The sequence below is a fragment of the Rhipicephalus microplus genome, chromosome 2 (genome assembly GCF_043290135.1).
Source record: "Rhipicephalus microplus isolate Deutch F79 chromosome 2, USDA_Rmic, whole genome shotgun sequence".
NCBI classification, from domain to species: Eukaryota; Metazoa; Arthropoda; class Arachnida; order Ixodida; family Ixodidae; genus Rhipicephalus; species Rhipicephalus microplus.
In genome coordinates, this window is record NC_134701.1 from 83926904 (window position 1) to 84071082 (window position 144179).

The 144179-nt window shown below is 45.0% G+C and overlaps 3 protein-coding genes and 2 non-coding genes across 5 annotated transcripts in view; 3 read left to right on the forward strand and 2 right to left on the reverse strand.

Moving 5' to 3' along the window:
* Positions 1-1769: 1769 nt before the first annotated feature.
* LOC142785101 (tissue factor pathway inhibitor 2-like) lies at positions 1770-41449 on the reverse strand. Its single transcript, XM_075883522.1, has 8 exons — positions 41388-41449; positions 41296-41311; positions 35510-35574; positions 34392-34502; positions 32748-32774; positions 19264-19464; positions 17968-18153; positions 1770-1972 (listed from the first exon to the last, which is right to left on the reverse strand). Exons 1-8 carry the CDS (start codon positions 41398-41400, stop codon positions 1770-1772), a joined length of 822 nt encoding a protein of 273 aa, XP_075739637.1. The 5' UTR covers positions 41401-41449.
* Positions 41450-58068: 16619 nt separating this feature from the next.
* LOC119170826 (dehydrodolichyl diphosphate synthase complex subunit DHDDS) lies at positions 58069-118738 on the forward strand. The gene is made up of 7 exons (XM_075886598.1): positions 58069-58123; positions 72574-72773; positions 77730-77872; positions 86447-86563; positions 105611-105712; positions 114715-114937; positions 118083-118738. The coding sequence occupies exons 2-7, from the start codon at positions 72576-72578 to the stop codon at positions 118206-118208; spliced, it is 909 nt and encodes a 302-aa protein (XP_075742713.1). The 5' UTR covers positions 58069-58123; positions 72574-72575; the 3' UTR covers positions 118209-118738.
* TRNAT-CGU (transfer RNA threonine (anticodon CGU)) lies at positions 90811-90883 on the reverse strand. The gene has a single exon. It is a non-coding gene; the product is annotated as a tRNA-Thr (tRNA).
* TRNAT-CGU (transfer RNA threonine (anticodon CGU)) lies at positions 91773-91845 on the forward strand. The gene has a single exon. It is a non-coding gene; the product is annotated as a tRNA-Thr (tRNA).
* A 17119-nt stretch (positions 118739-135857) lies between the features above and the next one.
* LOC119169452 (uncharacterized) overlaps positions 135858-144179 on the forward strand; it is a 54200-nt gene continuing 45878 nt past the window's right edge. Inside the window, exon 1 of the mRNA XM_037420516.2 lies at positions 135858-136172. Coding sequence (XP_037276413.1) covers positions 135981-136172 — 192 coding nt within the window. The 5' untranslated portion in view covers positions 135858-135980. The remainder of the gene's footprint in view (positions 136173-144179) is intronic.

A 144179-nucleotide genomic window follows, 5' to 3' on the forward strand; every position in this document is an offset into this window, starting at 1 on the left:
CAAGTGGTCCTCCATAACAAGCAGCACCCATCATCTGCTTAGTGCTTCCCAGCATTATCGCAATGGTGGGAAGAGTTTCTAAGCTTGGTACACCATGTGGCTCACCATAATAAGCCCCACCCACCATATGCTTAGGGAGCTTCCCAGCATTATCGCAATGGTGGACAGAGTGTCCCATTTTTGCCCACTATCTAGCCTCTGCTTTCCACCATCATTTCCACTTTAACGATCATGTGTACACCATACCACCCAGTATGTCCCGGCATATCCACCATATTTTCCACTACGTCCCACCATCATAATTTCCACCATGCCCACTATTATTTCCACTACGCCCACCATGTTTTCCAGTATCCACCATGGCAATTTTTCCGATAGGGACCGCTCACAACTTCTCTTCGTTCTGTGAGTTTATGCGCTCTTACCACCCGTAATGGACAGAAGGGTTTGCGAACATCTAACAGAGGAGCTGTGCTAAGGTGGCCCTTTCAGCGAAATCCAGTTTACGGTACCGAAACCAAGTCTTGGCAAGCCAAACTTGATAAAACGGGACGCCGGACAAATTAGCAGGATCGGCCCAGGGGTTCAGCAAACTCACGTGGTCGTACAGCTGTAACCATTCCGGAGCATATTGACCATGCAGGCCAGCGAACACGCAGCGATCTTATTCATGGGTGCTGATCGTCCAAGAAGACCCCGCCCCCCTCCACGGGTGCAGCTGGAGCGAATGGTGCCGAGGTGCTATGCTCACCGCAGGACATAGCCGAGTGCTGGTTGTAAAGACAGCGACAAAAACTCCAGATGTGTCATAGCAGCAATGGGTGAGAAATCAAAGCACGGAGAGGACTACGGGACCGTAAAGTACTCTCCACCCCTCGTAAAGCAACGTTGAGGAGCCAATTAAGACTCTTCTTTTAGACTGGGCCCCACAAGCCAGCAAGCAGTCCAGCGTGGTTTTGATTGATGAGTATGAACGATGGAGCGCATGACTAGTGCTCTCAGTATATATATATATATATATATATATATATATATATATATATATATATATATATATATATATATATTTATATATATATATATATATATATATATATATATATATATATTTATATATATATATATATATATATATATATATATAAATGAAAAAAGAAAGAAGTGTATAGTTAAGGCTCTTCAACATAAAGAGCACGAAAAACGAAAACAGAGCAGTAGTAAGACACAGGAAGAGCACTCGTCCTGTGTCTTACTACTTCTCCGTCTTTTTCGTTTATTGCACTGTTTACTTCGAAAAATTAATCTTTACCAACTTGCCGAATTTTCAATACTACTTAAGGGCTCTTTCTTCCGTAGTTTGACACAATATTATTGAGATCTAACAGTCAAATGTGCCAAGGAAAGTATAGGGGAAGTTATTGGGCCGAATTGTAGTGTAAAATGTGAAGAAATAAAAGTTGATGAAAAGATAAGCTGCTGTGGGCAGGAACTAAACCCGCGACCTATAAAGCTGCATCCATATTCCAAACGAAAATCGCCCTTATTCAGTCATCGCTCTGCGAGCCTGTACATTTAGATTCTCACACCGCTATCTCAAGCTTCACACTCGCTGGAAGCAGATAGTTGTCATTCATCTTCATTCTTCACCCTATTGATCGTAATAAAAAAAAAAGACATTACTCGTGTGCTGCATTGAATCTTGAATGTAATATTTTATTTCGCTTGCGCACGAAAAAGATGTTCCCCAAACGATGAAACGACACCTGCCCTTATTGTAGAAGCATGTTCTCGAGGAAGCTTCGGACGCAGGTTTTCACGCAGGCAGAGCTCGACTCGTGGCGGTTGGGTCCACCGAGGCAAGCAGTGCGCCAAGAGATGCAAGCTGACAGCGAGCGGTCGTAGTAGTGCGTGAAGCGCTTGTCGATCAGCCGGCAAGACCCTTGGAACCTTGGCACGCGACACGCTGGCTCCTCTGCAAATGAATAACTCGGGCAGCATTCACGCTTTCCTTTTGGGCAGCACAAAACAGATCATGAATAGCGTCAGGTGACAAGATCACTAACGAAAGTGCTCTTCACTGCCATCTAATATGGTTTCTTTCATTAACGCTAATAATCGTCCTTCCAGAAGCTTGGAGGATACAAAGTTTTTTGCCTACTAATAAATAGGAATATAACAAAACATTGAGAGCAGTACTGGTATGTAATCTTCAGTGCAACGACCAACATCTTTCTACGGTCAGCTGAATGAAGCGACTATGTTATTCGGAACAGCGAATTGGGGCATACAATACCATCGAAAATTGTATGACAATGCTGTGTTTATCAGCGTGTGCGAAAGGGCCGAACCATCGCACGTCCACAGCACGCTTCTGTAGTATTTGCTACAAAAACCAAACAACAGTTTAACAATGCTGGAGCTGTGCGCTACAAAAATATCCGTGTTACTGCTTTCTTCGTCAACCTCTTGTTTTTCTATTTTAATTGCAGGATATAGGCCTGACCCAATGAGTTCCAGTTCGCCCTGCTATTCGCCGCAGGAGACCACCTGAGCCAAATCCAGGCGTGTAACTTACCCTCTCTGCATATTTACTCGCAAATCCACGCTGACCTCACTGGTCCTTAATGCTCAATATAATGGGAAATGACCATTTGTTTATTTTTAAGACCCTCAGGCAAGACACACCTCCAACTAATCCCCTGAAAACGCCCTCGCTTGTGGCGGGGGAAAAATACTGTCGTCCAGCAACACCGGTGTCAAGCTTCCGCACGTAAGTCGAGGCACAGAGGTGGCTGACAGGTTTTGTCTGGCAGGCTACCTCCCTTATAGAAAACTATCGGCTCAAAAGCATTCTTCAAGCTTCTTCTTTCAAGTTAATCGTAGCTCGTTCATGAAAACTTGTTCCTTTTATCTCTTCACCAATTCTCTGCTGTTCTAAGCTGCATTTACAATCCTTCATCGTGCCTTCTGTTCTTCTCATTGACCGTCAGATTTCCACCCTATGCGTTACGTGAAAGCCCACGTCCTTCTTTCACGCGCAAGCATGCACGTTCCTTTTGCGAAAGTTAGGTACTGTAGAGCCTACCCGCGCAAAGCGTGCCATCATACAAACGACTTAATCAAGTTGCCCGACCTGGTTTCCTTGTGTGCCAGGGAAACCAGCTCGGGCACGGTTTCCGTGTCTACCAGACACGGTTCCGTGTCTGACACGGTTTCCGTGTCTACCAGCAAACAAACCATGGTAAATGAATGGTATAGTGATGTGAATAGGGTCCGACAATGTCATCGCATTACGGTGAAGCTTCAAGTAAGTGAACGCTACCTCGGAATACAAAGTCGGACTTTCGAGCAAAAGGAGGCAAACTTGCTGATCACTACGCTACAAACAAGCGCACAATATTGTAACGGGGTAGGCGACTTCTGTCCAAAGTGCATTTACGGAGGAAAAACCACAGCCAAGAGTCACAATGGCTGAGTGGCTCACTCGCACGCTTGTCAGCTGATTCGGTCCTTTCTCTTCCTTTACTTCATCTCCGTAACTGGACATCCTGTCGTTGGAGCACCGTCTCGGCGCGAGTCCGGAGAAGTGCGACAGAAGTAGGGCTTCATGCGCGACACATGAACAATGTCAACAAGTGACGAACTTGGTGACGTATTAGAGTGCCATGGCGCTATCTTGTAGTTGACGTCGCTAACTTGACGTAAGACTAGGAAGGGTCCTGCGTATTGGAACAAAAGTTTTTCGGAGAGACCTACAAGGTGACACATTGACAACAGGAGCACGCGGTCACCTTGGGGAAACGTTATATTACGGTGCCGGTAGTTGTAGTGGGCTTTTTGCATATCCTGTGACCTGGTGAGACGAGACTGGGCAACTTGACGAGCCATGCGAGCGCCATCAATAGCTTTGCGAGCATACTCGGAAGCAGATGGCTCGAGAGGTAAGGTGTTTTCACATTGCAACATGTGATCACGACCATACAAAAGATAAAAAGGTGAAAATCTCATGGTGTCATGTCGAGATGAATTATATGCAAAAGTCACATAAGCCCACGTGGTGTCCCAGTCACGATTATCTTCGAAGACGTACACCAAAAGCATCTCTGTGAGTGTGTGGTTGATACGTTTAGTTAGGCCACTAATTTGTGGGTGGTAGGCGGTAGATAGCTTATGCGCTGTAGCACATGATCGAAGAAGGTAGTTGACAACTTTGGACAAGAAAGAGCAGCCGCGGTCCGTAAGCAGCTGTCGTGGTGCACCGTGGTGTAAGATGACGTCATTAAGAAGAAAATCCGCGACGTCAGTGGCGCAACTGGTTGGCATGGCCTTCGTTAGCGCATAACTGGTCGCATAATCTGTGGCGACGGCGATCCATTTATTTCCCAGTGTCGTCGTCGGAAAAAGGCCGACAAGGTCGAGTCCTACGTGATGAAATAGTCCAGAGGGGGCTTCGATTGGACAAAGATATCCAGCTGGCAAAAAAGAAGGTCTTTTCCGGCGCTGTAAGAGGTCGCAAGTGGCGAGATATTGACGCACGCTGCGGTTCAGTCCTAACCAGAAGAACCGACGTCGCACTTGGTCGTATGTGCGGGAAACACCGAGGTGTCCCACTGTTGTTGCGTCGTGAAGTTGTTCAAGTACTGCAGACCGTAGATGACGAGGAAGTACAAGCAGAAGCTCAGGGTCTTCAGTGCTGACGTTGCGGAAGTAGAGCATGCCGTCATGCAGCACGAACATACGGGATTCAACGTCATGGCTGTCTGACTGGATGGCTTCGATTATAGTGCGCACTGACTCATTCCGTCGTTGTTGAATGCACATATCGCCAATGTCAGTAAAAGCCATTACACTGCTCTCCAGGTCCGTCGCAACGGGACCAAGAGGGTCCACCGGATGACGAGAAAGGCAGTCTGCGTCCTTGTGCAAACGGCCAGACTTGTAGCTGACGCTAAACGAAAATTCCTAGAGCCTCAGAGCCCAACCACTCAGACGTCCAGTCGGGTCTTTCAGAGAAGTCGGCCAGCAGAGGGCGTGGTGGCCCGTAACGACGGAGAACAAGTGACCATATAAATATGGCCGCAACTTGGTGACGGCCCAAACTAAACCTTAACACTATCTCGGTGATGTAATAATTCCGCTCAGGGGGAGAAAGTATGCGACTGGCGTAAGCTATGACACATTGTCTCCCGTAGTGCCACTGAGCGAGAACTGCACCAATATCGGGGCCACTAGCGCCAGAGCGAACTTCTATGGCAGCAGAAGGAGTAAAGTGGGCAAGTATGGGTGGCGTAGTTAAGTAGCCTATGAGAGCGGTGAAGGCTTGAGCCTGTTCAGGGCCCCATGAGTATGTGGTATTGTTTTTCAGCAAATCTGTGAGTGGCCTGGCAACGTCGGTGAAGTTTTCACTAAACGACGAAAGTACGAACATAAGCCGATGAACCTCCGGACGTTGGATGTAGAACGGGGCACCGGAAAGCTACGGATGGCGCAGATTTTTTCGGGACCTGGTTGGACGCCATCGGCGTTTACAAGATGGCCCAAAACTGTAACCTTTCGGCAGCCGAATTCACATTTTTTACAGTTGAGATGCAGCTCAACTGTTCTGAAGACTGCGAGAATGGCAGCGAGAAGGGTAAGGTGGCTATCGAAAGTAGAGCAAAAGAGTATCATATCGTCTAGGTTTTGATTAATATGTGGGGTTTAACGTCCCAAAGCCACCATATGGTTATGCGAGACGCCATAGAAGAGGGCTCCGGAAATTTCGACCACCTGAGGTTCTTTAACGTGCACCCAAATCTGAGCCCATGTCGCTACAACATTTCTGCCTCCATCGGAAATGCAGCAGCCGCAGCCGAGATTCGATCCCATGACCTGCGGATCAGCTGCCGAGTGCCTTAGCCACTAGACCACCGCAGCGGGGCCACATCTTCTAGGTAACAGAGACAAGTACACCACTTATAACCACGCCGGACAGAGCTTGTCATTCGTTCAAATGTGGTAGGGGCGTTACGTAGTCCAAAAGGCATGACCTTACACCGACAAATGGCATTAACATTACACCGGATAGTATGAACCATCCGGCGTAATGAAGGCCGTCTTCTCGCGGTCTATCTCATTGGCATAAATCTGCCAGTAGCCGGAACGAAGTTCAATAAACGAGAAGTATGTAGCGCCATGCAGGCAGCCCAACGCGCCATCGATGCGTGCTAGTGGGAGTTCGTCTTTTCGCGTGATCTTGTTGAGGTGGCGATAGTTAACGCAGAAGCGTCAGGTATCATTCTTTTAGGGGCAAAGCTTCTTATAGCGGCACCCGTTAGTCCCCCGTAGTATGTAACAAGTATAAAATTTTGACCTCCAAGGTGGTGCCGGTGAGAAACTTTTTCTGTGCATTGTTGAACAATAAAAAATAGTGCTCAATGTACATGTCAAGGGCTGCTAATGGGGAATGAGAGACAGGAGCATTCAGCTTTTAGTTAACGCGCAGGCTGCGATCACCATTAGCAGCCATTGGCATGTACATTGAGCACTATCTGACAAGAAAGGGTTGCTACGTTATACTCGCTGGGTGTAACCTCCTTAGCTTTAGAAAGGTTTAGCGAGCGTTGAGCCGCAGTGCCATGGATACAATGAACTTGTATATACCATGAATGAACTCGAGGTGGTTAAAAATGGCAAGTAGATACGAAGCGCAAGCCGTAAGAAAGTAAAAGCCAATTTCTCCGCCTCTCATTTCCCATTAGCAGCCATTGGCATGTACATTGAGCACTATCTGACTGAAAAAGTTTGCTACGTCATACTCGCTGGGCGTAACCTCCTTGGTTTTCGAAAAGTTTAGCGAGCGTTCGGTCGCAGCGCCATGAATACAGTGAACTAGTATATACCATGAACTCGAGGTGGTTAAAGGTGGGAAGTGGACCCGAAGCGCAAGCCGTAAGAAAGTGTGCGTGTGCCACCTCTCGTTTAGTCCTTGGAATGTCCGCTGGATGGCGGTGCTTCTATATGGGGTATAGTTCAGTTCGGGCTGTCAAGGTGGATGGACGTGTTTTTTGAGCGCTCCGGATCGACTGCGCGGATAAGTGTTTTTGCATGTTTTGAGCTTGTCTTTATAATTATAAGGCAGCGGTTGAAATCTTCGTAGCACTTATTTTATGGTACGGCTTTTTCGGGGGCCAGTCACCAGGTATTTATTAGTTAGTGCGGGTGTGTGTGTTTGAATTTTTGTTGTTGTTGTTGTTGTTGTTTTTTGCCACACCGTGGGGGAGGTGCGCGTACATTGAACACGCAAATTTTTGTAGTAGAGCTTAGACTTTCTTTTTTTTCGTAGTGCAGGGCTCAAGTTTAGTAATTATCGAGTATAGGGACAATTGATGTCAAAAAGGCATGGTTAAAAAGACTGTAAAGTGTTCAGGATGTGGAGTGGGTTTGAAAGAGGACCCAAGCGTAGAAGCGGATGGTGAAGAGGCTGACGCGAAGTGTAGGCAATGTGAGGTCGAGGAAAAAATGGAGAAAATGATGGTTGCCCAGAGTGAACTGCTGATGAGAATCGCCGAGCTCGAGACTGCGTTAGCGACAGAGCAAGAGAAAACGAGGGCAATGGGAGAAAGACTGAAGTCAGCCGAGGAAGCGCTAGCGAAGCTTAACAAAGAAGCGACCTACCGAGAGAACAGTAGGCAACCGGCAACCAGAACGGTGGAGAAGGAAAAGCAAGCAAGTTTGGAAAAAACAGGTTTAGCCGGTTCAACTGTCGCAAGGCCCAACTTCAGCGAGGTAGTGGTGGGGCAGGGAGGGAACAAAGCAGCCGGCGTCACAGGTGCAAGTAGCCCGCAGGTGCAGAACGCTCCAGCTGAAAAGTCACAGCATGTGATAATCGCCGGGGACTCGAATTTAAATCGATACACAGAAGCCATCAAAGAGAGGGTAAGAAGTCACAAGAGGGTTGCAGTAGGGGCGTTCTCAGGACGCAAGCTGGAAGCAGTCATGAGGCAAGCGAGCGCAAAGCTCAAAACGACAGCTGATAGACGAAACCTCGTGATAATTTCAGGCGGTTTAAACGATGTCCTAAATGAAGATGCAGCAGGACTAGCAGCCACACTGGCGAAAGGTGTCGATGACATGCGCGCCACTTCTCCTAAGGTACAGGTAGTGATATGCACGATACCGGAGGTGATGGTGCGTGATAGCAACCTGCAAAGAGCGGTGGTCAACGCAAACCAAGAGATATGGCGGATGAGTCGAGAGAAAGGCTTTGAGGTGGTGGAAATAAACAGAGAGGTGCATAGGTGGGGGGGTTTTCAACGAGACAGAATTCACTTCGATGGGCGGCTAGGTCATGAGGTGGGTTGGCGACTTGCAGGACGCGCAGTAGCTTTTTGGGGGGGCCAGCGAGCCCTTTGGTGTGCAGGATAGCTAGTAACGAGGAAAACAACCAGGGAGACTCTTCGACAGGTGGTATGGACAGATACGATTCCAAAGTGGCACCAATATCTAAGATAGGTAGAGTCCGGGGCATAAATAGACGTAGCCACGAGCGCCGAGCCAATTCAGACAAAGGGTATATTAACATGCAGGTGGTAGGAACAGGCTGAAGTGGGAAGAGATAGAAGAACAGCTAAGGGGAGAGAGGCCGATGGTATACGGTTTTGTAGAAACACATCTCAGGGACATGGAACAATCTCCGAACAATCCGGACTACGCGTGGGAATATTGTAATAGAACAGAAGGCAGCAGAAAGAGGGGTGGTATTGGGGCATTCATTCATAAAAGTACAGACTGGCAAAGGGTCAAGCAGGAGTGCAAGGAACATTTATGGCTAAAAGGGAAAGTGGCAGGTTAGATGACACTCCTTGGTTTCGTGAACTTGTGGACGGGAGCAAAGGCCAGAGAGGAAAACCAGGCAATGGTAGAGTGTATATCAAAGGACATTCAGGAGTTAGCAAGAGAGTGCGAGATAATTATACTAGGAGACATGAATGCGCACATAGAAGATATAGATGGGTATACCGACCCGACAGGCAAATTGATCATGGATATTTGTGAAACGCTTGATTTGATCATTTGCAACAGTACCGAGAAGTGTGAAGGGCAAATAACATGGGTGGTAGGAAGGCTTCAGTCGACGATAGATTATGCACTGATGTCACATAGGATGTATGATAAGCTCAGAGGAATGCACATAGATGAAGGTGGCTTCGGAAGTCTGGGTAGCGATCACAAACGTATCAAGCTAAGTTTTGGAAGAGCAGTGAAAGTGGGAAGGAGACAAGATGAGCAACTACAGGAAAATTTTTATCCAGAAAGGCAAATTGAAATAGCCACTAAACAAATTGAGAAAGTAATCACGGAGGATAATAAGACAGTGTGGACATACACGAATCTAATTAGACTCTTTGAGCTAGAGCTTGCTAAGACGCGTGACAAGTCACCCCGGAAAAAAAGACAAAAACCCAAAAGTTGGTGGGATGAGGAAGTTAAGGGAGCCATAGCAAAACGTCAGGAAGCCTCTAGGGAACACAGACATGCTAAGCAGCGGGGTGAACCGACAGATGATGTTGAAAGAAAAAGGGGCAACCTTTCTAAGCTGTAGAAGGGATGCATCCCTTCTGATCAATGAAAAGATTAGAAGGAAGGGAGCTCAGTGGCTGGCAGAAGTACATAAAAAAGATAGAAAGGCAGCTGCGAAATTGTGGAACCATCTAAACTCCCTAAGAAATGAGACGAGCCTAGAGCACAGTTTTATAGCTACAGCCCAAGGTGCTAGGCTAGAAGGGGACGAAGCTATTGAATATATAAGAACAAGGGTGACAGAAAAATTTCAACAAAGAAGTACTTTATGCACCACAATAGACAAGGACGAATCAAGTGGTGAAATAGCTCCATCTTCACAACAAGAGTGGGAAAGGGCTGAGAAAAGGGTTCCCAGTAGTACATCAACAGGCCCAGATGGCATTCCAATTAGGCTGACAAAGACATTAGGTCCGAAGTCTAAGCAGGCTTTGAGAGAGGCAGTGAGCACAATAATAGTCGATGGTGAAGTTCCCGATGGATGGAAACTTAGCAGGATGAGCATGATCTATAAAGGAAAGGGGGACAAAGCTGACATAAACAACTACCGTCCTATAACAGTGACATCAGTGGTCTACAGGCTGGCGATGCAGATTATAAAGGAAAGATTGCAGGCGTGGATAGAGGATGAGGGGGTGCTGGGGGAACTGCAGAATGCCTTTCGGAAACACAGGAGGTTGGAAGACAATCTGTTCTCACTGACGCAGTGCATCGAAATAGCAGAAAAGGAACACAGGCCCCTGTGGCTAGCATTTTTGGATATCAAGGGAGCGTACGATAGCGTGGTTCAAGAGGAATTGTGGGGAATACTGGACACACTAGGCGTGAAACATGTAGTCACTAATCTTTTAAAGGGTATCTATAAAGGTAACAAGGTAGTTATAAAGTGGGAAAAACAGGTATACAAGCCTGCAGAGGTAAAACGGGGGCTTAGGCAGGGGTGCCCCCTGTCACCCTTATTATTAAAGATGTACCTACAAGGATTAGAGGCAAAACTAGAGGGAAATGGACTGGGCTTCAACCTCTCTTTAGTCAAACAAGGAAAACTTATTGATCAGGCACTACCAGCATTAATGTACGCAGATGATATAGTGCTGATCGCCAACAACAAGGAAGATTTGCAGAGATTGATGGACATCTGCGGTAATGAGGGAGATAGGTAAGATTTCAGATTCAGTAGGAAAAAATCAGCAGTCATGATTTTCAATGACAACGAAGGTAGTGAGCTTAGAATACAGGAGGTCACGCTAGAGATAACAGATAAATACAAATATCTGGGCGTATGGATAAGCAAAGGGACAGAGTATCTGAAGGAACACGAAATATACGTGACGACGAAAGGTAACAGGAATGCAGTAGTCATGAAAAATAGGGCACTGTGGAATTACAATAGGTATGATGTTGTGAGAGGAATATGGAAAGGGGTCATGGTTCCTGGGCTGACGTTCGGCAATGCGGTCTTGTGCATGAGATCAGAAGTTCAAGCAAGATTAGAAATTAGGCAACGTGAAATGGGTAGGCTTGCTTTAGGAGCTCACGGGAATACACCAAATCAGGGAGTACAAGGTGATATGGGATGGACATCATTTGAGGGCAGGGAAGCTAGCAGCAAGATAAAATTTGAGAAGCGATTGAGAGAAATGGGGGAAGAGCGTTGGGCTAGGAAGGTTTTCAGCTACTTGTACATGAAGAATGTCGATACAAAATGGAGGAAGCGAACCAGGAAGTTGACTGGTAAATACTTAGAAAACAGCAGGTGGCCAAACCAAAAAGAACTATCGGTTAAGAAGAAAGTGAAGGAAACGGAGACTGACATGTGGAGAATGGGCATGATTAAGAAGTCCGCACTAGAGATCTATCGAACTTTTAAGCAGAAAATTGCCAAGGAAAGGATCTATGATGATACTCGGGGTAGTTCTCTACTGTTTGAGGCCAGCACGGGAGTACTGCGAACCAAGACATATCGGGCCAAATACGAAGAGGTAGACACAGTATGCAGTGCGTGTGGAGAGGAAGAAGAAACTCCCGAACACTTGATAATGTTCTGTAAAGGGCTTCACCTTATAGTTCAGGATGATGGCGCAGAGTTTTTCAAAGCACTGGGGTTTAGGGACCGGGAGGGCAAAATAAACTTTAAGCGGGTAGACTTAACTAGAAGGAGGTTATCTGATTGGGGGCTAAAGTCAAGGCACGAGTGAAAATAAACTCTTCACTGCAAAGTACGAATCCTCAAACTCACTTTTTAAGGAAAAAAAATAAATACAGTTTTTGGTTCATTAGGTATTACGGCTTGGTGGCGCTAGCCACCGCCCGATCTAAAGGGTACAGCCTTATCCATCCATCCATCCATCCATCCATCCATCCATCCATCCATATGATGAAAAGATGCGAGATGGTGGTGCTTGGAGTGTTGAATAGATGGACGAACGGACACATAGACAGATGCATGGATGGACGCATGAACGGACGCAGGGGCGGCTGCATGGACGAACGCAGGGACGGACGCACGAACAGACGCACGCACGGACGGGCTGATGGACGCATGGACGGTCACACTGACGGACGCATCGACGGACGGAAGCAAGAACGAATGGACGGACGAATTCTTCGCCCCACTCTCCATCATTCACTCCGTGGATATGCTGCCATTTTTTTTTCTTCACAAGGACGACAGGAGAGGCCCAAGGACTACTTGATCATTCTATGACACCTTGGTTGAGCATTTTGTCAACTTCCGCTTGGATAACTTTGTGCTCAGTGTGGGAGACACGATAGAGGTTTCGGCGAATACGACTGGCGTCACCAGTGTTTATACGGTGCTTAACGGTGGATGTTTGCCCTAGAGGCCTGTCGTCAAAATAAAAAATGTTGGTATATGACGCGAGAAGGCGATGGATGTGGTTGACTTGCACAGGATTGAGGTCCGGTGCAATCATTTTCGAGAAACAGTTCGGCAGAGAACAGGTGATGTTAGCTATAGGAGAATGAAGTAAATCAATATCGGTGGTGAGAGAAACTATTTCGAATTCGTCAGCATTAGATACGCTGGCCAAGAACATGCTACGAGGAAGCACTTGAGACAAAAAGCTAAAATTGAGAAGTGGAAGCGAGGTACAGTTGTTAGTGACAGTCGCAAGCATATGGGACATGGCGATGTTGCGGCTCAAAAGGACGTCGGCGAGAGGAAAGAGGACATATTGACCACCGAGAACTTGTGGCTGTGCGGTCAAAATGACGTAGGTGGCTACCTGAGGTGGCAGTTGTACATCCTGAAGAGAGCACAGACGTGGCGGGGCAGTGTGGGGTTCAGCGACTATCTGAGGCAGCTCTAGCTGAAGGACGCCGGCAGCACAATCGATAAAAGCATAATGATTCGACAAGAAGTTCAGGCCTAGGCTAACGTCATAAGAGCAGTGGTCAATCACGGCTAAAATGACAGAAGTAGTGTGGTCGTTTATACTTAGGTGGGCAGCGCACAGACCGAGAACCATCGGCCTGCCGCCATTGGCCAGACGGAGCACTTGTGCAGCCACTGGTGTCAGAACTTTCTTTAAACGTGTGCGTAGGCTTGAACTCATTACCAAAATGCTTGCGCGAGTATTGACATGTGCTTGTGCAGGTACTCCATCTACATCAACGTCTATTACGCTTCGTCTAGTGGGAACAGAGAGAGGATTTGCTGCGAAAGTCATCAATGCAGAACTACCTCCGGCGGCTGCATTTCTCAGTTTTACGGGACGGTGTGGCTGGAAGCTACGGGGAATGAGAAGTGCCGTGACTGTGGCGAACGGGACAATGAGCGACGTCTTTCCGGTGAACGAGACTGGTGCCCACGGGGTGAAGGCGGGTGGCTGTACCAAGTGTTTCGAGAATGGTCAACGGCATTGGAGGCTTCGACAGGTGAAAAGGTACGGGCGGTACCGTCAAAACGGGTCATATTGGTCGTTGCACGAGGTGCTGACGACCATGTGTTGTGGCAGTAATGAGCAATATGTCCAACGCGGTGGCAGTTAAAACATATAGGGCGGTCATCTGCAGTTCGCGACTCAGCCAAATTTCGAGTACGTGGAGAAAACCGTCGGTCGGAGGAGCGCATCGCGAAAGGGCATTCGCTAACTCTGGGCACAGTGACATGACACACAGATTGCACTCCGATGTTTCAAAGCTCCTGGCGCACGATGGCTTGAACAAGAGTAACAGTAACAGGAATGGTATCGGTACTGCACGAATAGAACGCTGACGGTGCCATTGCTTCCAGTTCGCGACGAACAACGCGTGTCAAGTCTTCCGACGGCGACTGACGTTGTGGTGCGGACTGGTCCTCGCAAGTCGATATTGCAGCGGTGTTTGGAAGTCGGGCGAATGTTTCCAGAATGAGGCGACTTTTCACATGCTCAAACTGACGGCACTCTTTGATGATCGCGTCCACAGTGGAACAGCCCTTGCACATCAGGAGATTGAACGCGTCGTCGGCAATCTCTTTCAGGACATGCCCGACCTTGTCAATTTCTGACATGTCGCTCTGTGCCTTTCGGCAGAGGTCCAGCACGTCTTGAATGTATGTGAGGTATGATTCTGTGGGGAATTGGGCATGGCAGGCCAATTTCTTGTTGGCAGCAATTTTACGACTGGTGGTTTTGCCAAACACCTCTCGCATCTTTCTTTGCATTGGTCCCAGCTTGTGAGTTCTTTGTTGTTTTCATATCACACCTTCTCCGTGCCTCTCAATTAAAACAGCACATTAGCCAACTGAAGTGTGTGATCCGATCTGTTCGGCACACTCACTCGTTCGAACATGGCCAACCAATCGTCAACGTTGACGCCATCGGTCTCGCAGAATGTACCAGGATCCTTAAATGGTGTGAAAACGTATGGTTGTGACGCCGTGTTCGTTGGAGACGCTGATGTGGACGCGGAGGCCTCAGCACTGACCATGGCTGGAAAACCAATGCGACGTCTGCTGCGGAGCTCTGTTGCCTGATGGTTACCCTGCACCTTTCACCGATATTTTACGGGGTAAGTGAGTTCTGTACAAAATGCATTTACAGAGAAAAAACCTCCGGCAAGAGTCACAATGGCTGATTGGCGCACTCGCGTGCTCGTCAGCTGATTCTGTCCTTTCTCTTCCTTTACTTCATCTCCGTAACAATATTTAGCATGAACGCGTCATATATGCTTCTCAGATTGATAGTGAGGTGCCGCCGGTCATAAAATGAGTGAAGTGAGTCAGCGCGCTGATATAGTGCGACGGCGCACTCGGACTTCAAAAGCGAAAGTGAGCAAAAAACCATGTCCGCGTGCCAATCACATCTGCACTACCCCTGCTGCGTGCTGTTGTCGCTACGTATGCTTTATTGTTTATTTACTTGCAGCATCTTGCGTTTGAGAAGATAAAGCAGGAGTACATAATAAAAAGTAATTCACAATGTAGCTTCAATACAAAAAATCAGTCAATGAAACATAACAAGCCAGTAAAACACAGCATGAAAATTAATCGAAACTAGAGAACGCTATAGAAATGCAATGTGAGACAGTCTGAAGAGCTTGTGGTGCATGGTTATAAATAATTAGAGACACAGGTATTGAAGTCACGAATATCATTATTACAGAACGCTTCGAAAGGTGACACGTTCCACTCATTCATGGTCCAGGAAAATAAAATTTATGAAAAGAATAATACGCGTGAAATAAGGTTCAACAGTGTTAGCATGTGTATGTTTAGATTGTTTTGAAGTTCAATTTGTTACGTAAGTTTCTAAACTAATGTTAAATTTACGAAATTGAAGCTAGTGTAGAATTCTTAGGCGGGAAACTACTCTTTGGTATTGTACAGTAGGAATGTTATTGACGCCCATGATTGTTCTAGGCGAGTCATATCTGTGATAGGCATTAAAGATAAAGCCAACTGCCTTCCGCTGTACCATCTCTAGTTTTTCAATACATTTCTTTAAGTGTCACTACCAAACAACGCTAGCATAATCTAACTTTGTTCGTATAAAAGCACTGCAGACCAACAGTCACATTTCAGAGGGCGCTGCTTTCATTTATACCTTAAAAATCAAGCTTTCTAGAAGCAGATTAGCATGTTCTATTAATCCTTTCAGCCCTGATACTTTCATTTTTATCAGACTTATTTTAGTACGTATTTTACTAATAAGAAGGGCCTCAAAACACAACAAAAAATTAGTCAGTGGTGTAAGTATTCGTCGATTTGTAGATGCTACAACGAATTAGTCATGACATGATAAAATAAGCGGGTTTACTCTTGCTATGCCCTAGAGTACACAAAATCTGAACGAACGTGCTATTTGACAGGATGGAAGCTTTTAAAACAACTTCAGGGCTTTTAAAGCGACTTCAGGGCTAACCCACGACTTCGGTTAAGCTTTTTCGTCTTTACGGCTCCAAGCTCTGCGAAAATGAAACAACGGTGGTGTCTATCGCAGTTGGAATAGTTGAAGAAATACTTCTCCAAGGACGAGCATGCAGGTTTCGTTTTCTTTTCGTGGTTCTAGGAGAATATTTGTGTCGTGTGGTCAATGAATGACACCCGCGCTGAAAGGGTAATGTGACTTGGCCATGTTATACGGTTTGTAATTGTGACTAATTATTAAAATTAGCCAACTGCAGTCAAAGGGATGTTGTTAGCAGATAACTAAAGCGGTGTTTTTATTGTAAATTTATAGCAACGAATTCTCATTACTTAGTTTCATTGACTAACTTCACCTTGTTAGAAATAGCACACACGCTCGATCGTTTAGCAGTAATTCTTTTAAAAGTATGCAGGCAGCTGCAGAACCTTCATGTGTACTTGTGATGCATCTATTAAATTCGCAATGTCATTTAAATGTACAAAAAAGAGAACAGGTCTCAAAACACTGTAATTGGTGACTCCAGATGATACTGGCAGAATACTAGACATGCAGTCATTTAATTTCAGATGCTGCTTGTGACTGTGAAGCTAAGAACGTATCTAGTCAAAGACGTTAATAGGCAGACCTAACTTATGCAATTTAGGAATTAGTTCGACGTGCATAACAAAAGCGAAGGTTTCACGGAAGTCAATGTTAGCATAACCTTGATTTCCATATCAAGCGATGACGTGAACTCGTGAGTTGTTGTGTCAAGTTGCGTTGTGGTTAATAGTATTTGTTAAATCCATATTGTAATAGCGACCATAAGCTGTTTTTTTTTCAATACTTATGACGTCATATACTGTGTGACTACGTGTACTAATAACTTACATGTACAATTTAAAAAAAAAGGTGCGTAATTTCCTATGCTTAGACGATCCCATTCTAAGATACCGAAACCACACATGCTATGCGCCATTGATCAGAAACGAAGGGATTCTCTAAGAAGAAACAAAAAACGATTGCCTACAAAGACAACACGACGACTTCATGAGCGTGTTATTTCGTACCGAACTTATATTGTGCATGTGAAACACAGAGGAGAAATATTTTTACCTTTTCAAATAAGACATCAGCACAAGCTATATGAACGAATGTGACGACCACGGCAGCAGCAGATTCACGCGGCTGCGCAAAAGCTGAATATATTGGGGCACACCAAATCACTGTTGCTGTATCATCTGCTCATTACAGTCCAACATCATATTCTTGAGAAACGCGTCTTTTTAGAAGTTGTGAGTCTGGTCATTCAACGCGAGTATTTTGCAATTTCTTCAAATAGATTCACCTGTGACTCCTTGATTACACTTTTTTTCGTGAACAGATGATTAAGAGTCGTGGTTTGTATGCAACTGCAGCCAAAGTACGGCTTCTAGTGAAGCAGAAAGGCCTTCCACGGTTCCGAGGTGGAAAAACTAGTCTCAGACTGATTTTTTGCTTCGTGCTCACCACGTGGTGTTTCGGTCACTGAGGCCACAGAAAAAGTGAATTCATGGTTGTATGTGCCACTTTCGCCTTTTTGAAGGCGAAATGCGTACGCAACATAGAGCTTGCCGACGCAGCACGATGGTCAGAGGGTCAAGCGCCAACGTGCAGAACTCTCTCACGTAATCTTTCAAGTTCACGATTCTGGGGCAATGTAACCAAATTATTGCCAAATACATTGTTTGATCAATATGCTTGGATGAGATATATATCATACTTCATGCACTACCTCAAAACAGGTGGGGAGAGGCGCCAAAGAGATTTATTTTAAACCATCATATTCATCGGCTAATTCACACTAAAATATTACCCATCTGCCTGGATTTCGCCCACATTCGTGGAGCGCAACATACCTGCTGTTTTAGTTTAACGTCACCAGAGATATCAGCTACTCATCTTTCTTTCGTGATCTACTTCGATATGGTTGTGCTCTGCCCAGCTGCTGTATATATTTGAACACTGCTTACTGAAGAGTTCCTTGAATTAACGGGCACGTCCCTCGTTTTACCTACGTCAAGGCACGTCTCCCGACATTCATCGGCGGAGCGGAAGCGGTTGGGTCCATACAGGCACTTGGCCCCCGTCTGTAGAGTGCAGTTACCGCTGTCGAAGAAGTAAGGGTGTTCCCGCTGCCGAATCTCCCCATCTGTACACGGGGCAGCTTTGACGGGCTCTGCACACTCTGCCGGCAGACCTGTGTGCGAGCGCCACACAAAGCACATGGCTGTAAAATTATGAGAATATCCCATCATTTAAATATTACCAATTTCTTCTATAATATTATTGATTTCCTTTTCATAAAAATAAATGTTATTTATCCTTCTCCAAAATAAAATCAGCGCGAAAAAAAAGTACAATGACGTTTCCTTGTTTCTAAAATTTTGCTCTACTTACGCAAATCTCTCGTGTTAAAAAAGGACTGTTCTTGGGTGGGGTGGTTTCCGAAGTGCCGTGTATAGATTTTCTTGTATTAGATTTTCAAGCTGTGCGCCAAGCGAAGGAACAACTTTACTAGTGGCTATGCAAATATATGCCGAGATTGCCCCCCCCCCCCCCTGAGGACGATAAAGCAGGCTTCGTAATTGAAGCTTAATTCACTATGCAACGCGTCTCATAATACGAAAATTGCCATACACTTGTTTTCTATTCACACCTGCTGAAGAAAATCCTTACGCAGTCTTATCGCTCATTCAGTAAAAAGAATAGCGGTGAAATTTTGCCGTAATAGAATGTGGCAGAAAGCGCTCAATCGAGAGGAGTGCTCAAAGTTAGAACGCTTCGTGATACAGCTCTCTTGCAATATTATTCGAAGCTCGTTTTCCTGTGATTAAATATAATGCGTGTGTGATGCAGAGGCAACGTTTTCAGACTGTTAACTGTACATTTTGCAAAAAATAAAAATAAAACGTATTCATCAAGCAAGAACAAGAAAGCCTCATGCGGTCTTATTGGGTATGTTTGTTATAGTGTCCTTAGACAATGCAACTTTAAATTTCTTCAATTTGGTGTCATTGACGAGTTCCAAGGCTAAAACAGTGGCCACAGGAGATCAATGTAAGGCAACGGCTAAATGCTCTGGTAACTATCACATGATGCCCTATGTGAACTACAGCCACAGCCCGTCGTCCATTTTTGTTCTTTCAATATGCGATTTTTTTAAAAAAAAAGGACCTACGCGGGTTCATTCCGACGCGACGTTTTGGATTAGCACTAATCACTTGCTATCACCTTATTTATTCTACACTCTCGCGCCTGTCCTCTTTAAACACGCCAACTGCTATGAAGATCTACAGAACGCGCTCACCATATTTTCCGGATGAGCCCGTGATGCACTTTTTACGACACTCGGCGGCGCTAGTGAAGCGGTTCTTTCCGTCGAGGCAACCGGGATCCAGCTGGTAGCGCGCCAAGCAGAGCAGTTTGTCCGGGTCGTAATGGAAGTAGTACCGCTCTGTCTCGTTGTCGCAGGCCGTCAGCACGAGTGGCGCATTGCATATGGGCGAGTCTGCGACAAGAATGGGACTATCACGATGGATCTCTGCAGCCTTTGCAGGCAGGTTGAAGGCAGGCAGAAAATTTAATTAAGACAGACCAGCTATTCATTCGGATTACTATTAACGGAAAATTTGCCATCATAGCATTATTCTTCGAAAAAGAAAGAACTGCCAGTGAAGCATCCATTTTTTTCCCACTGCATCTACATCACCGCACCAGCTGAACATTTCTATGTGGCCGTGAATTAACACGCATCAACTTTGCTACACAAACCAGTAAAATGAACAGATAACTAAGCCCGTGAAATCACTAGATGGTGAAAGTGTTGTTTTACGTTCAATGTAAGCTTTTCTACCTTAACTAGGAAGGCCGGATTTTCCAACCTGGCACCTGTGCGGCCACAGAGGTATCATCCCCAGAGCCCCAAACACCATTGCGGCCATAGTTTCATAGAATAAAAAACCTCTTACTTAGAGTGACCCTGATCTGTGCTGCATACTCAAGACACTGTTACAGAAATAAGCATTTACTCGATTCGTTCTTTCATGGAAGGACGGTAGTTCTGAACTAGAGTGACGTTGAGGAGGAGGGAAAAAGTACAACTAACTTCCAAGACGAACTCGTCTGCCATTCTTGTTTAGCTGCCTAGTAGCATCGAAGCGCCTCTTTGGGTATTTTCAAAACAAAAAGAAACAGAGAAAATTAAGATATGGGACAAAAACTGGAGGCGGAGAGATGGTCGTTTACCTGTTTCTCCCTGGCTCATTACAGTGGCACAGCTAGAAAGTCTGCCTCGTGTATTGTGAAGGTTGTGGGCTCATTTTTCTAATATCTTTCACAAATAAATCATCTCGACATTTAAAAAGCGAAGTGTTTCATACGATGTTATCATTTGTTAGCTATATATACTGATGCGTGGTGCCGAGTGTATATATATATATATATATATATATATATATATATATATATATATATATATATATATATATATATATATATATAGATATATATATATTGTTTCAGAAGGACCAGAGAGACCACAGAACCGATACGTCTTCGGTTTATTGTTGACAGAACAGGAATAAAAAATATGCAGAGCGTGCCCCTGGCTACTTCTTCCTCGCCTCCGAGCTCCATCTTCAATCTGTTTTCTACGTCTTCCCGCCGGCCAGATTCAATCGAAGCAACCTTCGAGCGAATACAACAGTTGAATCGGCCTCTCGACTAATTTTCCTTCAGGTGTACGAAGCAAGCATGTTCTCACTAGTCCATTCTTGCCTAGGAAAATCTTTTCGACCTTGCAGAGCTTCCACTGAGTTCTTTTTCGCGCTTCTCCAAGCAGAAGTACATCTCCTTCTTGTACATTTGTGTGACGCTCTGTTTTTCTGCTGGCACACTTAAGCTCCCTCAGGTACTCCTTTTTCCATCTGGTCCACCATGTTATCATTGCCCGTTTTCTTGCCAGTAAACTGTATTCTCCGAGTCTGTTTTCTTCCTGCTTGTTCATTGCTTGCCTACCTCCTATAACGTCCGCTGGTGGGATGGGTTGTGGCTCGTTAGGATCGTCATACACATAAGTAAGAGGCCGGTTGTTAAGTACTCCTTCTGCTCCAACAACAACAGTCCATAGTTCTTCTTCATCCAAAAGTCGAGCACCTATAGTTTTTGCCATGGATGTCCTAAAGCTTGTGATCAGTTTTTCATAATATCCTCCTCGCGATGGAGCTAACTCTACAATAAACTTCCATTGTATCCGCACTTGGTATATTCCTGCTTTCAATTTCATTGTTTGTCGGACGTACTCTAGCACATGTTCATCGCTGATCTTTGTTGCTGGTTTCTCCTTGATGCCCATGTTTTCCAAGTCACGGAATCACTGCAGTTCGTCCACAGTCGTGTCCGACTTGGCACTGACCTTGAGTACCATAAACGTCGATGATTTCATTGGCACACAATTAAGTCCTACAGGACCTTGGACCGTTCATCCCAATATTGTTTCTATTGCCATAACTTTTGGATGAATCTCGCAAGTGCGACCAGTGACTACAGTCCAGTAAATATCTGCTCCAATGTATATCGATGTTTCCATATTTTCTCTTTCTTTGTCCGTCTTTTTGTTGTCATCAGCCAAACACATTCCCATCGATCTTGCTCTTTCGTGTATTGTCAACGGTGGCGATGGTAGCACGTCACAGGATATAACTTCTATCTCCAGTGCCTCAATCATACTGGCTCCGAGATTGGATCCTTCCTCATGCTGACCTCGACGACTTTCATTTCTAGTTCCTTCTCTCCTCCTCCAAATGATCCTACAGTAATCCTTTCGAATCTTTTTACCTTGCACGCTAGTTTTCTTGACAATCTTTTGTGGATGAATGTTCTCTGGCTCCCGTTGTCCAGCAGAATCCATGCGTAGCAGCCGCTGTCTTCTCCCTCCGTCCACGAAAAGGCTGTCTGCAGTAGTATGCACTTGTGTTCATCAGACTGTTGTGCGTGCATGTTGCAGGACTTGCTGGTGTCTAACTGGTCAGGTTGCGCGCTTTTACGCTCTTGCTCAACATCACCGCTTTGCTGCTGTGCTGACTCTCTTGCAGGCGTGCGTGATCGACACATGGATGTCGCGTGCCTTCCCTTGCATGCTTTGCAGCGTACGTTAGCGCGGCATATCTTCGCCGTGTGGTGAGGTCTGGTGCATCTGAAGCACCTTCGTTACCGTTGCAAGGCTTCTTTCTTCTGCTGCATGCTCATGCTTCTTCTGCAATTTTCAGTGTAGTGTCCAGTCATCTCACAGAAGATGCATTTCTTAATCGATATGGTTTGAAGCGTAGATGTTCTAGTCCGCTTCATACTGTGCGGTGACTGGGTCACGTCGTATTTTTCCTCTCGACTTTCTTCTCTGCTGCGTATATATGTGTTTAAAAACTCCATAATTTCTTTCAAACTGCTCGTGCTGTCTCTTGACGCTGAGTCCGATTCCGTAGTTGCTGGTGTGTTGTCACCTTTCTCTATCTCCTTCATCTTCCTTTCAATCCTCATATCCACCGGTAGCGCAGATTTTACAACAGGAGCTATCACTGTGGCGTAACTACCCATTTCCACTCCTAACGACTGCGGTGCTCGTGTGTTCGCTTGCAACTTTTGGAAGAGTTGCTTCAATCCATCTACATCTTTAGGACTCTACACTGCTTCCAAGTTTGCAAGCTCTTTTATGTAGGTCTCTTTTAAATTATCTTCTCGTCCCAAGGTTTTTTTCAAAAGAGCGACTGCATGCTTGTAATTCTGATCAGAAAACTGCAAACCTTCTATGAGAGACGCAGCCTCCCCGCTCAGAGACGCCAGAAGGTAATTAAATTTTCGATTCTTCGGCATGTTTGCTCTGTTATGCACCGATGTCTCGAACTGATGCCAAAACCTTGGCCATGACGTTTTTTTCCCATAAAACTTGATCATTTCAAGGCGTGTTACTTAACAAGCTCTTGCGTCTCCGAGATTTGGTTAGTACCTTGCACTGAGCTCGCCTGTTCTGTGACTATTCTCGTAGTCAGTTGCGTCGCTTGTTCTAACTCGCGTAATTGCTCTTCTATTTTTGTCGTTGCAGCGGCGATCTTCATCTCATAATGCAAAACGCTTTCAAATTACGCCTCCGCGTCGTCTTCTTCAATGAACGGTTCAATCTGTTCGTTAACTTGTCTTAACGTCTGTGACACGTTCTTCATCTGGTTCAGAAGCGTCATAAGTTGCGATCGATCGGCGTCTTCTTCTATCTTCTTATCGATTTCGCTCGTAAGCGTCGTCACATTTGCTCGAAGCGTCTTCCGCTTCTTCGATAGGACCTCTTTATTCATGCCTAAAACGTGTTGAAAGAGCTCTTGCCTGTTTATGTGCGTCGCCAACAGTCGTCGGTCGTGGTCCTTCTCTCGACGGTTCGTCCCTGAGCCAGACGCCGCTGCTTCGTTCTTCAACCCGTTGTTGCGAATGGGGTTGATGTCTGTGCGTCTGTCTTCAGATCCAATCCTGGTCACGGCACCATGTTCCAGAAGAACCAGAGAGACCACAGAACCGATACGTCTTCAGTTTATCAGAACAGGAAAAAAAATATGCAGAGCGTGCCCCTGGCTATTTCTTCTTCCTCGCCTCCGAGCTCTATCTTCAATCTGTTATATATATATATATATATATATATATATATATATATATATATATATATATATATATATATATATATATATATATATATATATATATATATATATTATTTTGCATGCGACTGCATTGTAGTGCGTATTGTTGTCTGTGTCCGTTGTTTCGAGTGTGGCTGTTTGTATTGTGTAGTACCTTGTTTGATTGGCGACATATTGTATTCAACTATTGTGGAGTGTGCATACTTGTGTATTGTTTTTATCTGCCATTATTGAGAATATAATTTTGTTTTGTTTATCAACTCTCGGCTCTGACTTGTTCTTTGGGCCACAGCCGGCGTCCGCTGGCGCGCCAAAAAGGACCACTTCTAAATTGTCCACGCTTTCGTGGTTCAGTTCGGGGGGCCGATACGTCGGCCCTTGGAAATAGCCCGGCGATCGCCTCCCTAATTAACGGCACCTGTGACAATTAATCTGGCCAGATTAATTGTCACGGGTCTCGTGACAATTAATCCCGTTAATTCGGGAGGTGATCGCCGGGCCAATTCCAAGGGCCGAAGTATCGGCCCCCCGAACCGCACCACGAAAGCGTGGACAATTTAGAAGTGGTCCTTTTTGGCGCGCCAGCGGACGCCGGCTGTGGCCCAAAGAACAATTATATATATATATATATATATATATATATATATATATATATATATATATATATATATATATCACCAGATGAAGCTGAAGCGAACGAGCACACGAAAAACAATGCTTTATCGCCAACGTTACGGCCGGGAACCAGCCTTCGTTAGGGCATACGTGCATCCCCGCCATGACGAAGGCCGGTATCCGGCCGTAACGTTGGCAATAAAGCATCGTTTTTCGTTTGCTCGTTCACTTCATCTGGTGACTTATAACTCGACCGAATCAAGGAAGACTTTCAACAAATGCACACACACACACACACACACACACACACACACACACATATATATATATATATATATATATATATATATATATATATATATATATATATATATATATATATATATGTATAAGGGAGAGAAGTGTATACCTAAGGGCTCGTATTTCCGTGTTTTAACACAATATTAATGAGATATAACAGACAGTAATGCCAAGGAATGTACAGGGGAAGTTATTAGAACCAATGGAATGTAAATAAGAAGAAAGAAGAAAGAAAAGTGGATGAAAAAATTACCAGCTGTGAGCAGGAATCGAACCTACGACCTTCGAATAACGCGTTAGATGCTCTAACCACCAAGCTATCACAGTGGCCGTCCCTCCATCCACTTTTTGGGGTTTATATGTGAATTTAGAAGTAGGAGTGACAGTCAGCGCCATCTATAAGCCAAACAACGAGTGTGAAAACACTCTTATTCGCATGTTTCGCGTCACGTAGCACGTGAACTTATTATGAGCGGGCAGCTGATTAATTGTCCCTCTTATACAACCTAAACACACCAAGTCTGCCAGTACGAGACCCTCGTTCCATGAAATAAGGGAGAGAAGTGTATACCTAAGGGCTCGTATTTCCGTGTTTTAACACAATATTACTGAGATATAACAGACAGTAATGCCAAGGAATGTACAGGGGAAGTTATCAGAACCAATGGATTGTAAATAAGAAGAAAGAAGAAAGAAAAGTGGATGAAAAAATTACCAGCTGTGAGCAGGAATCGAACCTACGACCTTCGAATAACGCGTTCGATGCTCTAACCACTGAGCTATCACAGCGGCCGTCCCTCCATCCACTTTTTGGGGTTTATATGTGAATTTAGCAGTAGGAGTGACAGTCAGCGCCATCTATAAGCCAAACAACGAGTGTGAAAACACTCTTATTCGCATGTTTGGCGTCACGTAGCACGTGAACTTATTATGAGCGGGCAGCTGATTAATTGTCCCTTTTATACAACCTAAACACACCAAGTCTGCCAGTACGAGACCCTCGTTCAATGAAATAAGGGAGAGAAGTGTATACCTAAGGGCTCGTATTTCCGTGTTTTAACACAATATTACTGAGATATAACAGACAGTAATGCCAAGGAATGTACAGGGGAAGTTATTAGAACCAATGGAATGTAAATAAGAAGAAAGAAGAAAGAAAAGTGGATGAAAAAATTACCAGCTGTGAGCAGGAATCGAACCTACGACCTTCGAATAACGCGTTCGATGCTCTAACCACTGAGCTATCACAGCTTTTTTTTTCTTTATTGCCTTCTTGACTACAGGTCAAGCTAATATGACAATCACTATTACACGTGTTTCATGCGTGACAACGCGTCAAACAAAGATATTACATCTTCATTACAGTCGGTAGTCTTATACACATCTCGCACTTTTATAACAGCTTCCACGAAACACTCATTAACGGATAGAACTCTCACATCACAGTGTCTGTACGATAGCATACTACGCCAAACCGAATGAAGACCAAGTACAAATATAACATCCAAATTTTGCACAGAACTATCACAAGGCAAAAAACGAATTCCATATGAAGTAAGAGGTAAATCTTTTTTTAAAGTTCTCTGTAAAATGTCCCAAAAGAAAATAGCGTTCTTACAATCAATAAACACATGTTCAATGGTGTCAGGTTTGTTACACAGGAGACAGCTGCTTCCCCATGGTACATACATCCCTCTCTCTTCAAGCCACGTTTTTACTGGCAAGGTTCCCGTATGAAGTGTAAAAAAGAAGGTTTTCACATTGGGTGGTATACACATGTTTTTCACTCGCTTTAGTACGTCATGACCATATGATTTTTCATACCTTGAACGGTACAGGGGCACAGGAAAAACATTCTGTATTAGGTCTTTCATAAGGCGCTTTCTTTTCACATTAGTTAGGTAATCTATCGAAAACCTCGCCCTTAAGAAACGATATGAGAACACAACTTCGCGCAAGAACGGTGACAAGGTGTGTCGTTCTCGCCTGTCTGAAGATACAAAGAAGTCAGGCATGTGGTGTAACAGCGTTGTTTGAAATAAAGAACGTAAAAAAGAGTCTCTCTGGTCTCTAATGAGCAGGAAACGTGATATTACTTGGTTAAGAAACAGATGGCAAAGAGACAGCCCTCCTTGCTTAACTCGCCGAAACAAGTTCGTTCTAGATGTTCTCTCCCACGTAGAGATCCAGATGAACGTGGCGAATATCCTGTGAACTTTGTGAATGGTTTTACGCTTACAACTAAGTACTTGCAAAAGGTACATAATTTTAGCAGCCAGAAAAACGTTGCATACAGCTGACCGAGAGAAAATTGATAAGCCACGACCACCCCATCCTTCGGCGGTCGCGCGCAGTTCTTCAGCCTTTTCAAGCCAAAATGCTTCACTGTCTTGATAACTGTCCAATGGTACCCCAAGGTAACGACTAGGCGTCGTGAGCCACTGAATATTTCCAAAAGAACTGGGCGTAAGGTCCCAATTACCATGCCATAAACCAATGCTTTTTTCTTTGTTCATTAAACTTCCACTCGTGTCACAAAACCTTTGAGTGATTTTTAATAACGAAGTGACACTCTCTCTATCAACTGCAAAAAAGGCAATATCGTCGGCGTATGCCAAAACACGCACTTCACATGACTGCAACCTGAAACAATTAATCCCTGCATGGTGAATCACTTTCTGACACAATGGTTCCAAAAATAGAGCGAAGAGCAAAGGACTTAAAGGACACCCCTGGCGCACGGAGGAAAGTACATGTATGCGCTGTGAGAGTTCTCTATTTACAATTAAATTTGTGGTTGAATTTTTATATGCCAATTTAATACCTTTACTTATGATCGCACCAAGATCAACGTACTCAGCTAGCATGAAGAGTATATTGTGTGGAACCATGTCGAAAGCCTTGGCTAGATCAATTTGCAACATAGCTACTTTTAGTAGCGCAGCGTCACAATACTCCAAAATGCTCCTGGCAACATGAATATTCGTGAATATGCTCCTACGCTTGATGCCGCCAGTCTGATGTGACCCGACCAACTTGTATATAACTCCTTGCAACCTCCTAGCCAGAACTTTCATAAACACCTTATAATCTACGTTTGTTAGCGTGATTGGCCTGTATCCTGTCACTTTGCGTAAAACATGTTGCTCTTTCCCTTTAGGAATCAGCACGGTGTGCGCTCGATTAAACGATGGAGGCAAAGCTCCGCGATCTAAAGACTCTGAAAAAACCTCATGCAATGCGGCGGCCATATCCTCCTTGAACGCCTTGTAAAAGGCGGCATTAATGCCATCTGGACCAGGTGATTTGCCCATGCCGAGATCATCGATAGCCTTCTCAATTTCCCCTATACTAATAGACATTTCCAATAAATTTGTGTCCTCAGCTTTAAGTGTCGGCATTTCTATCAAGAACTCATCTACAAAACCCGGCTCCTTTGGTTCGCGATAAGCAAACAAGTCCTGATAATAGTTTTCAAAAGCTTTCATAATATCTTTATGTTCTTTCAATATTTTACCATTCCATTCTATCTCTAGTATGTCGTGAGCTCGAGCATATGCCTTTTCATCTGACAAGGCTCGCTTTGTCGGGGCTTCACCTACGAGGTATCTCTCAGCTCTTGCTCGTATAATTGCGCCTTTATATTTATCTTCTTCAAGACATTCAATTTTGTTTTTGACAACCTGCAGTTGATGTGTGAATAAGCCCGGGTTTTCTGCTTCAATATTCACCAAATCATTTAGCTCTGCCCGTAGCTCACGTTCCTGTTTTCGAGCTTGGTGCTGCATGTAGCAACCACACTCTATTGCATTCATTTTTATCTTTTGCTTAAATAATTCCCATCTTTCCGTGGCACTCCTTTCTGCGTTTTTGAAAAAATTCTCGATTTCCTTCTTTGTCTTATCTACAAACCCTTCGTACGTAATTATCTTAGTATTCAGTTTCCATGTTTCCCATACAACCTTCTTTTTGCACTTTCTACCTATCTCAAACAAAACTAAGCAATGATCACCGAAGGAAACAGCATAAACGTCATAGTTCTGACATAAAGGTACTATCTCAGAACAAACATATGCTCGATCTAGTCGTGCGTGACTCGAACCTTGAAAATGTGTGAAGTGCTGGCGACTGCCACCCATCGCAAACAGAGCTACGACATGTAAAAAGTACTTATTAAGGCTGTCTCTAAGCAACCCAACGCTTTCATCACCTAATTTAGCAGTATACGTGCAATCTTCTTGGGTCAAAACACAATTGAAGTCACCCAACAGAACCACACATTTCTGACATTCAAAGTACGCTTGCATTTCCCGAAAAAACAAACATCTGTCTCTCGAATTTGTAGGTGCGTATACACAGATAACTCTAAATTTAGTGATCCCGTAACAAAAGTCACACAAAACAAAACGCCCATGTAGGCAACTTTTGACCTCTTCCACTACAATACCAAGAGAGTTCTTGACAAAAATAATACATCCGGCTGATGCTCCCACTGCATAGCTCACACACGCATTGTACCGCAATGAAAATTCTGCTACCAAGCTATCAGTCGCGTCCTCAGTACTAACTTTAGTCTCCTGGACCGCGAGCAAGTCAAGGTCTTTTTCTTGCATCAAGCGTTTCAACTGGTACTGTTTGCGACGCGTTCCTAGACCACGTACATTCAGCGTACCAATGCGTAAAGGCGCAGTCATGCTAGCCATGTTGATGACAAAGATGAAAACTACAATGCTGCGCTTACCGTGTCTCGTATACCGTGCAGTGGGAAAAGCAGGGTCTTACGCGTCTAGATCGTGTCCCCGAACCGGCGACGATGACGCCGACCGGGTTTCGAGGGCATATTTTTTACTCTTAGCGCCCGTGACGCGATGCCACAGACGCTCCGGGCGTTTCAGGTTGCGTTCCGTGCTCTCCACTCGGTAACGCTTGCCGCGTCCCGTGGTCGCTTCCGGAGACTTTGTGCCGGCTTCTGGCGTAGCGATCTCGCCACTGGTACCCATATCTTCCTCCATCGATTCTTTAATGTCCTGCTGGCCGCCTGTTGCGGCCAACTCCTCGGATTCTTTCGTTGAGTCTTTGCCATCTTGCGTTGTCACGTCGGCTGTCTCTTCTCCAGTTGCCTGAACCGCGGCGTCGGGTCCCACGGCGTTGCTGCCAGGGGCCACCTTCTCAGCCTCTTCGGCGTCCATTAGATTATCTTGGGCGTCGTCTGTTGGCAGCACGGTCTTCGTAACTCTGGCATAACTCCTGACGCAATCTTGACTTTCATGACCAAACGCTCGGCATACACCACAGCGGGGCGTCTGGCAGTCTCGTCGTATATGTCCTTGCATGTGACACCTTAGGCAAAGCGGTGCCCGACCCGGGGCCACAAGAAGGACGGTGCCCCCTCCAATCTTAAAAAGGTGCGGCAAGTCTTCTAGCACCAGGCCTTCCTTCAGTTTCAGTCGCACCACCCTCGTCGTTGATATCGCGTGTTCAAAGCCAGCGACGGTCCAGTTGTCGTTGGAAACCTACAGAACTTCACCAAACTCACCCAACGCTTGTCGAACGCTCTCATTCGAGACCGCAAAGTCAACCCAGTGGAGTTTCACGGTTACATCATGTTGGATAGGGTCGATGATAGCACAGAAGCCACCCTTGACTCGGAGTCCACCTGTTTTGAGTAATGCTTCTTTGTCATCCTTGCTTCGCATCTTCGCCAGCCAGATGTGATTTATCTGGAAGGCTCCAATGCCAATGATCGCCTTGATGAGTCCCACTTCTTCCAACGGGGCCCGAAAGTCTTCCAACCGGTATGGTCTTTTTTCCAAATCCCCGTGCGGAAACACACACTCTTCCATACTGTCACCCGACGGCAATGTAGGCAACAAAATACCGGTAATCCGATGGTGCAGAAGGGAACCTAACACCGCGGCCAGCAGCGGCCGCCGAAGCACCTCGCACGGAGCGAGCCATCACACGTCCGTCTCCCACCGAAGCCGAACGCAGAGTGACTGAGCTATCACAGCGGCCGTCCCTCCAACCACTTTTTGGGGTTTATATGTGAATTTAGAAGTAGGAGTGACAGTCAGCGCCATCTATAAGCCAAACAACGAGTGTGAAAACACTCTTATTCGCATGTTTGGCGTCATGTAGCACGTGAACTTATTATGAGCGGGCAGCTGATTAATTGTCCCTCTTATACAACCTAAACACACCAAGTCTGCCAGTACGAGACCCTCGTTCAATGAAATAAGGGAGAGAAGTGTATACCTAAGGGCTCGTATTTCCGTGTTTTAACACAATATTAATGAGATATAACAGACAGTAATGCCAAGGAATGTACAGGGGAAGTTATTAGAACCAATGGAATGTAAATAAGAAGAAAGAAGAAAGAAAAGTGGATGAAAAAATTACCAGCTGTGAGCAGGAATCGAACCTACGACCTTCGAATAACGCGTTCGATGCTCTAACCACTGAGCTATCACAGCGGCCGTCCCTCCATCCACTTTTTGGGGTTTATATGTGAATTTAGAAGTAGGAGTGACAGTCAGCGCCATCTTTAAGCCAAACAACGAGTGTGAAAACACTCTTATTCGCATGTTTGGCGTCACGTAGCACGTGAACTTATTATGAGCGGGCAGCTGATTAATTGTCCCTCTTATACAACCTAAACACGCCAAGTCTGCCAGTACGAGATCCTCGTTCAATGAAATAAGGGAGAGAAGTGTATACCTAAGGGCTCGTATTTCCGTGTTTTAACACAATATTAATGATATATAACAGACAGTAATGCCAAGGAATGTACAGGGGAAGTTATTAGAACCAATGGAATGTATATATATATATATATATATATATATATATATATATATATATATATATATATATATATATATATATATATATATATATATATATATATATATAAGCGTACACACGTACGGAAGATCAGTTGCTCTTTGTTCACCGAATGTCTCAGTTATAATTGTTTGATTTTATGACAACTTCAAGTACGAGTCAGACCTCTACTGTAAAATCCATTGGGTTCTCAATGATTACATCAACTTCGAAACATGAATATCAAGCATCATATGCCCAGAGTTGTAGAGATAGATAAATAGATAGATAGTCGAACGTCCGCGATACAACAAAAGTCCGTGTTTGCGCTTGCTTGGGAATGCTCATAGTGTCTATTATGAACGAAGCTGATGAAATCTAACATTGTAATACGCATAATAATGAAATTACATAACTATTGGATCAGCTACCTGTTGTGGACACCAGGCCATACTGGCACGGATGGCGGAAACGAAGCCGATCATGTGGTCGCCGTGCAAGCGGGTGGGCTTGGATTCATTACCCCACACCGTGCAAGCGGGTGGGCTTGGATTCATTACCCCACACCCTGGTTCGTCACCAAACCAGGCGGACCTCCTGAATCTCTATCTAAAGTGTTCAGTGAAGGCTTTTCTAGCAGAGCATTTGTGAATTATATTCGCGTAAAATTGAAAACTGGCAGTAAACGAACTCTTTTACAAGCTACGCCAGCAGCTCTGTTGAGTGACAAGTGCGCACTTAGTTGCCAGCAAGGGATATTTCTGAACTAGGCCAATGCAGCATACACATCTCATATACCTGAGATATGGTTTGGAGCTAGACAAGCCATTGTAAACACTTCTTGAAGCCCACATTGTCAAGAGTTACGCCGATCTGATTTACACCACCTAATTTGGGGTTGACTCTGCTTTCTCGCGAGGACGAACACACACACTACATTTGCCGCGCGACAGCATAAGAAGCTTACGCGCTGTACTGCAGTGTACAGATGAAGCTCGAAAAGCACTAGCGATCTATGCTAGTATGAGTGGCCGGTTACTTGTGATCTAGAAGAGGTCAATCAACTCGGGCCATAGCGACTCTTGGAACTTCTTCTGTAACAAATGAACACGAACCGGTGTTATCTGAATAATCTCATGCTGTGCACCTAATATACCCTTCCACCTATATTCCCAAACCGCACCTAAGGGGCGTTCTTTCCTTTGAAATAAGGAGTTTTCATTCCACTCAAGATATGTACACTATTGTAACTGGTTCAGTAATTCTAACGTATTGTAAGAGCATTTGTTTATCTATGCCACAACTATGACCATCCGCCTTATGCCAAAGTATACCTTACTTTAAAACAGGCGTACTTTTACAATGTTGTCCTTACCTTTTTCCTTACCACTGAGTGCCACCTCTGAAAGAAGGCCGAGAAAAAATTAAAACAGCTTGGGATTGTTTACGTGAGTAGCACTCTAGGCACTTCTTTACATTTATTTCATGCAAATGATAGCAGTTTTATACCTCCTCATTTAGTTATTACATGGTTGAGATGAGTCAGTGATTTCACTTATTTCAATCATTCGGCTGTTTTGTAATCGACACATTGGCGCAGCGTACAATAAATATGCACGTACAAAAGGACGCAACACAGCGCCTTTCGTATGTCCTCAATTATTTTTCGCTGTGCAAGTGTGTCGATTCCAACTCACATTGTGGCACAAACTACCGGCCTATCAAGTTCTCTTTTATTGTGCTGAACTTAAGTCTGGCCGATCCTTATGATAACCCAACATATATTCGTAACACTTTCACAGCGCAATAAACCAGTTATTGAAACGAAATCACTGAATCATTGTAGCGGAAACGCCAGAGCCCTATAATCATGCCAATACGCATGAAGCTCTCCACACGATTTTTAAGCCTTGTCTCTTCATACAAATATAGCTGAGAATGCAGGAAGCTTTGAAATGCTTTTTGTTTGAAAGTTTTCACTTGGAAATAAAGAAGAATGCTGTCCAAGTTCCGTGTAGGTTTTTATTGCTGCAGAAAATGTGACAAGGATCGAAAAATTGCCATATTCATCCAGCCATCAAGCTCGAGTGGTCGGACGCGCACGAGGCCTAATACAGCAACGTAGTCGAGTGTACAGCTGGCATCTTAGTGTCAATGTATAGTTTTTCCACCCGTCCTTCTAGTATATGGCACGTTGTCTTGCGCCGCTGCACTGTGAATATGCTAAATGAGGTTGAACGTGAATGGCTTAGGAAAATTGTACATATGTCATCCGCCCACGGTGAAACAGAGGCTAAGGTGCTGGGCTACTGACCACAAGGTCGCGGGTGCCATCCCGGTCGTGGCCGTGGCATTTTAATGAAGGTGAATCGGTAGAGGCCCCTCTACTGCGCGATGTCAGGCGCGTTAAAGAAGAGCAAATATTCAACATTTTTGGAGCCCTCCACTGGCGCGTCTCTCAGAATCATATTGTAGTTTTGGGACGTGAAGCCCTAGGTATCATTATTATTAATAAAATTGTACATATGTAGAAACATTTTTCGAAATGCACCAAGCAGACCCTCCTAGAAGCCCCATTTGTTATATCTGAAATCCCCCAAAATCACTACGATTGATTCATTAACGAACAATTCATACAGCGACAGCTATTAGTGGTTAGTGTGCTGTTTGGCCTTGTTTTAGGACATTCCTGTTGCCAGCAGCGCCTTTTTGGCATTCACCTCCTGGGTGTACAATTTTGTATCTGTTGTACCTATTCATCGAAATATTTTTCCACTAGTTTCGTTTTTTTTAACATTGAAAATTTTTTCAATAAAGTCTTGAGGTATGCATTGCTAGAAAAGGCATGTTTGCCGGAATAATAATAAGTATGTGGTTTTAACTGCCAGTGGAACGAAATCGTATGATAAAAAACATGCTTTTTGTCGGTATGTACACGCTTTTGACTGATAGAAAAGACACCGATGAATCCGATTCTTGTTATGACGATGTATAGACGCGCCGCAACGTGCGCACTTACGTGGTCTGATGAAGTGCACGACGGCAGCGGCGAGCACGACCAGGAGGACCGTCAGCAGGAAGCAGGTGCCCATGCACAAGAAGCACGGGTTGCGGTCACCTTCCTTTTCAGCTGTTCCGTGAAAAAGAGCAAGGACATCAGTAACTTACTCTAGCTATTTGCCTATTCAAAGAGTACAGCGAAAGTTAGTCCTGCCGGGATATTAGGGTTATGTTAAGGGTATGTCTTTGAGAGCAAATACACTCAAACTGAAACTTTCTGTAATTTCGATCGCCTCTCATATAATTTTGTGTAAGGAATCTGAAATGTATGGTCACATAAAGTGAAAGCTAAGAGTCTGCGGGGTGGCCCACGGAAGGTTCTGCATTTTGGAGACCAAATCCATGCGAGCCCAAAAAACTTCTTAGTCGCACTGGCACTCATATACATATGCCGTCTGGAGGTTTGGCCGATGTCTCCACGGCAAATGACGACACTTGGATTTCAAAATAACGCATTAGTTTTGTTTATCAATTCAGCTACAATTATAGACATTTCAATCCAGACCGTCGCGTTGAATGTTTATTGGTAGAAATTCACTTTATTGTGAAACAACATGAATGCTAAATCGTTAATGTAATGAAATAAGCACAGAAAAAAACCTGTGTTGCATGTCTATGAGGTGCGACTGATTTAGAGATGTATTGTCTGGCGAATTTCGATGCATGTTCATTTTTTTGAGAATCCCCTCACCTCCACTCTTCAGTAGGTGTGCGCGTCATTATTTTATGCCTTCTTACCCTCTAAAAAGAGAGAAGAATTATTTCGCTGCCTACCAGCATCATTCTCGTGGAGCAATGAAAGTTTTATTTTCTTTAAATATGTTCATTACAAAACAATTATCACCCATATATTTTGGATTGAAATGCAAGGTTTGTCAGCTATATTAGTGCAGTCGTTGCATTACCCGATTCATAAAACGCCATCTTTTTACAGTGTTCGCATACGTATGCGTTTGTTATCTTAACGTTCATTTAGATGTTCCTGATACTAAAGGTCAGTCGCAATGCCCCAACATTCCAGTACATGAACGGACCCTTAAAGTTGTCTACACAAACTGTTGACGATGTCATGCGAACCTTGTATCTTGTCTTTGCTTACGCGGTGCCCTCTTGGTGATCCGCTGTTGCGTCCAGGTGACTTTCTGAAAAGTTCATCACGTGACGTGGGTAATTGGTTTTTAATAAAACTCTGAAGTAACATTCCTAAATCACATGTAACGTACAGTGAAGTGGCTTCAATAGTTAATTTTACCTGCCACAGGCCTTATAAATGACTTCGTAATTGTGGGAATCGTGCGTTCGAATCACTACGACGGCGTTCGCATTTTGCTGCGGGATAAATACAAAACACTGTCGCGAATTTGTCAAAGCAACGCATATTGGTTTATCTTATTGTTGCACCTGCCACTGAGCTATGCCTGCCAGCACACAATGCGTGTTGATAAAACTCAACAAGTTTTTTTGAACATGGGTGCTTGGTCTTCATCTTCCACGAGGAAAGGCTACAGGGATCGCGTTGATGTTTCCTTATATTCGATTCCGTTGATTTCACTGCTTTAATCAAGCCGCTGAGTACTGTAATAGGAGTACATTTCGAAATTTCATTATAGGAAGATCCCGTTTCAAAATTTCATTACAATAGGATTTTATATCGAAGTGAGAAGCCTCGTTATTCCGCTGCTGAAGCACGAGTACAAATTAGATTACAAAAAAAAAACATTTCAAAAGCGCATCTGTATTCGGCATTCGCGACACCTTCCTCGCCCGTACAACGCCCAATTTGAAGCCGCGTACTACACACTTTAGAATGTTTTTTTTTTTTTTTCACGTTGACATCCACCTATTCCGGGCTAGTTGGCTGGGGTTCATCTTTTATAAGGGTATAGCGCACCATTACAAAGACACAAAAAGAGAGACGCACACACTTTATCGGTCCACTGTTACTGTATAAGTAGCATGTATGATCGCAAATAAAACAATACTTGCAAGTTAGCGTTGTGTGCGTGTGCGTCTCTCTTTTTGTGTCCTTGTCGTGGTGCGCTATACCCTTATAAATGATGAATCCACCTATGGCACACAATCGCAGGAACATAGACAAGGTTTCTAAGGCAAGATAACGGAGATATATATTTATGTGGAGACATGCATAATAGCTATCAAATATCAAAAGCAAAAGTAGCCTAGAACGTATTTAAAGTATATTTGAGAGTACACGGCGCGCAACTGGTGAAATTCGAATCCACCTCACTAAGCTGAAATTAACGCGGCAGGAGGGCAATCAAGCTACGTCACGAGTTGGTTTTGGCTGTTCGCTTGCCATGCACCTTCCGTTTGCACTACCTCCGTTTCCTTTCTCCGTCCCGGCGCTTTCCGTGTGCAGGCTGTCATTGCGGCGCAGACTCGCACACGCTCTAGCACGTGGCGTTCACGTCACGGTTTCGTGTGGTATTGTAAGCAGCTGTTATTGATATTGATATGTGGGGTTTAATGTTTTACAACTATCAAATGATTATGAGAGACGCCGCAGTAAGTGACGCTGAAAAATGCGGCCACATGAGACGATTAAACGTGCCCCCAAATCTGAGCACGTGGGCCTTTCTCGCCTACATCGAAGATGCAGATGCCACAGCTGGTATTCGATCCCGTGACCTGCGGGTCAGAAGCCAAAGACCACCGCGACGGGGCCGTAAGCAGCTGTGTTTCTTCGAAACTGAAATAGCGAATGGTTGGTCTAAAACATCTTTAAATGAATAAGTGTCACGCACATGAACAAAGGAGGCTTCCAGCTGTGATAAGTGGGCCATAAGCTACTTATCACCAAAAAAATGTGAAGGTGCGAAGTATTGTCTTCTATTTGTATCAAACTTGTATCACTTTTGTGATGGTATACCCACATACACACAAAATACGTGCCTAAGTCTTCGTCAAGCCACCAAACTTTATGAGTGTTATTTTAGTGACCCACGCCAGTTTAGCCTACACCTAGTTTCCCAACAGGAGCAGTTTCTAAATATATTCCGCAATAATTTCGACGCAATCTACAGAACGTCTTGTGCGAATGAAACTGACGAAAAGTACAGCGTTCTTTTAAAGTAATCTACACAAAATACCGGCTTAATAGAAAATAAAAACAAACATTTCAATGTGACCAATCGTTCGACACAAAAAGAAATTGAAACAATACTGATATTCTTCAATGCGCAGAATACCCTTTAAAGTTGCATGGGTTGGTGGCATTTGTGCACTGTATCGAGCTACGCCTTGTGGGGTGTTGTCCCATCCTCGGCATTTGTGACTACGATTGAATAAAACCACAGCAGCACTTTACTTCAGCGCATGCAGTGAAAAGCAACGCTTTTTTCGTTCAAAGTGAGGTTAAAACATGTTTGTACACTATTGAAAACCTCATAGTTAGAGAGCATATAACATCCCTCCTGATTAGACGCTGTTTTCCTAAGTGACGCAGTAATATATTTGTGGTGATAAAAACATATTGTATATGCACAAAATATATGAGGACATTCGACGCATTCAATCTATAAAGACAAGTTGTATTAGAAGAACTTCAATACAAGGCACCAACTCGTGAGGTCTGTTGCCAGTACTGGTAATTTTAACAAACGATAGGAGCAGAAGCTAACCTTTGAAACTAATCCTAAGCCTCGTCAAATTTTGGGATTCGTTACAGCGAAGTTTCTGTTATATCGAAGTTTGAGATCCGTTATACATCACGCTTGATTATAGTAAATTAGCGCGTATAATTAAAATGCATGAAGAGATAAAGTCATTTTCTGTTCAGACATACAGAGGCGGTTTTTTTTTCTTCAGAATACTTGCCACTATACCATACTCAAAACAATGTTTTTTTATGTGTAGTCAAGAAATTGTTTGCACGCAAGGTAATCAGTATTCCCTTTTCACGAAGAATACATCAAGGAACACGACAAAATTTAAATACACTCCACTATGCATCAGTTTGAGCGTCAGCTGTATTTATTAGACAGGTTTCTGTCGTTGGTTCTTTTTTCCTTTGTTGTAATATTTATTTAGTCGTTTACTTATTTGCTTATTTCTGTGTATGAACAGAAAATGAAGCAATCGCAAAAGGCTTAAAATCTGACAAAAGCACTTTTCTCCAAATGCACTGAGGTACGCAGGTGATCATAAGCCCCTTGCAGGATACAGGTAATTGGAATGCGAAAGAAAATAAAAAAGGTACTTGTGCAAAATGATGTAACGCATACAGTATTAATGAAACATTAGCAGTGGTATGAATACATAGGCACAATTTTGAAGTTCAGTATGTAAGAATAAATGATTTTGCGAGTATTCATCATGCTTATCCCCCTTATGCTTTTGGGAAAAACAGAGATATATATTAGGACTAGCAACGTGCACATGGTGTAGAATTTGCACTAGTAGCAAAACGTGATACAACATAGGCAAAACAGCTAATATAAAAAAGTTCTCAAGAAAATTCAATATTGTTTTCAATCAGTACGATTTTGGTAATTTGCTTAGATGCTGTGCCGTTTCTATTTAAACGGTTTTTGATTTCGTTTCGGAATGTGGGAACCTGAAGAAATGTGCGTTGCCATCCGCAAATCGTTCATATTTTTGGAGTTTTTCTGGCATGAGCACGGAAAGCTTCAAAAGCTTAATCCCTCTTTTGTAAAAACTACCTACACACTCGTATTTTTAACATACGTGTTAACACAACGCCGAAAAGGAAAAGTTACTGCTTTAACTAGAAGCCACTTCGAAGTATAGAAACTTACACACCATACTAAATAATAAAATAACGAAGCGTGGATAATTCGCGAAATACTAAACTGCCATGAAAAAAAAAAAGTTGCCAGCATCTTCACCAATCCTCTTAGATTGAACTGCGAGAACTGATTGAGCAGCAGGCCAGCGCACAATATTCACACTGGCAACAATTATCGCAGCAAATCACTGCCTTAGCCCCCCGATAATTGTCGACGTCTTCTTATCATGTGATCGTCAAGAAATTGACAAGAAAGAGGCGTGTACTCGCAGCTAACTCGCGCCTTTTTTCTTTCAACTTTTTTTGAATTTTCGTACGTGGCGCTACACCTACAAATCCTGTAATGAAAACCAACTAGCCCGCATAGGTACCGTTGTTAAGTTAATATTCCTTCTGAAATGGAATGTCAGATTCACGCAATATGTTTGACTAAACTTCCTGGTGACTCAAGTTAGCGACATACGCCTCAAGACATTACAGGAAAGCCTCTAACTTATTCAAAACCAGATCACGACATTGCGTTAAATTCAGTTTGCAATGATAACGAAACCTAGAGGGTAACTTATGCATTCACCTAAAATGATTCGGAAGAGTAAATTTTTCTCATTTTTTTGTTTCTTCCTACTGAACGCCATTGATCCTACACCCTCAGAAGCTCTCTTCACATGCATGGTGTGGCTTTGCAAGGCCTGCCGGTACAGCGGCCTTGCAAGCATTCGACAACTCGCATACCTCCAGGATCACCCACGTATGTTTGCCTAAAGGCTCTGCCGGTAAAAGGAAAACCTATGAATTGCCCCGCCGCGGTGGTCTAGTGGCTAAGGTACTCGGCTGCTGACCCGCAGGTCGCGGGTTTGATTCCCGGCTGCGGCGGCTGCATTTCCGATGGAGGCGGAAATGTTGTAGGCCCGTGTACTCAGATTAGGGTGCACGTTAAAGAACCCCAGGTGGTCAAAATTTCCGGAGCCCTCCACTACGGCGTCTCTCATAATCAAATGGTGGTTTTTGGACGTTAAACCCCACAAATCAATCAAAACCTATGAATTGGCCGTTAGAGCAGCTCTTCCCAAGAAACACCGTGTGCCCCAGTCCCGTTTTAAAAGAACATCTGTATATGCATCCCCTTTTATATAACATATTGATTGATTTGTATGAAGGGTTTAACGTCCCAAAATCACCATATAATCATGAGAGACGCCGTAGTGGAGGGCTCCGAAATTTAGATCACCTGGAGTTCTTTAATGTGCACCCAAATTTCATTTACCATAAGGGCGCGACTAGTACATTACGTAAATAATATGCACTGTCTGCAGCGACCACAAGGTGATGTCCTGTAACGACGTTACAGAAAGTGACTTGAGGCTGGCGTCACTTTACGTTTATAATGAAGTGGATTCTCATTTTATTGCTGTAACGTTACGAATGTCCAGTCTCCGATTTTTTGTTGTTTTATTTGGTTTTCTTGTTTATTTACTTTTATTTTTCACTCCTCTTTGGGCCTGTTATGACCTGCAGTATGGGCAAATAAAATAAGTAGATGACGTAACAACATACGATAAACTGGGAGGTAATAACGGCGTGAAAGGGTGACGTCACCATATGTTTATGATTTTTCGCATATCTCCCGCTGACTTTCAGAGTCGCTTTTAGTGTTTTATGCCGTGTGCAAGGCTTTTGTCTCGATAATAACGGTTTTATTTCCAGTGACACAAATTTCATAGCTGGCATGAGAATACATGTGGGCACGAGGGCGCGTACCCTCACGCCAGCATGAGAAGCCTGCATGAATTTCATAGCTGACATGAGGGCACGTATCTGTTTAACTTCGTCTTCACTTACCCTATATACATCAGACAGGGGTGGCGGTCGCATACTGAGAAAATATTTAAACTGAAAAATAAACTAAAGTACCATGTATAGTCATTAAAAAGTAGCTAATAATTACAAGAAGCATTATGTATTATGTGTGGAACGCAACTCACTTCTGGAATCTCGCCTTGCCTTGTTTAACGGCCCCAAAGACCTATCCCTCTAGCTCAACTGATGTAGGGTTGCTGGTCGGTACCATTACTGCAATATAAGCACAAATACTTACTCCCGCTCGCTGCTGTCTGCAACAATACAACAAATCGGGAAAGATACGTTAGCCCGTGCCAGTAAATAAATGGCGAATGGCGTCAAACTCACCTTGGCCAGACATTGCTCGTTGTACTTCACAATACCACTCGAACAGACAATGCTTTACAGCTTCTTTCTCTTCGTCTGCATACCTTCTTTAGAACGTTGCTTATTTCATCAACACCTTGGCGCAACCCACTATTGGCCACTATTGGACAGTGCGTTACTAATGAAACTGATTTATTTCTTCAGGGGAAGGCAGGGTTGCAAAAAGTGGTGGGTTCTACTAAAAAGAAGCATTTCGTTTCTCTTTGTCAACGTAAGAAAATGAGCGAATGAATTGAAAATAGGATAATAAAGAAGTTGGTAACGCACTTGGAAAGCATTGGCAGCGCTAACATACGGGGGTAGACTTAAGGGCTTTCACACCTACACCATTTGTTTTCACTTTTGCGTTAACTACTGGTTACTTTTTGTTGTCTATCTTATCTACCTGCATTCAATTTTCCCCATAAAAACATATATTGAGAACGAGGCTATTGTTATTTTTTTTTTTGCCTCGGTGCAGAAAAAGGTTACCACTGCATCATCCACTTCTACTTTACTTTTGTGATAGTTTCTTATATCCACTCATTATTTCCTGTAAAAACATATAAAACCTATAGGATATTTCGCCGTCATTACCCTCGAAATGGTCATCGATTCGACATTTTCTGTTATTTATTTTGCCCAGTAATAATTCCCGCACCTACCTAGCACACAATTTGCAATATGCTACTTGATGTTGTAGCGTCCAACCGTATGACATGTAAAGTATCGAGCCATCAAGCCACAGTTCTATAGCGTTCAGTGTAACACGCCTTTATTAGTCTGAACAGTGTACATTGTGTCCTTGAGCGTGCCCTTTCATGTTGATATTTTGAACTGATGATGTATTTTAGAATATTTTCTTGGTTCACTGTTTTGGGTCCGTACAATGAAGAACCCTAAAATAGTTCATTGAGGGTTCTTTGTCGTATGCTTCGAAAGCACAAATCTAATCACGCCACCTGATTTACGACTAGCGGGAGGGACCACTATCACTGAAATCCATGCCTATTCACCAACAAGTCAAATGTTGCATCCCACTATTAACATATGGTGCCGGCAGAAAACATTTGCGTAACTTGCACTGCAGGCACAATTATAAATAGACGGGGAGCTAAGGGCCACCTATTTAGTCCTAGCATTCACCGTTTTACGAAGTTTCGTAAGTTTCCTTTTTATTTCATTTTCTGTTTCTTAACACGAAAGGGTTTATAAGCCACGTCCACGAAGGTTTTATTTATGTATTTTTGTAACGAATATGAGAACGTTAAAATATAAAAGAGCATCATGCAAAGAACTGAAACAGAAAAAAAAACCTGAGCAATTTTGGAGACCCCGAAATCAAACCCACGACTTTTCGACGAGTGATCGCCAAGAAGGGCGAGCTTAAACGACTGAACTGAGTTATCGGGTGCACTCGCCCGATACTGTTTGAACGCGCCTTATATTTGTCACACTCCTTCGCTGTGTTAGCTGCGTGCCTGCGCTCTTCCTTTGATGGGGTGGTTCCGCCATCTAAGCGCGACTATAATATGACACTGGTAGAAACCACTGCGGTAATCTCATCTGTTTCACGCCTCGATGCCAACATTGGAACAAATGGCACAGTCGAATTGCGTGGGTTGCGAGACTTGGAACGAGAAATGTCGGCAACCCATTGTCACAGGCATCAACACCCGCCGACGATTGGAGCGCGACTAGGTTAAATGGGGACAAACAACCAAACTAAAAACTCAATATATTTTTCTCCAAATAGTTGTAGTTTTATATATGTCAATGTTACTTATTAACCCATTTTATGGTGTATCTCACACCTGGCTAAGTGGTTGATAGCCTCCATTTTCCATTGAGTGCCTTAAATGGGTAGGGGGTGGAGCGTATCTGTAGTTTGCTATCTGAGCGAAAGCGGCGGTAGACGAACCAGCTATCAATATTACCCCTACAACAGCCTTTGCTCTCAGAGCAAAAGCGGCGTTAGACGGACCAGCTATCAATATTACCCCTACAACAGCCTTTGTTATCAAAGCGAAACCAGCATTATACAGACCAGCTATCAATATTGTCCCTACAACAGCCTTTGCTATCAGAGCGAAAGCGTCATTAGACGGACGAGCTATCAGTATTACCACTACAACAGCCTTTATAGTAGCGTCTAGATTTCTGAGGCAAATAATGATGCGAGAATGCGCTACAGCATCTTTCTTCAAAAAGTTCTCCGGACTTCAACCATCTAATGGCACCCTGGAAAACTTTCTCATGTCATAACCGACACCAGAATGTCTTGGTCACTCGACGCTGCTGTCGTATTCCTCCAATAAATCTTTATTTGTTGAGAGCAGGCTTGACTCCCTCCCCGCTCTGTTCTTTTTGTGGAGAAGAAGAAACTGTGGAACACTTTTTGATCTCTCGTAGAAAGTTTTCAACATTAATCAAGTTATCACTAAAAATTCCGTTACGAATTCTACGATTAGCTTTGACAACGTCCAATTTACTATCCTATGTGCACATACCTAAGGGCACAGCAACGGGAAAGTGTGCGAGGCAGTGCAAGATTTCATTGTATACAGTGTCAGAGAAGAAACTTAATCTCAAAGGGTTATCAGTTAACCATTGTAGACTACAGAAAGTTTTATTTGAAATCAATCATTTATTTCTCTTTCAGTAGAAACTAATTCATACAATTTCTTGTCAGGAATAATTCACAAAAAATCATTGTTTATAATATTATTCTCTTGGCTAATATTTAAATATGTATATTCCTTTTTGTTAATCTACCCGATTCTTGGTCAATCTTCCATGGTGGGTGTGAGCCACAAGTTTAGGATCTACATCTACGTCTACATCTAGAGCTTGCGTTTACTTCGGCGTGTTCTTTGGTTCGGCGCATTGCCAGGTCATCGAGACATCGCTCATTTTTCCGTACTGGTTTCTCACATACCTTAAGCAGTTTACTTATTTTTTTAAGTGCATTTCACTGGTGTGACATCTGTGAACTGAAATATCTCAAAGAATGTGTATATAGCCATTCAAGTTACCACCGACTTCTTTCTCTGGTGCACGGCTGGCGTATGGCGGTGAACGCGCCGCGCTAAGCAACGAGACAAGGTATTTTACGGCTGCCATAGCTATAAGCAACGAGACCCGGTACTCCACGGCTGCCATAGCTATAAATTTGAAGCTGCTGCCTCACTGCAGTGGTTTTCGACGTTTGCGCAACGTGAGTTTTCGAACTACTATGCTATTGTGCTTGTGAACAGTTGTCTCACAATTGCCTCGGCCATGTTTTTTGTGCATATTGTAAGTACGTCATTTGGCTAATAAAACAACTTTGCTCCCTCAATCATTGTTTTTTTTTTCTTTCTTTCCTCACCTGAATACAATTGGCGATCCAGAAGACGTAATAAGGTTGCCTTAAGAGCGGCACCTCAAAGGTCAGCAATTAGGAAAACTTTCAATTTCGTGCCCTGTAGGACCAGTGTGCGACATCACTGCCGCTTCCGGTTTTGACGTCATATTTTAATTTTTTATTTTTCTTTAGCTATTGGTTGTCCCCTCCTCATGTAGATGGTGACGGAGGAGACACGTCTGCCTCGATAGTTATAGCGCGAGAACAAAACGACGACACAGAGACAAGAAGGACACGAAAGACACTTCTTGTTTCTGTGTCGTCGTTTTGTTCTCGCGCTATAACTATCGTCATGCCATACCAACTAGCCCAAGCTGCCACACTTCTACGTCTGCCTCGTTCGAGTGCTCGTCTCCAACTTTCCTTTATTTACACGTATATATCTCTTGCCCCTTATTGACCCTATCGGTGCCTTTGGATATCGCTGCCCCGCTGAAAGGTACACGGTGACTTGAAACGAAGCTGAAAGAGAACACCACAGAAATGTTTTCTGTTGCAGTGGTCTTACCAGTGTACCGATGCTCATGAGCCTCGCATAATAAAAGAGTCCCGTGTAAGTAGGTCAGCAGAGATTAAAACATGGCCCTTAATTTATAGGGTTGAGGCTGACGCTCCCAGCCCGCATCAATGCATTCACCGCTGGCGATATGGTCAAACCGTTAAGGGGTGCTGATCGTCTCCTGGATGCCGCATATGTGGAGAAGTGCATGACTTGAAAACACGTTTCTCCTAAAATGAAAGTTGCTGCCTTTGCCGAGACACCTCCCCTGCTCGTCATTCAAACTACCTGGTGAGAGCTCCTCCAAGTTTTAGAGAACATAGAAAGGAAGCGAATCTCCGGCCGTGAAGCTCGAGCCCCAGTATTAGACAGATCGTCCGGGTGCGCTGTAGGTGCTGCTCGGCATTTTAAATCTTTGGAAACATCTATAGTTGAGGTTATGGCAGATACTGTCGTAAAGACTATGTCAGAAGTATTGAACGCCCTTTTTACAACACTGTTGTAGACAATCGGACAAGTCTTCACGACTCAGAAGACCCATATCTTACATAGTGCAGGCAAACCAACTCATGATATAGGTACCGCACCTACGCACGAAGGCAAAGATTTCTGCACCACGCGACGTACCGCGTCTGGTGCAGAAACTGCGTTTGACTACACCGGTCCTCTTACATGTACTTGAGAACAAAACTGTGGCAATGTTTCCGAGACCACTTCAGAAATCTTTGAAAATGTTGATTTGGACACTAGAGCCACTGAATCCCAAACGCACTTTTCTGCATAGATTGAAGACAAAGAGTTGCCAGGAAATCAGTTCGCTGAGGAAGGATGATTTCTCAAAAGACCCTTCAACATAGGGTCGTTGAAACGGCTTCTTTGGAATTGTCGCTCAATTTTTGCCGCAGCTACAAATCTTTCACATGGTCGTACAGAATTTTCTCTCGACCTAATTATATAACAAAAACGTGGTTCTCTATAAAATAAGTTTTAATCTTAGACACTATCTTTGCTTTCGCTTAGATCGCGGTTCATGTAGAGGAGGTTTAGCGCTTTTCATCCCTACAAATTTGCGTAGGGATGGCGTATAGAGTGATGACAACATACTAGTCAACATCGACAGAGTGAAAATTTAGGATTAGTTATATCTATTCCTCGTTGTACACCATTTTCCGTAGTCAATGTTTATTTCTTAGAGAAGTTGTGAATACAAGTTTAGTTAATTCTGCAGTAGCAGCGTGTAAAATATATAATCATCGCAGGAGATTTCCATTCACACCACATATCATGGAATTCGATGGCTGTGGCAAACGGGGATTATAATGGGCGCATGAATGGCATTCTGTGTGCGAATTTTCCATCGCCAACTGATGTATTTGGTATATCGCATTTTGTGATAGACTTGACCTCTTCTAACTCGGCTTGTAATATCTCGTGCTGGTCCACCATCACTTCGGCCGCCAACAGTGCTCACCTTCCAGTATTTTAACTGCAATATAGTATTTCTTCAGATATTCAAAACAAAAATTGTTGTCTGTCTTCGTGTCTTCCTGTTTGTCTGTCAAGCGAAACGGCTCAAGTATGACCCCATCCGCAGCGCCCACCAATATTGGTCTGGGTTCTGCGTTCGTACTTTTGCGATTGTCGGTTTGAAAGCAATTATTGCCCATATCTGCAGCACAAAGTCAACACACCGATATCCTGTGGTGTGTTTATTTACCCAAAAAAAAGCATACATCAGTAATTCTAAAAACTGTAGCTTTAATTACGCTGCACTGACAATGAGATGCTATGCACAAAAAGTCGTTTCGTAGGCTTTGCTAAAACTAGAGTAACTGTATATGGTCCCTACTGGACCAGAGTACCGCAACTGTTTTCTAACTCCACCGGTGCTGCCAGCAACCATGCAATGCGGAGAAGCTGACGCTCAGGCCAATTTTGTGTCCTCCGACGCCGCCGCTGCTTTGGCGCGAATAATTGCCAGTCAATTTAAAGTGAATCCCGCTGGTCTTCGTGCCTTTTGTGAATGCGGTTCAAGGATGCGTGCGGGTGACTGTGTATCAGTTTTATGTGCGCACCAGGTCTGCATTTCTACCATCACAGCCATCAGAATGTTACAATGACTTGGTAAACTGGTAAAAGATGCTTTACTAGCTACTGAGTGCTCCTTCGTTTGTGGTGTACATGCTAAAAGAGAACTGCACTGTTCTTTGTTGCGCATTCATATCTGTTTAAAGAGAGCCGGATTATCTATCTTCATGCAAAGGAATAATAATTATTCGCCACTGACGCAGCTAAAAAGCGCGGTTGTTGAAGTCGCTGAATTTTACAGCGGAAGCTCTTATGAGATCCCAAGGACCGACTCCGGCGCCGCATAATTTTGCCACCACTGGTGCCCGTGATCACTATTGCATAAAATTTCAAAAAATATAGAAAAAGACTATACGAAAAAAGAAACATATATACTTCACTAAGGATCCAACCCGAGTTTTTCGCGTGTCAGCAGAGTACTGCCCCGCAAAGTTAAGCCAAAAGTACGAGCCTTACTGACTTTATGTAGGCAAAATATCGGGTAAAAGTTTGCAATTATGAGTGGAATAAATTGTTTTAGAACAGTGAAGCAACAAGTGTGCATCGCACAATGATAATTGTGCAAAAAGTGCACCATTATGCTCTTACGCTCTTCAAATGCCTAAGGCCTAACTCCTCATTGGGTTATATTCACCGAGACTAATCGGGCGATTTCATGTACCATCAAGGTTAATGAATGTCGCATATCTCACAAGCGTAATGTGAATACTGAATGTTTCCGCTCGTTATCCGGTCAAAAATTTCGTAAGTGTGCGAAATGTGAATGTCGCAAGACCAAATGTGTTGATAATGTTCGGTCTGAACTTTTCGCCACACGCTGAGCAAGAACGTTGCTTTTCTTTTTTACCACGCTATTTATTGAGCTTTTACATTGCACTTTGTTGGTGATTGGGCAGATATGGGGCCTTGAAGCACTGCATGCAGTGTGTGCAGGACTCAAGCCAAGCTTGTATGTCAATATGCAACACGGCAAAGAAGAAACAAAAACAAACACGGCAAGGGAGTCATTTTCAAAACAGAGGGCGACTTCGCCGCATAGCAGGTTGCTAGCCAGGCAAGAAGGCAAACCTATGCTCTACTCTGGTTCCGTAGGAACCATATGCAATCACTATAGCTGAAATGATAAGGTGCTGTCACCTACCTTGCAATCTACAAAATATGGCCTCCGAGATTGAGCGCGCAGGCTGCGCGCTCGCTATAACAGAGGCATCCTTTCGTTTTTACAGATTACCGCCAGATGGGCACATGTCTCATGCAGCACCTCCAGAATCTCATTGAGTGATTTTCTCACGCAAAACATCCCACAAATCTTTTATTCACTCTCTCCAAAAGGAAGACTATCGTCTTCCAACGACATTTGCTCTCTAACAGGCAGATACGGGGCCAATTTTTTAAACATTATATGCCCGCTTGCTGCGACAAGCAAATATGTCCTGAATTATGTTAATTATAACAAACTAAAATATACATTACGATCAGGCTTCAATACACAGGCAGGACGAAGTAATTGATTGATATGTGAGGTTTAACGTCCCAAAACCACCATATGATTATGAGAGACGCCGTAGTGAAAGACTCCAGAAATTTCGACCACCTGGGGTTCTTTAAAGTGCACTCGAATCTGGACACACGGGCCTACAACATTTCCGTCTCCATCGGAAATGCAGCTGCAACAGCCGGGATTTGAACCCGCGACCTGCGGGTCAGCAGCCGACTACCTTAGCCACTGTGGCAGGGCCAGGACAAAGTGAGCAGGTAAGGGCACATAATTTATGTCAGCTATAGTGTGACACTATCAATAAAGCCAAATTCAGTAGGCAGTTAACTAGAAATAGTAATCAGTTACCATGGTGGAACACTGACTGTGATCGCGACTACATGGGACGAAAGGCAGCTTGGTTGAAATCACTCTAAAACAAGGATCCACGAGAGCCTGTGCCGCTTTTGGCAGCTTTGCTGTACGGTCCTTTTTTGTTGAGACCCCGTTGCGACTTCGCTAGTTCAATAAACCTCATCACGCTTGATGGAGTTTGCTGAGATCCCCAAACAGACCTGGAGCTCCACGCTCTCAAGTTGGCCGAGAGACCACCGCACAACATGACTTACGCTGTCACCTGTGGCCAGCGTATATGCCGGAAACAAAAAATAATAAGAAACCCAATTTAGGTTCCCAGATTGTTGCATCACCAATGAATACTGATTCGGTTTTTTATCCCTCGCAGAACCATTGCGATCATTCGAAGCAATTGAAAAAAGTTTGGAAGATCGCTTTACGTCAATGCGATCCCACCCTTTGCCGGTTATAGAAAAAGCTGATGAATATAAGCCAACAGCACTATAAAAGAAATCCGAAGTAGTACACTCACTACCAGCTTCACCTGCAGGTACTGATACTATAACTACAGCGATGTTAAAGAGTAGGTTTGATTTGACCCCTAGCAATCTGGTAAACGATAAATCACTGTTCAATAGAAATTGGCTGGGTACATCCTGAGTGTAAAGTTGCTAATGCAACCCCCTATTGAAAACAGGGAGCTGCATGGCCATGCAATAGACAACGTTAGACCTATTTCGTCACCTCGAATCAAGATAATAAAGGGGGTTCTATATCGACATCCTTAAGAATTCGTAGAGTGAAGTCCTATATTGGATTATTGTCATATCGGATGTACACGTGGGTGCTCTATGTAGTGTGCGCATGTTGAACTGGAAGCTAGAAATAAACTTGCTCGGCACAGAAAGCAGTACGGCACTCTCGTGACCTTATTGCTAAGGCGTATATATGACAGTGTGGAGCACGCCACCTTGATTAGTGAACATTGAAGCGAGAACGTTCCCGAATATATAAATGCATAGACTCAAAATATTTTAGGTCGGCGCACATTTTATTGTTCGCAGAATGGGCTATCTTCAACACAATACAAACAAACAAGGGGGGGGGCTCCTCTGGGGTTCGTTCTTTCACCCATTTTATTCAAATATTATTAAGCTCTATCTCTACTCATGATAATGCACAAGTGTATGTGCACACAGAGACAATCCAGCATTTTTTGCAGCTTCCAATGGCATACCCTCATTTTAAAATAATTTACAGTCATATTTGGCGGCAATTTAGGTATGGCTTAGTGACCTGCACATGTCTCGTAATGTTAACAAACTGGCTCTTGCAATTCTGCTGAGATCTCCTGTGGACATTACTCCACAGGTAGACTCATTAAAGTAATTGAGCCGAGTATACACTGCAAATCTTAATTAGAGTGCACACATTGAGTATATTGCGTCTAAGTGATTATGTGCGATTGAATGGTTAAAGCGCTACAACAATGGTTGATTCGGAATGCGTAGAAGAACTTTGTTGATGCTATGTTTGATGTATGTCTACCGAATATTGGAGCTTGGTGGTGTGTTGTTCTGTGGGCGACCCATTTATAAATACGCCCCCTTCTTTCTGTAGAGAGTGAGCCATTGCGCCTAGACTCTAAGGCAAAATTACCCGAAAAAGGAGTAACAGAGACCAATGGGCGCGCGCGATGAACGCATAGACAGCTGAGGAGCAACCACAGGGGGAAGCGTACAGCGCGAAACCACTTAGTCTCCAAAGGGATGAACCGCCCGGGGATCGCAGGCAGCGCGAAAAGCGTTGCCAAGGTGACAGCCCTCCTCCACAGAACACATGTCCTTCTCTTCCTCTATTGGCTCAGTCTTTCCCCTTATTTAGCCGGCAATGGTCCGCGGTGCGTTGTGCTCGGAGTGCTCGCCCACGGCCGCCTGGATTCGACGACCTAAGAATTAGGACGTGGTGCTTGTGTGTACGCTTGGGTGAGCGTGGGCTGCTGCTTGTGCGTTTCGGTGCACCCATGAAGTCAGGAGCAAGCCTCGACACGTCACCACGCCATGCTGTATATCTCTGGCTTCAAGATAGTCACGAGAAACAAACGACAGCAACAGTTGGGGAGGCCAATATGGCGGCCGAGAAGTCAACAAGCATATCAGATATAGACTTTAGTCCAACTTAGGGCAGAAAACAGCGCTTGATTCTAAGACTTGTAAATTATCATTCTTTATTCTACTCTACTTGTCGTGTGTGCGATACGGATCGCGCTTGCCGGAAACGGGCTCGGTCGTGTTGTGTATCGCACACACGAAATGCATCGCAAAATCAGCTTCGGAATCTGCAGTTCGCCTGTGCTTTGCGACCGCCTTGAAATTGGCCGCAATTGCCGTCGGCCTCCCGTACGCTCGCTCGAGTGCTCGCCTGTCTTCGCCGCCGCGATGAGCTCCGGGATGACGATATTGGACTGAGACCTCGTCGCTGTGTTGGCAGTCATCGAAAACACGTTGCGGGTTCTCGTAAAGAGCTTGGTTGTAGTATGTCACACGCTGTAAGTGCACCAGCACGGGCTGGCGGGGCTTTCGCTAGCGTCGGAACTCACTGAAAATCAGTCGCCATTAGAGTCGGTCGCTAGCAGCTCGGCGCCGTCCGCTGGCCGCGGCGGCGGACTCCCGTTTGCGCACTGCACTCGCTCGAGTTTGTGGAAAATGGCCGCATTACCGTCGATTTCTTCGGCGCTAGCTCCAAACCAGCTCGGTGCTGTTCGTGGCGGCGGCAAAGAGTGCGCTCGCTTTCCTGCTCGAAGTTCGCTGGCGGCAGACACTCCGCGTGCAACGCCGTGTTTGGTCTCGCGTTCGCTTGCTCGAGCTGAACGACGTCGCTCGCGTAGAGCTCGCTGACTTGTTAGCGGCATGGAGGTTCGTGGAGTTGTGGCTGCAGCCGCCGCTCCTAAGCTGTTGCGCTACGGAGTTCGAAATGAGTCTTTGACGATGTGTGACATCACGGTGAAATTATTAGCATGTCATATCTCACGTATGCTTTCAATTCCACTTGAAGGTATTTCTCATACGCATTTGTATTCATCCTCTGTCACGTGTGACTCACTATTTTACATACTTATTGTGCAGCCGTGGGCACACAGCGTGCTGAAGACTGTGTGCGCTGGCGTCTGCGATGCCTGTCATCTATCTCTTTCGTCAGAGCAGCTTCAGAAGGACTGTGCGGGATGTGAAGGTAAAGTTATTTGTGTGTCATGTTTTAACGCTTGTTTTTATATTAACGTGCACGTACTTGCCATATGCGTGCATCTTCGTCTTCTTTGACACGTGCCTAACTATTTTTCTTATATTATTGTACGTGCAGCCGTGGGAACACAACAGGCAGGAGGAGGCTGCGTGCGCTGGCGTCTGCAATGCCTGTATTCTATCGCTTCCGTCGGAGGAGCTCCCCAAGGAGTGAACAAGATTTGTCAACGAGACTGGACTTGTACACTTCAACGTGAATTCACTTAAAAGAATGGAGAAACTTCATGTGTATGTAGAAAAATAAAAGATTTCGATGTCTCACTTTTGTCCTTCGTTGTTGCCGTGACTGCGAAAGCAGTTACACATAGGTGGCTAACTACTTTTTCGCGTGTTCTTTTCTGCGCAATTCGTTGCTCACTGCGCAGAAAAACAGGCGAAAAAAGTATTAGGCCTGTTGGAAAATAAACAAAAAACAATGCTTGAACTGGGGACAAAAAGTTTGTCCGATAGGAGTAATTGAGTAGATCAACCGTTCGTCCGGCAAGGTGCAACTGTGAGGACTAACGGTTGCCCGGTAAGGTGTAAATGGGGAGGTTAACAATTGCTCTATATGGTGCAAATGTGAGGACCAAATATTAGTCTATTGAGGTGAATTGTAAGACTAACGGTTACTCACTAAGGTGTAAGTGTGAGGACTAAATGTTAGTTCCTTGAGCTCATCTGTGGGGACTAACTGTTAGACCCATTGCTGTTTGTTCTCAAATGAAATAATGGTTGTGGCAGCCCCATTAGTTCCTAAAAAGACGAACCACACACCATTTTAGCACTCTTTTGCCTTTGAGTGTATGTTTGGGCCTCCCCCAGTTTGTCGCTAATGATGTTCTTTATCGTTAAGAATATATGCCCTCTCTGAAACACCTTTTCGTAACTTACCTGCTCGAAAATTTCTTAACATCTATGCATTCACACAGAGACGCTCCCAATATGTATTTATGAGCGAGAGAGAAGAAAAAGTTTATTTTCGAAACAGTGCCCCGAGCATTGCCCGGTGTCACCCTGAGATGGTAGGGCTCCTTATTCCAGGAACCCTCTGGCTTTATTTATTTATTTATTCATTTTACCTGCAGCGCCAACAAAACAATACAGCAGGGGGGTATATGCAAATACATGAATACGATTCATCATATGGGAAAAAAAAGAAAAGGAAAAAGAAAACTGACATGAGAATAAGTGGTACAAATCTGCACAATAGCGCGTCAAATGTACAAGCAGTGCCACAATGAAAAATTTACATGTGCGACAAAAACGTGTGAAACAGAGCATCAGATGTACAATTAACAATATTACCTGGTAGTTTATTCCAGGCCTCAATGGAACTGGGAAAGAAAGAACCCTTGTACACATCAGTACGGCAATCAATTTCACGAATTTTCCATTCATGGTCGCGTCGCTTAGATACAAAGTGCGGGGTTAGTAAGAAAATTTCAGGATTAAGACCATTCTTATTGAAATAAATACAATATAGTAGTTCAAGTTTGTGATGCAACCGACGTTTACTTAGTGTTTCCCAGCCCAACTCTGATTTAAGTAATGTAATGCTAGTGCGAAAGCTATAATTTTTAGTTACAAATCGGGCGGCGCGGTTCTGGACGCGTTCTAGCAGTGTACATAAATTTTCAAATTGTGGGTCCTACACGGCGCAGGCGTACTCCGTAATGGATCTTACGTTGGTGAAATATAAAAGTTCTTTAACTTTTGGAGGAGCATCACTGAAGTTGCGTTTTAGAAAGTTGAGCATGCGGGAAGCAGAAAAGGACACGTGTTCAATCTGACGTTTCCAGATTAGGTTAGATGAGAAATAGACGCCGAGGTATTTATAATCTGGCACTGTATCAAGATGCGTACTTTCCAAAATGTATTTTGATAAAACAGGGCTGCGCCTGCGCGTGAAGGAGACGTGCTTACATTTCGCAATATTCAAAGTCATTTTCCATTTTGCACACCACGTTTGGATATGGTCGAGATCGCTTTGAAGATAGTCCATGTCAAGTGGGCTTTTGATACTGCGATAAACAACGCAGTCGTCTGCGTAAAGGCGTACTTTGCAGGACAAATTACTTACAATATCATTAATATATACAAGAAAAAGCAGGGGCCCTAAAACAGACCACTGCGGAACACCAGAAATAACATTCACATCACCTGATTTACAGCCGTTTATCAGGACACATTGGGTAGATTATGCAAATAACCTGTTATCCACTGGACAACATCATGATGTAGGCCAAGAAAAGACAACTTATGGAGCAGCAACGAGTGCGGGACAGAATCAAATGCTTTTTTAAAATCCAAAAATACACAGTCAGTCTGTTCTTTTACGTCAAATGATGAGAAAAGATCATGGCTAAATTCTATTAATTGCGTTGTACAGGAAAAGCCTGCCCGAAAGCCGTGTTGGCAGTTAGTAAAATATCTATTAGATTCCAGGTGTTTTATTATGGCGCTATATATTATATGCTCCAGGATTTTACTACAGACACTTGTGAGGGGTATGGGCCTATAGTTTTCAGGATTGCTTTTCGGGCCACTTTTGTGAATGGGCGCAACGTTAGCGATTTTCCAATCCTCAGGCAGGTCACCAGAAGCCATCGATTTGGAGAACAGAGTAACGAGAAAGTGGGCAATAGTCTCACGGCAGGCATGAAGGACGTAATTGGGTATGCCGTCAGGTCCGCCTGAAGAATTAACTTTAACATTCTGGAGTAGTTTGAGTACACCATTATAGGTCACAGTGACGGGATCCAATTGTTCATTTATTTGTTCTGGGACACTCGGAGCATTTTCACAATACGTTGGAGAGAAAACAGACTGCTTTACTGCCCTCTTGGCCCTGGCGACGAGTTGTTGTTGGTCTTTTAGGTCCTCGAGGGTGAGCTTCACCTCCCACGTTTCGGTTAGGCCTTCGTTGGTCCGTCCCTCTTCCTTATCAGTCGTGTGTTGTTGCAGATTACGTCTGGAAATACACTGGCATGCAAGAAGCAAGTGTGCCAGGGTGTCCAGTACATTGCAGAGCGGGCACATAGAGCTATATCTCGTTGGGTAGAGACGGTGCATTAGGGCCCCATGTGTGTATGTGCTGCTTTGCAGGCGTCTCACTATCACGCTTTCCTCTTTTGCCAGTTTTGGGTGTGGTGGAGGGTATACTCGTTGCTCCGGCCTTTAATGCCGGAGTAACAACAAGTAGCTGTTTTGAACAACTTCCGTCTTTTCGACGATGGGTCGGATATCTTGTGAGCAGCCGGCAGCCCAGCTGACGTGCTCGCGGGCCGCAGCGTGCGCTGCTTCATTTCCCTGCAGACACTCGCGCCCCGGCACCCATAATATACAAGTGTATGGGAGTGGATTGTTTCGCCATTTCAAAATATTGGTGGCATCAGCTGAGATACGGCCCTTAGCGAAAATCCTGCAGGCGGCTTGCGAGTCGGTGAAAATCACTGCGGCATCTGTACATGTGTTTGTTGCTAGGGCGATAGCCGAATCTTCTGCTGCGTCTGAATTGAGCGCGTTGACCGTGGCCAACGCTAATTCTCGGCCTTGAGAATCTTAGACGCCGACAGCGTACGCGTTTCTATGCGGATACTTGGCCGCGTCAGTGTAGTGGGAGTCCGGGTCTTGCTTCAACTTTCGTTGAATAGCATCAGCTATAGCCTTGCGTCTACTTTTGTGGAAAGTAGGATGCATGTTGCGTGGAATAGGTGCGATGGACAGTGACTCTCTAACGTACAACGGGATGCGCTTTTTCCAGTCTGCATCAAGTCATGCATGTTTTTATTGTGGGTGGTCTCGGCTGCATCGACCTCCAATAGCTTGTGCAAAGCCATTGGAAGTTAAAATCCGGGATGTAAGTTTCTCACAGGTAATAAATGCTAAGATAAGAATAGAATTTCATTATATAGATTAAAAATGCTTAACATTTGTTGATCAGATAATTAGGGGGGTTACTGGAAAACCACCTATAAGCCTACAGATCCAGATATAGCCACAGATGCTTCCGTTACTGCTAAGTAAGCTGGTGTGGGCATCTATTCAACAGAGATAAACTGGTCTTCTTCACTCCAACTGCCCAGTTTTACGCCAATATTTCCGGCAGAATTACTGGCAGTTATTCTGGCCATACGCGAGCTCCCAATCTCTACGTTTTCTGTGGCTATAATGACTAAATCTTTGTACGTTTTCATTGCTCTGACAATACAAAAGATATTGCCTTGTTCATCAGAGTTCTGTATATATATGGCTAATTATGTTTCAGTTGTCTATTTCGTTTGGGTGCTAGGTCTGACTGAATGAGCAATAAATGAAGCGACGGACGTACTGGCAGCAGTATAGATTCAGGGCTCCGTCCTGAATATTTTAAGACCCTAATGCCTCCACACAATCACGCAATTTCTAAATTCCACTATACAGCAGGAACAGACCAACTCTGCATGTCTGAGTGAAAGATTTTTTATCAACTTTAGTTTCATTTATATAGTTCATGGTGTGCAAGAAAACAATGTCAAGTGACATTTACTGAGTTGCCATGTAGAATTCTAACTTTAAGTTGTTATCTGTACAGCCCTGTCTTTGTTCCTTCTCCTCAATTTTACTACTCTAAACAAGCAGACACCATAGAGTACGTTATTACAGAATGCTGCACATATCAAAATTCAAGGCAAATATTTGTGACAGCACCTTTCCAGAAACATAAGGGCTCAAGCTGTGTGAAACGGTATTACTCTCCCTAGGGTCGTCGGCACTGTGTCTTGGCAGGGGGGGGGCATGAATGGAGCGGTATATAATCATGTAAAAGAATCAAAATGGCTACCTTGGTAATATCACAAATAAATACTCATGACCTAATTTTATCATTATTTATTTTGTGTATTTTCACTGCAACTCTTTTTTCTCTATACTTATCATTTTTTATTTTTCTTTATAACAATCCATAATATACTGTTAGCACAAATAATTTTTTACCAAAAAAGTCTTCAGGCATCCCCCCCCCTTATTTTTCGAAATCCCACTCCCGCGCCACTCATAACCGATCCCCCATGGTGGGTTAGGCCACTCCTCTTGGGCCTAACCAACCAACCGACCGACCGACCGACCGATCAAGCAACCGACCAACCAATCATCATGTATATGATCACTTATTATTCCAGCTGACCAATTACGGCGAGGTACATCTTTGCCGTTAAAAGTAACAGTTGATCTTGCATTCGCACGCAGTTGTTCATACCCTTCAACATTTAGGCATAATCAAAACCCTACTTATTGAATATGGCTCGCATGTAATACCGATATAGCAACTGACACACCAATTACACCAAACGTCTAGATGAAACGTGGAAACTGGCACCATAAACGGGATTCCAGCTTTGAAAATATGTGCTTTGCACGTTAAGGAAAGTCATGGAAGGAATCGCTGGGATGTTTGCCAGGTCAAAGTAAGCACGCCACCGAAGAGTAAATGTTTGCCACTCGAGCAAGCAGTTAAACGGGTATAAAGGCCATTCCGCCCTTTCAGAACTCCAAGGTAGTATTCGCGAGCGGCAAGATCGCTTTCAGGGAGACGAAAAAGAGCACGAATTTCCAGCAGGACACGCATAGGTAAGTGCGGCGAACCTTACAAGTGAACCTTGTAAAATAATCTGACGGGTTAAAACTTATCAAAATTGAAATATTGGGATGATTAATTACATGCTGAGAGTATTGAAATGGGTTTGATGCGTGTAAACAATGCGCAGTGCCCCAAGAACGCAAATTTATGTGATGTGAAATTGTAAACATGATGATCTGCTCAGTAACTGATCTAGGAATCAGTGTGCTTTAGTGGCTCTGTTCGTTTTTGTATGCTATTGATTGGTGATTGAGGCAGCATCTACATGGAACGAGCTAGGCTATATGTTGATCATTATCATTATCAGCCTGACTACGCCCACTGCAGGGCAAAGGCCTCTCCCATGATCCGCCAATCATCCCGGTCTTGTGCTTTCCGTTGTCACGTTATACCTGCAAACTTTTTTATCTCCCCGGCCTACCTAACTCTCTCTCTCTCCCCCTTCTTGCGTTTGCCTTCTCTGGGAATCCAGTCAGTTACCCTTAACAACCACCGGTTATCCTGCCTACGTGCTTTGTGTATGGCCCATGTCCATTGCTTTTGCTTTATTTCAACTATGATGTCCTTAACCCCGGTTTGTTCCCTGGCCCACTCTGCCATCTTCTTGTCTCTTGAGGTTACACGTATAATTTACCTTTTCATCGCTCGCTAAGTCGCTCTCTATTTATTCTGAACCCTCTTTCTAAGCCTCCAGGTTCCCGCTGTATAACTATGTACTGGCAAGATGCAGCTGTTAGGTACCTTTTTTTTTTCCAGGGTTAGAAGCAGATTACCATTCATAATTTGAGAATTCTTGCCAAATGTGTTTCACCCCATTCTTATTCTAGTTATTTCGCTCTCATGGTTCGGCTCCGCGGTTGCTACCTGTTTTAAGTAGTCATATTTCTTTAAAACTTCCAATGACTTTTCACTTCAGACAAAGCGCTGTTTTCCTACGAGACTGTTGCACATTACTTTTCTTTTACGCATATTATTTTCAGGCCCACTTTTCTGCTTTGCTTGTGTAGCTCTGTAATTATGAGCTGTAATTCGTCCCCTGAGTTACACATCAAAGCTGTGTCACCCGCGAATCGCAGGTTACTAAGATCGTCTCCATTAACTATTATCCCTAACTCTTCCCAACCTAAGGCCCTGAAGACCTTCTGTAAACACGCGGTGAATAGCACTGGTGACATTGTGTCACCCTGCTTTACACCATTCTTTATTGGGATATTGTCGCTTTCTTTATGGAGAATTGTGGAGGCTGCGGATCCACCGTATGTTTCTTCCAGTATGTTTATGTACGATTCTTCAATGCCCTGATTCGTTGTGTCTACATTATTGCTGATGTCTCGACTGAGTCAAACGTCTTTTCGTAATCTATGAAAGTTATATATAGGGGTCGGTTGTATTCCGCGAATTTCTCTATTACCTCAATGATAGAATGAATATGGTCTAATTTGGAGTAACCTGTACGAAAACGTGCTTGAATTTTTGGTTGGGCCAAGCAGAATCATACTGAATAGCTAAACATTTGAACTGTGTGGTTCAGTGCAGGTTGTGATTGATTGAGTAATCTTGACTGGAAACGTCGAATCAGTGCTACTTCGTGGGCATGATATCAATGACAACGACAATATTGTAACACTGCTTGAACGATATGTAGCATTCTAAACTTACACAGAAAACAGACAATCTAAAACCATCAAAGCGATAGATATATATGCCTAGAAAATTTTTTGCCCTATTCCGTCACGCTACGGGATTCAGAATTGGCAGTGTAGGTCAGAAATGCATATTTAGCTTGAAGAAGGCTTATTAGAGTTTACAGTTCACGGTATGGTATAGAATAATCGAAAAAGAAGCCTCCACCTAGGAACACACCTTGTAGAAGTGCGCCTTGTAGTAGACGCAGTGTGATGCAATGAGAATACCGAGGTCATTGGTGTGACAAATATTGCATAATGACGTAAAAATCGCAATAACAAAATAGTACGCCTGGCGTTTCGCGAGTGAATTTCGTGACTTTAGTCATCAAAATAATATGCGAGAGGTTGTTTCTCTTTTATCTTTCCGAAAAAGAAAACATCCATAAATGCCAGAAGGATAAGTCGTTAACACAATGTATTTATTTGACGACCTTCATACCATCGGCATATCTAAGAGTATAAAAGATCCGTGTGGCCAAACAAACGTCACAACAAAGTATTTTAAAATACAGTAGGCCTAATGCCGATGCGATGGTTAAGGACGTTCGTCACTATGTTTGTTTATAGCGGATGAGAAAGGATTAACATGAGCAATTTAAGCGAACAAAAGAAGCTTTATATTGTACACTAGAGAAGGAAGTGGCAGGAGAAAATAAAACTATATATATCTAACCCCATACGCCAAGCATCACGCAACATGCGCGAGAGTCAGACCGCCATTAATCTGCGCAGAGTTCGCGGCTACGCTAACTCAGTGTCCAGCGCGTATAGTTCACGGTTCGTAAGAAGAAACCGCTGTCTCACAGTTTGGGTCCCCATCGTCCCGACATGATGCGGTCGTCGACGTGCGCGAGGGCAAAGGTGGCACAGCTGGAACGGCTGACGGCACACGGATGCGCTACCGTGTGCAGCGCCGTTGAGTCGGATGTCGCGGCTAACCCAGCAGTCAGGGTCGCAACTCCTGAGGTCCAGGATCAGGCCATGGCTCACGAGGACCACACCCGGTAGGCCTCGCCCACGAACCTGCTCCCGTCCACTGCACCCAGGCAGGAGCCGTTCAGCAGGCCCCGTCCTTGGACTTTGTACAGGCCGACGGACTCGACCTCGAACAGACACACCGGAGCTCGACCTGGCCGACACGTACGGGTCTCACGTCCGGCTCAGGAACGCTGCCAGGAACTCGTCCTCTCGAGCGGCGCACCGCTTCCTCTGCCTTCGTGGCCTGAACCCTCGAGCTCTCTTTTCCGCACGTTCCTTCTTCTTCTCTTCTTTTTCATTCCTTTTTGTCGCCTTCGTGCCACCTGCCCTCCGCTCGTCTTCTTCAGTTTTGGTTTGACGTTCCTCGGCGTCTTTAAGTCCTTTTTTTCCACAAATCGTACCTAACACACATTGCTTTTGTGTCCTTTCCTTACAATATCCCCCTGCTCAAGAAAGTTGTTTAGGGGGAAAACAACTTTTTACAAGCGCACGGGGTGGAGTAAACAAAAGCAAAAGAAATAGCGAAAACAATAACATTATTTACAGAAGTCCATTGCATTAGAGAAAGGGTGACGACATGGAAAAAAAATTTTGCCATCACTAAACGCTAACCAGTGGAGAAGTCAAATGCGGCTGAGGTAGTTGGCACCTATGTTGTCAGAGCCCTTAATGTACTCAACCACGAAGTCATACTCAGTAAGCAATAGGCTCCCTTTCGTGGTATTTCTTGAGAAGGTTAATGTGAAAAAGACTTCTCCGAGTTCCGAGATCTATCTCGTAGTCATAGTCACTGCGTTTTTCAAGCACTGTGAAGGGTCCCTTCCTTGTCAAGATCAATTTGTTCTTATCTGATGGTAGCAACAGCAATACTTTGTCTCCTGGTGATAGGTGTCGAACTCTTGCTTTCCTATCGTAATATTTCTTGTGTGTCATTTTCGCCTTCAGGAGTTCTTCGTGCGCTACCTTGCTGGTGTCTTGCAGTCGCTCCTGGAGATCTATAACATACTCGTATGTTGTTTTCGTTTCAGGATCGATGTTGGCCCCTGTCCACAGCTCCTTAAGGATTGACATTGGCCCGCGTACAAATCTGCCGTAGAGGAGATCGAACGGTGCGAATCCAAGGCTCGTTTGGGAACTTCATGGTATGCAAAGAGCCGGGGAGCCAAGTATCTGTCCAAATGTTGCGGCCGTTCTTGACACATGCGGCGAAATATTTGTTTGAGAGTGCCATTAAATCTCTCCACAAGTCCGTTGGCCATGGGGTGATAGGCCGTTATGGGTAGCTGACAAAATGAAAGTAGCCGACCGAGTTTCTGCATGAGACTCGAGGTGAACGACTTTCCACGGTCGCTCACTATCTCACGGGGCACTCCAACGCGGGAGAACATCTCTACTAGTGCTTCCGCTATGCGCTCTGTCTCGATGCTTGGTAGTGCCACCGCATCCGGGTAACGCGTAGCGAAGTCTACCATCGTTAAGACATACTTGTTGCCCTTGGATGACGTTGGTGACAGAGGGCCAATAATATCGATGGCGACCCGCTGAAAAGGTGTGTCTATGATAGGCATATTTCCCAATGGAACTCGTTCGACGAGGTGTTTAGGCACGGTCCTCTGACATATGTCGCACGACTTCACGAACCGTATCAAATCAGCCTGTACACCCGGCCAATTAAACTCTGTAAGGACACGGACTGTTGTCCTTCTTTGCCCTTGGTGACCAGACAGAAGGCCTTCATGAGCCATCTTCATTACGGTGTTCCGAAGATCCTGGGGTACTACAAGTTGCTCCAAGTCTCGCCTTCCTGCCGTGCGGTGGCGCCGGAAAAGAATGTCGCGTACCTGCACAGACTCAGTGACTGTTGGCTTCTTAGATATGATCTTCTCCAATGCGGCGAAGCAGGTTTCCAGCGTGGGATCTGCGTGCTGTAAATTCTTTAGCGCTTCCCGGCTGATATCCAGGGGTTGGATCCGAGGCCATTCATTGTAATGAAAATATCTTTCTTTATCGGGGCCAAGGTTCGTCAACGCGTATGTTCCGTGCCGTGTTAAGAGAAATCGACTTTGAGACGACGCGGTAACAACACACACAACGTTTATGACAGAGCACGAAAGATAAAACATTGCCCGCAGCTTCCCTCGGGGGAACACTGAGGAGGATGCGGAGCATATAATTGGTTAAAGGGGTGTTAAAGTGTGACTTACTTGGGTCGATGGCTAAATTGGTTAACGTGGTTGTGAAATGGGGTGTTAAATTGCGACTTACTTGGGTCGCTGGCTAAATTGGTTAACGTGGTTGTAGGAGGGGTGTTAAATGAGTAAACACGTACGACACGTATGCGAAAGGGCGGTGTTTATTTATTGCGACGAACTTTGAGCGGTTCCGCCAACACTTTGGCCGGCGCTGGTCGAAGGGACGTCGATCATTGCGACCTCGGACGTCGACGCGCCGTACAAACCAACCGACGAGCGGCAACTGAGCGAGCGAGCACCGACCTTGAGTATATATACAGCGCGACGGCGCATGCACTGTCAGCTGTCGAATGTTCGAGAAGGGGGAGAAGCGCCACGGTGCATGCGCGCGCGTCAGCTGCCGATGTTCTCGAAGCGCGACGGCGCATGCGCGCGCGTCAGCTGCCGATGTTCTCGAAGCGTGACGGCGCATGCGCGCTACATTACACAGCTAGCGAATGTTCGTGAAGAGGAGAAGCGCACGCGGTGTGTAGAGGAGGAAGGGATGCACAGATGGTGGAAGGAGGAGGAGGAAGCTTGCGGACGGCGCCGCACTACAAGCCTTGAGTATTAGATGCTCCGCATCTAAAAACAGAACACAGAACCAGAAAAACCGTGAAGCCGAATAAGTAACAAAACTGTCTGGTCGAATAAGAAAACTACAGAACGCGAGTTCTAGGCGGAAAGTTCCAAAACCTCCCAATGAGATGCGGACCCCGACGACCGCCGAGGTGCAGGGCAGGAGGCGGTGACAGTTGATCGGAAGCGGGTTGCGTCTCGATGTGCGACGCTATGGTGACGGTGACGGAGTGGGGGCATGGGTACGACTACGGAGCAGTCAACCCGCATCGGAGACGCGATGCTCCATGCGTGTAATTGGCCAGCCCGTCCAGCGAACAGCTTGCGTCGAGACGCGATGCTCGGTGCAACCGTGACCATTAACCAGGCCACGTTCGTCGCTGTGCCGAACGGCTGACCACGAAGACGCCTCGCCGAGATCCGCAATGCCCTCGGCAAGGAAGAGAACAGCAGGCCAGGCCGCGCCCCGAGATGCAGTACTCGTGCCGGCAACGTCACTCCAGCTGGTGGTTAGACGGCAGTAGCGTGGACAGCCGCGTTCCCTGGCCGGAACCTGGATCGCCTGCGTCCGACGCTTCGGCCCGCTGTCTCCCGTCTGCCGCTGCTTCGGCTCGTCCCCGGCCACAAAGCTTACCACCACGTAATGGTCACACATGGCCCAATCGTGGCACGCCACCTCTATGAGCCACCACAGGTCATCAGCTGATTGGCTGACCTCACGCGCACATTACACGCGCCTTGCCCCGCACCTCCGTCGTTGTCGTCGTTTTCTTCACTCATCACAATAACCCCCCACACAAGAAAGTTGTTTTCACAAAACAACTTTTCTCACACAACAAAGTGATGAGGGACAGAAAAACATGCAACTTCCAACAATATCCGGAGATGACACTAATGGAAACGCCGATCTGTCTTTACAATGATCCAGTCCAGAAGAATGATAACTTTTTAAATTAAACATGCATACGGGCAACAAAAACCAATGACTGCACAAGATTTAATTTTCTTATGTACTAAACATTCTAGAACTTCCTGTTATGCACTCATGAGTTCTTAAACAACACCAACTCAGTCTTCACGTATAGGCTGCCTTCACTCAATCTTCACAGAGGCTGAGTTTATCAAGTCCAGCTTACTTGATATTCTTCTGGAAGCGTCGCAAGAAGCTGAAACCTAGCTCTCATGTCTCACGTCCTCCAAACTTCAACACGCTTACACTAACCGCGAACAGAAATTTCCAAGCCCTGCTTGACTTACAATGTTCTTGCGACTGCTGTAGCCGACACCCGTCAAGCCCCTTTCGCTCCCAAGCTTAACGTTATCGTTCGCATGACCAACGGCTCCTGTAACATCAGCTGTGGTGAAGCCAGGGCGCATGGTTGTTTCGAGTTAGTCCAAAATAGCCTCTACTATCGTGCCAATTCCGCTATTACATCAATGCGTCAAGCCCTCCCGCACAACAACCTCGCTACCCTCACGATCACATAACAGCCTCAATGCTCCTGGCCCTTGCGTTAGCTTGCACCTAACTGCTTCTACAATCAATTATTTCTTCCTCGGCCTAAATCCTACAATGTTATACACAGAATCGTGCTTATTTTTCCGGGTCCATTCCTCAAACACGGCACACAAACAAGGTGAGGCTCCTTAAGATATTTAAAACAAGAGCTTAATCCTGGCAGGCTCACCATTTATTGTAATGAAAATATCTTTCTTTATTGGGGCCAAGGTTCGTCAACGCTTATGTTCCGTGCCATGTTAGGAGAAATGGACTTTGAGACGACGCGGTAACAACACACACGACGTTTATGACACAGCACGAAAAATAAAAACAGAACACAGAACCAGAAAAACCGTGAAGCCGAATAAGTAACAAAACTGTCTGATCGAATAAGAAAACTACAGAACGCGAGTTCAAGGCGGAAAGTTCCAAAACCTCACAATGAGATGCGGACCCCGACGAACGCCGAGGTGCAGGGCAGGAGGCGGTGACAGTTGATCGGAAGTGGGTTGCGTCTCGATGTGCGACGCTATGGTGACGGTGACGCTTGGCGGAGTGGGGGCGTGGGTACGACTACGGAGCAGTCAACCCGCATCGGAGACGCGATGCTCCATGCGTGTAAATGGCCAGCCCGTCCAGCGAACAGCTTGCGTCGAGACGCGATGCTCGGCGCAACCGTGACCATTAGCCAGGCCACCTACGTCGCTGTGCCGAACGGCTGACCACGGAGACGCCTCGCCGAGATCCGCGATGCCCTCGGCAAGGAAGAGAACAGCAGGCCAGGCCGCGCCCCGAGATGCAGTACTCGTGCCGGCAACATCACTCCAGCGTGTAGTTGAACGGCAGTGGCGTGGACAGCCGCGTTCCCTGGCCGGAACCTGGATCGCCTGCGTCCAGCGCTTCGGCCCGCTGTCTCCCGTCTGCCGCTGTTTCGGCTCGTCCCCAGCCACAAAGCTTACCGCCACGTAATGGTCACACGTGGCCCAATCGTGGCACGCCACCTCTATAGGCCACCACAGGTCATCAGCTGATTGGCTGACCTCACGCGCACATTACACGCGCCTTGCCCCGCCCCTCCGTCGTTGTCGTCGTTTTCTTCACTCATCACAGCCGACACCTACGGGACATCAGTCGGCTTATAGAAAATATGCGTCTGGCCATTGACGGTAACATTAACAGTATCTATCAAGAACAGCCTTATGTCTGATATTTGGAGCTCAGGAGTCAGGATTGCAGTGTACACGTTCAGCGATTAGCAGTGAGCCGCAGACTAAGCCAATAGCCGGAGTAAAAGACTAGTGCAAATAGTGCGAACGTGTTGCATACTAGTTTTAGGATTGCAGGTGTGCGTCCTGAAAGAAGCGAAAATTGTGGTAGTTTGGTGACAGGTAAAAAGAATATAATAAATGCGAAGCATTTTTGGCATACTGCAAGCACCTTTGGCGTCTATATGCGTATCTATCTTTCAAGCCACTTACGAATGGGTGCTCCAGTGATCACCCCCTTTCTCTTGATGGATTGATATGTGGGGTCCAACGTCCCAAAACCACCTTATAATTATGAGAGACGCCATAGTAGAAGGCTCCGGAACTTTCGACCACCTGGGTTTCCTTCAGTTGCACCCAAATCTGAACACACGGGCCTACAACGTTTTCGCCTCGATTAAAAATGCCGCCGCTGAAGCCGGGATTCAATCTCGCGAGCTGCATGCGGGTCAGCCGCTGAGTACCTTAGCTACCAGATTTCCGCAGTGGGGCTTCACCTTCTACTCTTGGCGGCAACTGAAATTAGTATGGGGGAGGGGGTAAGAAGGTTTGACGAATATGACGCGGTATGTAGGTGTTAAATATTGTCACATACTTGTCGCATACGTCGCCATAAAAACTTCCTCTTGAGCAGTGACAAGTAACCACGGGCGGGTATGTGCCGCTGGTATGCGGGGGATGTGGGACAGGTGACGGATATATCTGCCCAGGAATAGTGAGAACACACATGGGTAACTTTTACGTGTTAGCGTTAAAAAGCTGAGATCAGTAGCATTGAGCCAGCGAACGCACACAATAAATATCATTGTCTCAGCAGGACTCAAACCTAAGCATTCCGCGTGGCAATCGAGTAGTCTACGACAAAGCCACGCCAGGTCTCGGAACTGATAGATTGATATATTAGGTTTAATGTCCCAAAAGCAGCATACAGTCATAAGAGAAGCTGCATTGGAGGGTTCTGGAAATTTCGACCATCTGGGGTTCTTAACGCACACCCAAATCTAAGCACATGAGCCTACAGAATTCTCGCCTCCATCAAAAATGCAGCCGCAGCAGCCGGGCTTCGATCTCTTAACCTGCGAGCCAGCAGCCGAGTACTTTAGCTACTATACCACCGTGGCGTAGCAGGTCTCGGAACTACTTTTGAAATAGACCGTCATGTTTGTGAAACATCAATTGTGCTTGCAGTGCTTGGGTATCCAATTTTTTAACTTTACGTATGTCCTCTTATCATACAACTGTCATCTCAGAATTACGTCAATTGTAGTTACGTGACATTCGCTGAAGTCGATTTACGTAGCAGTGTCCAGGGCTACCATCTTCGCGAGCACCAGCGCTAGATATCAGCTTTTCGCTTCTGGTGTTGCTAATACTAATGTTCCTGTCGGCATCACTGCGCACGTGCAAAACTCTGGCCAAGTAAGTATCCGAAACTGTTCAGCATATGTCTATATGCGCTCATCATTTGTACATTTACTTGACATCACTTCGTAACGTGTCACCCAATATCCAATTAAAACATGGCCCCCTTCCCTCCACAATCTTCACATAACGTTGATTCTCAAGGTATGCGGTATCTGCAGAATTTTTTATAGGAATCTGTAAAATCAGCGAAAAAGAACGTACACTACAGAGCCACGGAGTTCAAAAAACTAGCTCGGCCGCCACACTTCAGTACAAGGAAAACATGTGCAGTGTATCATGGCCTCAGGGATCTTTTCGCATACAGACATCATATGCAGTACTGGAATAAATACTGGAACATCACACGAAGCAATGGAACAATCATACTCATTAACTTCTTTGTATTGCTCATGATATGCCATCTGGACCACATGATAAGGACGACATCACGTTCTTCACGTATTCAAAGATGAACGCGTCATCGCGCGACGCAGAACAACATGAAGTAGCCGTCTTTGGGTGTAGACTGCAGCTCGAGTGCTCGTGTCTGAAATTGTGAAATCTGATTAGGGATAAGTTGCAAAACAAGCAAAGGAGGCTTTGATTTCTATTTAATTTGGGTCTGCTTTTTTAAGGGATACTCCACATTTTCAAGATCATTGGATTGTATATTCTTTCAAAATTAAGCTGGCCAGTCAGAAACGCATTCGGTGAAAATTCAGTATATCAACTATTATGTCGTCTATGCTGGCGCTTACAGAGAGCTCGAAAAAAATGCAATTGTTCCTTCCACCCAAGAGGTAAAGAAGTTTTATAGTCCGTCTGGAAGCAATAATAGAGCTTGAAAGTACTTTTAATATTACTAAAATAGCTCACGGCGGGACAACTAAGCACTCGTCTATGATGACTTGCAAGCAAAAGTCATCTTCTTTTCTTTCCTTCAAACTCCACTGTACTGTTCCTTACTCCCCCTAAAACTTTCTGAGCATAGCTAAGCTTTCCAATGACTCCAGTATTAGTGGTACATCAATCCTCCTGCGCCGCACATGTTCCCGGAAACAGCCCACCTAACATCAAGTGACGTAATGTGGCCTTGTCATTATGTAAGGTAAAATTGTGTGACGTCATTATTTGTTTAGAAACTTTGTGACCTGTGGCTTATCATAATGTTATGGTTTATGCCTCAAATATTGTTCTAGCTGCTTCGCGCTCAACTTACGAACGCAACCAATTGTGTTACCCATGTTTCAACCAGAGTACAAGTTTTCTCCTCTCTCTCGTATGCCACACTATAGCTATCTTATTTTGATATGGCGTTTATTTCAGCCTGTCACCACCCGACTGTGGTTGTCAGTGTAATCCAATGGTATCGGATAACGTGACGCCGCGACTGTCTTTATTGCCCACCGACGCTCACCTGAACACGTTATTTTGTTAACTGTTCTCAGCGCTTTCTATTGCCTTGTTAAAGAACACAGTTTTGCTCAAATGAACCTTCTTTTAGAACCCTGCGTCTTCTTTGGCCATGAGACAATATGATAATTTCTTGTATCACTCTTGTCGACGGCGATGGTCACTTGGTCAATTTTCGTGTTTGATCAAGCATGTAAGGCGATTTCCTACTATTATTACTACTACTACTACTACTACTACTACTACTCTAATCATCAAAACTAATACTTATAGTCATAATAATAACATTAATACATTTCATAAATGCGGGTTCCTTTATTTTAACGGATGAAGAGCGAGATAATGCTCCAACTCCTGATAAATCTCCTTTGCCGTATTCTATTTTTCTCGCACCCACAGATCCGGTTGAAGTAGAAAGAATAATTAGAAAACTTAAAAACAATGTTGCATCAGGGATTGATGAGATGGGTTCTGTTGAGTTAAAAATGGTGTCACCATTGATATCTAATGTCTTGGCCTATATTATCAACCTCACCCTCACTAACGGTGTATTTCCAGAGCAGCTAAAAATAGCAAAAGTCACTGCAGTACATAAAGGTGGTGATATCAATACTTTAGCGAACTATCGACCTATATCCGTGCTTCCAACAATATCAAAAATATTTGAAGGGGTTATTTATGATAGACTTGCATCCTTTTTTGATAAGCACCAAATAATAACAAAAAGTCAGTATGGTTTTCAAAAAAATAAATCAACAGAACAAGCTCTACTGTATATCAAAGATAAGATCATCGAAAATATGGAAAACAAAAAATATACTCTTGGGCTCTTCCTCGATCTTCAAAAGGCATTTGACTTCATACAATTCAAATCATTGATTCATAAATTATCAAGTTATGGGGTGCGTGGAGTTGCACTACAACTGTTTAAAAGTTACCTAGAAGATCGTTATCAATATGTAAAACTGAATAACACTATTTCTGCAAAGATAAAGTTGAACCAAGAAGTCCCCCAAGGGTCTATACTGGGGCCATTATTGTTCCTTGTCTATATAAATGATATTGTCGATATACCTCATTCTCCTGAACTTATAATGTACGCTGACGATACGAATGTTTTCTTTTCATCAGACAATCTAATATCACTTGAGGTCAGTGTAAATAATTATCTAAGCAATCTTTCAAATTGGTTAAGGCAAAATGGACTGCGCTTGAATGCAAAAAAACAACCTATATGATATTCCGACCTATAAACAAACCTATTAGTAACATAGCTGCAAAATTCGAAGGAAATTGCATCGCACATGTTAGGGAACAAAAGTTTCTTGGTGTATGGTTTCAGGAGGCATTAAACTGGAATACACATGTAAATCATCTGATCACCGCATTAGCGCGAATATTTGGTTGTTTTTTTAGAACAATGCACTTAATCCCATTGAGGTTAAAATTAAGTATGTACTATGCACTCTTCCATTCTAAAGTAAGTTATGGGATGTTAGTCTGGGGAACGACATCACAAGGGAATTACCATAAGTTAATAACTATACAAAAGAAAATATTGCGCTGCTTTGAAAATTACAGGGGGAATCTACAAGACTTGCGCACTGCTCCACTATTCATTAAACATTCCCTACTCAGAATTGATCAATTATATCATTTTAAATTACTTCAGGTAATACAAAAGACTAAGCTATATGAAGAAATTGCACCGAAAGACCACACTACAGTATGCGAGAACAAAAGAAACGAGCTCCTAGAACAAGAACCAAGTATGGAAAACAAAGTATTGCTTACGAAGTACCTCAGGTTTTAAATACCCTTGCAAATCAATTGAACTTTAGGGCTAGTAGTGCGACTTTCGAGAAACAAATAAAGAACTTATTCATAACCACCGGTCTACACTATCGAAACTACGTAATGGAGTCTCATGCCTCTGCAAATGCTTAAATTGTTCATAAACTTCTATGTCAATTATACGAGTGTATACATAGGAATTCATTGTATCCGCATGCATTTTGTGTCTGTTTTTGAGTTGTTTCATTGATATTGTTTAGTTGTGAATTATAACGAGAGTGACCTCTAATTCTTAAAATGTGTTATGTAAACTTCTTATGCTATTTATGTTTGAATTTTGTGTTTACAATTTCAGGTTGCTTGAAACCAATGTATTGAATATATATATTGTTTAAGCTTTGCACTGTCACGGACTGCGGAGGGACAAGGGCCTTTGTCAGGCTGTTCGCCTTTAGCCCTTTGCCCCTGCAGTGAGCTCTGTATCCGGCTTACTGTAAATAAAAATACTACTACTACTACTACTACTACTACTACTACTACTACTACTACTACTACTACTACTACTACTGGCAATATTATGTATAATTAAAGTAAAATTGAAGTTGCGAAATTAAAATGATCAACTGGGGACCGATCGGCACCGATTTATCTTGATTGTAGTTGACATAGGACCTGGGTGTAAGCGCGTCCCTCTAGTTTAATTTTGACACATGGAGCGACGCGGTCTTCATAGTACAACGGCCGCATACGCACGCCCTAATGTAAGTCAAGAGTGGTTTAGATTTGCAGTTAGAATGCACTCAACACGTCCTGTTCACACATTCAAGACCCGTAAAGTACGCTCATTTAGTGCTCGTTGCTGTGAATAAAAAAAGGTATGCAACAGAATATAAAAACAGGCACTTGCGTAGCATCAGCTTTCGCCAAGCCGATTCTGGCTTGTACGGCAACTGCCTTGCAAGTATGACGACAGCATGTGGAACAAGAGCCTTTACATTATGCTAAATGCGAGCTTCAAGTAGAAGTCATCACGAGTTTGCGAATTCCAAAAAAAAATGATCTAAACCTTGCATGTACTTTTTTGCATGAATTATTGCAAATTGTAATGCTTATCAAATAGTCGCGCAAAGTTTGTATTGTTCGTACTGCCTGACGCATATGTGTAGAATGTAGGACTGCTAAACTCATAGTTTATCTATGGCTTGCGTGGTAATCTAGCTTCAAGCATTTCGCCTGCTGAGTATGACTGAATCTCAGAAAAAATTGGAAGTGCATCTAAAACGTCATCAGTCCATAGTATCAGCGTTGTTACCTTGTTGCACCATTGCTCCACTGAGTGGTTCATCCAGAACGGTCAGAATTCGAGGAACTGCTACCTCTATATTATTTTATTTGCGCCATTCAGTGCAGCATATCTTGGCGTTAGCTTTGAGGGAGCTAAAGAAAGCGTTTTACGCTGAGCATAGCCTCTTCATTGTTTTTTCCTGAATCCAATTTTGCAAAAGTACGATTTCAATCATCGATTCTTCTTTAACAGTGCAGAGTGATTCGCGTTGCATGAGTGTTGCGAGGGTTTATAAGGCGCAGGTATGTGTCCGGCTGACGAGCTTGGCGCCTTCGCCGTGACACCGATGGCCTGGTATGAGAGGCTGCTCGCATGGATACTGAGCCTGGGGCCCGTGCCGCAATCTATGGGCATCATCCCCGACGGTAACCGGCGCTTCGCTACAGAACACGGCATCACTGTAGACCAAGGCCACGTCGCTGGATCACATACACTCAGCCGGGTAATTACTGCAGCATGTTCCTTTAGCACATGCAATGAACAATGTTCATCCAGAGTGGCACACCACCGAGAAACCTTTCAGCATTCATGGATAATTCACTTGGCGTCAAGAGTCACGAAGTTCAGCCTGTATCTCAATATTGAACGCTTAAAAGGAATATTTCAAAGACGATAGCCTTTCTTGGGGACCTTCGACAGAAAAATTTAGGTCTGTCTGTCTGTCTGTCTGTCTGTCTGTCTGTCTGTCTGTCTGTCCATCTGTCTGTCCGTACATTTGTCTGTTCGTCCGCCCTTCTCGACACCTCAAACGGCACTAAACGGCCATTCCCATTAGCAGCGCCCGCCAATGTCGCTGAAGGCTTAGCGTTAATAGTTGTGCGATTGTCAATTAAAAAGCAATTATTGCGCATAACTGAGGCGCCATAACAACACGTTGATGTTTTGTATGTCTGCCTTCATACTAGAAGAGTCACACAAGCAACTCTAAGGACTGTAGCGTTTATCGCGCCGCACTGACAGTGCAACGTGATGCCCAATAAGTAAGCGTTTCCAACGCTTTGATACGACGACATGTTGATGACAGCTGCCCGTCGCTGCCTTATCACCTCCGGGACTGGCGTGCCTCTTTCACCGCGGGCGCGCATGCCTTCATTTTTGAAGATAACTGCCAGACGGCACTCGTGTTTAACATTTCTCGATGCGCTCGTTCGCCACCGACACTCGCTCGAGGCGCTCTAACGCAGTGCCTCCACAATACCATTCACCAATTTTCTTGCACAGAGCCTCAACTAAACGTTTTGTCCACTCTCTCCAGGCGCAATGCTATCGTCTTTCGACGGCATTTGCTGTGTAACGTGCAGATTCAGGACATTTTTTTGTTTATGATACGTTGGGGGCAAGTATATGTTATGGTAGAGAAGTGAACATGTTCGACTAATGATCTTGGCATACAGCTTGCATTTTAACTTCACCACTGTGCTGTCTTCGGTTTGCAGTCTTCAGACAACCGCCCCTAGAATCTTCTTTCAAAAAAAGGAGAAAAAGAGTGTAACTATCAAGTGTCGCAAAAAATCTGGACTACGAACCATGCGATAGTTCATTAGTATCATTGAAAAGTGACTCATTTACAATGGTTGCTGTCCAGAAAAAACATGAACTTGGTGTTTCGGCAGAAAATTCCTGAAGCAGCTAGGGCAAAAACGTAAGCTCCAGAAATAATTGCTTACCGGTGATTGCTAGTCGTTGATCATTGCGTTTTCGGAGCAGATTTGCGTGCGAAAATAGTGATAGACGACTGTTCAACATCTGTAGACGGTGTTCCAGCGTCTGTTAATGTTCTTTCCATGTATGGGTGGCAACAAGTACATCATCTATATAATGCATGACATATAGAATTCCAACCAAGACAGCCCTTGTAGGAAGAGCCGATGCCGTCTTTGTCCTAAATGGAATATATAAAAAATGGTGGCAGCCTGACTTTAATGAAAAAGCGGTCTTTCCTCGCGATTGTGCTTCTAGTGGCACCTGCAAATATCTGCTGGTCACATCCAACTTCGAGAAGTACTTCTTAGTTCCGACTTCTGCAAATATCTGTTCTCAGAATCGGCTCAGGATCGAATATCAGTACACTCTTCACGCGCGAGAAATCTATGCAGGAGCGATAGGTTTTATCGGGTTTTTTAACAAGGATTAGAGGCGAATTATAGAGAGACTGTGATCGTTCAATCACACCGATTGCTAGCATATTTTCACCTCTTTTTTGACAATCTGCTGTATTGCAAAAGGTAAAGGATATTGCTGTGCACATAAGGGATCTGAAGTCGCCAATTCCAGTCGACACTCCACCAAGTTTGTTCTCCACGGAGACTCGGAGATGTCCTTGTGCTTTTGCAACACGCTCTTTACCTGTCTATTTTGTAGCTCATTGGGGTTTTCCTATTTATGAATGCCTTCAATTCCGAGCCCTTTTTCTGTTTACAAGCATTCAATTGGGTTGTCCGTCTCCTTTCCTCAACTACAAGGAATGATGACGCTTGAGATGGAACCTATTGGTTCTCTCGCCTCGTACAATTTTAACATGTTGATGTGGAACAGTGTTGTGGTGTTGCGTACGTACAACCAAGACAGTCATTTTTTCCTTACATGACGAAAGCTCCTTCCTGATGCATCATCGGCTTGTTCTGCTTGGTCGGCAGCAATACCAACACTTCGTGACACTTCACTTGTCACGAATAACTCTTCTGATCATGATACTTCTTTTGTGAGCTTCAGCCTTCCTCGAGTTTCGACTCGCAAGGCTACCGTTTCTTGCAGCCGCTCTCGCTGATAGAATACATGCTGGTACGTTGTTTTATTTTCCTCGCTTATTTGATCTTTAGTCCACAGCTCCCTCTATACACTTTACGGACCTCTTGTTTGTCAGCCATGTATCAGCTCTAGAGGTGAAAACCCTAAACTCATCACGGCACCTCATATTGAGCAAACAAAAGTGGTGTGAGAAAACAATACCACATCTTTGGTGTTATTGACACAGCTTGCGTTGTAGTCTTTTCAACTTGTAATTAAAACGTTGTACCATTCTGTTGAACATTGAATTATAATTAGTGCAGCTGAGATGTTTCATGGCCAACAATTCATTCACGTCCTTCATCCACTTAGATTTGAAGCAGGATGCATTGTAACAAAATATTTCTCGAGCAAAATCAATTCTCAAAAATGTTTCGAGCAGTCCTTCGGCTACCGTAGCCAAATCAATCGCATGTAGTGGTACAGCATCAGGGTACCTCGTTGAAAAGTCGACTAGCGTCCGAATATAGTCGTTTTCCTTGCCTGAAATCTGCGACAAATGAAGCGTATTATCCCCGGCGACTTACTCAAATGCATTCTCGATTAGTGACATCCGTGCGAGCACAGCTTTGCTCAGTTTTACCTTTAATGTGATTTGTTCGCAAGAGTCACATGACCAGACAAATCTTAAAACACCCGCTTGAATGCCTGGCCAGTAAAATGTACTGAGTATCCTTTCGATGTCCTTTATGCACTGATGACCCCACAATGCATATCCGCGGGCCAGTAACAACGTTTGGCCTCTGTCACTTCTGGAAACCGCTGCTTGCTCCATGGCCTTCCCGGGCCAGAACTAAGAACAGTACAATATTTCCTTGCCCGTGTAAAACGAGTGCACTTTCATACTGCGCTAACAATAGTCCGGCCTATCTTCTTTCTACAAGCTTCCAAACTTGCATCTTGTTCCTGCTCCTTCTGAAACTCCTGCCTTGACACGTTCACTAGTGTCAGATGAATCTTCTGGCGCATCCTCACGTGTTTTCCACCCACGATCTCAGAATCATTTGCGCTTACCGACGTGTGCTTGTGGTCCTCTCGTGGAGACCCGTAGCCACTTTCCGTGTCTTTCATTAAGCTTTCCCATTTAGAATTGGAGTCCATATGGTCACGTGCTCCAGATGGAATGCCGACTATGATGTCGTACAGAGGGTTTTCGAAACATTTCATAATGACATGACCAGCGAAATAGGGTGAAGAGATAACTTCCGCTTCTGGAGCTTCAATCGTACTCCCATCCGCGAGCAGCAGCTTTGCCTTGGGGCCAATCAGAGCGTTATGAGAAACCAAAAACTTGCGTATGACCAAACTGCTGCTGCCCGTGTCTCGTAACATTAAAACCTTCTGTCCAAACACTTCTCCTGGCAAGACTGCCATGTTGTGGTCTCCAGTGGCTTTATGCACGTAAGCTTGCTTTGTACCTTGACTGGACCACCTCGATGTTCTTTTTTACTGAGACCTAGACTGGTGACAAGAGACGCGTTGTAGCTTCCTACCCTCCACCCTTTTTTCGTCTGCAGGATTGAGTGTCGTGACCCACATTCCGGCAAAAGCCACAATATGGCTAACTATTTTTCGTGTGACAGTCGGACGCTTGATGCCCTGCTTTGCGACAAACGAAACATTTTCCTGGGGGCTTGACAGATTTGCCAAGGTTCTTCGGCCAGCTTTCGTCTTTCTCACGGAAAAAAGCAGGTTATTTTGCCGCTGGGCTTCCATGCAGTGGTCCGCCGCCTCTGTTATTTCGCCGACCGTATTTCAGTTCCTTTCACGAAGGAACAACGAAATACGCCCGTGGCAACTGTTCAGAAACTTTTCCGTGACCACTAAATCTCGCACTGCATCAATAGTTTGCCCTGCTCGACTATCTCTACCTATCGATCAAGTAAACTGTACTGATTAGCTATTTCATTGTCGAAGGCCTTGCTGCGAGGAAATTTCTCTCGATATTTCTCGCTAGTACAACGGAAACGCTGGATCGAAGCCTTTTTTTCGACTCATATAGCATGAGTCTTCAGGCGACAAACAGCAAAACACTTCTATTGTCTCAACATCCAGACATAAATTCAGGGCAGTGGCCCATTTCTCTTTTAGAATTTTTTTACCATTAGCAATAAGCTCAAATCACTTCCCTTAAGTGTCCGAATGAACCAGGTTCCGGTTGACTACGGTAATAAAACTGTGAGGGTTTTCACACTTATCGAAAATGCAGCCGAAGAAACCGGGATTCGATCCAGTCACCAGCGGATCAGCAGCCGAGTACTTTAGCCGTTAGACTACTGCGGCAGGGCGATATAGAGAATGTCAATTGAAAGGAAAGTCAGAGGGTCGGATGCCACGCTGCAAAAAGTGAAGTAACAGCGAGATAGCGCAATTTCAGAAAATGACATCGCATGAAAACACACCAAGGCGCTTCTGTACGCAGGTATCAAACGCGGTGGTCTTCCAGTACATGTGTGGCCACGGCCATGAGAACTTCAGTGAAACCTCCTTTCGGTGTGTCTGATTGGGTGTATTGACTTTTCAAACTAACGTGCTTCTTGCATAAAAAAACATATACACTATTCTCTTTGTAAGTGACATATATCGTGGCGTATCTTATTGAATGGTGCAGGTTGGAACATGGTCGTCCTTGGTTGGAGTCAAGGAGTCCATCATCTACATTTTCAGTGCTGACAACTTTAGACGTCCACAAAGTGAGCAAGATGGCCTTTTTCAAGAAATCTCCCGGCGCTGCCAATACATTATGGACAACTCGTAAGCAGTCATGTTTGCACAGTTTCGCTCAGAAGCTCTTCTGTGAATGAAAAAGGGCTAGCTAAAAAAATTGGCCCCGTATCTACATGTTACACTGGAAATGTCGTCAAAAGACGATAGTCTTGCGTCTGGAGAGAGGGAACAAAACGTTTATTTGTTGTTCTGCGCAATAAAATCCGTGAATGGTATTCTGGAGGCGCTGCGTTAGACTGCCTCGAGCGTGTAGTGGAGGCGAACGAGCTCATCGAGGCACGTTAGACACAAGCGCCATCTGGCAGTTATCTTCAAAAACGAAGGCGTGCGTGCCCGCTGTGAAAGATGCGCGTCTGTCTCGGAGGTGATAAGTTGTAGAACGCAAAGCGACGGGCAGGTGCCACCACCGTGTCGTCTTAGCCGTTGAAAACAATTACCTTTTTGAGCATCGTGTTGCACTGTTAGCGCAGCGCGATTAACGATACAGTCCTTAGAGTTACTTGTGTGTGTTTCTTTTAGTATAAAGGCACACATACATAACATCAACGTGCTGTTATGGCACCTCAGATATGCGCAATAATTGCTCTTTAATTGACAATCGCACAACTATGAACGCTGAACCTTGAGCAATATTGGTGGGCGCGGTGGATGGGGTCAGCCATTCGGAGCCAAATGAGATATCGTTAATGGCGGACAAATAGACAAATGTATAGACAGACAGACTGACCAAAATTTTTTCGTCGAAGGTCCCCAAAAATACTATCGCCTTTAAAAGGTTTCTAACGTTGGAAGATTCATTTCGCGTGGTTTCCCGTTTTTTCTTACCATAATAGTTTACGTTGGCTTGCGCAGGCCCGTAGTCTTCGGGTCCTCGTGAGACTCGCCGAAAGCAAATGGTCAAAAGAAAACAACGGCGCGATCGTAATTTGATCCCAATATTGTCCTATAGCACAGGGAACTATTACCTGAGAACTGTCGTATTTATATGACCTGCCGCCGCACTCGACATACGTGGAAGCATAAACTTTGAAACGATGCAACAGGAATCATTCAAACCTGAGTCTATGAACATGACGTTATGGCGACAATACGCGATTATGGCGGACAAATAGACAAATGTATAGACAGACAGACTGACCAAAATTTTTTCGTCGAAGGTCCCCAAGAAATACTATCTACTTTAAAAAGTTTCTAACGTTGGAAGATTCATTTCGCGTGGTTTCCCGTTTTTTCTTACCATAATAGTTTACGTTGGCTTGCGCAGGCCCGTAGTCTTCGGGTCCTCGTGAGACTCGCCGAAAGCAAATGGTCAAAAGAAAACAACGGCGCGATCGTAATTTGATCCCAATATTGTCGTATAGCACAGGGAACTATTACCTGAGAACTGTCGTACTTATATGACCTGCCGCCGCACTCGACATACGTGGAAGCATAAACTTTGAAACGATGCAACAGGAATCATTCAAACCTGAGTCTATGAACATGACGTTATGGCGACAATACGCGATTAGAACAACATGTTGGCATGAATTAAATAAAGTATAAGCTCTCTTCAATCTAAGTTGTGCAGGCGCTTGCCTTAGGCTTTCAAGCACCACTTTTATGCGGACAGAGAGAATAAGAGCACTCACAGTAGACGAAGCGCAAGCTGTTTGTATTGGAAAGCCATCATTCGATTTCAACTTTCTGTTACAAACTCATGAAAAAGGGTAAGGCTTGAATAGACACGGGCAATGTATAAGAAGAAAGATGGCACATACACCTACCGTCAACTGAGAATGCATAGAATGTCTGAAAAAGGAGTCGTTATAGTACCGTAAATTTTGCGCGATGGCGTTAAAGAGCTAATTTCGCAGAAATTCAAATCCCGGCGTCAGTGTAGTTGGTGGCGTCGTTGGTCGTAAGCCAAAAATCGGCGTGAACCGTAAGCCAAGGTTCTTGATAGATGAATATGAACAAATAATAACAAATATTTGGTTCGAGTCAAGTCGAACCAGGTCTTTTCCATGGCAAGCGGTGTTCCACCACAGCCACGCCAGTGCTGAAGTCTGCTTCTTAAGAAAAGGACGAGAATAAGTCCATATACTCTGAAAAGTCTTCTCAGTGCTTTGAATATTGCGTGTAAAAATCATAGAATCGCACCAGACATCAACATATTTGAACTGCGCAAACTTTTGATTTAAAGCTGCCCACACTAAGTGCACAGATGCGCGTGCAAATTTACGGACGCTAAAAAATTTGTTGACTTAGTCGCAAAGAAAACTAGAAATGTGGCATCGCTAGTGCTTTTTATTCTCGCAGTAGACCTATCTCACCATACGGTCTACGAGTGTGTGAGTATAGGGCAGTGTCATTACCGCCATCTTACAGTTGTAGTACTACTAGTGAAGCTGATGCACCTGCTAGCTTCGTGCTTCGGGTATAATGGTACCTTCCGTAAATTCGGCACGTAAGACGATTTAGCGCGTTGGATAAATTCCTTCAGACTTCCGGTCCGCGTTATCTTATTTCAGCTTAAACTGCAACTTGACGCTAAAAAAATCAGTTAAGCTTACGTGTGACCACGTCATCCATTTATGTTAATGCTCCAGCGTCGCTTCACTGAGTGAAAACAAGTAATAAAAGATCCGAGAAGCCATCGTTCTCACTTTCATACGACCAAAACACTTCTTCAGCAAACGTCAGCAGTCAATGAATACAAGGCTTTCAAGCAACAGTACCCGGTAATAACTTCCCCAAACAGCGCTGAGCTCTTTGCGACTACGAAAACAGAAAAAAAAAAACAGAAGGGCCATAACTTTCTTTAAGTACAAGCAGCGCTTTCCATATACACTGTGTCATATACACTTTCCATATACACTGTGACAGGATTTGAGGCAGGTTATAGGTGCGTCCACGGAACGGCAAGGGGCGGCGTGCTGCTTCACAAAGATTTAGGTCGCGGAAATGTGCTGAACCGCAAAATATTTCAAGATGCACAAGGGTGAATGACTCAGCAGAATATTTTGTTGGTACACAATATGCGGTGTATAGGTGGTAGCTAGTTCGTGCCATCACCTGCTGCTTAAGCCGCTGGCTCGGCGCCGATATCGCTTCTGAGCCAACAGCTTCGAAGCTGCTGTGTACTATACGTTAATAAGATCCACCTACCCTCATACGAGATGCTAAGTTTTGGTTCCGCTCGGGGTAATGTGACATAGGGAACTCTCGCGATGATGTCACATAGAAATAAGAATATTCCGTAGGCATAGAAGGCTGAGATGCCAGAACGACGGAGTTATTGTACCATGCACGTCATCGCGCTACCTGTAAACATCATGCAGTTTAAAGTTTGGCTTGTATCACACGTCTCGTTCGTGATAGATAGTCTTCACTAGACATCAGTTTTGACAAGTATTTGGTTTAGACATCGCGATATATTTAGACCATCTCTGTTTTGCCAGGAAAGTATATATGTTGACTCTTCCATACATTTGTGTCGAAGCTTGAAATACCTCGAGGAAAAATTGCAGCATATTGACGTCGTGATGATGATGAGCGGGGTGAAGCGTCCATCCGTGTGTCCATTCGACCGTGCGTCAGTACGAACGGACAGAGGCACGGACGGACAGAAGCAATTGCTTCTGTCCATTAGTTCATCGATGGACTGATGGACGCACGGATGGGCACACGGAAAACCGAATGAACTGACGGAAACAAGGACGGAAGGGTTCACGCACGAACAGACAGAAGCACGGATGGGCGCACGCACATGCGCATGGACGGACAGACAGACGGGTGGATGAACGGACAGAAGCACCGATGCATGCACGGAAGCGTACTACATGCGCTGCAGGGAACGACGTACGGCCTTAGAAGGTTCACCTCTAAAGCTCTCAGTCCTCTTTCGTCAGGCTGCTTTTGTAGCATCCCAGCAGTCAGCACGTGAACTCAACATCACATTCATTCAAATATATGACCGCTGAAGCTTCTCTGTGTAGCTAACTTAGGCACAAGCTACACGCAGCTGAATTGCCCTGCCATGGTGGTCTCATGGCTAAGGTACTCGGCTGCTGACCCGCAAGTGGCGCGATGGAATCCCAGTGGCGGCAGCTGTACGTTTGATGGAGGCAAAAATACTGTAGGCCCGCATGCTGATATTTGGGTGCACACCCCAAATGGTCGAAATTTCCGGAGCCCTCCAACACAGCGTCTCTCACAAGCATAGTGGTTTATAGGCGCTAAACCCCACATATCAGTTAATTATACGCAGCTTAACGGAGCGGGTACTGGAAGTACCAGCATGCACTGTAGCAGCAGTGGCTTAGTGCCACTCGTGTTAAGATCGGTATATTGTATTATCAGTAGCAGTGTTAACAGAGGATTATCATTATTTTTATCATACTTATTAATAATAATCATGATAATTTATAGACTTATGTCTTCTTTGGCAATACATTACACGTTGTTTGGAACTTCACCGTGCATTACCCCCCGTAACCCGTAGTATTTAACGAAGTAAATGTGAATATAAATATTGCTGCGACAGGTTGGCCACGTTGAAGTCGCCCGCCACAATCATCGTGGCACCAGCACCAGCAAGACCCGGTTGGCATGCACCACACGTTAGTGCGCTCCGGCTACGAGGAAGAGGAAGACAGTTGGATCTGTGCCACTCAGCTACTCGGAATTGACGACCATACTCTTTAGAATAGTGGGCACAAGTTCGCCCAGATAAAGATGGTTGTTTTTTTTAACCTGTCTGCTTCAGCATCGCTACAATATGGTTACATGGTCGTCTTCTTCATCGTTCTTCCATACCACATCTCATACAAACAAACTAGAGCTCAGGATACATTTCTTTAGAGAAAGTGGAACTATGAAAATTCTATACGACTACCCGTGCGTTTGCATATTTCGAAGGCGCTTCCGAAAGTAGCAGATTAATCGATAAAATATCTCATTCATAGGGATACGTTCTCTAATGGTCGAGGTGAGAAACTTGTATTTTGATCGACGTAAAGGTTCTTTCGAACATGCCTAGGGAGTAACACTTTGAAACCGGGTAATGTACAAAACGCTACACGCATTAGGGCGTTCGAGGCAAGCGCGTAATTCATCCAATATATACCAAATCATCATAAGCAATAGTTCTAGTGTTAAGCGAATCAAATGTGCATTAGGCTAAATTTAATTGAACAAAATTTGAGCAAGTAATGGAGCGTAAATCACGTGTGAGTATAACTTGAGCAAAGGTAAATGAAGTGTAAAATTATGAAGTGAGGTGATGCAAGTGCGTGCAATACCAATTATCTCGATGGCATTGTTCGGGGTTTACTTTACTCAAAAAGGAAAATTTTGATCAGTTAGTAAAATTAGGATTGTTTTCGTATCCAAAACCTGTAGCCGATGTGTGTCATTCGGCCACCAGTGGCAACACCAGCAGTTTTGCTATCAGCAGCACTGGGCTGTGTAAATGAAGCGGGAAAGATGAATCGACAAGTGGCACAAGTAGCAGGGTGTCAGAGGCCGTCCATGCTGCCATTTTTGTGACGATACTTTCGTCCGGTCAGACGATGTCTGCCTGCAAATTTGGACGCACGCTTCGCATATGGCCCCGCCGCAGTGGTCTGGTGGCTAAGGCAGTCGGATGCTGACCCGCAGCTTGTGGGATCGAATTCCGGCTGTGGCGGCTGCATTTTTGATGGAGGTGAAAATGCTCTAGGCCCGTGTGCTCAGATTTAGGTAATGTTAAAGAACCCCAGGTGGTCTAAATTTCCGCAGCCCTCCATAATGGCGTCTCTCATAATCATGTGGTGGTTTTGGGACGTTAAACTCCCTATATCAATCAAATGAATCGCTTCGTCTATAATGCTGTGCCCCAGTACGACTAGACTCCTTCAATCCAGCTGCCATACTTGTGCTAGGGTCGTCAGATCACAAGCGAAATCTAGTACATTAAAAAAAGCCTGATACCGTAGTCGTGGTCGGCACTTAGCTAGCATTACTTAGTGCTGACTAAAACGGTGACTAATACATGTTCTGCTAACCAATAGGTTAAAAGAACGTGTATTAGCCATTGCCGTCGTGGTATCAAATTTCACATTACCATGCGCATATAGAAACTTTCATAACTAGCATATTTTTAGAGCATGAAACGCTAAAGCAGAGTAATATCGCACCAAGAACGGTGCGTTATTAGGAAAATTGCTAAAGGGTTTTATAACCCAAGGATTTGTAGTTCCCAACTTGTAGCGCATGCATGCAAAGTTTCATTGAAATCGATTCATTACTTTCATTTAAAAGTCACATTGAGGTTTCAAACTGTGTTAAAAACGCAATTTGAGAAAGGGCAAGTTTTCGCGTGCGGATATTGCTTACGCCAGAGAGCGCGCAGCGGGCTTTAGCGCGATATTTAAACCGCCTAGAGTGGGCTTCCAAAGGTTGGGTCGTAAGAGTGCAGCGGACTTTTTTAGTGTCGAAATTGCTAATTCGATTTTCGGGGGCTTACCCTAGCATAACACCTTACGTAAGCTTAGAAACTGTACGTTTGGTCCGCTCGTAGTGCGTAAACATAGCTAGGTACCACGTATCAAATATTTATTTATTACTGACTAAAACGCCTAGGTGAACAGTAGAAGTCACACCACTTGGTACAAAATACCGCTGAAATGGCAGCGTTTGGCAGTAGGGAGTTTTAGTGCTCGGTACCCAAGCGGCTTGCGTACGCAGGACGTTGGGGCGGCGGTATTGCGCATGCGTGAAACCCCAAACAGATGCGTCGCAAGATCGCTGGGGCGATGGGGCCATGCGTCCGCGCGGTCCACCTTCGCAAGAACTTACGGTATCCGCACTGCGGATACTCTAGCCGTCGAGTTAAAATAAGCCAAAGTGCGAGCACTTATCGCGATTACAAGGTTTCAGCCAGATTGCCAAAGCTAGAATGGCCTGGAACATAGAAACTGAAAAGCATATGCCAGCCCCCGACCAGCTGAATAGGTGGCGCCATCTAGCGCGGCCATAGTGAAACAGACAACCACAACTTTGTTATTGCGCATTGTGCATTGTACATCTGGTGCAAAAACTGCGCAGCGACAATATTACAAACGAGTAACCTTTCTATTCATTTTCACCTCAAAACATTACGCGTTCATGACTGCGGTTGCACGAAGTGTCACAAGATGTCGACACTGTCGTTACAATAACCTTGTATTTTTCACTTTTTTGCGTATACCAGATTACTGTACATAATAAAAAAGTGTCCTGATCACTATGTATGTTTATTTTAACATTTTAAGTCATAAAAAGACTTCAATAATACTTACGCGACAAGACGCTATGGCTCTACGAGCGCGTGTGAACTTCGTGCGGCTTGCGTTTGCGTGCGTGCCACCGTGGCGCCAACTAAAAGGAATTCCGGTTGGGTATGGGTTGGGCACGCAACGCCACGCGCTCCCAAGCCCGCAAGGCCCCAAGAGAATGCGGAGCCAGCAATGAAATTCCCTAGTGTTGGCGAATCTGCAGCAGTTGACTGATCAGTGGCCTCACTTTTTACTGGCTGTGTACACTTTAGGAAGCAGTATATCAATGACGTACCGTGCGCCTCGCCTCCTACCACTCTGCGGCGCTTGCTGCAAGTGACTTCGGTGTTCACGTTTGGCCACGTGCGGGCTGCGTGAGGTGGACTGCATTGGATGGCATCTAACGTGCGCTTGGCCGTTGTCTTGGCACGGCGCAAACTCGCCGTGCCGCCAGCCTACGTGTGAGGGTGACCGGTTCAGGGCCTTTCCACGCGCTACCCGCCCAGTCAAAACACAAATGCTGGGACCCCTGCCGCACCCAAACGCGGAACAAATGAGTGAATCGGCGACGCTCTCTCACCCTCCGCTTGGGTGCGGCAACATTCCCGGCACGTGGGTTGCGGCTGGGTGGGTAACGCGTGGAAAGGCCATCACTCCCTTCTCGCATTCCCCACATTCCTTTCAATACATGTAGGTGAGCTAAAATTGGGCACTTGCGTAAACAAACGGGTATTTCAACAGGATTTACTTTGAACGCTTTAGGGGTCTCCGCGACGGCGCTGCCTGTCGGCTGGGAGAACAAAAGCTAAGGCTATATCATAAAGCAACGCCAGCTTCAGCCTTTGTAGAGGAGTGAATCGGGGGCGAGGGAGGGCTAAGGGTAAAGTATTTCTTCCTAGCGTCAAATCTAGGCGTTGACAGACATGCGCTCCCTTGCTAAGGCAGCAAATTCTGGCGAAAACTGTGTGACTTTCCTCCGATGGTCATAGCTATCTAGTGCTACAGCGTCTTCATGGCCTGACTCGCTTTCGGACGCTAAACTTGACAAACCAGTGAATTATTGTTTTGGGGATTAAATGAAGTTACTAACCAGAAGGGCCAATTGTATGGCATGGCATCCTTTTCCGCCGTGGGGTAGGCAGGCGGCTTCATCACCTGCCTGAAAAGTGGCGCGTTGGAGTGACTCATGATAAGTTTCTTCTCTCTCTCTCTCTCTATTGAGCAAAATAGTTTGTTAGGCATTTTTAAACGTAGCAATATATGATGTAATACATGTACCTAAACCTCTACTCTTACTTATGAAGGGATGAACTCTACGCAGGGAAGGCTTCAGAAAAGGTGGTCGACGCATACGATGTGTTGGTGACCTGGAGCTACTTCCCAACCACCTTCAGCGTTTACTTGCAAGGGTCGATCTTGCCACCGCGGACAACAACAGGTTCGAGCCTTTCATGTAACATGCTTTTGCTGATGAAAAGCATGCCGTCGTTACAGTTTGCTAATATTGATAACAACATATGTATCTTGGCCTACAACGGATTCTAAAAGTCATTGCTGGGTGTGCAACGTGTGATTTCACTAGATTGGTATACACAGTATTTATTTATAGTATTCTCTAGGCGAAATGGTATTGTAGACGTGGCGTCATGCCACGTGCCCCATCGAAAAACTATGACAGCACCCGACGAGGTGTAGTTCACCAGTGGGCGAGACGGCAGCAAACCCGGCAATATGCTGAACAGTCCTTTTAGTCTCAAGCTACAAATCAGTAGATACATTCCAACTCATGCTTATCGGTCAGATAACCAGTTTTTGCGGCTGCTGCTGTCCTGCTTATTGTGTGTCAGTGACTTTTTGCCTGGCATAGTTAGCGCATTGTTCAGAAATCTTTTGGTTTGTGGAGACGTGGAACAAAATCCAGGTTCTTAAGAGAATGGCTTTTTGCAAAAAGCCACAGCATACGCACGAAGTGAATGATGGCAAGTGGGTGAAGCTCTGGGAGATAATAAACACCCGTTCTTTCTTTCTCCCTTTTTTCTGTCTTCTTCCTTCGTTCCTTCCTTCCATAACGATGTCCACTCCATGATCATGAAAGATAGCCGAGAGCGAGCGTGTTTTATAGCAATTTGTGCGCCGCAGCGAACGAACAAGCGTGACACATGCGCATGCGCAATCATCGTTCTACTCCTCGACCTACTATCGGTGCGCTCGCGGCTGAGCGCGTTCAAGCCAGTACAACAAACATCGGAGGGACAAGGCTCCACCCAAAGGTGCTTTACCTCTAAACCTGCCAAACGGGCAATGTACAATCTTTGTAACTTCACAGCAAATACAGGCAACGCAAAATAAATTGCGTAGGAGCCTATCAAGGTTAAACAGAAAGAACTGCTGACATTGAGCGATGATTGGGTAGTTTTAAGTTGGTTAAGCTCAAAAGTAGTGGCATCGAATCATCAGTACCAAGCATCGACGAACAATGCGCTGAAGTTATCAGCATGTTGATGGCTTAGAAAATAGCAACAGGAGAAATAACCCAATGCCTTATGGCTTACATGATGATATAGTCGATGCGGCACCATACTTGGAGCGGAAACTAAAATACAAAGTATTTATTGAAAAACTAGGAATCAACGTAATCGGAATTGAAGGGTTTGCAAGAGAGATTGAAAATAACTTCAATTGAGTTATTGCTAAATTTATTTACTACCAAGAAAAAAGTACCCTGCTTAAACCACCACATAAACTAAAGGTTAGTTAATTGTCGCTACTTCCATAATTTTTAGGCGCGTACTGGACACTCGAAGGCTTTTATGGGAGAATGCTCAGACACAAAGGCGAACAAAAACAAGGAAGAAATGGTGGTTTGCGATAAGTTGTGCATTGACGGGGTTTTGTTTGATTGGGATGCTGAAAACAATTTCGTTATAAGCTATAAGGAAAGGTCCTCGTGTATGGTCTGAACTCAAGGGTAGCCTGGGATTATTAATTGTTAGTTATACGAGCGTAATAAACAAGCATACAGATATGGAGGAAATTCTTATGTCGTTTAAGGAGATATGGTTATCTTGGCCGAAACCTGGGTAAGTGAAAAATGTATGACAGCGAGTTCATTCCACACGGTCACGGCGCATTCATGAAGGACAGGGGTAGCAGGAGTGGCAGTGTAGCCATCCTATTCCAAGAGAGCATTAAGCTGGTGAAAATGCCAGATATAGATGTTTAATGCTTTACTTGTAAGGCACACCTTGAAAATGTTAGATATATTCTAGTTTCTATCTACAGACCTCTTAGTTGTGGTGCTGATGTTTTGGATTCCTTAAAGCGATACATGAGCGATCATATGAAGCAAGGTGACCGTTTCATTATATCAGGGCAGTTTAACTTATCAAACGTTTGGTGGGCAACGATGTCCTTCAAAATGATAACGACAGTTTAGAAGAAGCCATGCTTGACATTGTCTTTTATGTGTTTTGTTAATGACTGCATCGATAATGGGTACCAACTATTCTTAAGAAAAAAAAAACGAACCTTGGTTTTTTCGGGAGACGCTGACATGTAAAAGGCAGCTAAAGAGGCAGAAAAATAAAATAAAAAACTAGTTGCGTTCCACCAAGTGAATGACAGAAAGCTCTCTCTCTTTTCATCCAAGCTTCACATCCAACTATCTTCTGATAAAACACGTTACTACCGAGACTCGTTGCCTAAATTCATCGCCGCGTCTCCAGAGAAACTTCGGCGGGACGTGCCATCGAAACATCACCAATGTGATGTAATTGAATTTGATGGTATTCTTTTGGATGATGAAAAAAATTGCTAACTCATTTTACTAGCATTCCCACTCCGTTTTTACCTTTGATGATGGTGTGTTACCTGGTTCAAAAAACTCTTTACCCCCCTATTTCTGATGTATTAATGGGTGGACAGGGTATCTTACGCATGCTTTTTAAAACTTGATGAAAAGAAAAATTCAGACCCAGACGATTTACCAAGCCCATTCTTTAAAAAAAAAATGCCGATTGGATCTTATTATACTTGCACACTGGCTGACCGGCCAAGTTGTACCAACCAATAAACGCGGTGCCAAACTCTGTATAAAGAACTACCGACTTATGTCTTTTCCGCCTACCAGCTGCGAAATGCGAGAGCGTAATATACGTATACATATTGTGCAATCTTTAGATGCAAATAAAAAATCTTGACGGAATGCCAGCATAAGTTTCGGAAAGGGTGCTCAACTTCTACACAGCTAGTTGCTATCATCCATGCTTTATTCGTAGCAGTAATTAACGTTCAATAATTTGATGAAATCCTTACGGACTTCTCGAAAGCTTTCGACAGAGAACCAAACAGTAAATTATTACCTATAATGCATTCTTTGCGTGTAAATTGTCATCTAGTTAATTGTATTTCGCCACCACTATCGCCACCAATCTCTTGTAACAAGGGTTGGTCCTGGGGCCACTCCTATATATATATATATATATATATATATATATATATATATATATATATATATATATATATATATATATATATATATATATATATATATATATATATATATATATATATATTAAGAACTATAGCACACTGAACACTTATCCATGAGGCACGCCTGTTTGCAATTCAGTGTATTTCAGTGCATTTCAGTGCATGGAGAATTGTGGTCGTCAGCAGTTACGCATTATACGCATTAGCAGCTACACATTATCAATGCTTTGCTGAAATCTAAAAAAAAGGCGTAAGCTGTGTGATCCAGCCTATAATGCAGATGGCAACTTAACGAAGTAAGCCGAGTTTCGCAAGTGTATAATTTTGCAAAACTCTTTTCTGTACGAGTCAGACTGTAAAATCAACATGAGAGCGGACAGATGGAAACATTTAGCGGGATGTTCAGTGTTAACAGTGGAAGCGCCTCAGACAGGCTGGCCGACGTTTCAATAGGAGGACCTATCTTTCTCTTTGTCAGGCTTTTGAAAAAGATAGGTCTTCCTATCAACACGTTGGCCAGCCTGCCTGAGGCACTTACACTGTTCACCCTAAACATTCTCCGAGTCAGACTCTAGTAACTTTTTTTTATACTAGTGCAGTATAAATGTTATTGTCATTTGCAACAACTACCGGAAGATATATTGGTGGCTAATTCAGAGATGACTGTTGAGGGCCGGATCAATGAGTTGGTCCGCTTTCTCTACTTTTTAATATTTTTGAACTTGATGCGAACTCAATCATTGTTCAATGACTCCAGTTGGTGTAATAGAACAAAGGATACTAATTATTTTAGGAGTGTATTATTATTACAGCCACAGCCCAGAGCGAAGTAGAATAGTAATTTATCTATTATCTTCATTATTCCTGGTACCTTAACAACCACGAAATTCTTTGGCATGTAACCAAATTGGTACGAAATAGGAAGTTCAATTTCGCCATATTTACAGAACTGGATAAGAAATCATCAATAACTGAGACACACATGTTCCTGGAAAAATGACTAAATGCGCAGCATTTCTTTGCGTACTGCAAGCACTATACGCATCTATCTATCTATCTATCTATATATATATATATATATATATATATATATATGAGATATAACAGACAGTAATGCCAAGGAATGTACAGGGGAAGTTATTAAAACCAATGGAATGTAAATACGAATAAAGAAAAGTGGATGAAAAAATTACCAACTGTGAGCAGGAATCGAACCTACGACCTTCGAATTACGCGTTCGATGCTCTAACCACTGAGCTATCACAGCGGCCCTCCCTCCATCAACTTTTTTGGGTTTATCTGTGAATTTAGAAGTAGGAGCGACAGTCAGCGCCATCTATAAGCCAAACAACGAGTGTGAAAACACTCTTATGCGCATGTTTGGCGTCACGTAGCACGTGAACTTATTATGAGCGGGCAGCTGATTAATTGTCCCTCTTATACAACCTAAACACACCAAGTCTGCCAGTACGAGACCCTCGTTCAATGAAATAAGGGAAAGAAGTGTATACCTAAGGGCTCGTTTTTCCGTGTTTTAACACAATATTAATGAGATATAACAGACAGTAATGCCAAGGAATGTACAGGGGAAGTTATTAAAACCAATGGAATGTAAATAAGAAGAAAGAAAAGTGGATAAAAAAACTACAGATTACAGAAAAATTCACAGATAAACCCAAAAAAGTGGATGGAGGGAGGGCCGCTGTGACAGCTCAGTGGTTAGAGCATCGAACGCGTAATTCGAAGGTCGTAGGTTCAATTACTGCTCACAGTTGGTAATTTTTTCATCCACTTTTCTTTCTTCTTATTTACATTCCATTGGTTTTAATAACTTCCCCTGTACATTCCTTGGCATTACTGTCTGTTATATCTCATTAATATTGTGTTAAAACACGGAAAAACGAGCCCTTAGGTATACACTTCTTTCCCTTATTTCATTGAACGAGGGTCTCGTACTGGCAGACTTGGTGTGTTTAGGTTGTATAAGAGGGACAATTAATCAGCTGCCCGCTCATAATAAGTTCACGTGCTACGTGACGCCAAACATGCGCATAAGAGTGTTTTCACACTCGTTGTTTGGCTTATAGATGGCGCTGACTGTCGCTCCTACTTCTAAATTCACAGATAAACCCAAAAAAGTCGATGGAGGGAGGGCCGCTGTGATAGCTCAGTGGTTAGAGCATCGAACGCGTAATTCGAAGGTCGTAGGTTCGATTCCTGCTCACAGTTGGTAATTTTTTCATCCACTTTTCTTTCTTCTTATTTACATTCCATTGGTTTTAATAACTTCCCCTGTATATTCCTTGGCATTACTGTCTGTTATATCTCATTAATATTGTGTTAAAACACGGAAAAACGAGCCCTTAGGTATACACTTCTTTCCCTTATATATATATATATATATATATATATATATATATATATATATATATATATATATATATATATATATATATATATATATATATGCATATATATGTAGCCGCCTACGTCTAGGTGTTCTCATGATCAGCTCCTTAACTTGGGATTCACCAAATTTAGTACGGGAGGGTAAGATGGTTTGTCGTATACTGCATTTCCGATGGAGGCGGAAATGTTGTAAGCCCGTGTGCTTAGATTTTAGTGCACGTTAAAGAACCCCAGGTGGTCTAATTTTCCGGAGCCCTCCCCTACAGCGTCTCTCATAATTATATGGTAGTTTTGGGACGTTAAACCCCACATATCTATCCATATGATTTGTCGTATACGACTAGCTTATATTGACAATAATGTAACAATCTCGTCACGTACGTCGTCAAACACTTCAAAAAAAATTCGCAGATCCCACCTACCTCGGAATCGACGTTACGCGAAGCATGTGGAGGGAAGATGACCATGTTGCTATTTTTTTATTGAGCGACACGTCATGAAATCACCCTGAATATATGTACAAATGTTGCACACACTGACAGATATAATGAAGAATCGAAGATGTTTATGTGACCAGTTGTTCGATCCCGGCTGCGACGGCTGCATTTCCGATGGAGGCGGAATCGTGGTGGCTTGTGTGCTCAGATTTGGGTGCACGTTAAAGAACTCCAGGAGGTCGAAATTTCCGGAGCACTTCACTACTGCATCTTTCATAATTGCATGGTGGTTTTAAGACATTAAACCCCACATATGAATCAATCAAAAACCACTTGTTTGCACTTTCGCAACGATGCTAACTGGAACATGCGTATTAGCAACACCAGAAGCAGATATGAAAACGCTGGTGCTCGCGAAGATGCTGGCTCTGGACACTGCTACATAAATCAACTTCAGCGTATGGCAACTAACCACAATTAACTCGACAGTACGGCTGCAACAAAGAAGTACATACGTATTGTTTATAAAATTGGGTAGGCTGCACTGCAACCAATATTGACGTTTCATGAAGATTAGCGTCTATTTTAAAAGTAGTTCCGAGACCTGGCGTAGCTCTGTGGTGAAATTCTTCATTGCCATGCAGAATGTTTGGGTTAAATTCCAGCTGGCACGTTGAAATTTATTGTTTGCATTCGTCGGCTCAACCCTACCGATGTCGGTTATTTGTTAACGCTAGCGCATACAATTGGCCATGTTTGTTCTCGTCTATCCTGGGTAGATAATATGTCACTCACCACTGGCACATACCCACATACCAGCGGCACATAGCGACCCGTGGGTATGTGTCACTGGCTGTCGGAAAGTGTTTGACGACGTACGTGTCGGGATTGTGACATTATTCATATCTTGACTAGCGTGTCATACTGGTCAAACCATCTTACTCTCCCATGCTAATTTCGGTTCACGGCAAGTTAAGGGGGTAACCACGGGAGCGCCCGAGCATTAGCGGATAGATAGATAGATAGATAGATAGATAGATAGATAGATAGACAGATAGATAGATAGATAGATAGATAGATAGATAGATAGATAGATAGATAGATAGATAGATAGATAGATAGATAGATAGATAGATAGATAGATAGATAGATAGATAGATAGATAGATAGATAGATAGATAGATAGATAGATAGATAGATAGATAGATAGGCACGCTCAAGGTTGCCAAAGTTCGCTAAGAAACGCTTCGCAATCAAAAGGGCCCCGAAACAGTTTCGACGATGTTTTACAAACACATTGGACCGGTAGACCAAGACTCAAGGGTAATTTTGAGACGAATTTGAGCTCTCTGCGTAAACTGCGGGGTTTATTACAACGCTTTAAAGCTGCGAATCGCTTCAGGCCTCTGCAGATTACTGCGACTCGCTCAAACGCGTTATCAACCGCCCATACACCAAGCGAAACGCTCTGCCACACTGACGTCATTGTTTCCAGCTGATCTGATTGGCTGTAGAACGCGCAGCCCAGACTGGCGGCATCGGATCGGTAGCGGGATCTACGCGTACGCGGTCTCATGCCACATCGTGACACAGGCGCCGTGAAGGCAGAGCTTAGCCCCGAGTGCTCGGAGGAAAAGTTGAAGGCAGTTCAGGGTGAAACGCGGAGCGAAGGAGGAGGGTGCTTTTTTAGTACTTGTGGCTCCATTATTATTCGGTGTTTTGATTGAACTCTGGTTCCATTGATTTGCTCCAGCAGTTATTTATTGAAATACGGAATGTGAAAAAAAATAGTTTCAGTGACCCTTTAGAACAATCAAGTGGTTCTCTACGCATACTGGGGAGCTGGACGCGGGCCCGAACCACAATGAGGAGACATATACGGAGGCACACGCGCTAACTAGCCGCTGGTCTTCGTTAACAGATTCCTTGGAGGCAAAACGACTTGATGCAAGAGACGAGGAGTATTTATTCACAATCTACGGTGACGTTCTGTAGTGGTACAGAACGAGCAGACGCCTCTGCCCACCACCTCACCGAAAACTACAACGCAGCGAAGCAGCCACACTACGGCTGTTGCAAGTACAACGTACAAGCCATAAGGACCCCCGTCTGGGCCAAGCACGTCAGCCCGAAGGCATTCTCTATATATGCTCACACTGCAAAAAGACGTGAGCCACACAGAGACGCCTCCTCTAGGACTGTGCGCCACCGCCGGGTAACCAAGAAGCAGTGCCAACTAACATTAGCAGCAAAATCATGAGCCAAGAGCCAGGCAACGAAAAAGACATGGTTCAGCACATTCTCGGCATCCTGGAACGCCAGCGGCCGAAATCGGCTCCGCCACGGGTTTGACGCGAGTATACGTTGCTGCTTCGGGACGTCCGAGCATGCTAGAGCATGCTAGATTTATTTCCCTCCTTTTTCCCCCTTTATGCCCGATCATCAATAAAGTTGTTTCACTCACTCACTCAAAAACCAGTGGCACATACCAGGGGCCAAGTATGTGCCATAGGTGATAGGTATTTTATATCTACCCAAGAACGGCGACAAGTTGTTTTCCTTAAAATCCTGGGAGCTGCCGCTTCCTCCTTTGCGGTGATGCTTCAGAACACACCTGAGAATGTTCCTGGTGTGCAACTATCGCGCCGGGCTTCGTCGTCCAGGAAGCGTGGCAACGCGTCGAGCGACACAGACAGCGGGGCAATCGATTTGTACTCGGATGGCTTTTAGTCATCGGATGATTAATTCACGGTCGTCATGAATCGATCTACAAAACGAAGACTGCTGCGGATGGCATCGTCGGCAAGTGTTTCCATCGTTAAGACTGCACCACAGTGGTGGCCGCACACCATGCTGTTGTTGCCCAAACACCCTGCATCTAACTTGCGACTTCTCAACAGGCAAGTTCTTTCTGTGCTTCTCGAGGAAACCGCGCCGAATGAGATCAAAGACGTGAGGATCAATGCACGGAAGAATGTCCTTGCTGTAGACGTTAAGCACCGTAGCGCACTGCAAAGTCTTCGGCACATAACAGAAATCGGCAACGTGAAAGTTCGGCCATTGGTCGCTACAGGTTGCAATGGCACTGTAGGCGTCGTTTATGATGTGGATCTTTCCATCCCAGCTAATGACCTGCCAATATCAATGAAGCCAGCGACAGAAGGCACCTGCATCACGCACATTACCAGACTCGGCAACTCACGTGCTTGAGGCTTGAGTTCGAGAAAGACAGCCTTTCCTCGTATGTCAAAGTTGGCCAGGTTCACCACACAGTGCGTCCATACATACCGAAGCCACTGCAATGCTACAAGTGTTTCAAGATGGGACACGTAAAAGGTGTCTGTGAGAACAAATTTGTGTGTCCGCGGTGCGCTGAATCTCACTCAAAAGACGCCTGCTGTGCCACCCTGTTACGATGTTCAAACTGCCAGGGCGCTCATGAGGCCTCATCCAAAGAATGCCCGCGGGTGCGAAACGAGCACGCGGTACTCAGGCGTATGGTGCGGGGCAATTCAACGCACAGGGAAGCTGCCAATACACTACGCCAACGATGGCGTCGTGGGCGAAGACCATCACGGAAAGACTGCTTTACCGATAGAGAGATGCCATCCTCTATCAAAGTGGCTGACCCACAAACACCGAGCTCACTGAAGACGGATACTGCCAAACAGATGAAATAGACAGCAGTCGCACCTTGCGAACAGTGGTCCTCACTTCCACGAAGTCAACCTAATTCAGAGTTGCATCAAATCTCCCCACCCTCGACGACCCATCAAACCTGTGATGCGATGAATGAAGATCAAGTGATAAGCTTGCTGCAATTGCTGGTGAATGCCATGCGCGTCCTACTGAATAATATGAAGAGATAGTCTGCGCATACCGCACTGCAAGGGCTGGACACCCTGAGTCCAGTGCTTGCCACTCTAAGGTAAAACCACGGCGAATGAGGCACCGTCGTTTCAAGTGGAAGTCAAGAATGCATCTGTCTTTCAGTGGAACGCCAGAGGACTGAAGTCGCGCATGTCTGACTTTAGACAGTTTCATTTGTGAACCGCTACCCCATTATCAGGTGTGGCGATAGCGTAGTGGTTAGAGCATCCGCCTCGCATGCAAGAGGTCCGTGGTTCAAATCCCGGTGCCGCGCAGTTCCCAACCGGATTTAAAAAAAATCCGCGTGTTGATGGAATTGCATTAAAAGGCCTGGGCTGCGGCCTCACCGGTAACCACCGCCGGGAACGCACTCCCTCACCAGAGAAGGATTGGCCACTTTGGTGCAGTATCTGGCCACTACCTCCCACATGCATACGTCAAATAACTCACGGCCCTCAGTCCCCAGCAGCTGCGAAGCAACTGACCACGGTGGCGGTCAGATCTGGAACGCAGAAGAAGGTGCTAAGAATCTCTGGATCCAGACAGGCCGCCATTGGAACCTGAACTTCGCAACATTTCACGCTAGAACCTTATCTAGTGAGGGAAGTCTAGCTGTACTATTCGAGGAGCTAGAGGGTGTTAAATGGGATATAATAGGGCTCAGTGAGGTTAGGAGGACAGATGAGGCCTATACTGTGCTTCAGATTGGGCACGTGCTTTGCTATCGGGGCTTGGCAGACAGAAGAGAACTGGGAGTGGGGTTCCTAATTCACAGAAACATAGCTGGCAACATAGAGGAATACTATAGCATTAATAAAAGGGTGCTAGGTATTGTAATTAAACTGAATAAATATGCAAGATGAAGGTAGTACAGGCTTACACGCCTAAATCCAGCCATGATGACGCTTCAGTTGAAAGCTTCTATGAAGACGTGGAATCGGCAATGAGTAAGGGAAAAACGCAGTATACTATAGTAATGGATGACTTTAATTCAAAGGTAGGGAAGAAGCAGGCAGGAGACCAGGCAGTAGAAGACTATGGCATCGGCACTAGAAACGCCAGAGGAGAGCTACTAGTAGAATTCGCAGAACGCGATAATTTGCGGATTTTGAATACCTTCTACCGAAAACGAGAAAACCGCAAGTGGACATGGAGGAGCACTAATGGCGAAAATAAGAACGAAATAGACTTTATAATGACTGCACACCCAAGAATCGTGCAGGATGTGGAAGTTGTTGGCAAGGTACGATGCAGTGACCATAGAATGGTACGGTCTCGAATTCGCCTAGACTTGAAGAAGGAACGACAGAAACTGATACGCAAGAAGCCAATCAATGAGCTAGCAATGAGAGGGAAAGTACTGGAATTCAGAGTGTCGCTGCAGAACAGGTACTCGGCTCTTAGTGAGGAAACCAACCTTAGCGTAGATACAATGAATGATAATCTGACGAGTATCATTACGGAGTGTGCAGTGGAAGTTGGAGGCAGGGTAGTTAGACAGGACACTGGCAAGCTTTCCCAGGAAACGAAGAACCTAATTAAGAAGCGTCAAATCATGAAAGTCTCAAGTACAACAGACAAAATAGAACTGGCAGAGCTTTCGAAGTTGATTAATGGGCGTAAGGTATGTGATGTAAGAAGGTATAACATGGAGAGAATTGAACACGCTCTGAAAAACGGAGGAAGCGTCAAAGCAGTGCAGAGGAAACTTGGGATAGGCAAAAGTCGGATGTGTGCACTAAGGGACAAAGAAGGCAAAATAACTACCAATATGGATAGGATAGTTAAAATAGCGGAGGAGTTTACAGAGATCTGTACAGTAGCCGAGACAACCAAGACCTTAATACTATAAAAACTACCAGTAACCTAGATGACACCCCACCAGTAATGATAGAAGAAGTCAGAAAACCTTTGGAGAGCATGCAAAGAGGCAAAGCTTCTGGTGAGGATCAGGTAGCATCAGACCTGCTGAAAGATGGAGGACAGATTGTGTTTGAAAAACTAGCCACCCTGTTTACGAGGTGTCTCTGACGGGAAGGGTACCAGAGTCTTGGAAGAACGCTAACATCATCTTAATACATAAGAAAGGAGACGACAAAGACTTGAAGAATTACAGGCCGATCAGCTTGCTCTCTGTAGTATACAAGCTATTTACAAAGGTAATTGCTAACAGAGTAAAGAAAACATTAAAATTCAATCAACCAAAGGAACAAGCAGGATTTAGAACAGCCTACTCAACAATTGACCACATTCATACTATCAATCAGGCAATAGAGAAATGCTCAGAGTATAACCAACCACTATACATAGCCTTCATAGATTACGAGAAGGCGTTTGATTCAGTAGAAATATCAGCCGTCATGCAGACACTGCGGAATCAGGGAGTAGATGAAGTATATATAAACATTCTAAAAGAAATCTACAGGGGATCAACTGCTACCATAGTGCTTCTTAAAGAAAGCAACAGAATACCAATCAAGAAGGGTGTAAGGCAGAGGGACACAATCTCCCCAATGCTATTTACCGCATGCTTACAGGAGGTTTTCAGGAGCCTAGAATGGGAACAGTTAGGGATAATAGTTAATGGAGAATACCTTAATAACTTGCGCTTCGCCGATGACATTGCATTGCTGAGTAACTCAGGCAACTCAGGGGACGAATTGCAACTCATGATTACGGAGTTAGACAAAGAGAGCAGAAAGGTGGGTCTTAAAATTAATCTGCAGAAAACGAAAGTAATGTACAACAACCTCGGAAAGGAGCAGCGCTTCGAGATAGGTAATAGTGCACTTGAAGTTGTAAAAGACCATATCTACTTAGGGCAGGTAATAACCGCAGAGCCTAACCACGAGATTGAAATAACTAGAAGAATAAGAATGGGGAGGAGCACATTCGGCAAGCACTCTCAAATTATGACAGGTAGATTGTCACTATCCCTCAAGAGGAAGGTATATAAGAGCTGTATCTTGCCATTACTTAGTTACGGAGCAGAAACCTGGAGACTTACAATGAGGGTTCAGCCTAAATTGAGGACGACGCAGCGAGCAATGGAAAGAAAAATGGTAGGTGTAACCTTAAGAGACAAGAAGAGAGCAGAGTGGATTAGGGGACAAACGGGGGTTAAGGGTAAGGTTGAAATAAAGAAGAGGAAAGGGACATGGGCCGGGCATGTAGCGCGTAGACAGGATAACCGCTGGTCACTAAGGGTAACTAACTGAATTCCCAGAGAAGGGAAGCGGGTTAGGGGAAGACAGAAGGTTAGGTGGGCAGATGAGATTAAGAAGTTTGGGGGTATAAATTGGCAGCAGCAAGCACAGGACCGGGTTAACTGGCGGAACATGGGAGAGGCCTTTGTCCTGCAGTGGACGTAGTCAGGCTGATGATGATGATGATGATGAACCCATTATCGTGATTTGTGAACCCAACCTGTCTGCTTCAATCAAACTGTCAGGATATGAGTGTTTTATGTCCTCCACTCGCACAGACTGCAGCAAGGTTATTGTATTCATGCGCCATGATCTCACTTACATTCATCACAGAGTCTCACCTGATGAAGGGAATCAATATGTGCGCCATACTCTGAAGAAGGATAAGGTTGCTTTCACGATTATCGGAGCTAACTTATTTCCATCAAGCCGCCTTGACTGCGAGCGCCTACGCGGTATTCTGACATCGACTCCAAGGCCATGGGTGATCACTGGCGAATTCAATGCCCACCATTTTCTATGGGGAAGCACCAGTGTCAACTCTAGAGCAACAAAATTGGTGTCCTTAGCCTCGGAGTACGAACTCTGCGTTTGTAATGATGGAAGCCCTACATATTTCTGCGGATCAGCCTATAGCAGCTGCCTGGACCTTACGTTGGTTTATCGCCCACTTACCAGGAAAGTGCACTGGTTTTGGGATATGGGAACGCGGGGTTGCGGCCATTTGTCAACTTTCCTGTGGATAGAAGGTTTCACCAGCGCCAAGTCCCCAAGAGCCCTCAAATAGACCGATTGGCCGAAATTCAAAATGTTAATGCACGACTGCTGTACCGACGGCTCATCATATAATCTAGAGGACTCGATAAAGGATGTTCTGCAGAATACCACGCATTCACTTTTGACTAGTCAAAAGCGCACCGATTTCAACATCGAGCTTGAGAAACTTCGCGCAATACGCCGTCGTGCAGAACGAAGGTACCGACGGACAAAGTGCATGGATGATTTGAGGCTGGCTAGACGCATTCAAAAGAAAATGCAGTGGCACATGGACAAACAGGCTTGGCGACGTTGTACATCCTTCTACGAATCGTGGGGTCCACGAAAGCCCCTATCACTGATATGGCGAACTGTCCGAGGTCTTTGGCGCTTCACATCTTTGGCACTTCACCTACAATGCAGAGAGATTGCCGTCGCAGAATTCTTCTGTAGAAGAATTGCCGGTGATTCCAATTTCACGGTATCAAGAATGGAAACACTTGACAACCCACCACCCTCACGTGATCCCCGTATAAAATACCAGTTTTCTATTGATGAGCTAGAGGCGGAACTGGCACTGTGCAGACGTGCTTCAGCACCCGGACCTGACGGCATTACCTATCGTGCCCTTTGTAATCTCAGAGAGGAAGCTCGGAAGGCACTTTTACGCCCATACAACGACTCCTGGCAGACTGGTACGGTTCGCCAGACATGGAAGTCAAGTCGCCTCATTCCACTTCTAAAGGCTGGTGAATCTCCTTTGGTTATTGCCTCATACCGTCCTATCGCCCTAGCCAGTTGTGTGGTGTGGCATACTTTTGTAGCACCCCGCTACATCATCATCGACATTCATCATCATCACCATTGTCATAGCCACCGCACCGCGCCTCTCGCGCAGCTCATGCATAGCTTGAGCTGCAAAAGGACAGAAGGAGCTTCTCACCTGGCCGTTTGGACGCTGCAGCTGCTGCCACTCCGCTTCGGCAAATCGCCTTGGATAATAAAGTGGCGAGAGAACGGCACGACCACGTTGGCCACCTTCCCGTCCTTCTCTTTCGCTACAGACGAAAAAATTACGGCATATTCACAGGGTGAATGATGATGAATGGGCGAAGCTCCGGAGGGATTCATCGGTAAACTGTGAATCTTCCGTGTAATTCGCCCAGTCGATCATCATGTAAACACGTGAGAAACGCTGTGTGTGTATATACACAAATCAACTTTTATTTGTTCTTAGACGATGGATGGCTTGCGATGTCTCTTCATTATGACGGCTTTATGGTCTGTGAAATGAAGGGAGAGCGGTTCCTGTATGGGTTGCAGTGGGCAATTTGCAAATACTAGGTCTATGCATGTTCCTCGGATCGTGGTAGGTTTCATATGGTCAAACGATATACGTCTGAGTGCATATCTAGAAGCCATATGTTGGATAAGCCAATTATTGTCTATGATAGCCACGTTAAAGTCTCCAAGTAGTACAAATGGTCCATTCTTGTATTTGTTCTCATAATTTCGTAACGCAGTGTCTATGAATATCTTGATGTTCCCGGTCGACAGGTTGGGTGCGAGGTACATGGTCATGAGGACGATTCCAGAGTCAAAGAGTTTGATGGCTGCATATTCTCCGTTTTGGCTTTGACTCGTGAGTGGTAGTCTGAGATCTTCAGCTTTCCTATTTCATTCCTATTTTATAAGATCTCGCGTCTTTCATCAACTACAAGTACCGCTTTGTAGTTTATAACATCTTGCATCTTTTCATCATCAGCTACAAGTACCACCATCTAGTAAACACTACAAGAACTAAACGAGAGGTGGCTACATACAGGAGACGGTACCACCATCTAGTGAACACTGCAAGAACTAAACTAGAGGTGGCTACATACAGGGGACGGTACCGCCATCTAGTGAACACTGCAAGAACTAAACTAGAGGTGGCTACATACAGGCTACAGGGGACGCACAGCCCACGCCCTAAGGAGCTTCGCCCCTAAAAACAATGGAACGAATGATTCTAACACGAATGGAGTGGTATTTAGAGCACTACGAAATCTATCCAGTATCTATGACCGAATTCAGGCGCGGCCATTCGTCAATCGACAACGTTATTGATCTGGTGACGTATGTTCAACACCAGAAAGCCCATAAGAGACTGTGCGCCACCCTGTTTCTAGACGTTAAGGGGGCTTACGATAATGTCACCCATGAAGCCATCCTTAGTGCTTTGGAAACAGTAGGTCTTGGTGGCAAAATATACATGTGGGTGTACAGATACTTACCGCTGAGATCATTTTACGTGACGACAGCGAATGGCCCAACACCTGATTATTACAGCAGCCGAGGAGTTCCTCAGGGAGGAGTGCTAAGCCCTACACTTGTCAATCTAACTCTCATAGGACTAGTCGAGTAGCTACTTAGCACTGTAGAACTTTCTATCTACGCTGATGGCATCTGCATTCGGACATCAGGTGTAGCAAGGCTTCAGGTTCACGCCCTGCTTCAGAAGGCTGCTACAACGACGTCATGCTAGCTTCGTAAAAAAGGCCTCGAGGTGTTTTGCGGAAAATTTGCAGTGGTAGCGTTCACGCGGAAACCAATGTCTGCTCACAGCATATAGAATAATGAAGAATACACATCGTTCAGTAGAAGCCACAGGTTTTTGGGAGTCATAATAGCCAGAAACATGTTGTGGACTCCCCACGTGAACTACGTGAAGAAGCGGCTGATCGCAACATGCCACATGTTCAAATTCCTTGCAGGAAAGAATTAGGGAGTGCCCATACCATCCATGCTACAACTTTACAGAGTGATGTTTATCGGATTCTTACGGTACAGCTTACCTGCAGTATCTAACACCAGCAAGACCAACCTGCGCGCAATTCAGAGCATTCAAGCCTAAGCACTTGAGATATGCCTTGGATTACCCCGCAGTGCTTCAACGGCTGAAACAATTCTCATCGCTTAAGATCACTCGATAAACACGCATATTATTACCGAGACATTGCGCATGCACAACAGGCATTATGCCAGGACCCCTTCTCACCACCTCGCAAGCCTAGCTGCTGATAGGCCCCATACGACATACGATGCTACCGTCTACAAGCACTGAGACGGACGCGCCTGCACCGAAGCTACTGCTTCCTTCTTGGAGCTTGAGCCAGCCGCGAGTTCACTAAATGATTCCAGGAATGAAGAGAAAATGGGACTTACTGACACATGCCCTGAAACAACTGAGTCTATTCCTGCTGGAACAAAACTACACTAACCACGTGCCCATTTACATGGATGGCTCGACTACGTCATCTAGTTCATGTGGAGCAGTGGTTATACCATCACAAGGGGTAACTCGGTATTTTAAGACTTCACATGTGACAACGTCGATGAGTGCAGAACTCGAGGCTCTGCGCAGTGCACTGAAACTCATCAATTCCGAAGAAAACCAGGTGAATGGGCCGTGTTTTCTGACTAAAAACCAGCGCTACAGTGTCTGCTATCGGTTCTCCGACGCGGATGCCACGACCAGTTGACCTACCAAACCGTGAAACTTCACCACCTTTTAATACAAAAAGGCCACGATATCGTCTTTCAGTGGTTACCTAGGCATTGCGGTACAGGCGTAAATGATTCTGCACATCATGCCACTCGCACGTCACATGAAGAAGAAAACAACGTTCCAATTCCGCTTTCAAGAGCGGACGCGGCGAGGCAGATTCGTCAACTGGCCCGCAGTCTCACACTGACTGAGGAGAACACACCAAGCATACGACGTACAAGACTGCATGAGCTTGACTCTTCACTACAACTCCGGCCTCCACCCAACCTATATCGACGTGAAGCTTCGCTTCCCTTCACCTTTGGTTGAGAGTTGCTTTCACGAATGCTTATACCACGTCAATCAAAATTACTGACAGTGCGGCGTGCGATCTTTGCGGCACCGACGAAAATATCGAACACCTGCTGTGCCACTGTCCTCGATTTGCCTCAGATAGACAAGTACTTGCCGACGCAATGCGGCGACTGGATGATCAGCCTCTTTCTGTGCAGGTGCTATTACACCAGCGTTCACATGCCTCGACAGCCCACAAGGCAGTGAAAGCCCTGCTGTGTATCGTGAGAAAGACAGGCTCGTGTGAACGCCTCTGACATGCGCTAGAGTTCTACACGCTGCAGTTAAATGACTGTCAGTCTCCCCCTCCCCTTTTTTCCCTCTCTTCCCACTTTCTCATCATTCTTGTCCCCTTGCCTGATCCCCCAGTGTAGGGTAGCCAACCGGATGCCTTTCTGGTTCACCGCCCTGCCTTCTCCCTTTTGTTGCTTCCCTTCCCAAGAACAGCCATAACACACATGGGTAACTTTAACGCTTCAGCGTTAAAAAAAGTGGCTATAGGCAGCGTTGACCGGACGAATGCAATAGATAAATATCAGTGTCCCAGCAGGAATTGAGCCCTAGCATTCTTCGTGGCAATGAAATATTCCACCACAGAGCCACGCCAGGCCTCCATTACACTTTTTAATAGACCACAATGTTCGTGTGACGTCAATGGTCACCGCAGTACTGGCTGTCTTAATCTACAATCATTTCATATATACTCCTATGATACAACCGTCATCTCTGGTTAACGTAAACTGTAGTTATGCGCCATACGCTGAAGCTGATTTGTGTAGCAGTGTTGAGAGCTACTATCCTCGCGCGCACTAGCGTAAACACCTGCGCTTCATATCACTCAACCACTTCTGGAGCTGCTAATATTCATGTTGCTGTTGGCATCGTTACGTAACTGTAAGCAACTGCTAATTTGAAACACACATGGCTGTTTAACATATGTTTGTGCGTGCATTTGTACATATATTTTTGGCGCTTCATAACGTCTCGCTCAGTCAAAAATTTAAAAAAAACACATTCACCTTGCACGCTTCGTATGACATTGATTCCCAAGGTACGTTGGATTCGCTGAATTACTCCCAGGTGGCTCTTCTAATAAAGAGATGGGAGAAATGAGAGGGCATCAGATATCAAACAAGGGTAGCCGATGCTATTCCTTAAGTGGAAAAAGGGGAGCTGAAACCCCGTAAATGCGCAGAGAGTAAAGGGAACATAATGTACACCAAAGGATCCGAAACGCAGACAAGAAGGGCAGCGAGTTTGTGGTATAGATGGGGACGATCAAGTTTCTTACATGATGCGTTAAACGAAATGGCGAGTTTGGGGAGATTATAAGTTTAGTGGTTAGCGAGGCGCTGCCACTCTTACCTTTACCGGCACCATGCTTTGTCAACGCTACTTTTATGCGCGCATGCCATCGTTGTCTTCTGGCGCAGGACAGTACTGGTTGCCTGTGTGGCTTACTCTTCGCGCCGACAGGTGACGCAGATGACGCGTCGTCTTGCACAGGCCGTGAAGAAGGGAGAGCTTCGTTCAGAGTGAGTTCCCTGTAGAAGTTGTAATAGTCGTAGTAGTAGTAGTACTAGTTGTTGTTGTAGTGGTAGTAGCAGTAGTAGTATTAGTAGTAGTAGTAGTAGTAGTAGTAGTAGTAGTAGTAGTAGTAGCAGCAGTCAGTTGTACTTTTAAAGAACATGTTACAACTGTGCGAAGGAACAAAAGGAAGAGGTGACGAGGTCTGATGACACCAATAGGTGCAGGCACACACTGCGCCTCTTGTGTTTTCCTCATTTATGTACCCGTACGTCTTCATGTAGTTACACCAGGAACCAGTAGCAAATTTCTGAACTTACCACTCTTCTCTATACTATTAACACTACTGGTGGTATACCAACAATAGTAGTAGTAGACATGTCTTCGATGAAAACATGACCTCTAAGTCTACAAGGTCTTGAATAAAAAAATTACCACACTCAAGTGTTGACTGGGAGAGCGCGATATGTGCTCTTTTTAGGTACCGCTATATCCCGAATCGTCGCCCACATTCCCACCTTATTAAATTCATAATACGTAGTTTAGTGGAGCCTGTCCTAGTGTTAAAAATATTAAAGCAACAATATCTGTGGTTTGATCTGGCAGAACCGTGGTATGAATATGAAGCACGCCGTAGTGGAGGACCTCCGAAACTTCGACAATCTGATGTGCTTTAAGGTGTTTTGGCATCACACCGCAAACACGGCCCTCTAGCACGTCTCCTTAATCGAAACTCAAATGTCACGACTGGGATTGAACCAGGAATCTTCGCGCCAGCATCCGAGCACCGTAATCATAATTCCAATGAGTTGAAGAAAAAAGAACAGTTTTTTTTCTGTTTTCTGTGCAGCCTGCAGTGACAGCAGATTCAACAATTTAACCGGAGGTTGTTCGCCAGTGTGAAAAAGTAATGTTTGCTCTCCGAGAAATCTAGTGCGTACGTGTCACGATAATCACTCCTGCGAAGCCACTTTTTACGCATTATGTGATAGAACAGACCGTAACGCAACAAAATGATGAAAGGCAGAAAATAGCCACCTGTCGGGGGAAAATATTCACAAATGTTTTCACCACAACAAAAAATACAGAATTGTATAGCTGAACATCAAGATTAACAGACAATGTTTTTTGAAACTGGAATTGAAGGGCGCGATGACTTTCACAATTTAATTGTTGTAATGTGTTGATTGTGTGACAGGTGATGTCGAAATTTCATGGCACGTTCGGTGGCGAGAAGTGGTTGCGACAAGCGCCAGTTGTCTCTGCGTGGTATTCAAGTTAGTCAAACACAACAAGGCTAATTCGGTTCTTCGGCCATAGTGCTTACGTTTTGACCCAAGCCAATTAGGTCATGCAGAGACCATTATATAATTTGTTTTATCGGACAGAACATTACCTCAGTCCGTTCTGAATCTGTCGTTAGCCAAAATGATTGCCGGTACTGCCATTTTCGGTTGCTTTACATTCTTCTGGCAGTCAGACGAGCATCGACCGATTTGGTGTGGGTCGCTCTTATGCTCTTGAGGTATTTCCCCTCATTCCATTTGCAGAAAAGAATAGCTATCCTAATGAACAGGTTTCAGCTGCGCCTGCGGTCAGTCTGGGCTCAAGGGTGAACGCAGGACGAAGTGAAACATAAAGAAAAGTGTGATTGAAATTATAAAGCATAAAAAAATTGGCAGCATATCCATGGAGTGAATGATGGAGAGTGGGGCGAAGCATTCGTCCGTCCATTCGTTCTTGCTTCCATCCGTCTACGCGTCTATCTGTGTGACCGTCCATGCGTCCATCTACCTGTCCGGGCGTGCGTATGTTCGTGTGTTCGTTCGTGCGTTCGTCCATGCGTCCGCCCTTGCGTCCGCCCTTGCGTCCGTTCATGCGCCCATCCATGCATCTGCCAGTGTGTCCGTTCGTCCATCTATTCAACACTCCAAGTACCCCCATCCCGCATCTTTTCATCATATCTTGGATGGATGGATGGATGGATGGATGGATGGATGGATGGATGGATGGATGGATGGATGGATGGATGGATGGATGGATGGATGGATGGATGGATGGATGGATGGATGGATGGATGGATGGATGGATGGATGGATGGATGGATGGATGGATATGGCTGTACCCTTTAGATTGGGCGGTGGCTAGCGCCACCAAGCCGTAATACTTATTGAACTCAAAACTATATTTATTTATTTTTTCCTTAAAAAGTGAGTTTGAGGATTCGTACTTTGCAGTGAAGAGTTTAATTTTCACTCGTGCCTTGACTTTAGCCACCAATCAGATAACCTCCTTCTAGTTAAGTCTACTTGCTTAAAGTCTATTTTGCCCTCCCGGTCCCTAAACCCCAGTGCTTTGAAAAACTCTGCGCCATCATCCTGAACTATAGGGTGAAGCCCTTTACAGAACTATATCAAGTGGTCGGCAGTTTCTTCTTCCTCTCCACACGCACTGCATACTGTGTCTACCCCTTCGTATTTGGCCCGATATGTCTTGGTTCGCAGTGCTCCCGTCCTTGCCTCAAACAGTAGAGAACTGCCCCGAGTATTATCATAGATCCTTTCCTTGGCAATTTCCTGCTTAAAAGTTCGATAGATATCTAGTGCGGACTTCTTAATCATGCCCATTTTCCACATGTCAGTCTCCGTTTCCTTCACTTTCTTTATAACCGATAGTTCTTTTTGGTTTGGCCACCTGCTGTTTTCTAAGTATTTACCAGTCAACTTCCTGGTTCGCTTCCTCCATTTTGTATCGACATTCTTCATGTACAAGTAGCTGAAAACCTTCCTAGCCCAACGCTCCTCCTTCATTTCTCTCAATCGCTTCTCAAACTTTATCTTGCTGCTAGCTTCCCTGCCCTCAAATGATGTCCATCCCATATCACCTTGTACTCCCTGAAAGGGTGTATTCCCGTCAGCTCCTAAAGCAAGCCTACCTATTCCACGTTGCTTAATTTCTAATCTTGCTTGAACTTCTGATTTCATGCACAAGACCGCATTGCCGAACGTCAGCCCAGGAACCATGACCCCTTTCCATATTCCTCTCACAACATCATACTTATTGTAATTCTACAGTGCCCTATTTTTCATCACTGCTGCATTCTTGTTACCTTTAGTCGTCACGTATATTTCGTGTTCCCTCAGGTACTCGGTCCCTTTGCTTATCCATACGCCCAGATATTTGTATTTATCTGTTATCTCTAGCGTGACGTCCTGTATCCTAAGCTCACTACCTTCGTTGTCATTGAAAATCATGACTGCTGATTTTTCCTTACTGAATCTAAAATCTAACCTATCTCCCTCATTACCGCAGATGTCCATCAATCCCTGCAAATCTTTCTTGTTGTTGGCCATTAGCACTACATCATCTGCGTACATTAATGCTGGTAGTGCCTGATCAATAAGTTTTCCTTGTTTGACTAACGAGAAGTTGAAGCCCAGCCCACTTCCTTCTAATTTTGCCTCTAATCCTTGTAGGTACATCATGAATAATAAGGGTGACAGGGGGCACCCCTGCCTAAGCCCCCGTTTTACCTCTGCAGGCTTGGATACCTGTTTTTCCCACTTTATAACTACCTTGTTACCTTTATAGATACCCTTTAAAAGATTAGTGACTACATGTTTCACGCCTAGTGTGTCCAGTATTCCCCACAATTCCTCTTGAACCACGCTATCGTATGCTCCTTTGATATCCAAGAATGCTAGCCACAGGGGCCTGTGTTCCTTTTCTGCTATTTCGATGCACTGCGTCAGTGAGAACAGATTGTTTTCCGACCTCCTGCGTTTCCGAAACCCATTTTGCAGTTTTCCCAGCACCCCCTCATCTTCTATCCATGCCTGCAGTCTTTCCTTTATAATCTGCATCGCCAGCCTGTAGACCACTGATGTCACTGTTATAGGACGGTAGTTGTTTATGTCAGCTTTGTCTCCCTTTCCTTTATAGATCATGCTCATCCTGCTAAGTTTTCATCCATCGGGAACTTCACCATAGATTATTATTTTGCTCACTGCCTCTCTCAAAGCCTGCTTAAACTTCGGACCTAATGTCTTTATCAGCCTACATGGAATGCCATCTGGGCCTGTTGATGTACTACTAGAAACCCTTTTCTCAGCCCTTTCCCACTCTCGTTGTGAAAATGGAGCCATTGCACCACTTGATTCGTCCTTGTCTATTGTGGTGCATAAAGTACTTCTTTGTTGAAATTTTTCTGTCACCCTTGCTCTTTTATTCATATAGAAACACCGCTCTTATTGCCCATATAGAAACATCGCCATCCAGCGGATATTCCAAGGACTAAACAAGAGGTGGCACACGCACACTTTCTTACGGCTTGCGCTTCGCATCTGCTTCCCATCTTTAACCACCTCGAGTTCATTTATGGAATATACTAGTTCATTGTATTCATGGCACTGCAGCTCAACGCTCGCTAAACCTTTCTAAAACAAAGGAGGTTACACCCAGCAAGTTTAACGTAGCAACCCTTTCTTGTCAGATAGTGCTCAATGTACATGCCAATGGCTGCTAATGGAGATTGCAGCGCGCGGTAAATAAAGCCGAATGCTCCTGTCTCTCATTCTCCACTAGCAGCCATTGGCATGTACATTGAGCCACATTTTTTTATTGTTCAACAACGCACAGAAAAAATTTCTCACCGGCACCACCTTGGAGGTCAAAATGTTATACTTGTTACACACTACAACGGCTACGAGGGACGAACGGGTGCCGCTATAGAGAGCTTCGCTCCTAAAAAGAATGAGCGACCAGACTAAGACCGAGGAAGAATGGTGTCTGAAGTACAAGCTAGCAAATTGACGAGTGGCAAAGGAAAATAACACGACTTTAAACAAACAAAACTAGCCTGCGTGCGTGTGGTGTATGCACAATATCGGGAGACTGTATGCCTGAGTGGTCTATTTATGACACCGCTACCTAAAGTGAGCGTGACAACCACGAACGCCTTTCGCGGATGAGCTGGAAGAAAGCATACCATAACATTTTGAACTCCTAGTAAACTTCTATTCTTTCGCCATCCTTTTCGTAACCATCGATTCAGACATCGCTTTCCGAAACAAAGAGAAGGCCGTGGGTGTCATTTTTTGACATCTCCGACGTTTCAGCCTCAACGCTTGAGCTATAGCTGCATTTGCGGACGACTGGCAGCAACGCCTCTCACGGTTGCAGAGACGACGGTCATACAGACTGCAAAGCTTTGAAAGTAACCATCGCCACCTGTGGTAGACAATTGTGATGGCCTCTAGTCAGACATAACCGAAGGGGTCCGAAGAGGCTGCACCCAGCCGACCAAAGTGCTACAGTGGATGACCTCGGGGAACAGGGTCACTCCTGAATCAGTAATATTTTTTGAAGGTGGCGTTATCAGCCTTCCAGTTCATGGCGCACTTCTAGAGTGCGCACCCATTGGTGTACACCTGTGTGTGTTCGCGTTTCAGGCTGAAATGTAGGGTACCGAAGTTTTCTGCTATGCGGATGCTATGTGAACGCGCCGTGGTTGGGAAACGGTTGCGTTGTTCGGCAGCTGACCACAATGTCGTGCGTTCGATCTCGGCTGCGGCCGTTGAGTTTCGATGAAGGCAAAACCCTAGAGGTGCATCTATGGTGCGATGTCACTGGTAAAAAGTACAGTATAATAAAAATTCTCGCATACCACAACGACGGCTTACCTCATAATCGTACGGTAGTTTGTGACGTAAAACAAGAGAGGTTACAATGATCGCAAGTTTCTTTCGGTACCATTTTTCTATTTTACGAACAAGAGACAAAAGGAGCGACCCTAGGCTAGCAAACGCTGCCTGCGTTGGTGTTGCAAAGCGATAGAGCACCTAAATTACACCCTGTATAAATGATAAATGTGCAATGAATTGCTATCAGACCATATTTTTTGCTATCATTCTTTCGCTGCATTACGGAACGCTGCATTCGAACACAGGCAACAAGCAGTATGGTTCCTTCCCTATTTGATGATGTTCCTTCTCATCACGTGAAATTCCTTTGTCAGCTGTAAAATTTAGCGCGCTATTGTACGGTACTGGGAATAGGGTAGTCAGAAGTAATTTAAAAATGCTTAAAGAATCCTCAAATGTTATTTTTTAAATTAATAACTTGCGTGTAATTGGAATATTTATAATATTTAAATAACTAAAGCTCTATAAAAACTACTAAGCGCTATGCCTGCGCTTTTAAACGTTATGTAAAAACTGTCTTTTTTTTGCGCAACGTGGATCTGTTTTCTAAATATTTTGGCGCTCTATTCGCAATGTTCATGAACTGTCGCGCCGCCTAGCGTAATTGAGGAGCGTCTTTTCGAGGATGATCAGTAGGCAGACGCTTCCAACGCTTTGTACGGTGGTGATAGCCTTGGTGTTAACGTGTTAGCAAAAATGAACACAAACCACTTTGTATGTTGCATGCATCAGTGAATATGGCCGACCATCCTTGACACGGTGAATCTGATTCGTTTTTGCGAGAGGCGACGTTTTCGTGAATATACGTGGCAACTCGCGCTTTCTATTGGAGCTTGCAGAGTACACATATCAGCTTCGCGAGATTTTCTGCGGCCACGTTGGATAGTGAAATATTATTGTCTATCCTTTGCATTTGAAACTCACCTTGTTTTACGTGCGTACACCATTCGTCAGTGTTTTTGTAGTGCATGAATTCCATAACATTCATTGCAAGTGGAGAGTAGCGCAGGCTCACGATTTGCGCTTTCAAACCCTGGCCTACGCTGCGCCGCTGGTATTTCACGCTCGTTGACAGATGAAAGCACACTGCAAGTGATACCTTTTCTGCCTGGTATCGAAGCGATTCGAACGAAATGTTCTGGGCACTCCCAGATAAACGTGGTGAGTGACGCCATGTTGAGGTTGTGCATTGACGCGTTGTTGGTGCTATCAAAATCGTTTGGCGGTGAGAATTCCTCAGATTACTTCCAGCAGTGATGTTTAAGGAAACCGTCTTGACGTCGAGAATTTTTACTGGACGTAGATTGTTGTCAACGCGCTGAAAGTGACAGCGACGATGAACGATCCGCTACTAGCTCACGAGCAGCGAGTTGCAGTTCCCGTCCCATTGTGCGTTCATGTTTTAGATGCGGAAGCATCTTATACTCGCGCCTTGTAGTGCGCCGTCCGCGCCGTCCGCGCCGTCCGCACCGCTTCTCGAACATTCGACAGCTGACGCGCGCGCATGCGCCGTCGCGCCGTCGCCCACTCTTCCACCATCTGTGCATCCCTTCCTCCTCTACACACCGCGCGCGCTTCACTCCTCCACCATCTGTGCACCCTTCCTCCTCTACACACCGCGTTCGACATCTACAATTCTCCTGATTCTCCAGTGGACGCGCATGTGGCGTCGCGCTTCGAGAACATTCAAAAGCTGACAGTGCATGCACCGTCGCGCTGTATATATACTCAAGGTCGGCGCTCGCTCGCTCAGTTGCCGCTCGTCGGTTGGTTTGTACGGCGCGTCGACGTCCAAGGTCGCGGTGAAATGAATTCCAACGAATCCACAAACACAATGATCGACGTCCCTTCGACCAGCGCCGCCCTTTCGCATACGTGTGTACGTGTTCACTCATTTAACACCCCCTCCTACAACCACGTTAACCAATTTAGCCATCGACCCAAGTAAGTCGCAATTTAACACCCCATTTCACAACCACGTTAACCAATTTAGCCATCGACCCAAGTAAGTCGCACTTTAACACCCCGTTAACCAATTATATGGTCCGCATCCTCCTCAGTGTTCCCCCGAGGGAAGCTGCGGGCAATTTTTTTGTTTTTCACGCTCGTAAGTAGCTTTGATTGAAAATATGTTTATAATGCTTCAGCGAGCACAAAATTTGGCGCGTTGCATGTAGCCTTAGTAGAGGGAATATTACAAAACGCCGCATGTGGCCAATTTGCTCGCGCTTTACCAGCGAAGCTAAATGATTGGAGCAAAAAAATATGCAGTTACGACTACAGTCCACGCTAACTTCTCCTGCACTTCACCAGTGCCGCCCGAACGACGCTGTTGTCTGGCAAATTTTCACAATTTTGACGTAGCGAAAATCTTGTGCGTGTATTCTTTTCGCTATGCTTGTTTCGATCGCGCTGATGGAACCTGCAGCATCCGAGTGCATACTGTTAGTCTTATCATGGCTGTGACAAAAGCGCTACTTAATGAGAAGTTAAATGCTTGTGTTCCGTTGATGAAGCCGCTTCATGATGCTTACGGCGCAAGTAATGACGACGGTGTAATATGTTTGCAAACCATTGCTATGAAAAACGTTCGTTAGTGTGCAGCCGCGACGGCACGCTACTCGCTAGTGGCCTGCTACTGCGGCCAATTCGCCAGGCAGGCTTGGCACAAGTTATCTCTGAGTGTTGTTCAGTTCATACGTGAATTATAGTTCGCGCAGTCTTCTGTAACATGCACAGAATTACGCAAAGCATCGTTGATACACGGACGATCAGCTGACACCACCACCCTACGCACTGCGGCAAGAAATTAGGTAGCTGACATTCAGCAGTTCCTATAGTTTAGGAAAGTATTTGGTCCAATATATATTCATTTGACGATCAAGAGTTCGTGCGGTGAAATCTGCACGGACATTATGTCCGTGCATCCCATCTTTTCCTATGCGAGTTTACGGGTTGATCATCTCTCCGCAGCCATCTAGGATTGAACGGCGCACCACCTATAGGCCGTGGGCATTACGAATAACACGGACACCCTGCAAGCGTAGGCATGTATGTGCGTTATTGATATGATGACCTGGCAAAAGCATAATGGTCAAAGTGCACAAACGTGCACTATAACGGTACTGAAGACCTACCTTATGCAAGAATTGAACTTTTGTGCTCAGTGATATCATGTGTCTAACGGTTATAGCTGTCCGTGGCTATGTAGCGGAGTCGACTTTCAGTAAAGAATTTTGTGTTATATTAAGTAACTGTTAAATGGTACATGATAGTTTTTTACACATTATAATGCATGTGTTGTTCAGCGACATCACTACTGACCTGATCGATGGCTATGCATCGCTGCACGACGGGGCCCACGTGCAGCTGCTGCTGAGGACGTCGGGAGAGACGCGCCTAAGCGACTTCCTGCTCTTGCAGAGCAGCCACGCGCGCCTTCACTTCGAGCCCAAGAACTTGCCCGAGATTGGTTTCGCCGACTACGTGTGGGCCCTAATTGACTATCAGCTGCAGCATCAGAAGCTGCAGGTGATGCCATCGTCGTGCACACTTTTGCTTTCTTATATGTTTCGTAAAATATGGCATTGTGCTATGTATAGTTCATCAGTTTCATTTTTGAGCAAGAAACAAAAAAAGGTACGTGCAAGAAACAGAGACACAAGATTGACTTTACCTTCAAACTAATGTTTATTTACTGCTATTTAACCCCAAAAATATCGAAAGCCCACTTCACCATGCTAGGGCACCTATTCTCGTTCCCACAAGAATATATGATAACAATACAGCCCACATCTTAATCGACCCCAGTGACAACGTCATACTAGCAGACAGCGACGCAATTAAAAACGCCAGCAAATGAAAGCTTGCGATTGTGAAATGCGTCTTCAGACTCGAGCTTTTATCATGAGAAAACTGAATTCGCCAGATTAGCTGCGAGGAGTGCTCACTCTTATAGGGTGAAGATTTATGTAATCTTGGCTGATACACACGAGACGGTTTTTTTTAATTGAGATTCCGTGACATTCTTGTACGCCATGTTACTGCTCAAGTACAACATTGATGTATCATTAGGAAGTGGTACACATCCGCATGGCCCATGATGCATCGCAAGGTGAGAATATAATGATTCTTTCAGAGAGGTGAAGTGCTCTGCCAACCAAATGTTCAAACATCAGCCTGTCTCTCCGATGCATTCACCGACGTGCTACATTGCAACAACATACGTACTAAATCTACAGGTACACGTAGCTAGTTTTTTTTTTTTTATACTGCTCGTGCGCCTATGCAGTATTGTACAATTGGCACCCACAGCGCTTTTCTCAGTGAAAGCAATGTTAACTTCTTGGCTGTTGCGCCTTTTAACGCAGTCGACAGCCCATGCATGAATGGAATAACTGCAGTCTGTTTATTATCTACTATAGTGCTTCATAGAGAAAGCAACAGAATACCAATCAAGAAGGGTGTAAGGCAGGGGGACACAATTTCCCCAATGCTGTTTACCGCGTGCTTACAGGAGGTTTTCAGAAGCCTAGAATGGGAACAGTTAGGGATAAGAGTCAATGGAGAATACCTTAGTAACCTGCGCTTCGCCGATGACATTGCATTGCTGAGTAACTCGGGGGACGAATTGCAACTCATGATTACGGAGTTAGACAAGGAGAGCAGAAAAGTGGGTCTTAAAATTAATCTGCAGAAAACGAAAGTAATGTACAACAACCTCGGCAAAGAGCAGCGCTTCGAGATAGGTAATAGTGCACTTGAAGTTGTAAAAGACTATGTCTACTTAGGGCAGGTAATAACCGCAGAGCCGAACCACGAGATTGAAGTAACTAGAAGAATAAGAATGGGGTGGAGCACATTCGGCAAGCACTCTCAAATTATGACAGGTAGATTGCCACTATCCCTCAAGAGGAAGGTATATAACAGCTGTATCTTGCCGGTACTTAGCTACGGAGCAGAAACCTGGAGACTTACAAAGAGGGTTCAGCTTAAATTGAGGACGACGCAGCGAGCAATGGAAAGAAAAATGGTAGGTGTAACATTAAGAGACAAGAAGAGAGCAGAGTGGATTAGGGAACAAACGGGGGTTAAGGATATCATAGCTGAAATCAAGAAGAAGAAATGGACATGGGCAGGGCATGTAGCGCGTAGACAGGATAACCGCTGGTCATTAAGGGTAACTGACTGGATTCCCAGAGAAGGGAAGCGGGTTAGGGGGAGACAGAAGGTTAGGTGGGCAGATGAGATTAAGAAGTTTGCGGGTATAAATTGGAAGCAGCAAGCACAGGACCGGGTTAACTGGCGGAACATGGGAGAGGCCTTTGTCCTGCAGTGGACGTAGTCAGGCTGATGATGATGATGATGATGATGATGATGATGATGATGATATTTATTATCTACATTCCGTACATTTTTGCATTTCTTGTCTACATCCACACCCACCCACGCCCGCATGCAGACACACGCACACATCTACTTATGGGTTTGGGTCTTGAAGATTTATGTAGTGTACAATTTTAGTAAGCCTGACTTCCAGGAGGTCAGATTGAGGAAGTTATTTGTCAATTATGCGTTGGAGTAGTGCGAGAGGGTATGATTATTTGAGTGGTCTGCTTTCACTGCTTTCAAACTTTCACTTGAACTTTTTCTCCGCATAAGGTTTCAAAAGAAATCTCGCACCATTCTACATTGTACAATAATTACCTTGTAATGCTAAGTTTCGAGGGTTACATTTAGGTACAAAACACTTTTGGGTCACGCATGGCGTAGTAATGGTCCAGTTAGTATAGTTACTTCCCTTCGTAATAATAAATTTTCGCACCTGCACATTCAAATGAAAGAAAAAGAAATTTCATTGGAGTATTTTTGTGCAAGCTAAACGTACTTACGGAACGCCAACTCACTTACCCAACTTTGCTACGCACACACTTCTTTTAACACGCTTCATATCACTGGCCCATTGCACGTGTGACGACCGCCTTGCGCAAACCACGCACAAGTATCCGTGAACATTCCAGGTCACTTTAGGATATTTTTAGGATTAAGTGCTCAAGCTATTGCTGCACTTTAAGTTCGTTCAATCAATAAGCTGCTCTCTAAAATAAACAAAATAGATTAAGTAAAAGTTCAGTGTAACCTACAAAGTGTTTAAGATTTACAGCGAGGTTAATGCACCAGCTTACTTCACGTATTCTAGATTAGCACCAATCAAAATAACCATAGGCATGAGCAGGGTTCCCCATTTGTAATGCCGAAGTCTCACCCCAGCAGTTCCCCACTCCATTCTCACCTTCCATTGCTCGAGTTAAAAAAAAAGCTTAGCGGCGATTGAAAAAACTGCAAAAACAGTACTGACCTGTCGTCCACAACATCGTCCTTGGTTCCTGGGTTTCCAGAGGCAATAATTGTAACTAAACATCATTCTAAAAGCAACATCAGTGGGTCTAAGCCGGTAGTTTTGTTGAAAGCGTGCATGGCCATTATATTCCTTTTAAAAGGACCGAGAAAGGAGTCTGTCATAATAAAGCCAGACTTTTCATTCTATTCATGTTATTAAACAGGCAGTCACCTCCCGCTCTTCTGCCCCCTTCGAGCACATGTGTAGGAAAGTAACTGAGTGATACAAACACTAGGCCGTGTAAGCGTGCTTCTTAAGCAGGTGTTTTATTTTCAGGTGGAAAGCCATGCTCCCGCTGTGCCGATTGGAACTCCCATTGACCAGACTCTTCGGAAGCGCTCTTTCCTGAATCACATTCGAGCTGAGAATGCCACTCAACTCGAACGGCTCGCACATGAATGAAAAAGCAACAGTGCACGCTACCAGAGTAAAGAAAGTCGATTGATCACAACTTCACCCCAAAATTGATTTGTTTAAGTATAGTTTTTTTCCCTTCACTATTGAGCTCTGGAACTTGCTACCCGGCGATACCCGCGGGCTCCCTTTGGAGCAGTTTTTGAGTGCAATATCACATGCGTGTTAAGTAGATATTTCCATGTTCTTTTGCTTTCTGTGCTCTTGCTCTGTTCATTCTGTATCTTGTGTAGTACTTATCTTGTGTAAATTGTGCCATATGCTCATGTTTTTGTTTCTGCTTGTTATTACCTGATCATTTGTATGTCCACGCCTGCAATAGCCCTAATAGGGCTGCAGTATGTATAAATAAAATAATAAGTAAATAAACTGTACATCTAGGAACATCGCGCTTTGTTTGACTCTAGCCTCAGTAAACTACGCGATTCGATGAAACTAGGTGACTACATCAATATTGCACTCATCGAAATAGCACTAGACTGGTGTATATTATCGCAATAAATTGCATCAATTTATCACACGCAGTTTCTAACTGATCGCCGCAACAAGTAGATAAAACGGGTGATGTTACCTTTACAGACTAAAGTCCATCCGTCCTATCGCACGCACTTCTATTGGACCAACGCCATCTAGGAGACCAGAAATGGTTAGGGCTCCATGTGCACGCCCCCTCTCAAGGTGCTCTCCCCTTTTGTTCTGCTCCTTCCACCATTGTAATGCCTGCAGCGTTTTCACCAAGCTGCAGAGCTCACGTGGCAGCTTTCTTCGGCATGTCTTCCCTGGATATTGAATTCCTCAGGCCCACAACAATTTGCGTTTAGCTAGTTGGCCACTACGCGCTAGAGAAAAACCTGTATGCAGCAGGAGTGATAATGGCGGCCGCCGCAGATGTCTTCACTCTGAATGGAGGAGCGGCCATCGAGGCACTCTAGAAATGGTAATGAAACAGCGCCATTTATTATACTGTTCAAGACATAATGCCGCTTACTGTATACACTGGACAAGGTTAGAGTAAGAGGAGCTTCGCCTCTAATAAGGGCTGCATGTTTGGGTTACACATGACCAAAATTAACCTAGTTAGAATGCTCAGTGTCTGTCGATACTAAAGAGAGCGAAATTTAGTGTCACGATGAATAAGAATATAATGATAGATATTGTGGATTGAACAATATTGAAAAAACTTGTGAAGTGAATTAAGGGGTGGCCGTTGAAGTGAGTCTTTTTCGGCAGTAATGCTCTCGTGGCGGTTCTAGTTGTGAATAATTGAGCGAGCTCAATTATTGTTTAAGGTCCTGTAACGTGCAATAATAAATCTGTTTATATTGATAAATGGTACTGGGTGAAATCTAACAATCGCAGTTTTTTTTTTTTACTAAATAACAATATCCAGCAGCTGGCAAGCCACACCGAACGTCCACGGTTATTTTACGAGCCACTCAACGTATGCGCGAAGGGACACGTGGCCCCCAAAGCGTCTCGGGACTTTCCACCAGCAGCGCGTGCATGCAGTAGCTGCGCAGTTGCGGTATCAAGCAAAAAAGAAGTTAAAAGAACAAGAAAGAAAAAAAATCACAGCATATCTACGGACTGAAGGATGATGAGTGGGGCGAAGCGTCTGTCCGTTCCTGCATTCGTCCCTCCGTCCAACCGTGGGTCTGTCTGTCTGTCTGTCTGTCTGTCTGTCTGTCTGTCTGTCTGCCTGTCTGTCTGTCTGTCTGTCTGTCTGTCTGTCTGTCTGTCTGTCTGTCTGTCTGTCTGTCTGTCAAGTGAACACTGCAAGTACCACCATGTCACATCTTTTCATCATATATTGATGGAATGAATTGGATGGATTGATATGGCTATACCCTTTAGATCGGGCGGTGGCTAACGCCACCACGCCGTACTACTTAGTGAACCAAAAACAAAATTTATTTCTTTTCCTTGAAATAGTGAGGTTGAGAACTCGTACTTTGCAGTGATGGGTTTAATTTTCACTCGTGCCTAGACTCTAGCCACCAATAAGATAAGGTCCTTCTAGTTAATTATACCCGATTTAGGTCTATTTTCCCTCCCTTTCCCTAAACCCCATGGCTTTGAAAAACTCTGCGCCATCATCCTGAACTATAGGGTGAAGCCCTTTACAGAAATTATCAAGTGTTCGGTAGTTTCCTCTTCCTCTCCACATGCACTGCATACCGTATCTACCTCTTCGTATTTGGCCCCAAATGTCTTGGTTCGCAATACTCCCGTTCGGGCCTAAAACAGTAGAGAACTACCCCGAGTATTATCATAGATCCTTTCCTTGGCAATTTCCTGCTTAAAAGTTCGATAGATCACTAGTGCGAACTTCTTTATCATGCCAATTCTCCACATATGGATCTCAGCTTCCTTCACCTTCTTCTTAACCAATAATTCTTTTTCGTTTGGCCCTCTGCTGTTTTCTAATTATTTACCCGTCAATTTTCTGTTTCGCTTCCTCCATTTTGTATTTGCATTCTTGATGTACAAGTAGCTGAATATCTTCCTAGCCTAAAGCTCTTCCCACATTTCTCTCAATCGCTTTTCAAACTTTATCTTGCTCCTAGCTTCTCTGCCCTCAAATGATGTCCATTCCACATCACCTTGTACTCCCTGATTTGGTGTATTCCCGTGAGCTCCTAAGGCAAGCCTACCTATTCCACGTTGCTTAGTTTCTAATCTTGCTTGAACTTCTCATATCAAGCACAAGACCACATTGCCGAACGGCTGACCAGAAACCATGACACCTTTCCATATTCCTCTCACAGCATCATACCTATTGTAATTCCACAGTGCCCTACTTTTCATCACTGCTGCATTTCTGTTACCTTTAGTCGTTATGTATATTTCGTGTTCCCTTCGGTACTCGGTCCCATTGCTAATCCATACGCCCAGATGTTTGTATTTATCTGTTATCTTTTGCGTGACCTCATGTATTGTAAGCTCACTACCTTCATTATCATTAAAATCTTAAGTGCAGATTTTTCCTTACTGAATCTGAAATCTAACTTATCTCTCTCATTACCGCAGATGTCCATCAATCTCTGCAAATCTTTCTTGTTGTCGGCCATGAGCACTATATCATCTGCGTACATCAATGCTGGTAGCGCCTGTTCAATGAGTTGTATTTCTTTGACGAAAGAAAGGCTGAAGCCCAGTCCACTTCCCTCTAATTCGGCCTCTAATCCTTGTAGGTACGTTTTGAATAACAAGGGTGACAGAGGACACCCCTACCTGAGCCCCCGTTTGACCTCTGCAGGCTTGGATACCTGTTTTTCCCACTTTATAACTGCCTTGTCGCCTTTATAGATATCCTTTAAAAGATTAGTGACTCCATCTTCCACACCCAGTGTGACCAGTATTCCCAACAAGTCCTCTTGAACCACGCTATCGTACGCTCCCTTGATATCCAAAAATGTTAGCCACAGAACCCGTGTTCATTTTCTGCTATTTCGATGCAATTTGTCAGTGAAAACAGATTGCCTTTTAACCTCATGTGTTTCCGAAACCCAATCTGCAGTTACCACAGCACCCCCTCATCCTCTATCAATGCCTGCAGTCTTTCCTTTGTAGTCTGCATCGCCAGCCTGTAGACCACTTAAGTCACTGTTATAGAATGGTAGTAGTTTATATTAGCTTTGTCCCCCTTTCCTTTATAGATCATGCTCATCCAACTAAGTTTTCATTCATTGGGAACTTCACCATCGATTATTACTTTGCTCACTGCCTCTCTCAAAGCCTGCTTAGACTTCGGACTTAATGTGTTTATCAGCATAATTGGAATGCCATCTGGGCCTGTTGATGTACTACTAGAAACCCTCTTCTCAGCTCTTTCCCACTCTCGTTGTGAAAATGAAGCCACTGCGCCACTTGATTCATCCTCGTATATTGTGGTGCATAAAGCACTTCTTTGTTGAAATTGCTTCGTCACCCTTGTTCTTGTATATTCAACACCTTCATCCCCTTCAAGCCTAGCACCTGGAGCTTTATTTATAAACTCTGCTGTAGGCTCGTCTCATTTCTTAGGGAGTTTAGATCGTTCCAAAATTTCTCAGCTGCCTTTCTATCTTTGTTATGTATTTCTACCAACCATTGAGCTCTCTTTCTTCTAATAATTTCATTGATCAGAAGGGATGCATTTCTTCTACAGCTTAGAAAGTTATCCCATTTTCTTTCAACATCATCTGTCTGTTCATTCGCTGCTTAGCATGTTTGTGTTCCCTGAAGGCTTCCTGACGCTTTGCTATGGCTCTCTTAACTTCCTCATCCCCCCAACTTTAGGGTTTGTGTCTCCTTTTCCGGGATGACTTGTCATATGCCTTAGCAAGCTCTAGCTCAAAGAGTCTAATTACATTCATGTATGTCCACACTGTTTTATTGTCCTCAGTAACTACTTTCTCAATTTGTTTAGTAGCTATTGTGAGCGCGACAAGCGAATTACTCTTTATTCTCTTTGTAATCATCATCACCTGTACATCTTCTTCATCTAAGAATATCATCACCAGCGTGATTGAGCTCGAGCCTGGCCGAATAAACCGGTTCCTCACAAGTGGTGGACTGTGCTTTTCGTTCCCTCAAGTCCTCTCGCCCGTTCTCGCTGGAGCTTCGCTCGGGTCGTCGCATACAACCCCCTGCCATGGCGGCCCAAGAAAACCCTGGCCCATCCAACGTCGCCGTCTTACTGCAGCCACCGCCACCCGCTCCGCCTAACAACACTCGCCTGCGTGATCCACCTGTGTTCTCCGGTCTCCGAGGCGATGATGTCGAAGACTGGATCAAGAACTACGACCTCGTCAGCGATTTGAACAGGTGGGACAATCCACACAAGTTGCGCAGCGTCCCATTTTACTTGTCCGATGTTGCGAAAACTTGGTTCTGGAACCACCACCCGGATCTTCCCGACTGGGACACTTTCGAACAGCAAATTCGTCAGGTATTTGGTGCCCCTGCAGTTCGCACTGAGGCAGCTGAGAAGAAACTCGCTCAACGCACGCAGCTGCCGGGTGAATCTTACACCTCTTATATTGAGGATGTCCTTGCACTGTGCAAGCGCGTTAACACCGGCATGTCTCAAAACGACCAAATACGCCACATTATTAAAGGCATTAACACCATCGCCTTTAACGCCCTCGCCACGCAAAATCCTGCCACCACCCAGGACGTGATAACCATCTGTCAGCGACTTGACGAGCTTCAGTCTCTTCGCCTTTGCTACGATGCCACCGACGTTCGTTTGCCTGCAACCCTCGACTTGCGTGCGCTTATTCGCGACATCGTTCGTGAAGAGCTGCACGGGCGCTGCTCTTCCTGTGCTGCAGAAGTTACTTTACCTCCTGAAAAAGATAGCTTGCGAGACCTGATTAAACAAGAGATCGACTCCGCATCGCGTGCGACGTGTTCCAACAGTCCCTGCGTGCGCCAGACGCGCACGTACGCAGAAGTAGCCGCGCTCTCTGCCGCACCCACCGTTTCTGTGCCTACAACAGCAGACCATACGCCTGTGGCTTCGTTATCACCGCCAGTGCGTGCACCACCTTACTACGCACCTCAGCGCCCACCTCGACCAGTCTGTTACTACTGCGGTTATCGAGGACATATCGCTCGGTTTTGTCAAAGGCGCCAACAAGACGAGCAACGCGGCTACGCTCCCGAAGAACATCGAAGCTTCCGTCCGACCATGAACTACTTACGGCCACCCTCCCGATCGTCCTATTACCGTTCACCGTCACCTACTTACCACACGGACATGCCTGGGAATTCCCGTACGTCTAGCCGCAGGTCGCCTTCGCCAGGTCGCCGTTCAGTGTCGCCTCTACGGCCCGCCTCCCATTCCACGAACGCCCACGCGGAAAACTCCCCAATGCAGTTTTAGGAGGGGAAACTGCATCCCTTGGACAGCTAACAATTCCTCCAGAGCAGCCATCGAATTTGATAGTAGTGTTTGTGGAAGGTGTACGTGTTGAGGCTCTTGTAGACACTGACGCTGCCGTTTCGATTATTCGTGCTGATTTTTGTTCCCGCCTTCGAAAAGTCACCACACCTTATGGCGGCCCACCTCTACGTGCGGCGACCAACGCTCTCATTCGTCCACTTGCACAGTGTACCGTTCGTGTCTGCATAGAAGGCATTCGTCATCACATTGTTTTCGCGGTATTTCGTGAGTGCACCCACGCTCTCATTCTTGGGTGGGATTTCTTGTCTTCTGCGTCCGCTTTCATATCATGTCATCAGCGCCTCCTGCATCTAAACGCCACTGACTCTTCTCCGCTTGAACAAGATGGACGAATCCGCCTTGTCACCAAGTCAGATTATGTACTTCGGCCATACATCGAAGAAATTATAAGTGTTAATTGCACCGACATTGTGGATGGCGACGTACTAATTCTCCCTTACGGTCATACCCTACGTAGGGGCATTGTGATCACATCGGGGCTTATTCGCTTCTTCGATGGGTGTACGTACCTAACCGCCATAAATCAAACGCCCGAGTGTGTACTGCTCCCCTGTGGCTCAACAGTATCTTGCGCGGTCGACAGTGAGCCTGTTGCGATTGTTACTCTTCCGAACAAGAACCACAACGATGTTCCGAAGTCGCAATCATTGCCATTCAATGCCTCTGCCACACCTGTGTCGGCGACAATAAGCAATGACTTAACACCTGATCAAACTGAAGATTTGCTCGCCCTGTTAAATAGACACCGTTCTCTCATTGACGTGAACTCGCCCGCCCTAAGCATGACAGCCACCGCTACTCACAGCATCCAGACTGACGGCTCTCGTATTGTACATCGGCGTCCATATCGCGTGTCTCAGACAGAACGCAAGATCATCGAGGAAAACGTCTCAGACATGCTACGACGCAACATCATACGTCCTTCCTCGAGTCCCTGGTCATCCCCAGTTGTTCTCGTTCAAAAGAAAGATGGGACAGTGCGTTTCTGCGTCGATTACCGTGCGCTAAACAAAATAACGCGCAAGGATGTTTATCCCCTCCCTCGGATCGACGATGCACTGGATTCATTACAGAGCGCAGAGTATTTTTCCAGCCTCGACCTTAGGTCAGGCTACTGGCAGATACCAATGTCGGAGTCTGATAAAGAGAAGACCGCCTTTTCAACGCCAGATGGGTTTTACGAGTTCAATGTGATGCCTTTTTGGACTCTGTAATGTGCCCGCCACCTTCGAACGCATGATAGACGGCGTATTGCGTGGTTTGAAATGAAAAACATGTTTGTGCTATCTCGATGACATAGTAGTGTTTTCATCCACGTTCTCGCAGCATCTACAACGTCTTGACGAAGTCCTCACATGCCTTGCAAAAGCCGGTCTACAGCTTAACACCAAGAAATGTACCTTTGCTAGCAAGACAATCAAGGTTCTCGGCCACCTTGTCAGCAAAGAAGGAATTCGGCCCGACCCCGAGAAGCTTGCCGCTGTCCTCGATTTTCCTCGTCCACTACGTCAGAAGGACCTGCGCAGCTCTCTTGGGTTATCTTCTTACTTCCGGCACTTCATACGTGGTTTCGCGGAACTTGCGTCTCCGCTCCATCAACTCCTTGCAAAAAACTTCCCCTTCATTTCGTCCGAAGACTGCGAAAGCGCTTTCACGGCATTGAAGCAAGCCCTCACGTCGGATCCGGTACTGTGCCACTTCGATTCCACCGCACCCACCATCCTTCACACCGACGCAAGTAGTCATGGTCTCGGTGCGGTACTCTTGCAGCGTGACAAAAACTCACGCGAACGCGTCGTTGCTTACGCAAGTCGTGCTCTTACCGCTCCAGAAAAGAACTACACTATCACCGAGCAGGAGTGCCTTGCTGTTGTTTGGGCAGTGCAACGATTCCGACCATATCTTCACGGCCGTCATTTTACCGTCGTGACCGACCATAACGCCCTATGCTGGCTTTCATCGCTGAAAAACTTATCGGGTCGCCTTGGTCGCTGGGCGCTTCGCTTACAGGAGTATGATTTCGATGTCGCCTACAGATCTGGGAAGAAGCATCAAGATGCTGATGCTCTATCGCGCTGTCCTTTGCCCAGCGGAAGCAATTCACCATCGATACTCCAAAACAACAGCACCTCTCCAATCGCAGCGCTAAGTTCATCACCTGCCACCCTATCCGTTCTTGTTTCACAACAACGTGTCGACCCATACTGCCGCACCATTGTTGACCGCTTGACCGGCTCTACTACTCCTCCAAACGCCAGACTCCGTCGCCAACTTAAACAATTTAAGCTTGTCGGTGATGCTTTATGTCGCTACATTTACCACATCGATGGCAACAAGTGGGTACCCGTCATCCCACGTTCTCTGCAACGTGAAGTTCTGGAAGCCTTTCATGATGATCCAACCGCTGCTCATCTAGGCTACCACAAGACTTACGACAAAATACGAAGTCGTTGTTTTTGGCCTGGCCTCTCTTCAGCCGTCGCTAAGTACGTCGCCTCCTGTGTCCATTGCCAACGGCGAAAACGACCGACAACTGCTCCGGCTGACTTAATGCAACCTTTTCCTTGTCCCGCCTCACCTTTTGAAGTGGTTGGAATCGACTTGTATGGCCCTCTTCCTATATCATCCAATGGGAATCACTGGATTGTCACGGCAGTCGACCACCTTACCCGCTACGCAGAAACAGCTTCTATACCATCTGGGACTGCCACTGAGATCGCCGATTTCTTTCTTCGCCACATCTTTTTGCGTCATAGAGCTCCATGCATTCTCCTCAGTGATCGTGGCAAAGTCTTCCTATCTTCCATTGTCGAGCAAGTTTTGCGTGCCTCGAACACTGTTCACAAGACCACTTCTAGCTACCACCCGCAGACCAACGGATTGACTGAACGGTTTCATCGGACCCTATCCGACATGATCGCCATCTACATTCACCCCAACCACACGAACTGGGATGCAATTCTACCCTTCGTGACATTCGCCTATAATACGGCTGCTCAACGCACTACCGGCTTTTCTCCATTTTTTCTCGTCCATGGTCGCTCGCCGAGTTTCGCTCTGGATGTCTCTTTCCTTTCGGCCCCTGTACCCTCGACGGCTCCTTTCTGTGAAGAATTCCTATCTCGTCTCGCACACTGCCGTCACCAGGCCCGTGTTAACACCGGCCTCTCTCAAGACACTCGAAAATCTCGCTACGACTCGTCTCGCCGTGTTGTGAGTTTTTCCCCTGGTGACGAAGTTCTTCTATGGACTCCACGCGTCCCCGGCCTATGCGACAAATTCATCAGTCGCTTCATTGGGCCATACACGGTGGTCGAACAGACATCTACTGTCAATTACCGCGTTTCTCCTCTTAGCGCTAGTCCTGATCATCGTTGCCGAGGAACAGAGATAGTGCACGTATCTCGTTTAAAGCCTTATGCGCGACGCATTTCATAATACTGTCAAGCGACCGGGCAGCCGCTTTCACCGCGCGGGGGAATTAGTGTGAGCGCGACAAGCGAATTACTCTTTATTCTCTTTGTAATCATCATCACCTGTACATCTTCTTCATCTAAGAATATCATCACCAGCGTGATTGAGCTCGAGCCTGGCCGAAGAAACCGGTTCCTCACACTACTTATATTTGCCTTTCTGAATAAACTTTTCCTGTAGTTGCTCATCTTGTCTCCTTCCCACTTTCACTGCTCTTTCAAAGCTTAGCTTGATATCTTTGTGATCACTACCAAGACTTCTGGAGCCACCTTCATCTATGTGCATTGCCCTGAGCTTATCATACATCCTATGTGACATCAGTGCGTAATCTATCGTCGACTGCAGCCTTCCTCCCTCCCATGTTATTTGCCCTTCACACTTCTCGGAACTGTTGCAAATGACCAAGTCATGCCTTTCGCACATATCCATGATTATTTTGCCTGTTGGGTCGGTATAACCATCTATATTGCTTATGTGCGCATTCCTATCTCCTAATATAATTGTCACGCACTCTCCTCCTTACTCCTTAATGTCTTTGGTACACACTCTACCATTGCCTGGTTTTCCTTTCTGGCCTTTGCTCCTGTCCACAAGTACACCAAACCAAGGAGTGTCATTTGCCCTGTCACTTTCCCTTTTAGCCATAAATGTTCCATGCACTCCTGCTTGTTCTTTGCCAGTTTGTACTTTCATGAATGAATGCCCCGATACCACCTCCTCCTTTCTCCTGCCTTCTGTTCTATTAAAAATTCCCACGCCTAGTCCGGATTGTTAGGAGGTTGTTCCATGTCCCCAAGATGTGTCTCGACAAAACCGTATACCATCGGCCTCTCCTCCCTTAGCTGTTCTTCTATCTCTTCCCTCTTCAGCTTGTTCCTGCCACTTCTAAATTGTCCACTTCTAAAAGGACCACTTCTAAATTGTCCACGCTTTTGTGGTGTGGTTCGGGGGGCCGATACTTCGGCTCTTGGAATTAGCCCGGCGATCGCCTCCCTATTTAACGGGACATGTGTGACAATTAATCTATCAGAAGATTGCAGGTTCGAGTCCTGTCGCGGACGCCAGATTAAATCTATCAGAAGATTGCAGGTTCGAGTCCTGTCGCGGACGCCAGATTAATTGTCACACATGTCCCGTTAAATAGGGAGGCGATCGCCGGGCTAATTCCAAGAGCCGAAGTATCGGCCCCCCGAACCACACCACAAAAGCGTGGACAATTTAGAAGTGGTCCTTTTTTTGGCGCGCCAGCGGACGCCGGCTGTGGCCCAAAGAACAAGTCAGAGCCGAGAGTTGATAAACAAACAAATTATATTCTCAATAATGGCAGATCGAAAACAATACACAAAAATGCACACTCCACACTAGTTGCATACAATATGTCACCAATCAAACCAATCAATCAACGTACTACACAATACAATCAGCCACACTCGAAACAACGGACACAGACAACAATACGCACTACAATGCAGTCGCATGCATTGAACAACCAAGACACTTAAGGACTAAAGAGATAGAAAACCTATTCAGTCCAAAGTCCTTGGAACAAAAGTCTGAATGATACTCTTCCGAGAATCACTCACTCAAAGTCCAGCGTTGATGTCGTTCCGTAGCTCTCGAAGTTTCTCTTCCAGGAAACCTCGCGTCCTCAAATGGCCACTCTCCAAGCTTCAAACTTCTTCGCCGGAAATCCGTCGGCTTCCCACACGCAGCTGTTGCCCGCGTCTTCGCTCGATAGCGGTAAACCCACGCTCTTGCCTGTAGCTCGAGCCGTCCCTACGGACCAAAAACTTCGCCGACTACACGGCGGAATCTCTACGCACTCTGGCGCTCACTTCCGTCTCCTCCTGTTCTGTCACTACGGGAAGAACCTTCGCCGACTCCACGGCGGAATCCCTACGCGCTCCGGCGCTAACTTTCCGTCTTCTCCTGATGTCTCGTCTCGGCCGCTCGATTAAATACCTTCCGCGCCACCTTCCAGAAAGTTCTCCTCATTTCGTCGGCGCGATGCGCAGCGAAGGCTGGGGAGAGTCGCGAGACGGTTCGACTGCCCTCCGCGTCGGATGAGTCAACTCGGCGTGGCCCCGCCTCCTTCGTTCTAGAAACATCGCGGGCTATCTCGGCCGCCGATGTGGGGTGAGGAGGTTCGTCTGCGACGCCACGCTTCCGCGGGGAGAGCGCGCGCCCGGGGAGCCTCGGACGTTTGCTTTCTTCTTTTTTTTTTTGACCTCGCGGCGTTTCTTTCGCCCGTTGTCGCAAGAATTTGGCGGCGCGCTCTTTTTTAGCGCTCGTTCTGTGACAGATACTGGTGCCACTTTGGAATTGTATCTGTCCATACCACCTGTCAAAGGGTCTCCGTGGTGGTTTTTTTTTGTTACTAGCTATCCTGGACCCCGAAGGGCCCGCGTGCCCCCAAAAAAGCTACTCCGCATCCTGCAAGTCGCCAACCCACCTCATGACCTATCCGCCCATCGAAGTGAATTCTGTCTCGTTGAAAACTACCCCACCAATGCACCTCTAAGCTTATTTCCACCACCTCAAAGCCTTTCTCTCGACTCATCCACCATATCTCTTGGTTTGCGTTTACAACCGCTCTTTGCAGGTTGTCGTCACACACCGGTACCTCCGGTATCGTGCATATCACTACCTGTACCTGAGGAGAAGTGGCGAGCATGTCATCGACCCCTTTCGCCAGTGTTGTCGATAGTCCTGCCGTATCTTCATTTAAGACATCGTTTCAACCACCTGAAATTATCACAAGATTTCGCCTATCCGTTGTAGTTTTGAGTTTTGCGCTCGCTTGCCTCATGACTTCTTCCAGCTTGCGTCCTGGGAACTACCTTACTGCAACCCTCTTGTCACCTTTTACCCTCACTTTGATTGCTTCTGCGCATCGATTTAATTTCGAGTCCTCGACGATTACGAGATGCTGTGACTTTTCAGCGGGAGCGTCCTGCACCTAGAGGGTTACTTGCACCTGTGACGCCGGCTGCTTTGTCCCCTCCCAGCCCCACCACTACTTCGCTGAAGCTGGGCCTTGCGACAATTGAACCGGCTGAACCTGTTTTTTTTTTTTTCAAACTTGCTTGCTCCTTCTTCTCCGCCGTTCTGGTTGCCGGTTCCTTACTATTCTCTCAGTTGGCCACTCCTTTGTTCTCCTTGCCTAGTGCTTCCTCGGCGGGTTTCAGCATTTCTCTCATTGCCCTCATTTACTCTTGCTCTGTCGCCGATGCAGTCTTCAGCTCGGTGATTCTCATCAGCATCATCAGCATCTCTCGGCAACCATCGTTTTCTCCATTTTTTCTCGGCTTCACATTGCCTACACTTCGTGTCAACCTCCTCTCTATTTGCATCTGCACTTGGGTTCACTTTCAAACCAACCCCGCATCCTGAACACTTTACAGCCTTTTTAATCATGCCTTTATGCCGCCAATGGTCCTTTTAATTTGTGCCATTCGATAATTACAAAACAGGATTCCTGCCCTACGAAAAAGAGAAAGTATAAGCTCTACTACAAAATTTTGCGTGATAAATGCACGTGCACTTCCCCCACGGGGTGGCGAGAGAAAAAAACACAAAGAAACAAACTCACACACACACGCACAAACTAGAAAATACCTGGTGACTGGCTCTCGGAAAAGCCGCACAGTGTATTAAGAGCTAGAAAGATTTTAACTGCTGCCTTATTAATTATAAAGGCGAGCTCAAACATGCAAAACCACTTATCTGCGCAGTCGATCAGGAGCGCTCAAAAAACACGTCTATTGACCGTGCCAGTCCGAGCGCACCTATTGATTATATACAAGCTCCGCCATCTAGCGGACATTATAAGAACTGAACAAGAGGTGGCTATGACCTAGTACATAAATCAAGGACGCATGACCCACGGCTTAAGGAGCTTCGACATTCGAAGAAGTAAACGAGAGGTGGCTACCTACTACATACAAGAGGACGCACGACCCACAGCTCAAGGAGCTTCGCTTCTAAAAGATGGCTATAGAGAACGACAAAAAGTCAGGAATAAACGTAAAGAAACACAGAAAATCTCCCAGCATATCCAAGGAGTGATGATTAGTGGCGCTAAGCGTCTGTCCGTTCATCCGTCCTTCTGTCTGTCCACCTGTCTGTCTGCCAGTCTGCTTGTTCAGCAGTCAGTCTGTCAGTCGGTCTGTCTTTCTGTCCGTCCATCCATCTGTATCGTCTGTATATCGGTGTCCGTTCGTCTGTCTGTCCTTGCCACTCGTTCGCCCACTGTCCGCCTGTCTGCCTGTGTGTCGGTGCTTCTGTCTGTCTGTCAGTATGTCTGTCTATCCGTCAATCAGTCAGTCAGTCAGTCAGTCAGTCAGTCAGTGCTCTGATCTGAAACAAGACCGGCTAACAAATAATCAAGCAAGTAGTATAAAGCACTGACCACTATGAGTAAAAGGTTAGGTACACGGACGCAGTGGCATACAGTACAAAAGGCCATTTTAAATCCAGTGTGGTCAAAAAAGGGTACCAATTAAGTGCAACAGCGACCCCCACCAAAGATCCGAGTAAAGCGTAATATCTGGCCATAGCCCTGGCCATCGCAACATGTAAGGCTACCCCGGTTACCATAGGTATTGATTCGCAGAAGGTTGCAGAAAGTACATGCATTTAATTATCGTGAAATAGATAAATGAACATGAAAATGCAGGTACGTGGGAATCGTACATGAACGGAACGACACATGTCCTAAAGAATTATAGCATATCCATGGAGTGAATTATGATGAATGGGGCATATCTTCTATGCGTCCACCCGTCCGTGCGTCCTTGCGTCCGATCGCCAAACGTTCGTTCTTACGTCTTTGTGTGCATCTGTACGTCCGTGCAACCATCTGTCTGTCTGTCTGTCTGTCTGTCTGTCTGTCTGTCTGTCTGTCTGTCTGTCTGTCTGTCTGTCCGTCTGTCTGTCTGTCTGTCTGTCTGTCTGTCTGTCTGGCCATTCGTTCCTCCATCAATCTAGTGAACACTCTGAGCCCCGCTACCTCGCTTCTTCTCATCATACATTCATCACACACAAGTACCGCCATCCAGCGAACATTTTACGTACTAAACGAAAGGTGGCTACTACTACAAACACTTGACGTACAACTCACGGCGTAAGAAGCTTCACGCCTAAAAGGGCCTCCGATCTTGCTTCGCTGTAAATGTCTGGAAAGACAATAGCCTTCTGCTGGTCATACTATGTTTTGCCTTGCCTCAGACAGTGCCTCGTCTACATTGAATCAGCTGCTCCTGGATGCCATTCGCAATATAAAGGAGGCACTGCGTGGGATATGAAGGCCATCGAGCAGTGTCATCACGAAACATAAGATTGTGCAGAACCCAGGGCTATTTCCATGTTGCAGCACCATATCGTCAGCAGAGGGCTTTTTCGTGCATAACATCGCATTTTCAGCATAACCAAAGCTTCGTGCATAGCGTCGCATTTACGGTGCAGCCAAAACATGCATAAGGTTCTTTAGCTTCGCATTTTTACAGCAGCCCGAAAAACGCTACGGTCTTTAGTATTTCGCATCTATGTATTTTCTGCTAAAGCAACACATTGCCTTATAATTACCTATTGATGTTCCGCCTGAGATAGGCATAATATTTGCTTTTAAATGCGAAGCATTTCTTAGCGAACTTCGGCGAGTTTGAGTCTATCTATCTATCTATCTATCTATCTATCTATCTATCTATCTATCTATCTATCTCTCTATGTATGTTTCTATCTATCTATTTATCTATTTATCTATCTATCTATCCATCTATCTATACATCTATCTATCTGTCTATCTATCTATCTATCTATCCACCTAGGACTTGAACCGCGGCCCGAATTCTTGGGATGCTGCTGAAGCGCGCGATCCAAGGGCAGCACTGATAATCGCCTTCTTCGTCGATATTTTTTTAACAAACTGCTCCGCACGCAAAATTTCGCAAAACGTTCAGTTCCAGTGAGTACAGATGCTGACAGGCCGGTTTCATAGTAGCTCTACGCGGTAGTCTACCCAGCTCCACTAATCTAAGAATCTGCAGTTTCTGGGCTCGCTTGATCAGGGTAAACGGGGCGCCAACTTCTGGCTTTACGTTGTTCTCATTCCCGAAAGGCAACCCTTGAATCAATGTTCCAAGGAAAGCATGGTGCGTCGGCTTTCGATTCCTTTGCATTAAAGACTCCCTTGAACGCACTCTTCTGCTTGCGCTTGGAGGCATGTTGTAGCAGACAGTCTGTGGCGTGGTCTGTAGAGTTTTGTGAACATTCTAGTTCTTCGGGAGCAAGCCATTCGTGTACCGCTCAACGGTGAAGGAAGAATTCATGTTCCCGTGTTTGAAATAGACACGTAGGTGCTCAGTTTCATGTTTATTCTTCTTTACTTTGGAAGAATCCAACACGCACAGAGTTTCGTCTAGACGAGAGTTCACTTGTAGCGTGAACGTTTGGTGCTGCTTATTTGCGGTTCTTTGCTGCAATAATTCCACAGCAATCCTCCAACTTGATGAAAATACGCTGGTGTCAGGATGTCATACCATTGTCGAGGCTTTCGGTACTTTCAGTTATTTGACATGCAACTCTGGAGGTTGCATAGACTGCATTTCACAAACCAGTCACACTTTGTCTCCACTTACGTGGTTGATAGTAGAGGGACGATGTCGAAGTCGGTAGCCTTCAAGTCGGTGTGCAGTTGGTTGAGGCGTTCGTTGAGAATGCAAACCTCCTCTTCCGTGACGCTTTCTTGAGTGAGCGTTGCTTCTCTCTCGTTGACAATGCGTGTTAAATTAGACCTCTCAGATTTCCGCTCCAGCTGAGAGTTTCCATGTTGCGTCTACGCGTTGAGCAGCTGCAAATCCGTCGGTCGAATCCGTAAGCGAGAAGACGATTACGTTGGGTTTATCGACGTGGTTCGCTGTTACTGGGTTTCGGCGCCACCTGTAGAAAATCGAGCCTCCCGTTACGTCGAAAAAGAGTTTATTTGCAATAAACCACAACCCGATTTCGTGGGTTGCTGCTGCAGCGCGTGATCCAAAGGCCAACACTCTCGTTGTTTTCGTCTACGATCTTTTTCTAACATTTAGAGTTAATTTTTGCAGTGTTCCTTCTACTCACCTGACAGTCTCCTTGTTATTGACGTCATATACGAAACGGAAACACGATCTGATTGCAGATGTATACTACACGAAGCTCACTTCAATCACCACTGCTGCTGTGTTCACTTAGGAAGCACATTGTTTGAGTTGTGCCAGGTCTCATGCTGCAGGAGGGAGCTGCTGGCCTTACTTAGGATAATATTCCAATTTGCTGCTATCGCCTTTATTGTTTGCGGGTAAGCTGCAGCTTCTTTTAGAGTGAAGCTTGAAGGAACAAGATGAAATGTAAGCGTAACGTTCACTAGTTCAAACGTGGACTTTTCACCACCAGAAAAACTGCATAAACTATTCAAACGTAGCCCTGAAAAAACGCAAGGAATAGCAATCCCATCCTCTAAGCACGGCCTTCGCATGATGTGTCGCAACTATGTGCTCCAAAAGCCTTCATACCATTCACAATACTCAACTGATGCAAGCTAATTATTGCGGCAGAAAACAAGGTGACACATGAACTGAAAACACAGCTGTCGATTTCAGTCTCTACTTTGTCGGCGTTTTTTGCTCCTTGGCGCGAGTGCAATAGCGAGCATTCATGCATTCTTAGATAGTACACTGAGTAAACCATCGATGTGGTATCGAGAGAACCAGGGACCGTTATCGGCTTTAAGGCATCGAAGGACCGTTGACCAGCTGTAATGATGTCACTTCGTGTCGCATAATGACGCAGATTGTGGACCTTCTGGCGATTGAGAGGCCCAGCATGTGCGCTAAATACTTGCCGTAACCACGTATGTAAGATTTGTATAAACCGTTCTTTATTTTTCGGTGAGTTCAAGCAGCATGATGAGCCAATGAGTTTGATGCGTTCTATAGTTTTCACTGGAAAGCATTTAATAAACACACCAGCTGCGACATAAAAAACGTGTTAGAGCTGCTATTATGCCATCGACCTCAAAAACGAAAGAAAAAGAAATCATGAAACGGCAGCTGATTTATTTCATATGGTAATATCACGTGGAGCAATGGTCAGATGCGAAGTAGTGCAGATGCTGCAGGGAGGTATATATAGATTCATTGTGACTACTTCGAAGAGCAAATAAGCGAGACAGGACAGAGCGACACACAAAGTGCACATGTGTTTTATGTTAGTGGCAGACCAGAGCAAGGGTAAAATTTTAAAATGGTCAGCAGCAACAAAATGTGACACTGATCCGTACATACAACGCTTTATATTTCATGAATTCTGCGTGCGGCTCGTGTGCGCTGTTTTCCGCTCACTTCTTGGCACCCTTAGCCTCAACTGCTAGCATAGGAATGTGCGCAAAGCCTAGTGCCCTGCTTTTGACAGTTCTGGCAGCATTACTTAGCTGCAGTGGCGCTTTTCTCGATAACAACCCTGCACTCGGAGACTACCAGGACGACAGCAAGGTAATTTCGTGTTAAATTCTTCTACCTTTACAAAAATGGGTGGTTTTATATACACATATGACTGATCCAAGTAAGAGATAATAGTTATATACAGTGAAAGCTGCTGGAGGTACTAGCCGCTTCCAATCCCACATATATATTTCGCAAAACAAAACTGTAGTAAACCCCACGCAATGGGGGAATCCATTTCACGTGAAGCAGTCCTCAAGAAGCTGCATTTTCCGTACTTTGAGCCAAGTCTAAAAGATGTATGGACGCCTGTGTGTAATGTGGGAACATTTAGGCACAATGTGGGCTGACTGGATGACTAGTCATGGTGACGACCTTGTCATTCAAAGGCTAGCTCATTGCTCGACGTATGCCTGTACCCTCTTCACAGCAGAGATGTCACTTCTTTCACAGTGTAGTGTAAGCTACTATGCTGCAATTCTGTTAGCGCGAGGAGCCCCTGCTGGACGATTGGCCTTGAAATATTGGAGTGGCGCCCTCTCGCCTGTGGCGTTGAGGCACGGATTCCGCTCTCGACCACACTGCAGCAGCCGCTGCTCCTGTACGCGGAAAGCCTGCTTCAAGCGAGAACTTCCTCGAGCGAACAGCCTTGCGAGGGTCAACTAAGGCTTGACATGAATGTTTTTGAGAGCAATTATGAACTAGTAGTGGCCAAATCTACAGGGCCGAGAAATCTTCCAGATGGCCGATGAGAACGCGGATGTCACCGACCGCATCGCTGGTAGAAAGTCAAGCAAGGAGTGAGTGATCTCACTTATCATTTGCATTTCCCACTGTACTATACTAATTAGTGTGCGTGTTTTCAATATTTTTGCAGTAAGGGTATCTTTCTAGAGCATATACAACTATGTATATAAACCTTCCGAAACATTGCGGTGTCTCACCGAAGGCGAGGTGGGGTACGATCGACGCAGGCCGTGCACGTTATAGACTACACGGTCGAGGTCGTTAAGGGAAACCGCATCACCGTCGGGCTCCGGTTCTGCCAACAAGTTAATTTGCGAAACGACTTCTCAACGTCTCCGCGACAATTCAGTTCGGGACGAATAATGATAATTTCGTTCCTTTGAATAGAGATTGTTGCAACCCAATGTAATTTGTTGCCGTGGTGAGTGCTGTGCAATGGTTAAGTACTATTCTGTGTATCAGTGTAGTTCGACCACCTGTGAAAAGGGCGTTTGCGTTAAAAACTGTACTCAGGAGAAGGGCACGCCTGCCCTTCTCGTCAGAGTATTTTTAGGAGCAAAGCTCTTTAATGCGTGGGTCGTGCGTCTCCTGTATGTAGTAGCCACCTCTCGTTTTAGTCCTTGGTTTGTCTACTGGATGGCGGTACTTCTCTATGATGAATGTATGATGAAACGTTACGAAATGGTGGTACTTGGAGTGTTCACTAGATGGAATAAATGACGGACGGACGGACGGACGGACGGACGGATGGACAGACGGACGGACGGACGGACAGACAGACAGACAGACAGACAGACAGACAGACAGACAGACAGACAGACAGACAGACAGACAGACAGACAGACAGACAGACAGACGGGTGGATGGACGAATGGACAGACGGACGGACATAGCGACAGATGGACAGACGAACGCAGCCAGCAGATGACGACGGTTTATCGATAAGACCTTTCGAAGCTTCGCCCCAGTCATCATTCGATCCGTGGATATGCTGTGAATTTTTGGTGCTGTGCATCACAAGGGACTGCGAACAAGGCGATATGTGTGATAATCACTGCCCAATTTTGCAACTGTTGCAGTGGCAAACAACACTCGAGATAATTGCTACAGGACAGCTGTTTAAATGACTGCTTTGACAGTAAATTCTTTCTTCATGACATTTACTACAAACGCAAAGTAGCATCAAATGGCAAATTAAAGATATTAGTGCTAAGATTGCCGTCATGAACATCGGAAAAGTTTTGTCTTAATTGAGGGTGCAAGTTGATTTTCTATCGCAATAGTGGGGTCTTAAGGGCAGATGCTTGTGTGGCCAGGGGAGGGGGCAAACGCCACGTTCTTGCACACCCTTTTCGGTGCAAATGACCCTAGTAAGTCCCGGTAATGTTGCTTCAGTGTGAACGATGTCACGAAAAAGGTCGTATAAATACCACACGGGGTCATCGCTTGGACACAAAAATATATGAAACAGTTATCGTTTATCAAATACCAGGCACTGGGCCACAAAAATTACAATGGCAAAGGCAAGCTGGGTCAAGTTTTTGTTCACGTGCGTGGCATAATGAAAAGCTTAAAGAGCTCGGCTTCTATAAAATTCATGTGCACTAAAAAGTGTCAGCAGGTTTCGCTCACAAATTTGTGATAACTAGGCGTGCTCGTCTTCGTGAGCAAACTACGCGGGAACGCACACAGCCAAATGAAGCCGTAGTTTCACATATCCACAGCACCGCTCTACTGCGCTCGCGAGACGCGCTTCCCAGCGGGATGATTCTGAGGCCGCGTCGTTGGCTCTCTGTCTGGGGGACTTCGCGGCACGTTTTGTATTGAAACTGCACACGATATAATTCGCCTATGCCTATAGCCCGAGTTCAACTAATTGATAAAGAACTGGTGAGGTACTCAAACATGATTAAATGCTTACTGAAGAGCGGACCGTACGGCGGGTGTAGAAGTTAGTGTCAGTGAAGTTTCTGCACATGGATGATGAAGTCGTCGGGCACTTTCTCATTCTGAGCTCGACTATCATCTTTCTCTTCAGCTTTGTGCCTTTAGGATACTTGTGGGAGCAAACGCCCTTTTCACGGGCGTCGAAGTAAACAGAAACACAGAGCAGTACTTCACCATTGCGCAGTTGTATTGCGCCACGGAGACAAGTGGTCACCGTTCTAGGAAACAAAGCGCTGTGCTTCTGAATTTAATGTGAAAAGCATAGACCCATGGTTGTCTGAATAGCGTCGGTAGCCACCATGTGGGAGGTGACCAACTGAACTGCTTTTTAGTGGAGGTTTATACCCTGACGATGGTTTTTACATGAAACTGAGTCGACGAGCGTGTCCGAAGGACGCGAATCCTCATACTAACGTCATACTGTCGTCACTTCCAGCAGCACCATCCGTCAGCCACCAGGCCAATAACGTGCTAAGTCGACTGTTAGTTAAACAATTAAGGTCGATCCCTTCACAAGGGCGGAAGATAAGGCTGAAATCGTGGACGAGGCTGAATTGCGCGTCGTCTGCATTTCTAAATGATTACAGTAAACAGTAAGCAATTCACGTGAACACTTCACGTCGATGCACTGAGCTGTAACACCCAGTAATGGCGAAGTACAAATTTGAACTCCTGATGTGCGCCACAGCTGGACCAGATCTCCATCTCAATATCAAGGTCAAAGGGTTCTCGGTCGAAATTAGTCGCACTTGCGTCTTAATCTTTGGAGGTTTAAAGGCTGTTTCACATGCCGCGATTGCAGCGAGAAAAAAAAAGCGTTCCGTTCGCTCCAGTCGCTCTGTTCGGGACCGTCACCAGTGGCGGTTTCGTTTCACACGGACTGCGAACGGCCCGCGATTTTCGCTCTGCGACAGGAGTGGTCAGTTCTTGCCACCGCTCATTGTGACAGACACGAATGTAATGTAATAATATGTGCATTATGATATCATGAAGTTACCGCGAACGGTGACGAAAGGTTTGCTTGTTTCGACATTTAGGAACACTTTCCAGTTTCAATTCATCTTAAAAGGCACAGCATCGTAGAAGTGTGGCAGCTTGGGATAGTAGGCATGGCATGACGATAGCTATAGCGCGAAAACAAAACGATGACATAGAGACAAGAAGGACATGACACGAGGGTGTCCTTCGTGTCCTTCTTGTCTCTGTGTCATCGTTTTGTTCTCGCGCTATATCTATCGGCACAGAATTGGCCATTACCAAAACAAACACGTCAGCTCTATTTCGACGGCTTGGCCCGAACAGCCCTGTTTCGACGGGTCTCGACCTAAAATTTCTCCCTCCACTGCGATCAGAGCGAAAATTTCCAACATGTTAGAAGCTCGCCGCGTACTGCTGCGGTGGGAGCAAACTGTCCTTTTTTTTTCGCTGCGAGTGCATTCGCAGCCTGGAAATCACTACTTTTTGTGTCATGTGAAACGGCCTTTAGGCGGGTGCGTGTTAGCGACGCTTTGATACAAAATTACAATACATGGCACGTGCAGTTTGCTATTTTTCTAATATCTTACTTTGTCCGGATACTATCCTCTACAGCATATTCAGCCGAAACGAGATATGCGGAAAATGTGAACACTGGCTTTTCTGATTGAATATACTTCGAAAATAAAGCACATTTTGATCGTATTCGAACTTTTCACTCTTTTGACAACCTCAGAAATATTGTCATGTAGCATGTTCCTGAGCATAAAATAAGAAAATATCTGTCCTGAAAGCTCCCCGTCAGTCTATCTATATGAAGGGCTACATTTTACTTATAATTTTTATAACACATCATAAATATATGCATGGTATAGTGCATATTTGTATCGATTTTACAAGTACTAACTGGTACAGTGTTCCAAGTTCAATAAAGTTTTATTTAGAGCCGTAACAGTTGGAATAAAAAAGTCTGTATTAGGTAACATTTCTCAGGTGTTCTTCTTTAACGAAGTTGTTTTTTTCTGTGGTTATTACTTAAAATATGGACTTTTTTTCTGGCATTACGATTTTCAGTGGGAGGACGCGAAGGTGTATATGTCTTGCGAGTTTACAGTTACATATTTCGCGGGGCATGCTGCAATGAACGCAAAACACCTGAGGTCGTGAGAGACATAGATCCTCTGCGCGAACTGTTTTTAACAGTATTTGTTACAATACTTCTTATTTTTCTCTTGTGTTCTGCATTACGTAAAACACCACCAGAAGTTTTGTCCACGTTGTTCACGGTGCTGTTGCTGCTCAAAAGGGCTCGTGACAATGGCCTCATGAGTCACCATAGGTTGTCCCACTCAAGTTGACCGGCAAGCAAGCTTCATGATATATCATGATGAAAAGCTGACCCAAGCCGGAAACACATTGACACAAAAGAAGCAATTGAGGTGAAATGCCTCCATGACGTTAGTTACTGCAACGTTCCTTGCATGTCATTTTGTTTCCGAGCTTAATACTGCAATATTTGTGCATCAGTTTAAAAATTGAAGCTCAACATTTTGATACTTTCCTGAAGTGCTTTTAGCACCAGATAGTCTTTGAAAACTATGTTTACTATTATTCAAACCTGAAGCTGTGTTATGTACATTTGAATTACAGAAATACAGATCTTCAAAACGATCATATCACTGCGAAGAATTCCATTTACGTGTAGCGTGACGTTTGCAGTTTCATGGCAGCCATTTTGCTTTTAGTATTTTACACTATCCCGAATTTGCACACTCAACTGTGCTTGAACTTAAAATCCTCCAAATCATTGCACAAATCACAGCCACATTAGACATTTGCGCGCAGCTAGCCTATGCAACGCATCAGTTGAAAGCATGTCAAAGACATCAGCGTTCATGAAAAAAAGCATCTTTGGGGGCACCAGATTGGACATCTTACTACCACCTGCTCGTAATTACGTTTCCTGACATGCGTTTCCCCATCTCCATGATATCAGTGTATATCTTTTGTTCTACCCCATATGCACCCGAGCATTCTTGTTCGAACGTTGCGTATTTCAAGTTAAGGCGTCTGTGGAAAGGGGTTGAATGTCACTGCAGACAGCACCCCTTTTTGACAAGCTGTTGAGCGTGGCATTTTAGTGTGACCATTCTTCATCAAGAAAATATTCAAGACACTCATTGCACACTTCGTGTTGTGCTTATGTGTGCGCCCCACCCCTACGCCCCTTTCTTTCTATTCAAGAGGGCCCCTATCTCTTCCAGTGGCCCACAAGATGTCCCGAAACGTCCATGCTTGATAACCACTGCTTTAACAAAACAAATTTTGCGTGGCAGAAGCGTAGAATTCCGCCAAGCGTCAAGGCATGTGAATTGCACAACGATTGAGAGTTTAAATGCCCAGCCATTACAAAGCGCTGAGGCATATTTGATAATCAGCAGCTGTGAAGGTTCGCGCGCTGCCTTACGAATACAAAATGTGATCTACAGGGATTCGCAAAGGCGTATATTGTGGTTTAGTAGGCACTTGGCAACGGTACTTGCAGTAGGAGGTGTAAAAATCTTTAGGAAGCAGAAAAGAAAAGGCGAACGCAGGTGCACCAAACATTAACCCGCCCAGTGTCAAAATGTCTTACATGACACTTTGATACGGCAATGTTAACTGTGCAAACGTTTGTTTTCTTACGCCATGGTTGACACATCCTCCACGAATCAAATGCAATCAGAAATCAGGAAGGCGATGCGCGTGCGGCTCGATTACGTTTTCACGTTATACTTTTAAAGATGAAGAATCCTCCTGGTTTCTGCGTTTTCCATTACATCACACAACTTCGCTTAAAATGCTTGAGTAACATTTTCAGTCTATATTTTGTTCTTTATTTTATTTTAAAGACTTTTTTCTGAGTGTTTCGGTCCCGTATGCTTTTTTTATGAAGGCTTTCAATTTATTGTTCTTTGATTTCTATAATGTGTGAAAACCCAGTTCAAGTTCACATTTGACCCCTTTACGGGCTTCGCTTCTGAGAAGTGAATGGCGCTCGGAGGCCCTGTACGAGAGCGTTCCACAGCATGATCTTTGTCAGATGAAGCTGCTGTCATATCAATGAACGTGGGCTGTGCTACTTGTAGATGCAAATGTATATGTAGATGTAAATGTAGATCCTAAACTTCATGCTCACACCCTTGTTCTAGTTCTTGTTGACCTTCACTTGTGGCTCATACCCACTGTAGGGTATAAGCCACTAATTGAGTTATCCTATAAAATATTACTCAACTTTAGAGTAAAGTAACTTATAAAAGGAAAAAGTCAGAACTTTAGAACGAAATTTTGATAATTAAAGATGTGTACCTGCTATAAAGCTTTTGCGTTATAATAAATATTAACCTAGATCATAACCTAAATTTTAAAAAAAGAGAAGTTATGCGTATGTCGACACAGAAGTATATTAGAATTACTTTGTTAGAGTTTTTGTTCCATTCAGATAATTCCGCACTGCCACTCACCCTAAGACATTCGCCATTCAACTGATACAAAACAACAGTGGTCTAATATTCCTTTACGAATAAAATAATCGTGCTTTTTTATGAAACAAGCTTCCTAAATAGTGCGAACTTTTCTTCAATTTTCCAAGCAAAACAGTAGTGCCGAATTTCCGGGTGCTATATACCTCATTCATCTTATTCGCTTACATCTTACTTCAGCCACCGGAACATGCCCGTCAAGTTGTCTTATTAACACGTGCCCATCAGATGCATGCCCATCCCTTAGATTCTTTATAACAACTTGGAGCGCAAACAAACGGGCAAAGTAAAGAGGTGCAGAAACAAGGTTTTAGTTGGATAAAAATAAGAAAACACGAGAGGAATGAGGGTTACGAGTGGGAGGGTTAAAACCGAAATCTGCTGTCGAGAAACATTATCTCGCAATCTAAAATGGTATGGAAGGGGAAGTGACACAAATCTAGGTGGTTTTAGATGCGGAGCATCTAATACTCGAGGCTTGTAGTGCGGCGCCGTCCGCAAGCTTCCTCCTCCTTCTTCCACCATCTGTGCATCCCTTCCTCCTCTACACACCGCGCGCGCTTCACTCCTCCACCATCTGTGCACCCTTCCTCCTCTACACACCGCGTGCGCTTCTCCTCTTCACGAACATTCGCTAGCTGTATAATGTAGCGCGCATGCGCCGTCACGCTTCGAGAACATCGGCAGCTGACGCGCGCGCATGCGCCGTTGCGCTTCTCCCCCTTCTCGAACATTCGACAGCTGACAGTGCATGCGCCGTCGCGCTGTATATATACTCAAGGTCGGCGCTCGCTCGCTCAGTTGCCGCTCGTCGGTTGGTTTGTACGGCGCGTCGACGTCCAAGGTCGCGGTGAAATGAATTCCAACG

Coding starts and splice junctions, on each gene's coding strand:
- LOC142785101 (XM_075883522.1), bottom strand. Junction 32,775..34,391: donor CGTGCACTTCATCAGACCAC/GTAAGTGCGCAC, acceptor GCCTTCTTTCAG/AGGTGGCACTCAGTGGTAAG. Junction 18,154..19,263: donor GGGCTCATCCGGAAAATATG/GTGAGCGCGTTC, acceptor GCTCGCACACAG/GTCTGCCGGCAGAGTGTGCA.
- LOC119170826 (XM_075886598.1), top strand. CDS start 72,576: ATGTGTCCGGCTGACGAGCTTGGCGCCTTCGCCGTGACACCGATGGCC. Junction 72,774..77,729: donor GATCACATACACTCAGCCGG/GTAATTACTGCA, acceptor TGAATGGTGCAG/GTTGGAACATGGTCGTCCTT. Junction 77,873..86,446: donor CAATACATTATGGACAACTC/GTAAGCAGTCAT, acceptor AACTCTACGCAG/GGAAGGCTTCAGAAAAGGTG.